General features: G+C 38.3%; 3 protein-coding genes and 1 long non-coding RNA gene across 4 annotated transcripts; 2 read left to right on the forward strand and 2 right to left on the reverse strand.

Moving 5' to 3' along the window:
• The first annotated feature begins 3,034 nt into the window (after positions 1-3,034).
• ITGA2 (integrin subunit alpha 2) lies at positions 3,035-76,530 on the forward strand. The gene is made up of 30 exons (XM_072416689.1): positions 3,035-3,206; positions 30,552-30,675; positions 35,891-36,003; positions 37,242-37,333; positions 37,824-37,938; positions 38,801-38,928; positions 39,193-39,341; positions 42,621-42,771; positions 44,124-44,289; positions 45,015-45,091; positions 46,392-46,530; positions 47,261-47,406; positions 49,051-49,194; positions 49,306-49,509; positions 50,499-50,629; positions 50,919-51,058; positions 51,427-51,581; positions 53,987-54,097; positions 56,188-56,270; positions 56,812-56,959; positions 58,775-58,867; positions 58,966-59,042; positions 59,139-59,222; positions 62,131-62,233; positions 64,066-64,176; positions 65,625-65,729; positions 67,587-67,697; positions 71,042-71,131; positions 72,022-72,138; positions 73,437-76,530. The coding sequence occupies exons 1-30, from the start codon at positions 3,158-3,160 to the stop codon at positions 73,512-73,514; spliced, it is 3,534 nt and encodes a 1,177-aa protein (XP_072272790.1). The 5' UTR covers positions 3,035-3,157; the 3' UTR covers positions 73,515-76,530.
• LOC140334358 (uncharacterized) lies at positions 9,254-10,852 on the forward strand. Its single transcript, XR_011921510.1, has 3 exons — positions 9,254-9,380; positions 9,928-10,117; positions 10,427-10,852. It is a non-coding gene; the product is annotated as an uncharacterized lncRNA (long non-coding RNA).
• Positions 76,531-77,477: 947 nt separating the features above from the next.
• Positions 77,478-82,196, reverse strand: LOC140334355 (molybdopterin synthase catalytic subunit-like). The gene is made up of 4 exons (XM_072416690.1): positions 82,078-82,196; positions 80,740-80,893; positions 78,530-78,653; positions 77,478-77,956 (listed from the first exon to the last, which is right to left on the reverse strand). The coding sequence occupies exons 1-4, from the start codon at positions 82,193-82,195 to the stop codon at positions 77,882-77,884; spliced, it is 471 nt and encodes a 156-aa protein (XP_072272791.1). The 5' UTR covers position 82,196; the 3' UTR covers positions 77,478-77,881.
• On the reverse strand, positions 82,075-87,109 carry LOC140334356 (molybdopterin synthase sulfur carrier subunit-like). The gene is made up of 4 exons (XM_072416691.1): positions 86,991-87,109; positions 85,152-85,273; positions 83,226-83,362; positions 82,075-82,200 (listed from the first exon to the last, which is right to left on the reverse strand). Exons 1-3 carry the CDS (start codon positions 87,000-87,002, stop codon positions 83,236-83,238), a joined length of 261 nt encoding a protein of 86 aa, XP_072272792.1. The 5' UTR covers positions 87,003-87,109; the 3' UTR covers positions 82,075-82,200; positions 83,226-83,235.
• Positions 87,110-142,219: the final 55,110 nt, after the last annotated feature.

Genomic DNA, 142,219 nt, shown 5'->3' on the forward strand with positions numbered 1-142,219 from the left:
ATTTTGTGATCGGAAATCATACAATAGATTTCTTTTGTAGTGTTCAGACTGAAAGTAAACCCCTGGGTATTCGGTTGGCTGTGGATCAGGTGAAAAATCTGATAGGTCCTCAATCATCGGTGATGAACAACCACCAGTCCGCAAAGTCTTAGTAACTGTGTGGAAGTCAGGTTACTAAAGTACAGACCAGGCAGAGCAGACAATATGGGCAGTACGGCCCATCTACAAGCACCATTCACAAACAATTGGCACACTACCATCTATTAAGATTGTGCCAGTCTTCAGCATTTTTCTAACATTTGAATCTGGCACTGGGTGAGAACGCAAGATTAAAAAATTAAATTTTGTTTTAATTTAATGTTTTTTACACTTTTAAGTGATTTTTATAAATTTCAATATAATATTTAGAATTACCATATCCACCTCTCCAGTGGCTCTGTAGTGACTGCACTCCCAGGAAATGAATCCCTTTTCATCTGCTTACCTGTCATTGGAATCAGACTCACAGGTGAGGTCACCGGAATATAGATGTGTTGCAGGAATATGATTCATGGTCGTGGAGCCCTTTCAGGGCCACAGTTCAGCTCATCAAGGATAGCAGTGTGACACCGCTACAGCCATAATGTTACTCTGTTACTTGCCACACCTTGTTACAAACTTTGTTTGGACTCAAATATTTGAAAACACCATACAAGCTGATAAAACATTTTGAATTATACTCCAGGCAAACAGATAATTCATATATTTGGGAGATGTTTAGCCTGGCAAATGTTTTTTATTTCTGTCTATGTAGTCCAGAGCTTACATAGCTTTGAAACACAGCAGGAGCCCTAATTTTGCTCTTCAGCAATCTAGGGGCACTTACAGGTCCTTTGCCCAGAATGTGACTAGACAGTGACTGAGAAGCAGCAGACTGAAGAGCTTTACCATAAGTATTGTCTGTCACAGATCCCCGCAGGATCAGGGGATCTGTAACCCCTTCAGTGTCACCCACCTTGCAGTCCCCTGCTACCAGCACCATCTCTGCTTCTGGATCCAACTCTCAGTGCACTTCCCGGTCCAGGTCATGTGATTCTCAGTCAGCTGCTCCCTTTCCTCAGAGGACCTAGGGTATTCCAGAGACACACACCCTCTGCTGGCAGGCATGTGAACAACACCTGAGGCTATCTCAGCACCAGCACTCACCCTGGTGGTGGGGTTAGTGTCTGCAGCTCACATGACCTACATTCATTACACGACAACCCCTTTTTCAAGAAGTGACCTGGCAACAGGAAGCTGCCTGGACAAGGAGTTCCTTGTGGTTCCACTCCCAGGTTTCTACTGCTTCAGTTCCTGCGTGTTATTCCTGTATTATCTGTGAACTGACCTTTAGCTCGTTTCCTGACAACTCTTGAATTCTGCCTGCCCTGAACTTTGGCTTGGTTGACTACACTTTTGGATCTCCCTCTGGCACTGCATTTTGGTTCCTGCTAGTCAGCAGTCACCTGCCTTGGCAGGCAAGGGGGCCACAAACTGGCAGTAGCTTGCCACACAACAACTTCACCACTAGAGGCTCTGGAGAAGACCAAGCTACTGCTTAGACCCTGCGCCCCGTGCACGTCTTCATCCACTGGGTTGGTGACACAATGGGTCCACCACTGGGCCCTGTGAAGCCGTGACATTGCCTCTTTGATTGTGCTGCTTCTCCCTTTCTTTATCTGAGCCCAATATTTATATTTCTTACAATCTTGTAACTAATAAAAATGTGGCACTGAACACACACCGCTTGTGGTGTTCTCTATACAGCCCAAAAATACCTGCATTGTGTACTGGTACATTAGAAAGAATTAAAATTTGACACATGGGCATTTTAACATGAGAAACTTCCTGTGTGAACTCGGCGTTATGTACTTTAATTTTAGCATAGATTTGCCTATTCGTTTCTATGAATGCGTGGCCATGACTTAGTGTAGCACCTGTTAATGAGTGGGGTGTAACTGCATCTTCCAGATGCAAACTGGGTAACTGCCCATAACCTCCATCTTCTCCAAATGACAGAACGGTAGTGGTGCAGGGAGCTGGAATGCTCTGTATTTGTGGCCCCAGGTGAAATTTGCCCTATTTTGTCTAAAACCATCCCAGTCAAGAGAAGATGAGCCTGTAGACAGCTAGAGTCTTATGGGGCCATACCAATAGCCTATTGGAATTCTAAACAATGCCAACCAAATAGATCTGTGCTTTCCAAAAAGGGTTCCTTTGGAGGTTAATAGGGGTTCCTTGACCAATGAGCGATTTGTGCCTCTCAGGTCAGTTACCAGTAAGACCAATGATCTTTTTGGCATTCAAGGTTGGCATTATTTACACTGCCCTACAATATAGGAGGCATTCACCCCACTGACCAATACAATAATGTATTGTGAGCTGTGGATATAGTAATTATAGAAGGAGTTCCATAAGACCTGAAAGTTATTTCAAGAGTTTCTTCATGGTAAAAAGTATAGGAAAGCTGAAATGAATGAAAGTGGCCCAAGCTGCCACCTTGCCTAGCACCCCATTTCACCCTAATCCATCTCAGAATAAGGTGCCGGCTTTTCAGCGCCTAATAAAATGTATATTTTATCTGTGCTTCAATATCTGTTCTGATCTTTTTTTTATATTTTCTTGCGAAGCATTTACTTGCTAGGAAGGAAATTAAGAAGACCGGATATAAAAGAAAGGATATCTATACAAAACTACAGAGCGAGGTGACTTTCTAACCGGTAAAGTATAATTGTTTTTTTAACCAGGAAGGCACTTTGAAAACATGAAAATTCAGCTGTAATGTGATATGTACATTGGCTCAGAAAACTGCTAGCAATTATCAGCCTGTCCCATGGCATGTCATTCTATCCTACGCACTATTACAGGACAATAAAGTGCATTCCGCAGGTTATCGCTGAGTGGGCACACAACCACTGAGTCACAACCTGTGCCAGACATACAAGGAGGGTGATCATACACTGGGCTGCTGTGAACTCAGTGAATCAGTGACTCCTCCCAGTCAGTGCTCTGCTGCCTTGTAGTATAAGAGCTGTGCATAACTAGGAAAGGCTTTTAACTTGCTGCTTGCTTGCTGAGTCCAGGATTTATATTCAAGTGCACAAGAGACTTACACTTCACTCTGCAAGTCTTGGAACATATGATGGACAGAAAAAAAAATTTCCTTTCTTTGCTCTTCATTATCCAAGGTATTGTACAGTAACTATTTACTCAGTAATAATTTATATAATTATAATTAATTAGTTTTTAGCATGACTCCCCCCCCCCAAAAAAAAATAATAATTTCATTTAGCATATTTACAGTGCAAGATTGCATAAATTACCAATTTGCTAAAATTCCAATGATTAATGGTGTCCAATTTTCAATACTTTTTTATATTGATTGCAGATTTGGAAACAAAATGTTCTTTTTTTATATTAACACTTCCAATAGCCTACTTTGTTAATGAATGATTGTAGGTTTGCATAGTGTATGTTATTTTCTATGTGTTATATGCATCATATATTTTAATAATTATTATCTATTATTATATACAATATGCAGAACATGGAGTTTAATATATATATATATAGATATCTGTTTTTGATGAAAAGAAAACTAAAATGACTTTTTTCATGGATGGACATTGATGCCTTTGTTAGATAATGGACAGGAGACTAATGGGATTTGCAATCTCTTTGATGTTGGGTTTCCAGACATCTTTCCTTCTGAAGTTAGTTTGTGTTAGCAGACCTTTTGACCTTTAGTAAGTCATCAAGAGATGGGTGAAATGAAGACATATTGCCACTCTGTACTGTTTTTAAATGCTTAACATACTGGAAATGAGGACCTGGTTTATAGTCTATAGAGACATACTAGCAGAAGAGACGAACAAATGGTTTCAATCTGATTAGCCTTTGTAGGAGTAGACTCTAATGACCATGTCCAAGTATCTTCTAATCCAGGTTGGTTGGAGTTTTTGCACCACTAAATTCCAAGAAATATGTGAATATATATAGGCTAAAGAGAAGGATGGTTGCTTATGTGTAGAAGAAAGCCAACTATGTCCGTATTAGAGTTCTCTAATCAACCATAAAATCCACCATCAACTCTAATCGACCATAAAATTTGCAGATTGCAAAGTCTGACCCAAAGGGGGTATGTTGGAGCTCTTTAAAGAGACCACTGGTTCTGCAAAGCATGCATCCTACTCTACTGCTTGCTGGATAGGGACAGGGTTTTCAGGTTATTACTGAACGTGTACTGTAAAACTTTGCATACCATTTGGTTTTGATAAATATTTAGCTATTTTGATCTTAAAAGTTCAGCTCTGGGCTCAATGCTTGGAATCTGTGGGCAGCACAGTGGCTCAGTGGTTAGCACTCTGGCCTTTGCAGTGCTAGGTTTGAATCTTGGCCAGGACGCTATCTGCATGGAGTTTGCAGTTTCTCCCCGTGTCTGCGTGGGTTTCCTCCAGGTACTCCGGTTTCCTCCCACATCCCAAAATCATGCAGTAAGGTTAATTGGCTTCTCCTCAAAATTGACCTTAGACTACATTATTGATATATGACTATGGTAGGGACATTAGATTGTGAGCTCCTTTGAGGGACAGTTAGTGACATGACTATTGACTTTGTACAGTGCTGTGGAACATGATGGTGCTATATAAATACTGTTTAATATTATTAATAATCCAAGCACAGGGTTGATGTGATAAAAGCAGAGAATGTGCAGAGCAGCCCAATGTCATGACCATGGTTGTTTAACACATCACCCACTTGTAGTAGCAGGAAATAATTTGCTGATAAACCTGTCAGCAGCTACCTGATGTCTAGCTTCTGTCCCCTAAACTTATCAGGTGGTTTGTGGAATTGTCGCATTCCATCTTACATATATGCCATTGAGGACACAATTGGTTTAATGTGTTGGTAATATAGATATTATTGTGTGGAAGACAAGGTGGCAACCATAGTCTCAGAGCCCAGCTTGGCTTTTCAGGTGGATGTTACCAGTTCCCTTGAAAAGGTAAAACATTGGTTAATGTTTAAAGTAATTGTAGAAAGAGCCATAGATAGAACCACAGAAACCTATGGGAGTGATAGCGATAGCGACGGTCTGCAGATTAATAAAGACCTATGAGTATGCAACAAGTAGTCAATGGTTAAACCTGGCAGACCAGAAAATTAAATATGGCTGATGGTAAGCGCAACACCAACGATGGCCCTTTTCTGGTAGCTTGGTCTAGATTGGATAAATTACTTAGGAGAAGATAGTGGCATTGTGGATGAGGGGTGTCTGAAATTCAGAATATGAGTTCAGAAGTCAGAAAAAGAGTAGCTTTTACAGTGGAACTAAACTGATACCGAGAATAGCAGATTCTTAAGAGATTAGGAAGTAGATGTGTTTTTTGCCTTTTCTTTAGTGTCCTCTCCTCTGCTATAACCAGGCATTTTTTATTGGATGATGCTTGGCTGGCAGATGGATCATTGCAAGCTCCAAGTATTCCTATTACTCCATTACTTTCTTGGCATCATCGTTGAGTGTCAAGCTTCCCATCTACATTGTCCGCTGCCCATCCCTTGCACCAAATTTATTCTCATCATCTGTGTCATGTAGTACAGTCGTTTGATAACACAGCCCATACCGGTACGCCCACACTTCTCTGAACAGTATAGTATGAGCATTTCCAGCTATGCAATCTGGATGTGACTAATGTCTCCTTTGTTTTGTCTGACCCCAAGTTAAGAAACAGAAGAACATTAAAAGGTCATTGCCACATCTGGCCATGATTGGAAAAATAAAACAAGGGTCATCTCCTGTCTATGGCTACCTTGAAATAGAACTAAACTAATACTTTCTTTTGTAGAAAAAGTTTTTTTTGGCTTAACAACTACAATTTCCTAGAGTACTTCTTGATCTTCCTCATCCTTTCACATGTAAATACAAAAACTTTTTGTATGAACTTCCTGAGAATGTTTATGTGCCTTTAATTGAACACAGTTTTACAGCCATGACTATAGCAGAATGTGCCTGCTTTGGTACGATTTATAGTCCAAATTGGAAGTACATAGAAAAGCCAAATTGAGTTGGAGCCCCAACCTTAGCTATGTAGATACCTCATTGGTAACCTCATTACACATACGGTTCCAAGATTTTACTAGAGTTACCCCAGCTCTCTGGAATGGTCTTCCTCGTCCTATTCAGCTTGCTCCTACTTTCTGCTCGAAACCCATTTTTTCAAACTTGCCTACCTGTCTTCTTCTGTCTTTTGAAACCATCACTACTTCCCACCACTACATATCTCCCTTTCTATTGTGTGTTACTTCCCCCACCTCCTAGATTGTAAGCTCTTCTCCTCCTGTGTATTCTGTATATGTCTGTATTCGTCTGTCATTTGCAAACCCCATTTAATGTACAGCACTGCGTAATATGTTGGCGCTATATACATTTTGTTTTTTATTATTATTAGTATTATTATTATTATTATTATTATTAATAATAATATTAATCGGTAGGACCACCAGGTTTCCAATAAACTATAAACAGGAAACATAAAAACTTACTGAACTTTTGATATTACTGGAAAAGATGGAACAATATATCTGATTTAGGTTCTTTGGTATAGATATAATTTATGATTTCCAGATACTCAGAATTTATCTGAACTTTGGAGTGGTTTATATGGTAGTTGGTTATATGATAGTTTTCAGTTGTATCTATTATATAATTTTAGTCCATATCAATAAATGTTTTTTGTTCCATGTAAAATCATCATATTAGAATGTACCAAGGCTATAATTTGCAGCTTAAGCAACATGTTTGAACTTGGTGTAGATTCATAATATTCAAAAAACAAACACATGCATTTTGCTCGCAAAGCTGCAATGGTGTTGATCATTGATTACTTTTCGATCTTCATTGTCCTGTACAAAGTATTTTGTTTTCTTGCATCATTACAAATAACTGCAAGAGAGGAAACGCTGAATATGTGTAGATAACAGTGCAGCTTGTGGGATCTTGCAATGCGCAGATGTTGTGGTGGGAATGGTTGGAGCGTCTCTTGCAGTGTATTGCAGGGGTCACCAGCTGTGTTGATCTTAGCTGCTTTTAAATGTGATTCTTTGATGAAATAGGGGAATGAAGCCGAGCATGACATATGCAGAGCTGTCAGATTTTCAGCAGGATAGCACAAATTTGGATCTACATAAAAACTACTACTACTTTTTAAAGAAACCCTGTTGGTAAATTAAACAACTCCACATTAAAGAACAGAAAAATCAAGAATTTTGAACGTTGACTTGCAGCATTTTAGTTTTTTTAGAAGATTTTTTTTTTTAATTGCAGGGTGCCTTTGAATTTGCTGTCAAATTTGATTTCTTTAGAAATAGTCATATTCTAGCACAGCCGCTTCCCTCTTTGCAGGCTTTCTTTTCCTTTGCCCCTCACCTTACCTCTCTATATAACATACGTAGCTGCCAGGGGAGTGTTGATTATCACATAATTGGCAGCCCTGAGTCTACTGGGGCTGTTGGACATCACATGCAATTCGGGTGATGTCCAACAGTAATCTTGGTTGTCTACACAAGTGAGGTTTTATGAGGGAATAACATACATATAGTCTATATCCATTTTTGGAGTCATGTTTGCCTAATTATTTGCTTAAAATGGAAACATAAACTTTGCCTTTATTATATCTACCATAATCTAGGACTGAAAGGGAAAGTTGGGAAATGCACTGATCAGCCAAACATTGAAACTACCTGCTCATATTGTGTGGGTTACCCTAGAGCCACCAGAACAGCCCTGGCCCATCGAGCTATGCAATCCACAAGACCTCTAATGATGTCCTGTGGTCTATGGCACCAGGATGTTAGCAGCAGATCGTTTAAGTCCCACTGTCTCCCTGTTTCCATAGTGGATCCTGCTGCAATCTCTTCCCTAGTTAGCCAAAGCAAATGCACCCTTATGGTCTAAAAGGAAACATAATTTTTCAGATCATGCCTTCTTCTTCCATTGCTCCTGTTTCAGCAATCATGTGCTTATTGAAGACACTTTTGCAATGGTTAGAGGTACTCATGGACACTCTGACTGGTTTGTGGCTACGCATTCCCGTACTTGCAGTGTGCAAGCTACAATGCAATGTAATTTCTGACTCCTTTCTCTCATGTCCAGCATTTAATTTTTCAGAAATTTGTTCCAGAGTAGCTATTAGGGAATCCAACCAGATAGACTAGTTCCACCTTTCCCTACCACATGCATCAATGAGCCACAAATGCCTTTGACCTTATTACCGGTTGTTCTTTAACAAACACATTTGGTAGGTATTATCCAGTGCATACCAGGAACACAGGGCCACCATCAGAAATTTCTGAGTCCCATAATAAATAAACTTCCTAGGCCCCCTCCGCTACGTCTAAAACTTCCAACATTGCAAAAGTCAAACTCTTCTGATCAGGGCCCCGTACAGAAGTACCCTGTGCCCTGCACCTGATGACAGCCCTGCACTCACACCCCAAAAATTCTGCCTTTTAGGTGATGCTTTAACATAGTCGTCTGGTCATTACAATGGGCCCCAAATCTTGACCCAGGCCCAGTCTTCTTGGTTTTAACACATAGCCTGCAACATAATATGCAGGAACTGACTTGCTGCCAAATATATCCCCCCAATGACAGGAGCATTTATTGTTTTGTCTGATTGCTGTACATGGGAATAATTTTATATATATATATATATATATATATATATATATATATATATAGTTCATTTGACTTCTGATAGTGAATTAAAAAGTATAAAGTGTTATCCAAGTGTACATAGCAGAACATGCACCAGCAAAGCCATCCCTAGCTGATACCTGCCAAATATAGGTAGAAAAACAAATTATAGATGCAGTGTATTCATCACTGGCCTCCATTCATGCAGAGGAGCTGTCTCTGCTTGCCTGTTCTGCCTGCTTAGAAATGAGTGGAGAGGAATGTATGTCTGCAGGGTGCAAAGCTAAATAGGGATATTTCAACACACAATATTACCTTGTGTGAGCGGCTGCTGTGTCATACTTTCTTGTCCTGTTTGTTTCCGTGCAGTTCTCTGCCTATTCTGCAATTCTGTGTAGAGCCAAATCCTTCTTTTATTCTCTCGGACCTCGTGCTGGCTCATTAAAAGAGAGTTTATAAAAGGGCCATTCACTCTGTGTGGCATGGTCACTAGCCTGTGTTTAAGTGGCTGGATATACCAGTGTCATTGATGTCTATATACTCATATGCAATGAATGCACAGCTTGCTGCCACATGTGCAAATGGTTAATTCTGTGTTTTATAAATCTGGGTCAAAATGGAGTCGCAGATGTTCTTGAGACAGAAAAGGTCAATGACCTAGTTATTGGTGAGCCAAATTCTCCTTTTTTGGTGTAGGGTTATAAAATCCATATGTTGTAGCAATATTATTCCCATAATTTGTTGGGTACGAAGAAGCTGTAGGCAGGTGGTGACCCAACTTTTCAGTAATCACCCAAAAACAGCTGAGGGGTTACTGAAAAATGAAGGGTTCTTCACCCGGGTAAAATAGGCTGGGGAGAACACTGGTGTAGATATCAGCACTACTTTGCTTTGTAATAAAATTTGAAAAAAGCAATGTGGCAATTTATTGCGTATACCATAAGGAAATGTTTAAGGACCACTTTAATAATTTAAAAATTTTGGAAGATTTGTCTGCTTCAGTTTAGCTGCTTTTGATCTGAACTGCAAATTACAAGTTAAAGGGGTATCTCAATCAATGCAAAAATCTTGCAACCTACATTATATGGCCAAAAATATGTCAACACTTCCATACATTATTTGGGTTTAGGTATTTCCTGTAAAATTGTACTGTTAATGTCACAACATACAAATAAATGTAAGACAATTGTGTCCTGAAAACCTTTTTGCAACAGTTTGGTGAAGGTCCTTTTCTGATCAAGCAAATTTGTGCCACCATGTTCAAAGCGAGCTTCAAAAAACATGGTTTAATGAGTTGGGGAGAAACTAAAGTGGACTTTACAAAGCTCTGACCACAACCCTAATTAAGATCTTTGGAATACCTTGGAATGTGAACTCCAAATTGCTCTTGCTATTCAGATTTTGGTAAGCATGTTACATTAATCTACTTTAAAATCTTCTTCGTTTCTTATCTTTTCCTGTATTTGACCTTTCTTAATATCCTCTCACCTTTAGTATGATCCTTGAGGGTACTCTGGTGTGGATATTCCCTTGGTACCCTTCTCTTTGATTTTAAAGCACAGTGATTGCACTAAGTAGTGATCTATCCGTGTTGTATCTATTACTTATTTCCTATCAAACTGATACTTGTTTCTATAGTGTATGTAATGTTTCAATGAGTTGTGATACCCTCTATATAATGTTTATATTATTCTATTTTCTTGTATTTGTCAGCTATTGTCATTATTTCTCCATTTCTGTGATCTCAACAATCCCCTGAAGAAGCCTTACTGGCAAAACGTGTCGGGACTTGAGAACCATTGCTTTTTATATTTACAATTATTATGTTTATCTGGATGATTGAACTTGAATCCAGAAAATTAGGCACTATGATGTATAACCCAGGTCTTTAACATAAAAGGTCTATGTTGTGCCTAGGGTTAAAGTATGTGTAATAAACCATAACTGTTTTTGCACTATACTGCCAAAAATCCTGTCTTTTTTTTCCTCTCTTTACTTTTTTACTTTTAGTTCCCACCAAAATATTTTGATAGCATGGCCCTGAAAGCAGATAAAAGTAATATTACTCAAGCAAGCCCTAAAATAGCATTCCCAGCTGTGTGTAAAGGAACACACTAGTGAACAGGCAGGTGAGTTTTGTTTTTATTGAAAAAGAAACATTACCTGCCCTAATACAAAAAGGAACATGCCTGGTCACAATTTTAAAACTGTAAGGTTCAGTTCTACTTTAATTGGCAATTCTGCTGCCCAGGAGAGGTCTAATATTCACATTTGTGCAATAATAAATTAGCCTTTCTAATTTTCTCAGGAATGTAGGTGGATTCCTTCACTAACCAGCTATGCAGCCATGTGTTTCCTTGTTTTTGTGATTAAATGGTGTTGAAAAGGACTCAGCTGAGGGTTTTAACTGAGAAAAAAAGTCATCACTGAGCCCTATCACTACGTATGATACCTTCCTGCACTTCCTTTGTGGACCCAGCACAGGACTTTTTGTTCCTTGTTATTTAATGTCTTCTGAAGAATTTGATGTGTAAAGGTTTCTCTCAAACTAATAAAAGCTAAAGTAGAATCCTAACAGGCAAAAAGACAACTAAAAAATATGAGAGGTTTGAAACTTTCTATGTTATCTCTAAAACTAAAAAGAAAAGCTTAAGCTGCGTACACACTTCCAATTTTTATCGTTCAAAATGAACGACGAACGAACGACGAACGATCGATTGGGCAAAAATCGTTCGTAAAAAAAGTAACCAACGACGCCGACGAACGAGGAAAGTCGTTGGAAACGAACGACCGGACCGGCGGATCGGATTGGACGACGATCGTTGACCATCATTCGTGTGTACGATCGTTCGTTGATCGTCCATGGTCTGAGCATGCGTAATGAACGAACGTTCGTTCACTTCCTGTCGTGCACATAGTTCCTCTATCGCTCAAACGATCGTATCTATTGTGTGTACAATATCTACGAACGATCGTGTCGTTATCTGTATGTGCAGGATCGGTGCTATACGATCGTTCGTATATATCGTGCAGGATCGTTCGTCGTTCGTTTAACAACGATAATAATTGGAAGTGTGTACGTAGCTTTAGGCTAGCATGTCACCAGGAGGTTCAAGTTTGATCCCATGGTGTGTTGGAGTAAAAGTTTTGCTGTTCTGCATTCATATATATAGAAAATTAACTGGAGAAATCATAAAGGATTTTGTCTCCTGTTTCATAAACTATTTTATGTTCTGGGTGATTATATGACAAATTTTTTTTGGGTTGAAGGTTCTTGCTGCTTCCAATATTGCTTTTTTTATACACCATTATAGTAACTTACATTACTGTATATTATACTATTCATATTATATTATAATATCAGTCCTGGGTGCAACATATTCTATGATCATTTGCTCAGAAGACAAAATACCCTAAGAACATTTAATTATTTCAATAGAAGAGTTCTCTTGAACATCAGCAGAGTCAAAGAACCCCAAGCCCTTAATGAACCCAATATTTACATATTTCTTAATATTTTTTATTAATTCAGACTGTAGGTTACCTGCCTAAAGGTTTTTTTTTTCCTAGCTGAATTTAATATTACTAGCCAGGAGAATGGAAGATGTACAGAACGTTTCTATATCATATAGTTCATATAGTTCAGTGAAAAAATGCATGAAATAGCTGGTTTTGCATCATTTGCATCAGCAAGTGTGTTTTTGCAACAGTTGTCAACTAGAAGAATATAAGAAGGTAAAATTGTGCCCAGGCTGGGTCCTCAGAATCTGGGGGCCATAGAGATGTCATTGTCCACATGGAGATGCTATGGCCCACACAACAACGGTATGGTTTGAAATTCTTTACCCCATACAGAGATGCTATGGCCTACACATAGAGGATATGGACCACAAGGAGATGCTATGGTCCTCATCAGGGTTATATGGTCAACACAGAGATGCTGTGGTCCACATAAGGATTCTTTGGCCCATACTGAGATTCTGTGGCCCACACATGGAGAATATAGACCACAAGGAGATTCTATGGTCCACACTGAGATTCTATGGTCCACACTGAGATTCTATGGTCCACACTGAGATTCTATGGTCCACACTGGGATTCTATGGTCCACACAGGGATTCTATGGTCCACACAGAAATTTTATGGCCCACACAGAAACATGACGGACCATGATGGTCCACACTGAGATTCTATGGTCCACACTGAGATTTTATGGTCCATACAGAGATTCTATGGTCCACACAGAGTTTATATGGCCCACACAGAAATTCTATGGTCTGCACTGAGATTCTTTGGTCTGCACAGTAATGGTATGGTCCACATAGAGATTATATGGTCCACACAGGGTAGCTATCATCCACAAAGATTTTATTGTCTACACAGAGTTGCATGGTCCACCATCAGAAAACTGGTGAAGACAATGATGCACAGCAAATGACATAAACATAAAGTGGTTAAGTATTTTAGGAGAATAACATATATGGTCACATGGTCACATATAATACATTTCCTGTAACTGGACAATTGTTTCAGAATTATCTGCCAGCATCAAATGAATGTGAAGTGTACCACGTATGAAATCCATGTTCCAACACTGCATCGAAAGGGAAATTTTTAGAAATACTTCACCCCAAAAAAGCAAAACAAAAATGTCTGGGTGCACCGACCCCTAAGCCCTGCTAAGTACACAAGCTTGATTTTTGTCAAGACAAATGTCTGTACAGCAGTCCCCTAATGCCAGATCCCTATACGACTGACGGCTATTGTAGTCTACTGTGGAGGGCGCAGCTGGTCATCTCCTCCTTCCATAGAACAGAAGAACAGTGCTGTCTCTATATTCAGGGTTGGTCTGGCCCATGAAGGCTGGAAAAACTCTGATAAGCCCTAGGTATATTCCCCCAAAATTAGGGTTTTTTTGCTACCTTACAAAAAATGCCCCTGTGCCAGAAAAGCTACGTGTCCTGATGGTCTTTCTTCTCAGTTTCTTCTGGAGGACCCAAGGTCTCCAATCTGACCCAGTGTAAAGCATTTGTTCATTCTACTGTCGCTGGAAATGTTCACTAAAATCATTTCCAGCTGCAAATTCTGCATATCATTACCAGTCAGTGGACATATGTTTAGTTAGGGGATCATGAGTTAAAAAACAACCCAGGGGCCAAAGGATAAATCCACTGATGTTGTCACTAAATTGTAGGCTTCCCCGAAGAAAGGAGCAATTACTTACATTGAAAAGTGGGGTGAATTAGAGATGAATCGGTTTCATTTAAAGAATTTACCGTAGGATGAAAGGAACAACTTGCAATACATTTATATACTTGCTATTAGAAGTATATTGTAAACCCACAGCATGTTTCTGATCATTTTCCTTAACATTAGGCATATCCTGCTTCTCCGGCTTCAAGGCATTTTTGACCTTTGACTTTGCATTTATGATAACCTCCAGGACAAATATCTGCCCTGACATCTGTGAACTAAAAGCCTCTCATGGGTGATGTATTTTCCTGGACTGTCCTAAGGACATTTCTCTATTGCTGAGGTCTAATAAACCTAAAGACTTGTTATTGTGAGGAGATGTAGGACAGAATTTTAAAAAAATGAAATGTTTACTAAAGCTTTTCACTTGGCATAGTAAAGTATCACCATGCAAGGGACATTTCTTAGTAATATAATGAAAATTCACCAGACTTTATCTTGCACATAAGGAAATAGTTCAAATCAGCAGAGCTTCACATCATTTCCTAAGCTAAGTGAACCCCTTGTATGGGGATGATTCACTTTGCTAGGTAAACAGTCTATATTCCTTTAGTAAATTTTTGGAATCTATCCTCTGTATTTAACTATTTTCTGCATTGCTAAGGCTGACCATGCACTATGCAATGTTATAGCTTTAAGACTGATCTGATGAGTTATAGCGAACGTAAACTGGGAAAAAAAAACTCACTCTCCTTTACCTTTGAAGATCCATCGATCCCTCCAGGGCAGTGGTGGATCCCTCTAGGGCAGTGGTCGGCAACTTTTTGGATGTCACGGACCACTAATTTCACGGACTGTGCATGCGTGGGGAGGGGTGTGTCACTTAAAGGGGAAGAGACTTCCCTGAGAGTGACGTCATGCTGCCAGAACCTGCCCACTTTTCCATCACTGCCCTAAGCCTGTGATCTGTATGACATGGTCCGCGGCTCAGAGGGGTCCTTCACCTAACTCCTTTTGGGGGTGCACTGGCCAGGCCCGTGGACCACCAAAATTTTCTTGCAGACCACTAGTTGTCGTCCATTGCTCCAGGATCTGGTCCTGCATCGTACCCGTGTCCTCCTTTGTCCCGGTGTGGAGGAAGTGACGGGATCTCGCACTGCATAGGCAGAGATTGGGTGACGTAGATGGGTAAAAAGTTGGTAAAATCCCATTGAAGAGAAAGCTCCGGGATCCATGACTTATATATCCCGGGATGCTCTGTGCTCCCATTCTGTCTTGAGAAGGGTTGTCTACCCTTGTTAGGTAAAAGTTTTAGTTTAGGTCTGCTTTAAGTTGAAGCACAACTCCTGCCAGAAATAAGATAAATATGAATTGTTCATTAAAGGATACAAGTAAACAAATAACTGTGCTGACATAATAATTACAAACGCTCTATTCCTTTGTATTTCTTTAGTCAGAACTTAATGTCCCCATTCTCATGTCCATCATCATTCATCCCATTTTCTTATGGACCCTGGCTTTCTGGGACCCGGGTTTAGTCTGTGAATGGACAGTGAAAGGAGAGGGAACATAGTCATAGTGATTTCCTATCATCATGGTGAACTGTTTGGCTCTCCTTATACAAGAACCTCATAAGTCTTTTTTCTGGTCAATTCCAATGATACCTTAATAACCTCGGAGCTGCATTCATTTTCTATCTGCCCAGAGTTCAGCATTATTTGTTGGTGGAATCGATATTTATTGCAGATATAAATTATCAGTTAATCCACAACAAACAAAATTTCCTTTATGTCTTCAGTGCTGGTTTAAATTAGAGTCTGATAAAAGTTTAATTTGTGGGTTTGTGGTGCACAGTATATTGCATTCTACCAGCTGCCTGAGAGCTATATATCTGCTTGTATCATCGGGTAATATCAATAGCATATTTGTATCAAGATGAAAAATAATAACAGGAGGACTTTTTGTTCTGCAATATATCGATCTTATCCATACATACAATTCATGGGTACTAACTGCTCATTATAAGTAGAAAAATGCATATTATTGCTCATGCAAAGTGCACAGAAGGAGAACCACAAACTTGATAGCGTCTTACTCTGTTTTTTGAAGTTTTCAGTACCTGTTGAAGTCGAGCCAATGTATATATTGTCAGGATCCCCAGCTTTCAGGCACCAGCCAATGGGAATGCTGCCCGCTTTATGTCTTATCAACCATCCCACCATGCATAAACCATGCACACATTTTTAAAAGTTTCATTATAGAAAACCAAGTTATACAGTATGGTGTGTGCAAATATGTTTGAAACATATAAAACCTCGGCATTGATATACTTCTGTTGCCCAATGCTTGTTGACTGGAAGCTGCTGATTTTTAACTTTTAATACCTATAACAAACAGAATAAGATTTTCCTATTTTCCTATGAAGGAAATGGGACTTTTTTTGGTGCACATAAATATAACCACAATATATTTTTTATAAAAACTTTACATCTCTGTATTTTTTTCTTGATACAAAACACACTGTATAAAAACATACAAAAACCAAAAACCATTTTTTTCTTTTTAGAGTACAATATCTTTTACATATAGTTTATCTTTTGATGCTATTAAACGGTCCTTGACGTGTTTCCCCACAAGGGCTTCCTTTAGAAGGACATGTTTTAGTAGTAATTAAAGTTTCTTTAACTCCTAACATGGATATGTGACTATGTTATCACATTAGTGAAGTATTAGATAGGCAGCTGTGTAATCTATAGGGTGAATACTTATTGAAGTAGATTTTTAAACCTGAATGTTGATTTCCCCTCCATATTAAGGTATCGCATCTGCATTCAATGTTATCAATCACTTGTTCTTTTTATGGTGGCAGGATTGGATGGAAAGGAATCCATGTGTAAAGCCCAATGTTTAGAAGCTGCACCTCCTAAACATGTTTAATAGCATCAAAAGATAAACTATATGTAAAAATATTGTAATCTAAAAAGAGAAAAATATTTTTTGAGGTGTTTGTGTGTTTTTATACAGTGTGTTTTGTATCAAGAATAAAATACAGAAATGTAAAGTTTTTATAAAAAGTATATTGTGGTGATATTTATGTGCACCAAAAAAGTCCAATTCCCTTCATAGGAAAATAAGAAAATCTTATCTTGTTTGTTAAAGAATTAAATAAGGGATGTGGTGAGATATTGAAAAATGTCAGAAAAACTTCTCCATTAGCTCTCCTTTAAAGTACTAATCTAGCAACTTTCTATATCTAATAACTCTGAACTTACATGGAGTAGCTGCCCCCCTATACACCAGCAAACCCTAGCAGAAAGTGCTTACCCACCCCGAGCTTTCCCTTTGGAGCAAACCGCGTACCCCCTGATTGAAGGAGAGCGCACCCTGTGTGTTATAAAACCTGGAAATGTTTAATATAAATTAAAATGAAACATAAGAAACAAAAAAAAAAAACAAAACACATTTTACTCTATTCGAATAGAAAACCACAGGAAATTATTCTGTACGTATAGATATAAATAGATACTTCCCCTGAGCCATCTTCCTATGATACAAAGTATCCAGATCTCATTCTTCTGCTTTGTGAAAACAATATTCACTGGGGATCCTAGCTGTGGACTAATCAGCAACTGGGCAATATTTCCAATGGTAAAATTATATAAAATGCAGTGTAGTTGTATACATTTTTTTAAAAAATTATGTATATTATTCATACAGCCAGGAGAAGATTTTAAACCGGCCTTGGTGTTAGCCTCCTGCCATCCCGCACAACATGGTATTGCCAATCTGCTGCATGAATTGTGTTCACAGGGGGCAAACTGACAGGAGGATATAACAGGCTCCTTGGTAGAATGAGAATAGGAAGAGTAAGTTTTTTAGGGGCCCCAGGCAAATAAAAATTAAGGGCCAGTTTTTCAGCTCCCTGCACCTCCCTGATCCCCAGAGGAGAAGGTGGGATCCCTGGTCCATTGCTTGGGTTTGTCTACCCGAAAGTTGGCTACTGTGTTTACCCAATGTCCAGCCTTGGGGGCAACCATGGCTTCCTCCATAGATACATTATAGTATGTGAGCACCAAGAAACAATCACCTGTGACATTGTCACAGCACTGTATTCCTTAGAGAAAGTGGTGCCGCCCTGCTGGCTGTACTGCCTGGCAGAAATGTGGGCAATACACTATTGAGCTTTCTTAGAACACAAGCTCCTTACATCTCATTGCATCACATATCTCACAAATCAGAGAATCATTTTAGAAATGGAGGTAGAACTATATCTTTAAATCTATCATTTCAGACCCCTTGGCCAAGTCTACATTCAGAGCCGCTTATTTATAGCGCAGATACATCCTGTAATATGGAGTCATGAAAGTCATTTCAACTGGGTGTAGCTTTTCCCTTGCAGATCTTGATGATCAGGGGTAAACAGGAAAGAATAAAAGTGGGGTAATAGGAAGGGCCCTAGGGCAGGGGTCTGCAACCTGCGGCTCCGGAGCCGCATGCGACTCTTCAGCCTCCTTGTTGTGGCTCCCTTCGGCTGCCGCAGGGAGATCTCTGATGGGGGATCCCCTTCCTCCCAAGACACTGCATAGGAGGGGGATTCCCTATCCGGTGTTCTAATGAAAAAAATCTACCAGTGAAATAAATCTACCACGGGGCATGTACAAATGGGTGTGTACAATGACATCCCCCTCCTTTGAACCCCAATTCCTCTGGAATGGGGAGATGTACAAAACCAAAAATGTAGGTGCAAGTGGGGGACACCTGTGACTAACACCCCCTAAAATTTATTTGTTAGGCTATCATCAGAACATAAAGAACTCTGCCCATCAAAAAAATCTACCGTTACACATTGCTAGAGGCACCTGAACCCCAATTTCTCTGGAACAGGAAGGGGGTACAGGTGAACAAAGTTAGAGGTGCAAGTGGGGGACACCTGTGGCTAACACCTCCTAAAAACTCCACCCATCAAAAAACCCCTACCCTGTTACACATTGTTGGAGGCTTCTAGCACCTAAACCCCAATTTATCTGGAAACGGGGGTACAGGTGAAAAAAATTTGAGGTGCAAGTACGGGACACCTGTGGCTAACACCTCCTAAAAATTCATAAAAACTCTGCCTATCAAAAAAATCTACCCTGTTACACATTGCTGGAAGCATCTAGCATCTGAACCCCAATTTCTCTGGAACGGGGGGGAGGCGGTACAGGTGACAAAAATAGAGGTGCAAGTAGGGGGCACTTATGGCTAACACCACCTACAATTGAATCGCTAAGGCATCGTCAGAAAAGATATCTGCCCATCAAAATAATCTACCGTTACACATTGCTGGAGGCTTCTAGCACCTGAACCCCAATTACTCAAGATTGGGGGGTACAGGTGAACAAAATTCAGCCTCCAGCTTCTAATGTAACGGGATGATACGTTAGAAGCTGGAGGCTTCTAGGGGCATAGTTCAGTGTTTAATTTATTTCAAAGTAGGCCTACACATGCACACTTGTTGTAACAGGTAAAATTAAAAAAATATTTTTTTTAAACTTTTAAAAGTTTATAAACTGTGTTATGTTTTGCAGCTCCAGACTATTTTTCTTTAGTGGAAGAGGAGGCAAAATGGCTCTTTTGATAGTAAAGGTTGCTGACCCCTGGCCTAGGGGAATGACACAGGGGCCTCATTATGGAAAAATGCCCTTGGGGTTAAAAGTTGCCCTATGTCTTATGACAAGTGACGTGTCTTGAATACAAGCATGATTGCAGTAAGAGGGGCTGACATATAAGTATATACCGCTTTATTATTTATTCTAGGAATCACAGATACAATGCAAAGCAACACATAAATGTAATTCCCAGAAAGTGCCAGTGTATGTGATTGTATGACCCATTCTACATTCACTGTATAATTAGTTATAATTGATTATTACGCTGCACATATAATATTACTGCAGACACATTACATGTAACCCAGCCTGGCTCATTTCCGGTAACATTCCTCTAAACAAATTTCAACGTCTGAAATAATATGCCCCAATATTGGATGCTGCTTGTTTTGTCTCTGCAAGAAACTGCATTTGGGTTATCATGTCTATTGCATTAAAATGTTTATTTTACAGATTTCTTTTGTATTAAAAAAACAAGGGAATATTCTACATACAGAATACAGTGCACTGAAGCTGCACATTCTGCAAATATAAATAGATACAAATAAATAGAGATTTTTGATACAAAATACATCATTAAATGTATTTGGTGGTTGTAGTTGAAATACAGCCGGCCTCTTGCTGTCCCTGTACAGCTGGGCCAGAGAGTGAAAGGAAGAAACAGCTCAAGGAACCAATCATTACAAGAGTAGGGATGAGTTTTAATAAAGGACATCTAGTGGCAGAAAAAAGTATTGCAGAGGAAATCTCTGTATTGAAACTGAATATTACAGCAAAAGCTGTGTTTCCTATTTTGCAGTACAAGCTGGTTTTGTTGTTTCATCATTCAAAGGTCTATTCAGTTTTATCTTTTAATTTTCATATGGAGCTTGTTCTACAAATAGCACAATTATAAATATTCCACATTTAAAAGCCGATCCTTTCACTTTGTCCATTCAGAGCAAATTGACAGATTCTCTTGTTCAGCTGCAAGGAGCCCCACACTTTAATCATGGCTTTAGTGAGTATGGTGAAAGGTAGAGGATGGCCATATAAAGAGAACCTGTCAATTTGCTCTAAATGCATTAAAGAAAATCTGCAAAGTTGTGATATGTCGCTGCATTTTACCAGCTTGGTCAATACAGTTTATAGCTGATGTTTTTTATTTTTTTTTTTACAAAGATATACATATGATAAGAATCCATAAGGATCAGTTATACCAGTTCATAAAAATGCAATGAGGTTGATTTACCAAAAGAACATAGTAGCTTGATTTAATAAAGACTGGAGGGAATACACTTTCATCAGTAAAGCTGGTTAATCCAGCAAACCTAGAATGCATCTGGTTCAGAATTCAAAACATTTTCTAGCAAATAGCAAATTACTTTAAACAAATCTATTCCAGGTTTGCTGGATCACCCAGCTTTACTCATGAAAGTGTATTCTCTCCAGCATTGGAGAGCTTTGGGCCAGACAGTTCATCTAGCAAAGTGACTTATCCCCTATATTAGATATTTCACTTAGTTCACATAGAAAATGATGAATGCTGATCCAAACCATTCAGTCATGTGCAAGGAAAATTAATTTTCTTTATATTTCCTTGCATGTGATTGGGTATTCTTTGTATAGGGAATTTTTACATTCACTTAACTTGCACAGTGATAATTCATCTTGGTAAGCGAGTGGCTTAAACATCTTTAGTAAATTCCCTCCAATGTTTATTATTATTAAAATAAATATTATTATTATTATTATTAATAATATTAATAATAGGAAGAATAGTAATAAACTGGATTTATATAGCACCATCATATTACACAGCGCTGTACATTAAATAGGAGTTGTAAATGACCGACAGATACAGACAGTGACACAGGAGGAGGAGAGGACCCTGCCCTGAAGAGCTTACAATCTAGGAGTATTTTATTGCCATACAGTATTTGCTTTTTCTAATGATTGTATATTTTAACTTGGCTTTACAGTTTAGAATGAGATTAATGTACTACATGAATATTGTTTATATATGTGGGGGTTTTTGTGTTTTGACTGTAAAAGTCATTTCACAAAGATGCCCCCCATGTTTGCTTTCATTAGTGACATGAAATTTAAAAATAATAAAGGAAATGATTGCTTGTTATAAGTACAAGAGAAACATTCCATGTCAGTTTTTACTAACTGGCGGCTGTGCGGTTTTCTACGATGAAGTGGAATTACTGTCAGCCCCATGTATTGCTCAAGTTACTGTGTAAGCTGCTATCCCACGTACAACTTCAAGCATAACTGCTTGTACAAACATTTCTAATTCTGACATATCCTCCAGTGACCGCATATGTTTACATTTCAGTTAGAAAACACGGCAGAGATTATGTACATTAATATACTCATTTTGCAAGAAGAAATCCCATGTGTCCTCATATTCATGGCATATGAAAGAGATTCATACCTAAGTAGCAATTGTCTGAGATTGGACAGAAGGACCACTTTTAGTATGGGGGTAAAGGGAAAACCTCTGCCATGCCCCAAGTTTTGCAGATTGTGAAGAACAAGGGCCCATCACATCACGAAACTTCACAACTTGTGTTCACTCCACCCCAAAACCACAAGGATAATATACATAATATAATAATATTGTTCCATAATAATCAATTTTCCAAATTTTAGAGATGATGTATTGACAAAGTTGATTTTGCATCAAAAAGTTAACTGCAAAGCCCCTAAAAGAAAACGTTCATTGGAATTCCCATTCATTGCCCAATCAGTTGTCAAAAACTCTACCCTTTCCTTTTCCAAAAGGCTACTGTAAAACAGTGGAGAACGCTTAGAACCACCAGACAATGGGAGTGCTTCCTGCCATTAATTAACAACACAAATCTACCAGTTTTACCTGCTGTCATATTAAACAGAGGCAAGCATGGAGTTGATTGGCTGTTGATTTTTAAGGAGCACTCTCTGACTTACCCAAACTTGCTGGAGAATGGGAGCTCAGGGTTTTCTCTGCACAGCAGTTATGCCAGTTAAATGATCATGGTGATCATGGGGATAGTAATCATTTACCAGATCATGCACCCATCAGCCAGTGTACAGCCACCTATACGGACTCGTCTTCCTATTTTACCCCAGCAATTCTCAACTAGGGTTCCTCCAGAGATTGCTAGGGGTTCCATGACCAATGAACAAATTGTGACTCTCAGGTCAGTTTAAGTAACTTGTTGGCTATCTGTAAGGGCAACATTTTTCTTAATGGCCAGCAAAGTTAAAGGCATTCTTTCTACTGTCCCCCCCACTACTATACTGTGAGTTGTGGATATATGAATTATAGAAGGGGTTCCCTGAAGACCTGAAAGTTATTTTGAGAGTTCTCCTTGTTAAAAAAAGTTAACAAACAGAAACCGGCTTTGGCCTGGTATTTATCTAGAAGACCTTTTACTGCTGGTTGTTATCACATATTAGATACATTATCCTCACAGCTCTTATCATTATGTTGACCTCCCAACATTCCAGAACCCAACTGTCAGGATGTTTGGAGTTGTGCCTGCAGTCTGCCAGGATAAAACAAGTTTCACTCCATACACACCCCTCTCCATAGCATCGACTTAACTATTTTTTGGCTTAAACTATGTACAGACAAAAGATTCATGTAGCTTGAAATTATAATATTAATATATTAACTATATTTTGTGATAGTTTCCATGGCCGGTAGAACAAATGAGTGTTGCATGCACTGTGCTGTTTAGTTCTTTAGAAACCTTCTATTTTAAAAAAACCTCTACGGATTGGCAGTCAATGTGGGCATTTTAGAGACAGGAATGTGAACTGATCCCTTGGGTCAATGTGATCAAGATTTCGAGATCACATAACCTGTGACAAGAGCGGAGTTGTAGGAGGGACCCAGCAGTTCAATCCTTTTGCTGTAGAAAATCACAAAGGAAAAAATAATAAAAATCCCTTAAATAAATTATATTAAATTATAGCAAGCCAAAAAATAAAGGAGAATCTTAGTTACACTATGCCAAACATTTCTAGCTTGCCTTCTGAAGAATGTTTTTTATTTCGGATTCTCATCACTGGCACATTGGAAAAGGAAAGGTTTCAGTTTCTCTGGCATTGTATTATTGTGTAGCTACTCAGGCTGGTGAAGAATCAAATCCAGCATTTTTGATGTGTTATCCAAGAACCAACATTGTTTTGAAATAAAAAAACGAAGATCTCAGACTGACCTTGGAGCTTAGAGGGTACAAGACCAGACACGTTGTACAAAGTGAGAGAGAAGCAGTGACAGGTCATTATTACAGGAAGGAGAAAGTTTCAAGCTGGATTACTGGACAGATATGGAAGAAATACACAAAGATTCAATTATGAATGCAAGTGGCTCTCGTATTTAGGTATATTTGCTTATCCAAGAGTTCTAGGGCCAGTTTAAGATCTTTTTTATTTCCATTCAAATCAATGCGGGTTCATCTGCATGACTAGCAACATCAAACTTTTCCCTTTCAAATTTGCTAGCCATTCCTAAAGAAAACTTTCCACATAACACCAGCTAGAGATGTTTGGCAAGGTGTAACTATGATTTTCCTTTTAATATTGGCTTGTTGTTGAAATAAAATACAATAGGGAGTTTTTATTATTTTCCCATCCTTTAAATCTATGAGAAAATAACAACTACAATGGCATTTTATTAGATGCATCTGCGTTTCATTTATTTGATGGAGAAACGCATTTCAATGTCCAGTTATTAGGTATAGTTTCCCACTTATCAAACACACACTTTACCTCTCCTTGAGCAATAATGTAAAATACCCCAAAAGAATAATAATTACCTTGCAACTAAGAATTGGTAATCTGCAATGTGTGCCTTCTAGTTTTCAGATATGATGACAATCAGAAACAAAAGTTATTAACTCACCACTGAGTAGTAAAACAGATTCTCTTTATTTTTGCAATCAGTGATCTTAAATTTCATCTCAACTCTGACAAGGCAAAACTGTGTAAGTTTGAAGCCAAAGTTACTTTATTGCCATTCAGAACAGAGTTACGGGGTTTTTCTTGCTAATAGGCCATTGCTATTATTGCTTCATGCTTTTGCTGTGCTCCCCTGCTGGCTGCCATATACCTTGGCAATGTTTGGTACTTCCAAGTATGAGGGAACAAATATTCCTCTCTTTTGACTTCAAAGATGTAATGGTTGGCGTCTGAGCTGCCAATGGCTTGGCCCAAGGTGAAGGTTATTATTGGTATTATCAATGCAGTGCAAATGCCAAACTCCAACACATGAATGGGGCTTGCAAAGACAGTAAGGGCTGAGCATCAGCAGTAAATGGGGAGGGGGTGTCATGAGAACCTGGGGTACCTAGGGTAATTCCTCCAAGACCAGTCACATGACCTGTACACAGGGGATCTATGGGGACTGATATCATGTCTGGGTGACTGGCCAGCTGTTTTAAATATCTAACTCTGAAAATATTTTTAGGTCTAGCTTGCAAAAAACAAACCACTGCCAATTTTGTGATTGATTGCTTTTCCAATTGGCAATTACTCCGATAGAAGACCCAAATCATACCGTACATGTACAAAAATCAGGACCAAAACAGGGCATCAAATGCATAGCATTACAGTTCTGTGTAGCCCCTGCCATTCTGCCAACTGTGGCCCTGAGGAAAGTGAAGGGCCTGAACAATTGCCCAGTTTGCCCTTCTAATCATGGGAATGGAGTGAACCACAAGACAGTTGGGGGTTCAATAAAGGCTTTGCTAAACTGTTCGTGCATGTGGCATGATTTTCGATCATTATTGGCCAACATGTCTAATCTGTTCTCAACCAACCAAGAACCAAATAATTGGTTGCTTATGACTGGTCTGCTGTTAGATTTACATAATACAATTTTTTTGTAAACATTTTGGAAATTGGATTGAAAGTAAAATCAGCCCATATGTGCCAAGCTTTTAAGAACACGTCATGTGATTGAACTGCGGAAGAATGGCAATACAAATAACGCAAATGAAGTTCCATTGGGAATTTTCAAGCATGTTTCTTTATATTATGCATGTAAATTCTTCCAATAAAGCCATATTTATTTTTTGGTATGGCTCTACTTCAACTCCCTATAGAAATTAGTACTGTAGATATGACTCTGACTTCATCACCCCCTCCTGACAAATCACTACATGTGGGAACGTATTCTACAGAGATTGCAGAATTTGTGCATATGTGATATATGATATGCCCAGTATGTAATCTTGGCAATGATGTCATTGTAGTTAATAAGAATCAGGCTTGTGTATGGTTTTCATTTTTTTGGCATAGAGAATGAAATTAGCACTAGAAAATCAGCTGTAAGTGAAGCATTCAGCTACTCGTCATCATCTCAGAGAGGGGAAATACTGGAACAGACGTGAATTACATACGTAGAATAATGTCAGGATTGCATAGCAACACCAGGTGTTATGTATACTCACTATACTGATGGCAGATTGTTATAATTTTACTTGTCAGGACCAATTTTACAAAACAACTAATTTTCAGCTTCCTCTGCTGCCTGGGAATCTTCAGATAGAGACACGCAGACTAATTCAATGAACCCTATTATACTTAAATTATCAGTGTATGCTTGCTGTATACATGGTAAATGTGTAAGTACGGCAAAGGTGGCCATACAATGATTTATTTTCAATAGGTTGGACCAGCCATTCTCAACCAGGCATCCCTGGAACCCCAGGGCTTCTCAAGATCTTGCTAGGAGTTCCTTCAACTGTGGATGATTGACCTCTCATTTGATGATGGCTGAATAGTTCTGGGGCCAGCACCACTTGGTAGAGTAGCTGCATGGCTTTGATGATGTTTTTATTTGTCTTTAAGGGTGGTGTTCTCGTCACCATTGTATGGGAACATTCCACCAACCACCACTTTAACATGCCTTTTTCCATTGACCCCCCCAATAAATTGGTTTTCGCAGGGGTTCCCCCAGAGCTGATAATTTGTTCTAGGATTTCTCTGGAGTAAAAATTTTGGGGAAGGCAGGGTTAGATGTTGGGTTTGATAACCACTTTGAATATGATGAAGACTAGGGGAATCTTGATTGACATTTGATCAATATATTGTTGGATATTGGTTGAAAGGTCCATTCTTTGCGTTATGGAGCTCAGCTTATCCCAACCCTGCCCAATCCGATATGTTTATATAAATCAGCAAGGAGCACTTCCGCCATGTTCACTAAAAAACAGATGTCTTTTGTTAGTAAAAACTGCTGGAAACTTTTTGCTTCTCTCAATGACCCTGATTTATTAAAGCTCTTCAAGGCTGGAGAGAATACACGTTCATCAGTGAACCTGGGGGGGCTAGCAAACCTGGAATGGATCTGGTCCAGGATTTAAAAACAAATAGCAAATACTTTTAAGAAATCCATTCCAGGTTTTCATCCAGGTTCACTGATAAAAGTGTATCTTCTCCAGTCTTGGAGAGCTTTAATAAATCAGTCCCAATGTGCGTTAGAGGTCAGATAGGGTCCACATCATTTCCTGGCTGGAGGATGTTTGCCATCATCTATCCCTTGCCACCCTGACTATCTCCTTCATTCATTGGATTTCTATACTTTCTATTATAGAGGCTTAGAACCACATGTGGGCTCTACCTAGGGGGGCCTACATTGGCTGGGGTGCTGTGATGTTTTTGGAAATCTCCATGAAGCACCCTTCAGAGTCCTCCTGACCATTATTAATTACCTGCATTGCATACAAAGGCTAATATAGGGAGGTGCAAAGTGTAACACTGCATGAGGGCCCTGGACGCTCTTCAGCTATGTCAGTTCATTGGAGAGACCCCAAGTAATATCTGCACAGGGGTCAAATATTGGCCACGAGCACCACTGATTGCAGAGAAGAGAAACAAAGTGATTATGGGATAATCAAAAGGTTTTAAAATAGAAATGTGCAAAAAAATGCAAACAAATTGACTTCTGTATGCCTTGAAAATGAGCCAATCAAATTCTGCATCCACAGATTCTAATTGACTCAATTGGCTCAGTCAGCGCTATTTGCATACAAAATTCAGAAATCGTTCATCTCATTGACCATCTTTGTACTACCTTAAATTATCTAATGAACATTGGAAGGTTTTTTTTTATTAATATATTTAGCATGGAAGGAGGAAGCGGGGAAGGTAAAATAAAAGCAGATTAAACATCTGCAGAGTGCGCACATTTATATTGTGTCTGCACATATAGTAATAGAAGTTACAAAGTAAACACAATGATTCATAAAACATATCTGTCCCACGAAGGACACAGGAAGGGTGTCTCATGCTTGACACATTCCTAGTTACTCAGTTACTAGCTGTGCACTAGAATAGATATGATTCACGGATCAGAAAGTGAAACAGGATTCACTACACATTCCCAAACGCTTTTAGGAGGATTCTATTTTTTTTTAGAGATTATAGGGTTGATTGGGTGAGGAGTATAACATGTCAATGAATTTATAGGTTGCAAACAATACATTTGTAAAGATAATTTTTAGCTTGCATGTGATTGGATGATTAGGGCAGAACAGCTGCACCTCATTCACTGAGCAAGATAATTGCAAAGGTTCTGAAAATAGTATCGTCACCGTAATTACTGAGAGGAGGGGATTGGGGGATGGACATCAGGGGTCTTAAAGAAAATGTTCCAATGAAAAAAATGCATGTAGTTCTATTTTGTTTAAGTTTCTTTGTTGCTAGTGATATGGTTTGAATTTGATCCCAAACTTTGTTTGTCTTGAACTACTTACTATTCATTAATCATTAAAGTGATTGGCATCGCATGTGGGCCCTTTACTAAGGTGCACAGTAGGCAAGATTCCCATTGGCAGATGGTTAATGTCATGAACCACCCCTGGCAACCACCAGCCAATGGAAATGCTGCCCACTGTACACATTAACAACAAATTCACATTAAATGTTTTCTTGTCAAACAATCAGTTAGTAAAGCCAACACTGGTGCATATTTGACCAAAATTAGGTTCAGAAAACTTTAAAAAATGTTCACTGAATCCAAAACAAAACTAGCATGGTCAGATGTACTCATTACTTCATCCAATCTATTAGAAATACACTTTAAATATAAGTCCATTGATGTGAATGAGTTGCATCACCGTGAGTAACATCCTGTGTCTTGAACATTTGTGGAATGTTGTAAATGGTGATTGAAAAAAGATAAAAAAATGTTGCATAATCGGTTACCCAATTGTCCGTTTACTAGGAAACAGGATGTGTGTAGATGGCCGTGTGTGTAGTGTAGACACATCAAGTCAGACTGTGTAGGTGACATATGTGTTATTCACTGTCCTTCCCCATACATAGAGTTTATCTGAGCACAAATATTTACATTCTGGTTTATTGGGAAGTTTCACTTTCAGATGAGTGTAGAACGAACGTGTGCATGGCATTCCCAGCAGTGGGATCAGTGTGTGTGACGTTGGGACAAACACCCAAACCTAGACCGGAAATGAATGGGAGAATTTAAAGGGACAGTTCACTTAAAACTGTGAATGTCTGGCTCTGTATCCTCTGTTTTAATGAATTGGAGAATTATGTTATGTCAGTGGTTGCCAACCTTTCGGACTTCACCGAGCACTAATTCCACGGAATCCGAACTGCACATGCACGGGGAGCCGTGTGTCACTTAAAGGGGAAGAAATTATGCCAGAATATGATGCCAGAACCCACCCACTCTCCTTTCACAGGTTCAGACCTGCTTGCTGCACATCCTGGGGACAGTAGTACACGTCTGTGGATGCAACAAAGTTGTGTCCAGAGCCCTGCACTTCTGTCCCCCGAGCATGTTTAGCAAGCAAGTCTGAGCCTGGACACCTGGGCGGGTTGTGTCAATTTGGGGGATGGAGCCGCGGACCCCCAAAATGTTCTCGCGGACTGGACCACCGGTTTGCAACTGCTGTGTACCATGTCTAGTACACACAAACAGAGCTGACGCCCTTGGGATAGTTTCAATGTCTGTTAAACCTCCCATCAATATTTCCAATACTTCTACATCCATGTTTTATAAATTTTCTTTAAATCTAATTATTTTACTGGATCTGGATTTTCTCTCTCATTAAAGAGCTGGAGAAAACACAGCAGATCAGCGGCAGCAGTCATATTATGCAGGATTGTGATAATGGATTTTTCAGGGTTCCAACCTGCAAAAAACTGCCTTGGATTTGTGTCTGTGCAATAACATATTTATAGGCTTCTCCTGGTACTTCCAATTGGATCCCATTGCAGGAGATGAAACTATGCAATAATATGGGTAGAATGTTTTGTTTCCTGAGGAAGCCATTGTAACTGTGAAACACGTAAAAAATTTGACCATCCATTGCAGAATTGAATAGGAAAGTGATTGAATCTGCCTTTGTTTATTTAATGTTCTGTTTTGTTATGTATTGGTGGAATGATGCTAATACTGTAACTTTTTTTTATTGTTAATCAATAAAATTTTTATTGTTTTAATTATACAAAGGATGTTGAATGTGCCAAACTATTCCATATAGCTCTTTTTAGGCTTTTTTAGTTGCAGCAATTGGGATGTGGAATCCTTATTCTGTTTGCCTTAGCCTGTTTTATGGATCAAGAAATGACTTTAGAGTGAAAATCAGCCTGTGTGTACAAGACCTTAGTACCTTGATCATATATCCTAATGTTCCAGTGCCAACAACAAACAGATGCCAACCTAATTTCTCTGATGTCATATGGACGAGCATTTTAGTCATTGGAAGGTGTAACAACCCCAGGGCCTTCATTGATAATGTTTTGATCGCATCAGCTGGACAACACCTTGGAAAGATTCCTAGAGCTTTTAGAATCCATTGATAGGAGTACTTGACATATTTTCGGTGGAACTTATTCTCTCCTTGTATAGAAAACTAAAACCTATTTGATTAAAAAAAAAAAAAAATCCAAGCAGACCCTTAGATGCACAACTGCGAAATCCAATGAACTGTCATATGTGTTGCATGTTCCCTTTTCCTTAATAATTTTGTCTTTCCTTGCAGGCTTTTTGCTGGAATTCTGCATATCCTACAACATTGGACTTTCTGCTAACAAAATGCTGTCTGGTCCAAAAGATGTTCAGTTTGGTTATGCCATTCAACAATTTAAGAATTCAGAAGGAAACTGGTAAGATTTTTTATTTAATTATCACAAATTATTGATATTTCAAACAAGTAATTTTTATATTTAGTAGGTCTAAACTCAGGCAAAAATCATTTGATCTACCATGGTGCAATGCAGGCTTTTAGTACCTTGCTTTATGTAAATTGAGTGTCAATAAGAATATTACACAACAAAAAATAGAGAAAATGAAAGTGTTTGTTTTATCATTCAGTGTAAACTGAAATAGAAAAATGTACTGAAAAGGTAACTATTAATAGGTGAATGTACTTATTGCTCTTGAAAGGTACTGGGTAGACATGGACAAATGTACATATACTGTACATTGGATTATTAGTGGGTGTTATTCTCGGTCTGTCCACTAGGTGGGTCTTTGTTGATTTTAATTTACAATGAAAAGAAGTGCAATTTATTGTAAATGAATACAGACCTAGCACTACCCAGTGGACAAATTAAGAATGACACACTCACCCCAATGCTGGTTTAATAAAGGCTGCTGGGTCAACTGTGCATGTAAGGTTTTACCCGAGATATGCTGGGTAGTAATATGTTTATTTCCCTAGAGGTTGAACTTGATGGACTTTTGTCGTTTTTCAACCTAACTATGTAACTATGTCTGTACATTTGCCCATGTCTACCTAAAGCCTTTCTAGTATATAAAAGTACAGATTTGGCCATTTCAGTTTGCACACAATTATAAAACAAGCACTTCTAATAATCAATTTATTATGCAAATTGTTTTTATATAACCTCTTTCAATTCTAAAAAGAAAAATGCTATTACTTTCAAAGTTCAGTGTCTGGTTTTAGCTAAAACCGTCAGCTATTTTTCAAACACAGAACATGCAATGATTTTAAGTACAAGTTTAAAGTCACCCAAAGAATACCTGTTATCATATGTCATAATTATCATGTACTAAACATAGCATAGGAAAATTTTAATAATTATAAAATGCCCTAAACATAAAGCACCTATCTCCATAACAAGTGTTCTTATGTACAATGTATAGTACTTATGTATATTATATACTAATTTATACAGCCCAAAAAAAAAGAATGTGTCACCGAAATTATGGACAGCTGATAAATATAGGGGGGTAATATACAATAAAGGAAATAAAAACATAATACAGAATTTACAGGAGCTAAAATTATATGATACAGGACCTAGAACTGACTGATGGCAGTCTCAGGGTCCTGCTATAGAGTAGTGAGGCATATTTTACAATCTTGTTTAAGGGGTTCATTTCTATTTATTTCATTGGTATTCTGAGAACCCCAGCTTGTGATACCCAAAAGGAATTCCTATATACAGTCATTCGGGGATCTATTTCTGTCCTTTTCATTGGTATTCTGGAAGAAGGGGTCCATTCCCATTCTTTCATTGGTATTCTTAGAACCTCAACTTGTAATACCCAGAAGGAATTCACAAATACATCCATTCGGGAGTCCTTTTCTATCCTTTTCATTGGTATTCTGGAGGGAGGGGTCTATTTCTATCCTTTTTTATTGGTATTCTGAGCACCCCAGCTTGTGATACCCAAAAGAAATTCCTAAATACACCCATTTGGGGGTCCTTGCTGTGCTTCAAATTCTAAAAGGCTGATAAAAACTACATTAGGTAAATCTTTAGAACGTAATTGCCTTTTCATAGCCTTTTCCTTAAATACTTATTTAATATTTATATATAAAATTGCCTTGGGGTTTGACTTCCTAAAGCAATTCAGACTTTTTTGACTCTTTGCAAGAGATACTTCACTTAGTTTAGAGAATGCAGTGAAAATTAAAAAATACCCAATTGTATGCCATGAAATCTGCTTCCCCGGTATTGGATTGCTGACGTCAGTTAAGCTTCACGTCTTTCACTAAATCAGCTCCCATGTGTTTCAGAAAGTGCAATCAGCATTCTTTGCTATTACTGGAAAGTGTATTAATTTCTGGCTCTAGCAATTATCACTGCTCCTGTTGGTATTTTAATTTCATCCTGCTGTCATTGCAAATTATTTTACAGGAACATTTTTAGGGATAAGTTGAACATTATTTTAAAGCATATGACGGTTAAGCAAAACATGGTCTCATGAATGAAGCTAGCCATTCTAGTAAATTCACAAACTGCAGCATTGTCAGGTTGTGCTTGGAATTGAGTGTTTCTATATGGCTATTGTGGCTGCAATAAGTATCTTTAGATCCAAAAAAAGGAACGGAAAAAAATGATGAACGGTGAAAAACACTAGTTTTTGTAGTGGGATTTTGTAGGCCAATATCAACAACATGTGTTTATGAAAATAACAAAATTTTATTATTATTTACATTAAAAAACTCATTTCAAATACATAAAACCATTATTGCACATAAAAATGTCTCCTTTCAGAGTGTCCCTATGAGGGATACATTCTGGGTTAGTTTTCTACGCGTTTCGCAGTAATATTTGCTTCCTCAGGAGAGAGGTGAGAGAATCTGATGCTTGTGTTCAGCAACACTCTCTGTAAGAATCAATGGTGTGGAACAAACCGGCGGTCATGGCAATCAAGCTGTTATCTGCTTCAATTTTAAATCACATCTAGTTGTTTTTATGGTTCCTTTGGTTTTAATGTTATTTACATTTAGTCAGTTTTAAGTAGGGCTTGAAACAAACAATAATACCGCACTGAAATCTCACAACTGCGTTGCATGATTACACAACAGTTTCCCCGTATGATACAGCATCAGATTCTCTCTCCTCTCCCCTGAGGAAGCAGATATTTCCTGTGAAACACGTAGAGAACTAACCCAGAATGTATCCCTCATAGGGACACTCTGAAAGGAGAGGTTATTACGTGTAATAATGGTTTTATGTGGTTTTATGTATTTGAAATGAGTTTTTTAATGTAAATATTGATAAAATTTTGTTATTTTTTTAAACACATGTTGTTGATATTGGCTTACAAAATCCAGCTACACAAACTGGTGTTCTTCACCGTATGTTCCTTTTTTTCTTGGTTTAAAAGGGATGGGGCCTATGTGAGGTATAGCCGAAAATCCTTTTTGAATATCTTTAGATCTATCTAGTTAGATGGATCCCTAATTCCCAAGCCCCCAAATCTCAATTTTTTGCAGAATTTTGTCATATTAAATACCCAAAACTACTAACCTACTTGATACATCTTGGGGGGTTAATTGGTGAGATCTCACTTCTGGAGCTCCTCGGTCTTCACATCTACCCTGGCCTTTATTTGCCACCCTCCCTGTTGGAATTTTGTATTGTATGTTACAATATGAAGAATGCTGCAGGTCGAGCTGGAACATGCAAGTGATGAGGGAACACCCAAACCTCAGGTCATGGAACAAATTTGGGAACTATGCTATGAAGAGCCAGGTAGCTCAAGAGAGCACCGAATGTGATAGAAGCATAAGATAAAATAGGTTTTTTACCTACCTACCTTTGGAAAAAATCAGCTCTTAACACTTGAATTAAAAAGGGGCAACCACTGTATGTGTACATAATTGCTGTATATGGTATTCAGCTTTAAAGAGTCATTCCCATTTACCAACCATGGCCACATTCTAAGGAACTAACCGTCCATCTACAGTCAAGGTTATCACTTTATGCCCTATAGATATTTTGTTGTATAGGGTTTAAAGGGTCTTTATCACTGATGTGGATGTTAAACTAAGCTCTCATCTGGGTGTCTTTAGCCTACATGAATCCTGCAGGGGTTTACATTTGAATCACACATTGGGTTTTATTGGGTTCAGCTGTTTTAGATTTGATCTGTTACGTAAAAAGTGTTTGACTTACATAAGAACAATGAATATGAATGTTATTCTTGCTACTATTGTTACCACATGGTACAGAACTAAACCTGCATAAAAAGGTCCAAAAGAAGATGTGCTATGGATAATGTGGGTTTGTGTATGAAGATATCTTGGTGCTTTTAGAGCACACTAAGGCTACATACACACATTTAATAATTGTCGTTGGAAAGGTTCTTTCATGATCCTTTCCAACGACAAAAGACTGAACATTGCATGAATGACAACACTGTCCTGCTCGATGGAGAGGGGAGGGAAAGAACGATGGAGGGGCACCCCCCTGCGCTCTTTACACTTTATGTATATTACGTTTGTTCATTGTTCGCGGATTTGATGTACACACGCCAGATTCTCTTCCCATATCAGTCCTGAAGCAATTATCAGACAAGAATCATCTGACATGTGTACGTAGCCTAAGGCTATGTACAAAAGCTAGATGAGTGTCACCTGCAGCCAATCTCAGGTGAAAATCTAGCATGTGTATACCAGTCCCCAAATGTCAATCATCAATCCATCCTGGTGGGTCAATGAACGACCAAAGGGCAACCATTGTATTTTCCTGTGGTGGAGAATACTGCAGGGTGCCAATTGCTTGTGCTCTAATGTCCCCCCTCTTTGTATTGACTTTATACAATGCTTGTTTGTTCCCCTGGCATAAACATTATTCAGTGTAAAGACTACATAAGGCACATTAATAGAAGAGCTGACATCATGACTCCAATATTATTTTTTAGTAACAAAATTGCTTTAAATGAAACTTTCACATTGACCATGTTTTTATTCTTTAAAAAAATTCCTGTTGTGGTCTGTTTTTGTCTGAAGGAAATTGTTAAATAAGTAAAACTGGTAAATAAGTAAAACTGCAACAAGGTCAAGGGTCTCATATCAATAGGGTCAGCTTGCAAAATCTATTACTCATCATGTTTAGTATCTGATCATGTTTTTGGGAATCTATTTAAAGGATTCATACCTTGATATCCTGCAAGTAACATTGACTGGAAATGATAGGTCACTGATTCACAATTAGTAGGAAGGTTGTAAACTCATTGTGTGAGCTTGTAGGGATGGCTATTGGGCCATCAGATAGGCAACCTAACAGTTAACTGAAGGTGTATACAACACTGCTGCTAATTGTTATACTCAGGACGCAATAATTACAGGAAACATTAACATTTTAGGAGAGCATAACAAGTTCTGAAACCATAAATCTGGTAATGATCTGGGGGGATCACAAAGCTATAGGAAGCAAAAACCATAACTGTCTGGATGTTATCAAGCTCAAGTTTTCTGCTCACTATGATATTAGAAATGTGTAAGAGGAGCAAGAGAAGCTATAGCGTAACAACATATTCCTAATCATTTCCGCCATTTTTGAACCTCCTTTTATAATAATGACTGAATACTCCAATAACTTTTTTTCCTATGTTCAGGCTGCTTGTTAGTTCCCCTTGGAGTGGATATCCTAAAAACAGGATGGGGGATGTCTACAAATGTCCAGTCAGCCTTCTATCATCGTCACAATGCAGTAAACTGAACCTAGCAAGTAAGTCATCATTATCTTCATTACCATCCAAACCACCATTTCCCTTTAAGCCAACTGTTCTTCTTTGATGCATATCTTTCAATAAATGTATTTTTAATGTTTTCTGTTGCAAAATAAAGCCTAATCTTGGTAATTGTGCTGAAAAATATTTTTTGGCTTTGTTACTATGTCCTATGTATGAAAGGAGATAAAACATGTTGAAAATATAGCGGTGTTGCTGTTTCAAATCATTTGCACAAAATGAGAGAACGTGCCCTTTATCAGTTCAATGATGGTTCAACAAATGTATTTTGAAGGTCGTCCAACGCAATATTTTATGGAATATGGAGCAATATTCTTAGGGTATGTATGGAGTCCATACTTTGCTTATCATGATCACCCCGTCCCGCTTTCCTCAGCCAATCAGGGAACACTAGGGGTTTTGAATGGAGATACTTGTCCCCATTTAACCTCTAGTTGCCGGGGATCGCAAACAGGATTCCCAGAGCTTCAAGAATGATTGCAGCTCTGAGAATCCACTGCGATCCCGGGGCACTGAAGGTTGCTAGAGCTAGTGCTGGGGATCTTCTCAATGAATGCAGCTGCAGTGTGCGATCCCTGGGGCACTAGAAGTTAATTAACCTCTAGTGCCCCGGGGATCACAAACAGGAGTTTTCCCAGGGAATCCTGTGAATCTCCTGTGAATCCTCCTGTTAAAATTTCCTCGATCTTCTGATGGTTTCGTGAAATCGGTTTGCTGAAATTTCGCTGAACCATCAGAAGTTCGAGGAAATTTTCGTGAGAATAACAGAGGTATTCTCGCTCATCCCTATTAAAATAAACTTTATAGACTTTCTATGTTTCCCTGAGAGATAACTGTAGGCTTTGGAAAGCAAACCCTGCCATGCCAATACCACTGATTGCTTGTACCAATTTTTATCTTTTATTTCCATGTAATTTTGGGGATGCCAAATCTTACAGTGAAAAAACTGAACATGTATGCTTAGTATGGAAAAATGTGTTGCAAAAATGTCTCCAGAAACTTATAATCTGGTGGAGAATCTTCCAGGTTCATGTGTTTTCATTTACAGTGATAGATTTTCCACTGTGTCAATATATGGTGAATATCAGGTTCACTGCTTTAAAAACAGATCCCTAGGAAGACCATTAAAAAGTTGCCATATGATTCATCCCATCAAATTCCATAACTGAACATAACTGGGTGGAAAGACTTAAAAATATTTTTGTTTTTTTCTCAGGTGCAAGTATCATCCCAAATGTAACTGAGGTGAAGGAACAAATGAACCTCGGGCTAACACTGATAAGAAATGAGAACACTGGTGGATTTTTAGTAAGTTCAGGAAAAATTTGTGTTCAAGTCTGTGAATTGCAGTGGGTTTCTTTGTAATGTACACAAAGGAAGATTAAAAATGTCTTAATGAATTATTATGTACTTACTAATATAGCAAAAGTTAAGTGAAAAGGTAATTTATGCTACCTTTGAAAAGTGGCGATCTTGGCAAACAAGACATTTGAAAAAGAAAAACTCAACTAATCTCCACTATTTGCTATAGCTATCACTAATAATAAAGTGGTAATATTCCTAGATCCATTGGTCTGATAGGAACTGTCTAAATGAATAGTTTGCCAGTTTATTCAATTCATTTTTAATTGTTGCAATCATGTCAGCAGATCATGAATTTGAAAATGGGGTAACATGAAAAATCATTAATAAATATAACGGCACCTTCTTGCCAATCAGATTGATTGCCCTTTTATCAATGAATTGTTATGTGTGAAGAATGATTACAATATACTATATATGTTGTGTTTTCTTCCAGACATGTGGCCCATTATGGGCTCAACAATGTGGAAATAATTTTTATGCTACAGGGATGTGTTCTGATATTAGCCCAACATTCCAGGTGCTCAGAAGCTTTTCTCCAGCTCTTCAGAGTAAGTATAACATTGAAATTAGGAATCATCAATATTTAAATCACATCTCATCATAACTTTGCTATAGCTTCTAAAAGTGAGACTGTCCAGATTACAAATTGCCCATTACCCAGTATTTCTTAGTTAGGGTTCCTGCTGAGGTTGCTGGGGGTCCCATTAGCAATTGTGCCCCTCAGGTCAATTTAAATTACACCAATGATTTTTTTGGCGTTCTGTAAGGATGACATTCTTCTTACCATGGCCAGCAATATAAGAAAGAGTCTTCACACCAATCACCCAACTAAAATACTGTGAGCTGTTGATATAGTAATTATAGCAGGGGGTCCCTACAGACCTGGAAGTTATTTCAAGGGGTTCCCATTGGCATTCAGATCCCGGTGCAGAAAATACAAGCCTCAGAGGCTGACACACAAAGTCCAGTTTTATACCCCCAATTGATTTCTGATCCAATAAATCTGATTTGAATTTAATGACAAGTAAAATGTACATCGAACTGGTCATGGCCAACTCATTTTCATCACTTTAGTTTGACCGGGCATAAAGGTAAATCTCAGTATAAAGAATCCATTATGTGGTGTGTATAACAAATTATGAATTAAACCGAAATTCCAAAAAGAGTTAGAAAAAGATTTATCAATGCGTGGCATATTGTACTCATGTGTACATTGTTTTGGGGTTTCTAATTGATCAATTACTGATCAGAAAAGTAATCAGATCAGTCAAGCACAATACTGGCAATGGATCCCCTGATACTTTCTGCAAATCTAGAATGGTCACAAAAAGTCTCCACAAACTATCTAGATATTTACTGTATCCTTGTTCTGTTTTTAATATTCACATACTTCTTTTTTGTATCTTCCAGCCTGCTCTGCAGTGATTGATATTGCTATTGTATGTGATGGATCAAACAGCATTTATCCCTGGTCAGCAGTTCGAAACTTTTTGGAGAAATTTGTGGAGGGTTTAGACATTGGACCAACCAAGACTCAGGTGATTTTTCATATCTGATATTATCCACATTGTATGTTACATTTGAAAATGAATAAATGCTTAATGGAACATCAGTCATTAATGTCATTTTTACTATATATATATATATATATATATATATATATATATATATATATATATAAAACAGGAGATGTACTATAACATCACAAAATGTCATATTAAATATTATTATACTGCACAATCTCTAAAACCATGTATTTTTCTGAATAGCATTTTCACGTGTTGCACATCTGTTCCCTGCAGGTGAGTCTGATCCAGTATGGAAATTATCCAAGTGTGATGTTCAGAATGAATCGGTACGATAATAAAGAAGATATGATGAAAGCTATATCTGCCATCTCTCAAATGGGGGGAGACCAGACAAACACATTCAAAGCAATTGATTTTACCAGGTATGTCAGCTATATGGTATTCATGAATAATAAATAGATAAAGGGAATAAATAACATTGGCATTTGTTTGCACGCCTTTTTTTTTTTTTACTACCGCTATTGGAATAGTTACCTTACAGTGTATGTCTGGGCAGGTTAATATTTCATTGATTTTTAATAAACGAAGGGCCCATTTGCTATCATGGCTGCCCATGTACCCCTTCAGATCACAACAAACAGAGTGACCCGCAAAGCCCTGAATCTTTGATACTGATAAATTGTAGATAGTAATAGCAAAGTCACCGATCCTGGATGCTGCTGAACAGTGGAACCCCAAATAATAGCAAAGCCCCCAATTTTGTACACTAATGAAAAGAGTAACCTCCTATATCATAGCAATGCCCCTAATCCTAGGCACTGCTCAACAGATCATTAAAAAAATCATAGCAAAGTCTCTAATTCTGGGCACCATTTGTAAGAGGCACCCCGAATCATAGCAATGCCCCTAATCCTGGATACTGCTGAACAGAGAGACCCTGAATTGTAGCTAAGCACCCAATTCTGCACACCAATGAAAGACTGACCCCCCTAAATCATAGCAAAGCCCCTATACCTGGACTCTGCTAAACAGAGGAACCCCAAATCATAGCAAAGCCACCAATTCTGCAGACTGCTGAACAAAGTGACCCCCAAAATCATAGCAAAGACGTAATTCTGGAGACTGCTGAACAAAACCTAAATCATCAAATCCCCAATTCTACATACTAATAAGAGTGACCCCAAATTATAGGAAAATCTTTCGATTGCACACTAATGAACAGAGCCACCCCCTAAATTAGCAATGCTCTTCATCCTGGACACCGCTGAACAGAGGGACTACAGATGGGACCCCAGACTGCACAGATCACAATATACACATATCACTAAAGTGCCATTCATTTTGAAAGACCCCTCAATGCAGATATACCTCAATGCGTAGTTTTCATGGAACCATAGAGATGTGCAAGGAGTAAAAACAAAGCAAACTTATAGATAAGAGGAAATGCCTGTATGTGATGTTTAAGTGATTCCCCCTTCCCACCCCTGCAAAACTTGTCATATTCTCCGTTCAATGATTGAAACTGAAAGATGTCAGTACTAGTAATAATCCCATTTCCATAACAGTATCAGGAAGGATTTTTTTTTACAAAAAGCTAGATTTTCCATTTACAATAAAGCTATTGTAAATCTCTATATTTGTGAATTTGGTCTTCATTTCATTGTGTAACTTAATATTGTAGGAGTTTGTTCACATTTGATCTGAAAAACATGCTTGTAAAGATGTCTTGCATTTTATGATGGTATGTTTCTGTTTTTCCCTCATTAACATTCTACCGTACATCAAAGTTGTCTTGTAAAGCCGTAACTCACGGATTGCTCATAAAGGCAACACTAATTGCATAGTTACTCTGTATACATTTATTTAGACCCCTCTTATACATGGTATGGGGGGTAAAGGTTACCAATCATAGGCTCAACAAGCTGCATACTGGAAAATAGTATTATTTATACACAAATAACATCATTATTCTATTTGCTCCATTTCTCCATAAACATGGCAGCTGCTACTTTTCATGATGAGGATTGTCCCTTTTACTAGTGATCACCATATAAATAAAGTATTTCCTATTTTGCAATATGTTACAATGTGTTCTGTCAACAAATAAAATGATAAACTACTTAGCAATAATTGGAATCTCCGGGAATCCCCCACTGTATCAGAATTATAATTATATAATTTGGTAGTTAGAAGCTGATTTAATTACATCTCAAGGCTTTTGTATGCCATTGAAAAAGCCTAGTGGCTACTGTATGTTACCTCTTCTAGGTGCTTAGCTGTTGCCAGTAATTACCGAGGAGCGGGAAACACCCTACCAATAATGTTCACTTAGACTAAACGGATGTGTATTGGCTTTTACATGGACATGATACAGGCAAGATGATGAATAGTTGCAGAACTTTATTAGGAAGAATGGAACAGATTATTACAAATGCTAAAGAGGTTTAAAAATTCAACAATGTTCACTCACATTAAGTGAAGGAAGACGCTCAAATCTATCTGTCCACCCCTGACCTGTCTCCCTCAGTCCTGGATAAGGTCTCATGCTGCCTGTCAGCCATCTCATCATGGATGTCTAACTGATTTTTGAAGCTCAACCATGGATAAAATAGAACTCATCATCATCCCCCCCTCAAATTCCAAATCCCCCCCTGACATATTCCTAACTGTTAACAACACTGTTATTCGGCCCTCCCCTCAGTCACGTTGTCTTGGTGTCACCTTTGATTTTGCCCTCTCATTTACCCCCCATATTCAGAACATTTCCAGGTCCTGTCACTTTCACCTACGCAACATCTCCAAAATCCGCCCCTACCTGTCCCCTGAGACCACCAAACTCCTTGTACATGCTCTTATCATCTCCCGTCTGGACTACTGTAACCTCCTCCTTTCTGGTATTCCACTAACCCGACTCTCTCCTCTACAATCTATTATGAATGCTGCAGCCAGACTCATCCATCCTTCCCACCGCTCCTCTTCTGCTGCATATCTTTGTAGTTCTCTTCATTGGCTTCCATTTCACCTTAGAATCAAATTCAAGCTCCTGTACTTTACTTTCAAATCCCTCCACAGTTCTTGTCCCACTCACCTTTCTGACCTAATAGAAAAATACCCCCCTAGCCGCTCTCCATTCCTCCAATGACCTACTAATGACTTCCTCACTCATAAGCACAGCTCCAAGACTTTTCTAGAGTTGCCCCAACTCTCTGGTTTGGTCTTCCTCTTCCTATTCGGCTTGCTCCTATTCTCTTCTCATTTAAAAGAGCACTCAAAACCTTTCAAATCTTTTCAAACTTACCTGCGCATCTTCTTTTGTCTCCTAAAACCCTTACTATTTACCACCACTCCATATCTCCCCTCCTATTGTGTGTTACTTCCCTCACCTCCTAGATTGTAAGCTCTTCAGGGCATAGTCCTCTTCTCCTCCTGTGTCACTATATTTGCAACCCTTATTCAATGTACGGTGCTGCGTAATATGTTGGCGCTATATAAATCCTGTTTTATATTAGTAATAATAATATTAATCATTTAGCTTAGTGATTCGGGTGAAGCTTTCAATGCCCAATCATCTACAAAAAGTGCAAAAAACAGCATTTTCCTGGCACATGACTTGATAAGTAAAGTGAACATGACTATGTTGTTTTGATTTTTTGCAAATTAATTACAAAAATTTAAAATTAGATTTTTTTTTTATTGAATAGACAATTTGCATTCTCTGCTGAATACGGAGGACGTCCAAATGCCAATAAAGTTATGGTAGTCATCACTGATGGTGAATCTCATGACAACGCAATGCTGAATGAGGTCATTGCACGCTGTGAAAATGATAAGATAACCCGATTTGGCATAGCGGTAATTCAAATTCTCTCTTTTATAACTTTTTTGTATTTTAAATGTATCTGTGTGGCTGGATTTACATATTGTAGTATTGTTCTTCTTCAGTGGTTCTACATTATAAATCTTTTGCAATAAATGTAATAATAATAATAATAATAATAATAAATGTTTACCTCTGAAGACAACAGCCACATATTTTTGAACTGAGCGCTACTTCCATAGTGGTAAAGATGAACCCGTTCAGCTTTATCGCTATCATGGCTTCAAGATGAACATTAGGTTACTGTTGTCTGAAACTTCCTCTTTAGTCTGGCAATGAGACGCCAGAGATTATCTCACAAGACCTCTGATGACCTTCTGTGTGTTGGACCAATTGGAATTTTTGAATAGCAGCTTGTTCTCCTTGAAATCAAGAAAAACACAGATGTAGAAGTAACCCATAAAAGAGGAAAAACATTGTGCCAAAATATTAAATAATTGAGGGAAATGAGACTTTCAAGGCGCATAAGATTTTGTACATTATTTTCACATTTTTTTCAAATAATTCATGCAACTTCAAGCCATAGTTCAATGATTAAAAACAACTTTAATACAAAATGTTTAAAAAGGCCAAATAAATTACAAAACAACTTTCTGTATCACTCATTTACGTCATACGTATGTGAGTGACCTTTTGTGGATTTGTGCATTTTGTGGATAAAACCTCTTCTTCAGGAGGGATACAGATATTTCTACAAATAATGACAACATTTAATCAAATGTAATAATAATAGTTATTGGGCTCTACATAAAAGATACTACATCACTTCATATGTGTACATATTTGTATTTCATATTTTTATTAAGATATTTTCAAGAAAATACAAACAAATATGAAAAGAATAGGGATTTAGGGGAGAATGTAAGGTACAATAATGAATCAATAAAAAAAGAATATGTGAAAATAACATCATAATAACAAAGCTTTACAAACCAATATTAAAGGGAGTGGAGGGAGGTGGGAGTAAAGTAGGGAACTCTCCAAGTGAACACATTCAGGAGTGATATAACCCAGTAACAATCATACATCAATGTATTGAGAATGTTGACCATGTGTCACCATCTAATTACTTCTGGGGGCCAGCAACATATGAAATATTGATTGAATGATGGGAATTGTTTATACAAATCCTTATTTTTAGCACCACCTTTTTTTTATAGGGAGCCCACTGAGATCACTACATAGTTATTTAAAAAGGAGAAATAAGAACAAGTTGGGGTCCTGATTGTTCCTAAATGAATGGATAGATATCCTAATTAGCTGGGTGTCCTATGAATTAAACTAGCAGCTCACACCATGTGTTTTCTCTCGTCTGTTCCTCCTAAAGGTATTGGGGTACTACAATAGATACAGCATTGACAGCAAAAACCTGATTAATGAAATCAAAGGAATTGCCAGTAACCCCAAAGAGAAATTCTTCTTCAATGTGTCAGATGAAGTTGCACTTTTAGATAAAGCTGGAACCCTGGGAGAGAGGATATTTAGCATTGAAGGTAAAGTCACTTTATGTATTATTATCTCACTGTTTATGAAGAAAGTGTAAATGTATGACATATCAAATGATCATTTGGAAATATTTTTAAAGAAACCATTTGGGCATAACCATGATCAAAGAGTTGGAATCTTTGTCTGAGCAGCTTAAGGTCTAAAGGAGGTATATTAGGGTAGTACAAGTGGGCATTACTAAAGACTAAGCATAGGCTAACCACCAGAGTCGTATTAAAGGGCATTGACAAGGATCCATTCTGGGCAATACTAAGGAGCAGGTAAAAGGGGGTCCATCGCACTATTATTAAAGGGTCTTCAAAAGGCAGAAAAGGGGAGCCATAGGTGCAGTACTAGGGGTTAGGAAAGGTCAGTACTAAAGTAGCATGTCAGAGGATTCAATCAGGGCAGTAATTAGGATACAAAAATGAGTCTTATCCGGAAAATACTAAAGGACATGGAAAAGGTTCTGTTAGTGCATTAATAATAGAAAGGAAGTGGTCCATAAAGGCAGTGCTAAAGGGCAGGAATAGATGGTCTATTGGGTCAATACTATGGACAGGGAAAGGGGGGCAATCCGGGTAGTCCTAATGGACTAATAAAGACAGCTTGAGTACTTATAGTATATGTAGGGGAAAAATATATTCTTTCTTTTTTAAATAAACTGCTTATACCTGTTCAAAGTACAATGGGTAAGTCACTATTAATCAGTTATATGTTCATTTTGATTTAGGAACTACACAAGGAGGTGAAACTTTCCAGATGGAAATGTCTCAAGTAGGCTTTAGTGCACAGTACTCGCAGAACAAGGTATAGTCATTGGCCTTTTACAAATCTGTGTTAGTTAAAATATGGGAAAAGCTTTACCTGTTAAATGATTTGTATTTCTAACCTTTCCTTTTATTTCCATCCAGCTAAAATGTTGGTTTTTACTAATTTTACTGCTTAGAATATTTCACTGCTTTTTATGATTTCTTTAAACATTCTGTAAATGGATTTAGGTGAAAGGAATTTAAAAGTATAATTCATTCCAGTGCATATGTGATGTACCTGAGATATTGAGAGTGATAATGGAGTGGACGCAAGCTGGACTGGTTAGAATTTTTTGCCACTATTAATTGTTGCACTATTAATTGTTAAGTTTTTAATGAAATAATGAGTATAGTTATTGGCAATCATACAAACAAAGAAAACTCAGTAGTTTAATGTAAATAAAATGGTAAAAACAGCCTTCTAATACCACATTTAGAAGAAAAGTGGATATGAAGGCTTGGGTTGACATTCCTCCTCTTTATTGGAAATAAGCGTAGAATGTTAGCTTACAGCCAAGGCAATCTTTTAGGAATATGCATCTAGATATGAAATGTCGAAAAAAAAAAGTCTTTCAGCAGACTTTTCATAGCATAGTCGGCTGTCCACCTACATCAATGTATATTATATTCCCTTCTTTCAGCATTGGAGCCTCAGATTGCCCCCTGCATACATCTTGGCATAGTAATGATATTACCCTCTTTGTTCAATTGCCAAATTTCATTCTAAAAGCTTTCAGCACAATACGTTTGATTTCTGTTTTTAGTTTTAAAGTGAATTCTTAGAACTGTAATTTTGCATATTTATGCCAATGAATCCTGTAACACAAATTCACTGTAGAAATATTATTACAATTTCTATAGTGACATAGATTTCAACATATAAAACCACAGGGAGCAGCAGAAAAGTAGGCATCCAACATTCCTTGAAGTGTTGGATGTGAAGATTCTCACCGGAGGTGGAACATCTCAGCAAATCCGAGTTAGCATAGAGGTGAGTAGATTAAATGTACTGTTCCAAATAAAGATATGAACAGCCTTCTTTTACCAGGGCACTTTCCCAGAAATAGGAAATCCTGGTGAGTTGCTTTAAAAGGATAGCTACGGTTTAAAGGGCAAAAAGTTTTAGTACAAAATGGAATGGTTCCCTATAATAAGAGAGATATTGGGCACAATGAGGTTTCAGCGTTCCAGTGTTAGAAAAAAAAAACTGGTGAAAGGCCCAAATATTACACATGAAATGTATTTAAATGTTGGTTGCATTATATCACAATTTCCATACACCAATATTCTGTCTATAGAAATCGCTGATGTTGGGAGCTGTTGGTGCTTATGATTGGAGCGGCACCGTTGTACACCAAGATTCAAACCAATTCTCTATTTTCCCCTACAACGCATTTGAAAAGGTTCTTTATGATCGAAATCAAAGTTCTTATCTAGGTAAGTTTGGAGTAAAGGCAAAGGAAAACACATAACTGAATCAGTTTTTTTTAATAAATATCTTATCATTGACTATGAAAGGTAGAGGCATTTGTAGTCCAATGTGAGGACACTACACACCTTCTCCACATCTGAGCCTTGTCCCTAATTTCCTCTTCTGTCCAGTGCCATAGGTCCTCTTATGGACTAAATAATGGCCAACATCTATTTACTATAGAGTCCAGGCTATCATTAACACGCTCATTGGCGGTACTCCAGGACTGTGCGCCATTCACACTTTATTATGTGAGTGCTGCTCTGTTCAGGAAGAAGGCTCATTTACTGCCAAGAAAGAGGAGGAAGAATTCATGACATCACTAGAATAGTTTAAAGACTTCTGTGCAAAAGACACATACAGTATTTGTTAAAAAATAGATAGAGGGAAGCAAGGACTTCAGGGACAGTGGCCAAATATTTAAAGGTAGCATAGACAAAGCTGAAGCTTCTTTTTAACTCCAGGCAAAATGTTCCCGGCCACATTATGGAGTTATATTCCAGTTCAGAGAAAAAAGTAATGTTTTAAAGAAAAAATGAGGCAATATACACCCCTGTCAGCATCTCTTCTTAGGAGGTGTGTGTCTATGGAAAAAAATGACATCTGATTTTAATGAATGACTTGGCATGTAATATGAAAACCATATGTTGGGAAGTAATTGGCTTTCATTGTGTGTTTCGTGCATCTATTTTACAGGATATTCCGTTGCCGTTCTCAACCTTGGGAACACGGTGAACTTTGTTGCTGGAGCCCCAAGAACGAACTACACTGGCCAGGTCGTGGTTTACACTATTAACAGTAAGGGGAATGTGACGATCCTTCAGATACAGAAAGGGGAACAGGTAGGTGAAGATGGTGAATATTACCTTTTACTTATTATTGTACCTGAAGTCATAAGTATCCGCATTGCTGGTTACCTATCCGGTTCAAATCTGAACTGCAAGCCGTTCTTGCAAAAAAGTAAACAGATTGAATGCTATAGTGCTGGTCCCATTTTTGGAAAACTGACATGACCCTCTAACACCTAAAGGGCATGATTCTTACTGGCAGTGAGGTTGGGGTTTGTTTACTGCTGCATATAGCCCCATGGAGAATGATTAGGGGCTGCAGTGAGCGGTAGTAATAGTAGTATTACTCAGTGCTGCCATCTGTCACATGTGCAGACGGTTCTTTTTGAGCAGCCCTGGCAAAGTGTCAGGTGTGGGGAGCTGCGAGAGGATGAAGAAGCAAGTGTGAACCTGCTTATAGTTACATACGGAAACATCATTGCAGTTAAACTTGGTGTGGTCTATAAAGATTAAATAAAAATTTCAATATTCACCTAACTGGGCCTCAGGTGTCTCCCCAACTGAACTCATCAAGGTGCATTTGCAAAATCAGCCACAATTTATTCCCAGCATACTTCCTGCACTGTGACAGGCGGTCCTGGCTCCCATTTACCAATGTACCTTCTTTCTTTGGCCAGTCATGGTGTGCCATGCATCCTGTGAAGGGCCAGTAAAGGAATGAATAGGGCGTAGAAATGACAAGGTGCTTCAATGAATTCGCGTCTTGCACTGCTGCATTGCCTGAAGTATACCTTAGCTGTACTGTACACCACAACAAAATTATGGTTGTAGGGAGGCGAAGGATGTTATTGCTGTTTTCCTGTCCATATCACCCTCTCTATCTGGTCTTTTGACAAAGAGGAGAGAAACAGAAGAAGGAGGTCACAAGGAATCCCTTAGGCTATGTACACATGTGCAATCATTGTCGTTGGGAAGAATCTTGCACGATCCTTTCCAACAACTAACCACTGCACGATGCATGAACGAGTGTTGTACATACAGCACTGTTCTGCTCCATGGAGAATCGAGCGGGGAGAATGATGGAGCGGCACCCCGCTGCACTCTCTCCCCTTTACTTGCATTACGATCGCTTGTCGTCCATCGGCCGTGGATCCGCCTGGACTGTTGTTCAGACGATGGACGACAAACGCTGTACACACGCAAGATTCCCGTCCGATATCGGCCCTGATTTGACGAAGGAATGCTAGAGGTTGCTAGAGGTTCCTTGGGCAATAAGTAATCTCTAGTTTAAGGGCCCCTCAATGTTCTTTTTGGCTTTCTGTAAGGGTGACATTCTGACCACCATGCTACTATACTGTGACATGTAAATACAGAAATAAAGAAAGGGTTCCCCGAGACATAAAAGTTATTTCAAGGGTTCTCCAATGTTAAAAAGGTTGGGAAACACTGTTATACACAATTGTCTGCATGGTTCTCAGATGTCTTATAAAGGAGGGTGAGGAGTGGAGGACCACTCTGGAAACCCATTGCTTTGGATGGGCTGCCATTGTCCTAATTTTGACCTACCTTCTGACAACCTCCAGGAACCATTACATTTACAGAACAATCAGCATGTATATGAGTTATTTCCTGCAATGTAAAAAATTAGTAGATCTTCTGTTCCATAACACTTTTCTCTTTGTCCCAATTTACCTGCAGATTGGTTCCTATTTTGGCAGTGTGTTGTGTGCTGTAGACGTGGATAAGGATTCCATCACAGATGTGCTGATAGTAGGCGCCCCCATGTTCATGAATGAGAACAAGAAAGAACAAGGACAAGTCTATGTATTTTCCATAAACGGGGTAAATCCGTGTTTCTTTTGAAGCCTTGTAAAATACATTAATATTCCATACTACAATAAGCCAATTTATTCTATGATCACGATGAAACCTAATTCCATTTTCATTGTTTAGGGAACTTTAGGTCAGCGTGAACTCTTGGAAGGCCCTGATAATTTGGAAAATACTCGGTTTGGAGCAGCCATAGCAGCGCTATCCGATATCGATCTGGATGGTTTTAATGATGTTATCGTTGGAGCACCTTTAGAAAACGAGGCCAGTGGAGCAGTTTATATTTACAATGGAGAAAAAAATACTATTAGGAAAAAGTATTCCCAGGTATGAGCACTTATGAAAGGTTTTAGAATTATATGACCACATATGAAAAGACAACCTAAGAACTTTATATTTTATTACTCTCTGTGGTGTCATTGATAAAAATCTCATAGGGATAGCTGCTGAGAGCTTAGTTCCTTTTTAACAAAGAGCCCTCCTCCCAAGAGTCCATTCTCTTCAAACAGTATGTGGATGGGCTCTTGGAAATCAAGGAAGACAGGTTCCTTAGAGGTTCTTTTATGCGTACCTACCATTATCAGCCTTTCTCAACCTTTTTCCATAGAGGAAGCCTTAATATTTTTTTTAGGTTTAGGTGAACTCCTACTGAAACCAATTTATTGGGAGGTCACTGGGAAAAAGCTTCTCAAATTGGTGGCCAGTGAAAAGAACAAACTTTCAACTGAAATCATTGGAGCCATGCAGCCGCTTTTACCAAGTGGTATTGGTCTCAGAACATTGTAAGCATCATTAAATTGAAGATCAATCAGCCATGGTTTGAGGAACCCCTAGCAACTTCTGGGAAAACCCTGAGGTTTTTTGAAATCCTAGTAGCAAATGGCTGTTATATATCATTGCCAAAGCTGGAGATGAGGATGGCCATAGGATTTGATGGGTTTTTTGGATGGCTTTGCCATTGCAAGCTTACAATGTGGAGGAGAGAAAGGTGCAAACACTTGGTAAAATGTCAGTTGGTGGATGTAGCAGGTTCTTGGACATTTGGTATAGAGGGAAGGAAGGTGTGCATACATGTCAGGATAATGAATATTTATAGAAGGAACCTATAGCAACCTCTGGAGGAACCCTGGGGGTCTATGGAATACTGGTTACAAATGTCTGTTAAATCCCTTATAAAATATTATAAATAATTGGTAAATCCCATTGTGCAATCCAAAATTAACCCTCCAGTTGTATTACCAAAAGCAAATGTGTACATTATGCATACATATCCCTTGTATTGATTTAATTGGTAAAACATTTTTTATGTTTTGCAGAAAATACTCGGATCCTCGGTTAACACACAATTGCAGTTTTTCGGAAGATCACTTGATGGACATACAGATTTGAATGGGGACTCCATCACTGATGTATCTGTTGGTGCTTATGGGAAAGTAATTCAATTTTGGTAAGAAAATCAAATCAATCTGGACATGTCAAACGTAACTTCATTGGGGGGATTCCTTCTTTTTTTCTGTTCCTGTGATACCTATACAAAAAATGGGGGACCACATTGCAGGAAGGCACAGACAGAATGATCTAACCTATCTTGACTCTACTGAAATTTTGGTCTTGTTATTCGGTTCTATTGAAAACATTTTCTGTTGTGACCACATGAAAAACCTGAAAGACGATCTAGCACCTCTCCCCTCTATACAAAGTCTATTTTTGTGATATATATTTTCCTTCCTTTGCAGGTCACTGGGTATAGCGGATGTGTCTGTAAAAGCATCATTCATCCCAGATAAAATCATTCTCACAAACAGAAATAGTGAAATTACTGTAAAAATCTGCTTAAAGGCAAGATTCAGACCTGCTAATTCCAGGATTCAAACAGGTGAGTGTTGTTATAATTATACTGATAAATAGCTGCAATCTTCACATACAATTGTCCTCCACCTCCTCTTCACATTCTTGTATCCGAGACTTCACCCGTCTCTGGAACTCTCTTACCCAACATAAGCATCATGCTCTGAACCTTGAGTTCTTCATGCATACCTTTTTCGCAGTTTTTGACCACAGTACATAAATGTTCACCATTACCTTCATCTAAATATGTTTTAAAATTTACCAGCTTTCCATGTCAATTTTATAAACTGAGAAAAAAAAATAAGCAGAAGGGCAGAAATGGGACACTTGGTAATTGTTTTTATATTTCCCTTATGCCACATACATTAATGTCTGGTTTTGCTTGTCTTGGTCCAGTGGCCATAACGTACAACGCTACGTTAGATGCCGATCTCATGTCTTCAAGAGTGACATCGAGAGGACAATTCAAGGAGACCGGTGACAGAGTTATAATGAGAAACGTTGATGTGAGCACAGATGAAAGATGTTTTGAGCACGTGTTTAATGTTCAGGTAAGTTTAAATGACCCATTATACCCAATGGACAAGTCTCTTCCTCTTTTATCAATTGTTTAGATATTTCCAGATATTGCTACACAACTGCATGTATTTTTGGACCATTTCATAAACTATTTCACCTGTACTAGCTACACTTGTTCTATTTTATCTGTATGTGCCTGGTACATTTTAGACTCAAAGAAAATGCTGCTGCTAAACGTGTTAATAATAATAACAATGTGTGATTGCTTGCTTTGGAACACGTATGTAAACCTTTAGGAAACAATATCGCATTAGATGCCTTGGCTAACAGGGATGTCAAAAACAACTATTTATACCCTCATTCCTAACAATAAATATATTAAAGCATAATAGGTGGGTCCTTGGACCCAAAGGGTCTGATTTCTTAAAGCTCTCCAAGACTGGAGAGATAGACTGTGATGGGAGAACCTGGGTGATCAAGCCAGGACTGAAAACTTTTTCAAACTAATAGCAAATTATTTTCAAAAACTCCATTCTAGGTATGCTGGATCACCCAGTTTCTCCCATAATAGTCTATCTTCTCCAGACTGGGAAAGTTTTAATAAATCAAGTCCATAATGAGCAACTTAATACCAGATGACATCATCAAGCTGGTTTTCAACTTCCTAAATCATATAGGCACCTCCGCATGTTTTTTTTGTGCAAGGCTACCTTCTGTAATGGATTTATTGGATGCTTTCTAATAAAGTAATTATTAGATGTTTCTGCATAAACAGGAATAGCAAACATTTTTTATTATTATTATTACACAGTAATTATATAGCGCCATCATGTTATGTTATGCAGCGCTGTACAAAGTCCATAGTCGTGACACTAACTGTCCCTCAAAGGGGCCCACAATCTAATGTCCCTACCATAGTCATATGGTCATTAGTGTAGTCTAAGGTCAATTTTTGGGGGGAAGCCAATAACCTAACTGCATGTTTTTGGAATGTGGGAGGAAACCGTAGTACCGGCAGAAAACCCATGCAGACATGGGGAGAACTTGCAAACTCCATGTAGATAGTGCCTGGCCAAGATCCAAACCTGGGGTCGAGCTCTGCAAAGGCCAGAATGCTAACCACTGAGCCACCATGCTGCCCTACACATACGCTTTAAATACCTGCAGCTTGTATGAGCTTGTGTGGATTGGAATTGATCGGCTTCATGGACCCAGGAGAATGTGGTGCATCTACCACATCCAAAAAAATATCACAAGTGTGTATCTCATGTATAAGGATACAGTTAATGAAATATGAAGTATAAAAGTCAGGAAGGTGATCTATGGCTATAGGTTCATTATTCAGCAACAAAGATGAAAGAGCTTCAACTAACCTCCTCATCCCAAACTCAAATACACCCACTCCAAACAAACTGAAAAGCTTGAATTAAGCTTGGCTTCAAATGCTACAAATATAGGCTATCCATATTTAGCATATTATGGAAAAATAGTAACTATTTTTAATATAGGAAAGGTTGGGATTCCACTTGGAATAGCACTATGTATATTAGGTACTCCAGAATTTTTGCATTCCTGTTTGGATTTGGATGCAGGAACTTGCCATTTTACTATACTAAATATTTCCTGTTTATATTGTAATATATACTGGTGTAATATAAATTATTTCCACATGTCGCCACATCTGATCTGTAGTACTGTCACATGGATGTGGGAAATGATATCATCCCTGTCTGGTCTATTTATAAGTGACTAAATTAATTTGCGTATTTGCATTTGGAAATTGCAACTTCCCAGGAAGCAGTGAACGTGTTCCTATGTTTGATCTCTGTGTCACGTTATAGAAGCCAACCAATCAGATTCCTCCTGGTGCTTTTACTGTGTGTATGATGTTCCCCATAATTGGCTGCTGTCACTTTACATTTACTAGACCAGGATCCTACATTCTGTTGTGGCAGTAATTATACCAGAACCATTTCACTGATAACAGGGAGAATCCTTCTGTTATCAATTACTACACATACATATCAAATTAAATCCACAATGCAAATATTTTTGCAGACTTTGGGGTTTTATATTTAATTATAGGTCCGTAGCATTGGGCCTTTTTAATGGGGCCCCTAAACAGATATGTGCACTGGTTTGATGTGGGGAAAAAAAAGTGTTGTTGCAAAATATCTGAATCCTTTTGTGAATGTGATATTTGTGTTTTTAATACATTTACTAAATTGTCTGATTTGTTGTTTTCACTTTGTCATTAGGGGGTACTGAAAGTAGAAAATAAAAAAAATATTTAAAACAATATAATCAAATATAAACAATTGTGGCATCAGGCTGAAAGGTAACAAAATTTTAAAAAGTGAACGGGGTCAGAGTAAATGTGAAAAGTGCATGATATGGTTTGGTTTTGAAAAATGACTTTTTATATTCATGTTACCAGGAGACATCAGACACAGAAAACGCACTAGCGCTACGCATCAATATTGCCGCTCAAAAACCCAACACCAGCCCAGTTTTGAACCCTTATTCATCTGGTTCAAGTGAATGGTTTGTAAGTATGTTTTCACCATTAATTATCAACATGTATAAAAATATTGTTCCCTGTCCTTCGAAGAGCCGTAAATGAGCTCCCGTAATACTGTCCCTTTAAGCAGGTGGATATTATGTTATAAGCAACAGGAATGGTGAATGTAGGAACTGTTTCCCGCTTCTCATTGTGATTTTGAAGTGTCTTATCGCATTTAAAAACTGGACATTGCATATATATTGACTTTTTCCCCAAATTTTTGGGGGAGCCAATGTGACACAATAGGCCTGACTTATTAAATCTCTCCAAGACTGGAAAAGATAGACTATTATGGAAGAACATAATAGATCCAGTAAAACAATGGATTTCTTAAAAATCATTGCTATTAGCTGGCAAATAAATTCAACACTGGGTCAGAACCATTCCAGGTTGGCTGGACCTTCCAAGTTCTTGCACGATAGTCTACCTTCTCCAGTCTCAGAGAGCTTTAATAAATCAGGCCCAGCGTGTCACATTAGCACTCCAAAAATTGCAAAAAGGCCAATATAGATGCAATGTCTAAACAGTTAATTAAATGCCACTTAAAAGTCACGATGACAAGTGAGAAGCTGCAGTTCTTACATTCACCATTCATTTTCCCCATAACATGATGTTCATCTGCCTAAAACAACAGTAATATGGGAGCTCGTTCTCATTACTCATTCTCCCATGATAGCCTATCTTCTCCAATCTTGGAGAGCTTTAATAAATCCAGCCCAATGTGACATAATGGTAACATTTTTCTAGGTTGATGTTTTTGTACTTCCACAGTTTGAAATATTTTATGTTAAAAGAACAAAAATGAAAACTTGATCAGCTTTTTGGTCAAATTTTTGTTTCTTAAATATTCTCATAATTAGTAACAAGCTATGTTACAAAGTAGTATAGCAAAAAAGAAATATATAAAATGTATGCAGAACAAAATCAAGCAATGGTTCATTATTTTCCATGAGTTTCCCTAGAATGTAATATACATGTTAAACACATGTTGTCTTTGCCAGTAATGAGCTTACATTTTATTAGGTATAAAGTTCTTGGCTTGTGAAAGAAGATCATCATTTACCATGGGCTTCACACGCAAACTCAGAATATTGTTAGTCTCCAACCTTAGATTGCCAAGCCCCATGACAACATTCACTTAGGTCCATATTTCAGCCAAACCATGCCCATTGGTCCAAGGTTCTTTTTTTTTTTTTTGGGGGGGGGGGGGGGGGGGGGTGTGACTGTTGGGTTTGCTGGGAGTAATGGAAAATGTGAATTCTTGGTTCTCCTGGCACCTTTTCCATCAAACTCCAAGAAATTGCAAGCTGTACATCTCCTGTGTCCCCTCAAATGCTCAATTGTTCTTCACTCCAATTATGGCATCACTATAATGTCCTCTAGTGATGTGGAGGTTATTGGGAGGAAATACTAGTCATAAAAATATCTTGACCAGGGTTTTCCTTTTTAGGGCCACTTTTAGATTGACAACAGGGTCTGTTTAAGTCAGAAGTACAACCTGGTATAATATACAGTATAAAAACTCCCAATTCCTCATTGCCCATTCAGTTGTCATACCCGATTTTATCCCAAGGCAAAGTCAAGATGGAGAAGAATATTATTATGATTTGCTTGGAATTGCTTAATCACTGGAGATCCCTTATGGGATCCTTTAGCGGCTAAAATTAAAACCCATGTTTAAACCAATAAAGATTTTAGTTGCACAAATATGCAACTAGAACTCTCTTATGTAGCCGTCCCCTATGTACCACTGTGTATTAAAGTGGACTTGTGAGATAATGGAAGCTACCAATGGTGAACTTATTGCCATTAACATTGCTGAATTTGTTTGCGTATAAATCTTTTGGTTTTATTTACACCTGAAACAAGCATTCAGTTATAACTGTATGGGCAAATATAGCAATCTAATACCTGAGCTGAATACTCATTCTGGGTCTGTCAATCAGAACAAATAAAAGGCCAAGGATCAGAACACCAACCAGTTTCATAATTTGCTACTTTAATGTGCTTGAATTTGTGTTTTAATGATTATTTGTAACTTTCATTCTTTTATTTATTCTTTTATTTTGCATTAGATTCCATTTCTAAAAGACTGCGGTGATGATGATATTTGCACCTCAGATCTTCTACTACAAGTGGAGCAGAAACCAAGGGACTCGTAAGTCCAACTTTCCAAATTGTTAACATGTTATTGACACAACACATTGCTACATGATATATTACATAAACTCGTATAATCACATATATGGACAATAAAAAATGAAAACAGGTAAATCACTAAGCACAATAAAAGAAGTGCAGTTATTGAATAAATACATTTTTAATGAACAGTTCAGGAAAAGCCATCTTTAGCCATTTTGATGCCCTAAGCAAGGTTCAACCACCACCCCTCCCCACTGAGTTCTCCATCCCATTCCCCGTTGTGCCCTGTGCCAACCCAATATCTATCCCAAAGCTGGTTTACAGTTGATGTACATAAAAAAAATGTTAGACAGAACAATTCCCTTTCCTCCACTGTAAGTCTACCGGCCACAGCAAAGTGCAACAATACATGATAACTACTCGGAAATTGTTATTTTTTCCAAGATGAAAAATAGTAAGAAAAAAAAGATCTTGCCTGCTAAGGGTTACTGCATGGCATCAAACTACCCTTAAGGGTTAGATTATCATACATAATATGTCCTTCTTTCTTGTAACAGAGCAAAACCATATGTGGTCAGTGACAAGAACAAACGGCTGCTTTTCCAAGTAACTCTGACAAACAAAAAAAATCAGGAAAATGCTTACAACACAAAGCTGAAGGCTGTTTTCTCAGAAAATTTATTCTTTGCATCTTCAACCCTTCCGGTGAGTAAACAGTTATAATAGAATGACAGAAGTTTTTATGGTTGTAAATTAATTTAGAGAATGTTCAGCACCAGTTATTAGAACTCTAACAAAGATTATCACACTGATTAAAGACACTTACAGATAATGGGTCTGATTTATTAAAGCTTTACAACACTGTGGAAGATAAACTATCATGGAAGATCCTGGGTGATCCAGCAATTATAGTCTCACCCATAATAGTCTATCTTCTCCAGTATTGAAGAGCTTTAATAAATCCGCCCTGATCAAGATCAAGCATATCTGGATTACTCAACTGCAAGGAGAAATAGTTCAAAAGGTTTGGCCAAGGATATTGCCCAAAGTTATAACCTTCAATCATATGAGGCCTCCTCTGTCCAATCGTAAACAGCAGAATCAGAGAACAGTTCTCCTTTATCTACAGACAGCTTATTTCAAATATGATTTAGTCCAAACAGCATCAACAATGGTGCTGAAATGCAGGCATTATGGGAAATATGGTGTCAGCAAAGATTTGTCCTTCACTGTGTTCCTTTGGAGCCCTTTCCACCCCATCCTAATTTGAGATTTAGCGCTACCCCTTTGTGATAATATACCCTACCCTTGAAATTTATCCACCAAGTTGAGCCTACTCCACCCATGGCAGTTCTGACATTTGATGGATGAATGTTAGGAACACGGTTAGTTTTAGGGAGGAGCAAGGCTTAATTTTCACTTTGCCATGAAATCTAGGGCTATGGTCCAAGGGGCTCCAAAGTGATACATGGATTTACTTGATCATAGGCACTTGTTTCAGCAATGAGGGGCAGGGTAGGTTCACTTACATGATTATTGTTAGTATTAAGGATGGCTAATAAACAGCCCAGGGATTTGCCAAATTGTTTTGGGCATCTGGGATGTTTGTGGTCCTATGGAATTGCCTGTGGGCTGCTCGAACTCACCATTTTTGCTTCAAATAAAACGTTTATTCACCAAAGCCTATACACATTCTGAGGTTTTTATCAGCCAATATATGACATTGGGTAGGAGTCCAAATGACTACATCAGTTGGTGATCACATCATTGTGCAAAAGGAGCAACATCCTTTCTCCAGAGAAACTTGACATATGTATCCCTGGAGGCTGAGGGCTTCCCCTTTAGTCTTTTACAGCGAAAGGGAAAATTTTAAAAAACACCACATTTTTTATTATATAAAAGAGTTACCCACCCTTTTATTTATTGTTAAAACTATGGTGATAGGTCTGCTTTAAAATAATGGGAACTGGAATCCCATATGCCAAGGGTGCCTATTATGACAAACATGGCAGGTTGTGTCCACTTCTTTATTGGTTTTAAATTAAACTTCCAAAAGACCCTTTAATAAAAGTTTATATTTTGAATTTGGGTACAATGATTACCATTGTAACATTTGGTCTTATTTTTGGCTCAAGTCAGATATTCAGGTCTTCAATTGTTAGTATAATTCTGCACATCAACAGAATCCTTTTTGCTTTTGCAGCTATACTATTGCAGCCAGGCTTTCTTGAACAAATTCAGATCAAATTCCTGACTGTAAATGTATTTAGTTCTTGACACCTAATATTCAAAAGTATCTGAAAAATGCTTGACATTTGGGCATTGTCTATGGAATAATTATGTCATTTATAGATGCTGATTGTCCTGTCTCTAAACCTGACTGGTCAATTATTGGTCTGATCTTTATTTTTTGCCCTATTTCCAATAAGCTTAGTATCTTTTCTGCACATGAGATTATGACACGCATGAAATAATGAGGTTTTATCTTTAATTTACTAAATAGTGGCTTTGTATTTGCAGAGTGACGGAACAGAGGTGCTGTGCCAAGTTGGTAATACTCAAGGTTCTGTGACTTGTCTCGTAGGTTTTCCTTTCCTGAAAGCAGGACAAACGGTATTTAAAGAATTTTAATTATTTTACCAGTAGTCATTCACACTGGCTTAATATTATTGTTATCATTCTTACATTACTAATCCCACTTTTCATTTTAGGTAACATTTGATATTGGATTTGATTTTAACCTCAAGCACCTCCAGGATGCAGCATATTTATTCTTCCAGGTCACAAGGTACCACATTGCCATTTTACCCTAGATGACATTTTATATGATGAATACATGTAATGTATTTTATAATCTGCTTGAATTCATGTTTTTGTCTTGCAGTGAAAGCAATGAAGCTTATGATGGTGATAATTCTGTTAACAGGACAATTACTGTTCAGTATGATGCAGAGCTCCACTTGTCAAGGTAAACTGCTTGTATTTTGCTGTCCTGTCTGGTATTTTACATCCAGCCCATTAATAGCAGTCTAACAATGGTTCCTGGTAAGACAGTCCACCATTTTCCAAGTCATTCTGATGCTTCACATTCCTTGCATTATGCTAACGTTCCAAGGAGCCCCACGAGGCTCAGGCCTCGGAGGTTGGTAGGTGTGAGCCGGAATGGAGAAGGTGATGGCATGTTAAGCTGACAGCTCTGTAGGGGTAACAGGGACTTTGACATGGGACACAATAATGGGATGCACTAAAATGGAGTGCACTATAAAAAAGGGTACTTTAGTGTATACAATATAATGTGGAGGCATCCAAAATTTTGCTATGGAGCTCAGGGATTCCTAACTATACATCTGTTAGCAATATTAGAATGTGTGGAAGCACCAGTGGGGAACACGACTCCAGCCAACACATGAAATGATTTAAAACATGGGGCTCTATTTATATTTAAACATTCCTTCGTGGGAATCTTACAGCTCCATGGGTTTCAATGGCTGTAGTTGATTCCCACCAAGAAGTGATGGGGATGGGGTGGACAGATAGGAATGGAGCAGAAAATACGTTGAAAGACACAGTGGGCTCTATTCATAAAGCAGGAAATCAAATAATCCCCTAAACATTCCCTGGTGGAGAATCTTCCAAGGCCATGGGTTTCAATGGCAGTAATTGATTCCCACCAAGAAATGGTTGAGGGAATGTCAGATTCTCTTTTTGTTTTAAACAGAGCCCATAAACTTGTGGTTCAAGACAAAAATCTGGTGGTTATAATACCCAACAGTACTGAAAGGTTGCAATGAATAGTTAGAATTTGTCAGCATGAAAGATCAACACATAATTTTGGGTGCAGAAATGTAAAAACCCTGGGAGATTGACATTGTGTAACTATTGTCCTTGGGGTGGAAAACGATGGGAAATCCATATGTGTATTGAACCAGAACATCAGGTGAGGGAAAACCTATGGAAGGGAACACATGGTCAAGGGGCAATTGTCTTAGAGGGCATTTCTACTATCATTGGTTAGATTTTGTTTCTAGGCAGGTGAAGTAAAATCTTCCTAAAAGCACACAGACAGTAATAAATGAAATACATACCTGACATCCAATGAATGGTAGCAAAAGAAAAGATTGATGTAGTTGTAAAAAAACTGTTGAAGGGCATTAAGCAGAGAGGGAAAAATGCAACTCATCCAGATGGATCCACCAATAATGGGGACTAAGCAGTCAGCCAAAATGTAGAATAACTTAATTTATTTTGGGTCCTGACCCTTTATTAGTGGGTTATATCTGGCTACTAGTTCAAGGGTTTAGATTAGCCTTCCTTGAGTATTTTACATGGTGGAAAACTTCAGGACTTCAGGGAACTCCTTTTATAGTTACTATATCCACAGTTCACACTATATTGACATGATGGTCAATGGAAAGGATGACTCTTACATTGTTGGTGATTGGGAAGAATGTCACCCTTACAGATAGCCAAAAACATCATTGATGTGGTTAAACTGACCTGGGAGGTACAAACTGCTCATTGCAAGGAACCCCTAGCAACCTCTGGAAGAATCCTGATTGAGAAACTCTGGTCTAGGTATACAAGGGGACAGAAAGGAATTATTTGCATGGCTTATCAACTAACCTAAAATAAGGAACAAACCCCTTGGATTTTACATTTCCGAAACCAGTGAACAAAGCGTTGATGTCTTCTACTTTAAGATTACTTTACTGTGCTTCATTTTCATGGATCAATATACGGGAACTTCCAAGAGACTACAATGAAGATGTTTTTACTTCCTAATTAATACTTTACTTTACAGTTTGAAAAGGCTAATGCCTTGCAGTAAAAAAAAGGCAAACACAATGACCAACAACGCATCAATAACCAATGGGTTCATGGAGCTGAAGACTCATTACAGAATATTTTCAGTGGATATTGAGGGTGATGAGGTTTAGCTGGTTCTACTGGAAGAGATGTCCCTAGGGGAAATATCCCTTTAACAAATACCATTCCCTCCAATTCAATGAAAAGGAGGGCTAAATTGCTCCAATGTGATGTATATGTCACTAATTGGCTTTCTGGGGAGAAAATGAGCATAATGCATATGTTTTAAAGCTAGATCATCTATGCATTTATGTTGTTTTTTAACAAAAAGTAACCACTTTCTCTTGGTCTTGTTGTTCATGTGCTAAAGTATTAGCTAACCTTATAGGCCAAGATTGGAAACCTTAAAATTAACACAGAAACACTAATTAGTCTGAGGTCAACAAAACCGGTTCCACAAATCACATCTTTTTGAGTCTTTTCCTGCCAACCCATGGATCCCTCCATTGCTAGTCTCAAGTCAGCTTCATCATGCTCGTAGCTTTCACTAACAGTTAAGATCCTTTCCGCATATGTGGTCAATATGCATTTGGCTTTTTTGGATTTCCCAACTGTGAGTGTTAAAACAAATCCAACATTTATTCTTACATTAAAAAATATGTAGCAGCATTTTCCATCGTTTAGTTCACAGAAAAATATCTCTGCAGCATTCTAATTGAACCAGAAGCATCTGCTAAAGCCCGTTATCCCATAGTAGGGTTGCCCAACTTGTCTCATATACTGTGCCCAAATCCAAACATAATTGAAGTCACTCATTTGCTTATCCTGGAGTTGAGCTTTAAGTGTATCAGTGTACCCCTGTCACTGTGACCAAAAATGTCACCATAATGTGTTGCCTTGTTTCATCCAATACAGAAGGTTAGTTTTACTACACTAAAAAATATATTTTGAGTTACTTTACTATGAATGAGGAATATTTTATATTTTCCATAGATTGATTTATCACTTATATATATATATATTATACATACGGTATATAAAATTACATTTTTTCACTCTTCTTCTAATAGGTCTACCAGCATGAACTTCTATGAGGTCTTCTCTGGAGCCAATGTACCCTCACGAATTAACAGTTTTGATGAAATTGGTCCTGAGTATAACTTCACCATAAAAGTAAGTACAGCACTGTCCCCAACTATCATGTCTTCTTACTAAGCAAGGCAAGCTTGTGCACAAATAAAGCCATTTTAAGGTTTTTTTACCTCAAGCCAACAAAAGGCTTCATTGGTCTAAGACGCCTATTTTAGGTCAGTGTTTATGGTTTTGTGTAGTTCAGTCTCCCCATGCCCTCACCATTCTACCCATAGACTTTTAAACTTACCTAAAATAAAATGGTGACCCTGTGCCAAACCTGCAACTTATGCTAGGTTGGACAAGCGGGGACGTATAATCCTGCACATGCATGGCCTTAACATGATAGATGCCCACTTGCATGTATCAATACATAATTATTTCCAAGAAGCACTATATGAAAAGACTAGCATCAAATTTAATAAAACTTTACAATATACATAATAATAAGTTTAATATTATTAACCACCTGAGCGTTACACTGAGGTCTAGATTTCTGTACCAAAAGTGATCCACTGTTTTTCATTTTTTTTTTAAATTGTAGACCTGTAACTTACAGAAATATGTCCGAACAGGGGTTCTAGTAGATAATATGAATATAAAAAATGTATTTACTTTTATTTTTTTTATTTTTTTTGTATTGGATTGGATACCGGAGTTTGTATTCAATCCAATACAAAATGAGCGTTTGAATTTACCAGTTATGTACTTTGTATTAATTTTATATTCTTTTGTATTGGACTGGATATGCAAGTTTGTATCCAATCAAATACAAAATATAAATTTGAATTTCCAAGTTATTTACTTTTATTTTATTTTTTGTATTGGATTGGATACGCAAGTTTGTATCCAATCAAATACAAAATATAATTTTGAATTTCCAAGTTATTTACTTTTATTTTATTTTTTTTTTTATTTTTTGTATTGGATTGGATACGCAAGTTTGTATCCAATCAAATACAAAAGATAAATTTGAATTTCCAAGTTATTTACTTTTATTTTATTTTTTTTTATTTTTTGTATTGGATTGGATACAGGAGTTTGTATTCAATCCAATACAAAATGACAGTTTGAATTTACCAATTACAAACTTTGTATTTATTTGTATCATTTTGTATTGGATTGAATACAGGAGTTTGTATTGAATCCAATACAAAATGAATGAATGAGTTTCTATTTGAATTTCCCGCACACGCGCCGACGTCATCACGCACGCAGGGAGAAGCCTTCCGGTTTTTTTTCTCCGCCGGACGGCTTCTCCCTGCAGAGATCATCCGGCGCTGGATAAAGACGGACGTGGGACGATCAGCGGGACCAGGTAAGATGCCGGCCGGTATCTTGTGTTCCGCCGGCCGGCATCTTGTGTTCCGCCGGCCGGGCGGCGGAACACAAGATGCCAGGCTGCGGAACACAAGATACCGGCCGGCATCTTACCGGTCCCGCTGGCACCCGACGCTGGAGAGGGAGATCGACGGACGACGATGGACGGAGGACGACGCTGGAATAGGAAAACGACGCTGGAATAGGAAAACGACGCTGGATGTGCACAGCGGGACCATGGAGGTAAGGCTGCGACAAAATTACGGGGTTAACCATCCTGGCCATTTTTTTTTGCCCGTACGAAGGTCGGGCATACCGGCAAGGTGGTTAAGTGTCAAGAAGATAATAAAATTCCATTGATCGGCCTACATATAACTAAAGTGGCCCTTTCTCCAATTTTACAAGTCTGTACAAAAAATCTCCTCTCCCTTCTTTCCTGAAATCACTTTATCTACTCTGTCACAGGTTATCTATATATTTCTTGATAGTTGTCAGGCCTGAAGGGTTAGTTTTCTTTCCTTTATATAAATATAATCAGTATTTTTTTGTTTTAGGTTAGTACTGGGACCATGCCAGTGAGAACGGCATTCCTTACCGTTAATATCCCAGAATTTACCAAAGGAGACAACCCTCTGATGTACATAACCTCGGTGCAGACAGATCAGGTAAGAACATACTATACGGACAATTGGCAATGCACTGTTTTTTATTAGATTACCTTATTCATAACAGCAGTTTTATTTAATAGTCAAAAACCTCCTGTTTTTACTTTGCTACCAGTGGCTTAGAGCTTGTTTAGAATGGCAATGGGAACAAAGGTTCCTGGATGGGTCCTGGCATCTGACACATTGCCAGTCGCTTGGCTGCCTTCACTACTGAATTTATCTGGTAGAACTGAACTGCTCACTGCTGCCCCCATCCATTCTGTATGGGTAGTGCAGGTAAAAGTCTACATGCAGTGTCCCAACTGCAGGACTGATGTCGTCAAAGGGGGGGACACTGGGTACTTCTGTACCAGGCCCCAATCACAAGAGCTTGACACTTGCAATGCTGGAACTTTAAGACATGGGGAGCGGGCCAAAGAAAGTTTAGCTAGAATTGGGCCCAATATTTCTGATGATGTCCCTGACTGAGGGCACAGTTCAGGATTGCTCACTGTCATCCCTAGCCCTTAACATCCCTATGCTATCAAAAACTTTATAAATACACTTTAACACAGAGTTTCTTAAGAAAGGTTCCGTGTAATCCTAGGTTTCCTCCAAAGGCTGTTGGAGTTTTTTTTTTTTTTTGAGCAACTTGTGACTTCTAGGTTCGTTTAACTGACACCAATGATCTTTGAGAGTAATATTCCTCCCAATGGCCACTGGTGTAAGAGGCATTCTTCCCACTGACCAACACACTAATATACTGTGAGCTGTGGATATAGTAATTATATCAGGAGGTCCCTGAAGACCTGAAAATTATTTAAAAGGATCCCCCTTGTTAAAAAAGGTTGAGAAGAAAAGCTTTAAGATGACCCCAGATGCAAGATTCTAATGAATCTAATAGCAGGTGCCTGTTGGTAGAAAACACTAAATGCATTAAAAGCTAAAATGGGTTGACAGGTCCACTTTAATATATGACAATATTATTCATTTCTCTTTTTCAAGCTGTTAAAGCGTGACCTGTTTGGAAATTTTAGGTATTATGAATTTCAGCTGTCTAGAAAGAAACATTACACGTTGCATGTTGATCATCATAAAGAGCTCCTCTGCATTGTAAAAAAAGGAGAACAAGGATTGCAACTGGCAGAATCATTAACCTTTCCAGTTATAAAAAGCATAACACACCACTGAAAAATAACTTTCCAATGACCTGCTTTTAGAAATATTTTGGAAGGACTTTGTGGTTGCACTGTGCTGTAAAAGACATCTGCTGTAGCAAACACTTCAAGAGAACAGTATCAGCCTCCAATTGTATGGAGCAAAATGCCAGCCGGCTTGGCCTCCGGTGCTCGGCGCTGCTTGGAGCCTCTTCAACAAACAATGGTTTTCCTGTCAGACCTGTAACTGCGACCTGCTGAGGTCAGTGACGAGCCTATAAAATTCATTCTTTTTTTCAACTTCTGTTTTAGGTTAATGGAATTACTTGCAATCCCAACGTTAATCCTCTTCAGATTGGAAAAAAAGAATACACAGCTTCATTCAATGAGGAGAACCTCAGGAGTATTCGGGAATTAGTAAGTTTTTTTTTTTTCTTAATTTGATTTGAGCTGATTTGAGTACTATTTATTTTTAATTAACGCATCAAAAATGATAAAAGCAAATTCATAGTGAAAAAGTTACAATAAAATATTGTAGATACAGGTAGTCCCCGGGTTACATACGAGATAGGGACTGTGGGTTTGTTCTTAAGTTGAATTTGTATGTAAGTCGGAACATGTACATTATTTTAATAAATGCAATTAGGACAGATGTTTGTCTTAACATAATATTAGGCAGCATGGTGTCAGTTACTGTATAAAATCCTCATTGTGAGTTACTCACAAAGCAAGAAAAAACAAAAACTTTATGGAGCCTAGACATTCAACTTCTGGAGCAAGCTGTGCTTTGATATGCAAAAAGAAACAACTGCAGAGTTTGTCTTGGTCGTTAAAGAGTTAAAGGATCTCACAGAAGAGCTCACTTAGCTGTGTTTAGCAAAAGATTTCTTCTGCAAGTCATGCAAACACCCCCCCCCCCTCCCTCAAAGCCTCTGTCCTGCACACGAGTGAGCAGGGTAGCTCTGTTTGTATCTAGGAGTTGTCCGTATGTCAGATGTCCTTAACCCAGGAATACCTGCATACAATATAGTCATAAAGATTGTTGAAATCTTATATGAAAACCTAAAAAGGTTTAGTTGGCCTTTAATCTATCGGGTATTTTCAGACCAGCAGGAAAAAGCAATCCCATGGAGCTCCCAAAAGCTGGCACTTTGCCAGCCTCTTGGCCACTCATACCACAGCCCTCATTTCTAAAGAACCAGTGTTTGCAGATTGCTAAACCACTCACCGCTGCCCCTATTCATTCTGTATTTTGCTGCTGTGGGTAGCTACATGTAGAGTTTTTCCGAGGCAGTAGTTTATTGGCAAAAGGAAGACTGCGGACCCATAGAGGAGAACTAATGCTCCCCCATACTTGGAAGCACTGAGCATTGCAGCACTGGAAGTGCAATGGGCAAGTGATATGGGGATGGATTAGGAAAATCTTACATTCAGGACAAAACAAATTCTTAATCTGGTAAGCATTGAGGCTGTCATTGCTGGCTTCATTCTACGAATGCTAATTGCTTCACTGTAAGGCTGACTCCCAGGTTTCAATATTTAGAGTTGCTAATAGGAATGAGTGAGCGAGCTTTTAAAACTCGATCTTGCAGCGAATTCGGCCGTTCTTGCCTACTGAAATTGTAGGCGAGAACGGCCATAAAAAAAAAAAAAAAGATCACAGACTGTGCTGATCAATGAAGCGATTCATTATTCAGCTCAGTGTGCGATCCCTGGCACTAGAGGTTAAATGGGGACAAGTCACCCCATTCAAAACCTCTAGTGCTCTCCTATTGGCTGAGAAAAGCTTTCCTAGAGGCACTAGAGGTTAATTTACCTCTAGTGCTGGGGATTGTAATAATTTCCTTGATCTTCCGATGGTTTTGTGAAATCGGTTCAGCGAAACTTCGCAGACCCATCAGAAGTTCGAGAAAATTTCCACAAGAATGCCTGAGGCATTCTCGCTCATCCCTAGTCCCTAACCAAGAACAAGTGTGACGATCAGGACTTTACACTTGCTTTTCTGATTGGCATACATGTTCCAGGTCAGTGGCTCGAGTATTGAGGCTCAAGGATGAGGTAAGACCCAGGATACCTCTAGTATGACGAAAATCTAGCAAAGGAGTCAGAGAGAAGCCTTTTTTTTTATAAGGGAGCTTGTGGGAAGCCGGAATGATAAGGATAGTAACTTCATAGAATATCCAGCATTGTGTAAAGTTTTTGTTTTCTTTAAATATTGACCAGTCTTTTATACATCTCATGGAACATTTTTAACTATGGTTCTCCTTTTTAAAGAGTTGTGATAACACAAGGTGCGCCACCTTTAAGTGTGTGATAAAAGACCTGCAACTCAGAGAATACTTTGTGAATGTATCGAGCAGAATATGGAACGGGACCTTTGCAGCTGTAAGTATTGTAGATCTTTGTGCTTGTTTTTCAGATGAATTTCTGTGCATTCTCAGACATGTGTAGTGTCAGACATGTTTTGCAAAGTTTCCCTGTGTGAGATTATTATGCTCCCCATTATATAGGGGGAACGGTTTAGACATCATCATGAAGCATTCCTCCAACTTGTCAAAGTATCCTTGTCCATATGACAGCATGAAGGGTTTTCAAAACTAATTCAGCCCTTATTTAATGCGTATAACAGTCCCAGAAGATTGATGTATTGAAGGTTCAATTAGTGATTTCACCCCAACATATATATACATATAAATTATCATTCAGTTCTGGGATATTTGCAGCCGTTAGGCATGGTGGGAGCCCGGATTGTTTTCTTGGCTACAGTTAAAATTTTATATGAGCATCAACAATTTAAATAATTTTAAAAGCTATTTTAAATTTTCTGAAAATTCCACGTTTCTTTAAAATAATACATGATGATCTCATTGTATAGCCCATATTTCTTGTTATAAGGTAATAACTATTTTTATATGCCCTATCAGCCACCAGTCACCGGTAAAAATGTAGCTCCCAGATGGTCACAAAGTATATTTTGGACAGCGTTCCCATTGGCTGGTGGATAATAATAGTGGTACCATCCCAAAAAATCACCAGCCAATTGGGACCCTCCCCACTATACATCTTTACCACCAGAGCCAATGCTATGGTTCACAACAAATGGATGTTCCCCTGACCTGTAGCTTCTACCAAAGAAGGCCACAATGTGTAAGCACAAGACTGGAGAAGATAGAATATCATAAATGGCTCTGCACCAAGACTGAAAACTTTTGCCAACTAATAGCAAAAGATTTTTAAGAAATCCATTCCAGGTTTGCTGTACCACCCAGGTTCCCCCTTGATAGTCTATCTTCTCCAATCCTGGCGAGCTTTAATAAATCAGACCCATTATATTGACATGTCTTATTGTTACTATAATCAGGAAACCAGACCTAAGAAATGCCATGCGACCATCACTACCTGTAGACATGCAGCACAACCAATTGCTTTTTTCTCTCTCGCCTAATAAAAAACAAAAAAAGCAGCTGATATTTACATTACGTGCTTTATAAAATGCATATAATTATTATAATGTATAATGCATATATAATAAATTAATGAATAAAAAAGATTAATAAATAATGGCTTTTATATCTTATATCTAAGATTTAGCTTTATATATCCAGTATGTCATAGTTCCTAAATAATATTCCAGTCTAGTGTTATGCACTATGAACTGGAATCCAACTTTAGCATGTTGGCAGGAGTGCAAATGGAACACAAGTGGAATAAACTAAAACCATAGTTTATGTGAAATGAGCCACGGGACAATTACCTAAATCTGCTAAATTACAGGTTATTTAAACCTCTTAGAATAACGCTAGGAAAATATCTGGCATACTACGAGATGAAATGACATTCCCACAACCTAATAACTATCAAAGATATATAATAGTTTTGACAATTGTAGTCTTCTTAATGGCAAACGTATTAGTGTAATACCTGGAATGGATCTTATGGAGTGGATTACCTAGGAAAAAGAGGGAAAAGAAATGTATTTATGATTAGGAAAGCGGAAAATATGATCAGCTGTCATCATTATTATCAGTATGGTAATCCTAATGGAGCTCATGGAGAAAGCAGAGAAACTCATATTTCCAATGAGCCCTAAGGTGGTTCTCCGGGAAGAGGAGGCTGTGCAGATCTATGTGAATCATGAGCTTTTTTTTAGATTGGCTATTGTGAGATTGGCCTGATTGATGGGCAATGCCACTGATGACTCCCATTTACAGTATAGTATATGGCAGGGGTGCCCAACAGGTGAATCGCGGTCTACCAGTAGATCGCACAGCCCTGCCTTTCAAAAAAAATTCTACCGCGCACAGGAGTTATTAAGTCCAGGTTTTTATTGTTGGTAGATCATTTTGACTACGTAGTTTTAAAAGTAGCTCGGATGCCAAAAAAGTGTGGGCACCCCTGGTATATGGTAACACCTTCTAGAACAACTTGTTGACCCAGCACATCAAATTTTTGGTAAGCCCTAGGCTTCACACAGCTTCACTTGTTGATGCAAGTTTGTAAGCTGAAAAGTAAAATAGTTCCCCTGAAAATTTTCTTTTGAGTATTCTCTGGGAGATATAATGTTCTCACCATGTTCTAGGCCACCTGTGTAAATCAATGCCAGTGCAACAGAAGCAGAATGAAAATGTAGAAGTAAATGTATTAGCCTGTTCTGTACCAAATAAAGAAAATTAGGGACTGAACCACCAAGGCATGCTTGCTGGGAGTCATAGTAGATGTCCAATACTGAAAAGTGGGAAAGAAATAGGCAGCACTGCTAATATTAGTATAAAAAAATATCTTATCCTATAAACAAATGAAAGTATAAAAATCCCTAACCCATGATAATACCTTGTGAGATCTCCTTCATTATGTCCCTTCTTACGCTATACCAGCATGTGTCCTTCATCTTTACCTTAATTGTGCTACAGAGATATTATTTTATTGTGGGATTGATTTATTATTACCCATGTTCATGGTTGCATATAAAAGAGCAAATCTGACCACAGTAAAATTGTATTTTTTCCATGTCTCCATTGTCATTTTATGAGATTTTGTTGTGGGTTTTTGGTTTTCAATGCTTTTTAATAGGTTAGTTTTTTATAATATATATATTTATCTGATAATGATTTTTTGTTATACTTTTATTTTTGACTTTGCCTTTTTTTAATCTTGCCCAGAAAAAGTCCTGGTGTAATATACATTTGTACGTTTGTTTTGGCTGGACCATCCACAGAACTTGATCATATTTATTCTAAAAATGTGTAATGGAAAGTTCTCTATTATAGTTAGGTCTATGATCCACATGGTTGGCTATGAACTGTAGGAAATATTCCAATGGAAGAAGGCAATGCTGTGCTATGTTAAAATGTTAAATCATTTCCTAAAAAAAAGAATTGCATCTGCCCAAAAACAAAATTTTAGACTTTTTTAATCTTATTAAATTTGCATGGGGATGAGTAATAAGCCATGAGCAATAGTAACTGAGACTACCACAGAAAAAAATTGATAAAAAAAATTGTAGTTAGTGGCTGCCACTCGAAAATAAAATCCTTTTTTAATCAATTAAAGTGAACTTGTGAACCTGGTAAATGCATACAAAAGTAAAGTAGACAAAGTTACAAATGGCAGCCACCATACATACCGGTTCACAATAAAATCCAACTAACAATAATTTAATTAGCTGATCATTGATTTTATAGATCATTGTAGGTCACTGGGTAACATTGTGTTGTTTTGTTTATTTTCAGTCATCATTCCAGGCATTGGAGTTGGTAGCAAGAGCCAAGATTGAAACTTCCAACCCAGAGTTATTTCTTGTCAGCAACGATGAATTACAGGTAAGAACTATACAAGGATAATCACCCTAAAATGAGGACAAACAGTAAAATGTTGGTATGTCAGTGAATTTAAAATTATTCTGATATTCAAGATTTATGAGGAACCATTAACTTGTTGTAGGTCCAGTGTGTTGCAGACTGGTATTGCACACATGTTAAGCTTAAATTGAATGGGCTGCCAATGTACCACTACACATGAAAAATAGAATATTGACCTTTTCCCAATACAATGCACTACAACACAGATGGCCGGCATGGTAGAGTGATGTCTCAGGGAGATATACCATCAAGGTGAATGAGGTGCCATCCCAACTGAAATACAATGAACTACAATGCACAATCCAACCATTTCACAATATCTTCTGGACCATGTTCTTCCCTGACCACTAAAGTTGCACAAGCTCCCCTGTTTAGGGGTAGTGGAGGACGTAGCTGTACTGTCCTTCTCTGTAGACCAACCTTTCTCAACTTTTTTTTATCCCTGGTGAACCATAAAATAAATTTCAGTTCTTCCGAAACCCCAATTAAAATTATAGGTCAATGGAAAAAATACATTAATTTGGTGGTCGAAGGAAAGAATGCCCCCCCCCCCCCATTCCTATAGCCATAAAGATTTTTGGTGTCATGGTAATGATTTTGCCAAGTGATACTGACCATGAAATAATTAAGTCACCATCACACGGGAGGTCAATAAGCTAACACTGAAGGAACCACTGGCAACTTCTGGAGGAACCGTGGTTGAGAATGGCTACTAAAAACATTGAATCATTGTTTGATCTGGATTGAATGGACAACTCTCATTCCATGTCTACTGCACAATTGGGAAACATGGAGGCAATCATTACTAAAATTCAAGTTGAGTTACAATTCAATTTTTACTTCTTTTGTAGATTCCACTCACTATAATAAAACCTGGTGAAAAGTCTGAAGTTCCTATCGGAGTGGTGATTGGAAGCGTGTTGGCTGGACTGATCTTACTGGCTGCATTAGTGGCTGCTCTATGGAAGGTATCTATTACACAACTTATTAAAGCTCAAGCAAAAATTGTAAACTATTAACCGAAATGCAAATATCAGACATTACTTAGCAATCATACCTAACAAATATTGGGACAATAGCGTAATATATTGAGTATATGTAACGCTAGGGAAGACAAGGCCACTAGGGGCGCTTTGGCGTGCACAAAGGTGGTGTGAGCCCTAAGAAGGCCCAAGGCGCTGAGTCTAAGCAGTAACCAGGTCTTCTCCAGAGCCTCTAGTGGTGAGGACGTTGCACTGCTGGTTATTGCCAGGTTGCTATCCATGGGAACACCAGGGTGGGCAGGAAGATACACGGTACCAAATCATTAGCCAGGAGAATCGTCAAGGAAGGCCAGGGTCAGAGCAACCAGCAAGCTAGAGAGGTCAGGTCACAAGCCAGGGGTCAAATACCAGGGATCCAGGAAATAGAACTTCCCCACTACTCATAACAACCCATTCCCAGACTAAATGACTATTGGCATTATTTAGCTCTTTTACGTGAGCCTTGGGTATCATGGACACAGTCTGGTGGTATGTACTTTAGCCTGGGCTTTTATTACTGAAGCACTAAAAGACATTCACAGGTCATGACATGACATCGATGGCTGGCCAAACGACAGCTGGAATAAACGTATGTATTTGAGGAACAGGTCCAGGAGGGAAAGGTGGAGCTTAGGCATGAAGTTGGGTGGACAGATTGGAATCGAGCAGAAAATTGGTGGGAAGACTCAATGGGCTCCATTTAAAAGCAGGGAATCTGATATTCCCTTAAACATTGCCTGATGGAGTTTCTTCCAAGTCTATGGACCTTATTTATTAAAGCTCTCCAAAACTTGGAGAGAATACACTTTTATAAGTGAAGGTGGATGATTCAGTAAACCTGGACTGGATCTGGTACAGGATTCAAAACATTTGCTAGCAGAAATCCATTCCAGGCCTGATGGAACACCCAGATTTACTGATGAAAGTGTATCCTCTCCAGCCTTAGAGAGCTTTAATAAATCAGGCCCCTATGTGTTCAAATGGCAGTAATTGATTCTCCACCAAGGAATGTTAGAGGTAATGTCAGATTCTCTGCTTTATAAATAGAGCCCAATCTGTCTTATTCACAAATTAGTGGAACTAAACTCTGATTAGACACATCATTTAATAAGAGATAGGCAATGTTCCTTATTCAAAAAATAACCCTACCTGCCTGATCTTAATTTTTTAAATACGCTTCCCTGTCCCCACTTAGTTGTGGGCACCACCATCCTCCTAATACATCTCCTTCTTCTTCTTTCTAGCTCGGCTTTTTCAAAAGAAAATATGACAAGCTTCAGAAAACAGAAGATGAATTGGCAGAGACTACACAGCTTAATTAACGATCACCCTCACCCTATAATATTATAATATTGTTATTTCTTGATGAGAATAATTTGTACAAATCTTCTAATTTTAATTTTCTAGGACAGGAAAGTTATTTTTTATCAAACTGCGGGGCAGTTTTTTAGACTTTTTTTATTATATATCTTGACTAGCTGGACTGGGGACCTTTGCTACAATTAGAAATAATAGAGTTTAACGATTTAGCAATGTTGTAGGCAATTGTACATTTCAGGTTTACAGTTTGTGTATAATGAGAATTTTATTATTTGGTTTACAAATGTATAGTTGTTTTAATCAAGGGAATTAAAAGTACACCAACCTTTATGAAGCTACAATAAATATTTGACTATGTATTATAGTGGTATTAATAATAATAAATCATTAAGTTCATGTTTGTACAGTGTCATAGACTTGAGGTGGCCTACTGGCAGCCCAACATTAAAAATGATAGGAATACAATATTTATATATAAATTTATTAAGAATACAATATTTTTGATTGATATTCCTTAGGAGCACTGGATGTAAATATATAAAAGAACATATAAGAGTTCTTCTAACTTTGTTGAAAGTTGTGGTTCTGGTCCAGTTCTGGCTGATATTTCAGCTGACAACAAATCTGAAACATTTCATGTAGATCTACTCTGTGCATATTTTTTTTGTCATTGGTAGACAAATGTGTTCTAGGTCCACGTGTTTAAATGGCAGATTACCACTGGGGAATGTTGGAGGGAACGTCTGATTCCCTAATTATTAAAGAAAGCCTATAGATTTAAAGGTCAGGTGTGCAAAACTTTAACCATATGGTGTATCTCTGCAACTACACCCTCCTCCGTTCCAGTGCAATCTATCAGCTCTCAATGCACTCCACTGCTACTTTCTTCCTAATGTAAAAATAAATATAAAATTCCAAGTTGACTTCAAGGTGGTGGGAAACTTTAGGCAGTTAACTGGCATATCTGGCAGGTATTGTTTTTATTTGATATATATTACTTAGTTATTAAAAAAAGAACATAAATACTTAAAAATTGTGTTTAAATTACTAAAAATGTGGATTTTACAGCTTAATTTTATATATCAAATGTAATGTGCTGAGGGCACTCCTTTATGTTACTGGTCAGAGTAGCCTGAACAAAACTTCCAATGTTTGTAAATAATTTGAAGTGTATGTCAAGGCAAACTTTGATTTTTAGTTTTGGATTAAGTGGGGAAGGTAGATATGGATTGGGAAAATGGGATAGATAACATATTGCTCGATACCCTGAATAAAAAGTCAAACAGGGAAGAAACCCATCTATGGGTTATTATGATCCTCATTACCCTTAGGCTGCGTACACACACGTTAGACTTTTGTTGTTGAAAAGGACCTTTTACCATCCTTTCCAACGACAAAAGACTGAAAGATGCATGAACAAGCACTGTACATACAGCACCCTTCTGCTCTATGGAGAGGAGAGGGGGGGAGAATGAGCAAGCAGCACCCCGCTGTGCTCTCTCTCCTTCACTTGTATTACGGTCGATTGTCTTTGCATGGATCCGCCAGGACGCTGTACACACGCCAGACTCTCATCCGATACCAGCCTTAAAACGATAATCGGACAAGAATCATCTGATGTGTTTGCATAGCCTTAGTCTTCTCCAACCCCATAGATGAGTTTCTTCCCTATACGAATAAAGTAGAGGATTAGATGCTGTGCTAAATTTGCTGTTCCCGTTGAGGAGATTCACGCCCTTTACTGATCCTGGTGATCATTGACAATGGACACTGGACAACTCTCTTAGAAGAAACTTTGGAGAAATGTCCTTATTTCCAGTTTAGTCTGTAGGACAGGAAGTTAAAGAACATTTTATTAGTAGGATGCAGACAGCAAACAATAACCTATTCTATCCATACAAAATAAAAAAATGAAATGTTTTACATATACCTACATAAACTTCAAAGATTTCTTTACTATCATTCACTTTGCAAAGGGAGCCCACACTTCTCTCAACCACTCTCTACTCCTTTAGTAGATCAACCCCCATTAGTTGTTACTGCAATACAAAAAAAGCCACTAATTTAGTTTTATTTAACATTTTAATTTGTAATTAGCCTACAATATTTGTGGATTGTACATATACGTGTAAATGATAGTAAACCTAGTCACAAATGTTTGTATGCACGTTTATTACACTAACATTACATTTAAACCTTAATGATTATTAATTACAATCAGTGGTGCCAGTATTAGAGGAAAGCAGAACATATATTCCATATATGAAAAATTAAATAAGCCAACCCCAGATTTTTTAAGGACTAGAGAATGATCGCATACTCAGTGAACCCTCACTTAGCTTAGTGATGTAGATAAAGCTGTATTCATTTGCAAGCAAAATGTAATTTTCATATAAGTGATTGGTATTCAAAGTTGATCCTATTTATTAGGCGAACAATAAGTGAACAATTGCTATTTCTTTGGTGAACCACCCTCATTGTTTTAAGGGGTTGCATACTTTTTTATACCTTGTACATGTATTTGGTGTTGCTTTTGTTGTGAACAGAGATTGTGGCAGGGCTTTGTGCAATACAGTATTATATCATGTAAAAAGATTTATGAATTGTTGAGGTGTTAAAAGTAAACTTTACTTAGCAGATATCAGTTTACTAAACTGCCATTTTTTGGGCAAACGATAGCCCCAGAATGAGAATTCTTGGAGAACAAAACCATGAGGCAGAGTAGAAAACTTTCCTTGAGCACCAGAACCAAGAACCAAGTTGGTTTCCATGTCTTCCCCTCTCTTCTCCATGATCAGTTGACCATGTTTATCAACAAAAAGAAAACGTTCATTTATTTTCTAATTGCCTTTCTATTTCTGCCATTGGTTGTCTAATCACATGTAATGGCCCACTTCTCTGCCTCACTTTTTGTAATATATATTTGTATAAAGACCATCTTTTTCTTTTCAAATACTTGAAAATAAGACATGCTGTAATATTGAAAAATGTTTTATATAAATAAAGTTTTATAGATGACCATCTATTTTGACGTTTTTTGTCATTGTAATTCATTATTATTAGTAATGGACGCTGTCACAATGCAGAACCATGTATGGGAATGCCAACTACACGTAGCTTCCTGATGTAGATGTGTGGCAGAACAAACAATACAGAACCACCATACATTGCAATGTGTTGATCACAATTCCTACAGAGAACCATCATGGTGTGAATGAACCTTAATCAGAATCCAATGAGACCATTATTATTTTTTGGATGGAGCAATGGTCATAATATCGCAGAGCCCACATTACATATCAGCATACTATAATGTTCAGAACCTCCACCCTATGCTGTGTAGTTGGGTGCGTACCAGACTAAAGCCTTGTACACACATCAGAGTACAATAGCTAGAAACAATCTTTCCAGATCCAGTGATAGGTGAATAAACGAACAGTGCACACCCAGTACTGTACTAAGGAGAAGGGAGGGGGAAGGACGAGTGAGTGGCATTCAATTCATTCCTATAAACGAACAGTGCACACCCAGTACTGTACTAAGGAGAAGGGAGGGGGAAGGACGAGTGAGTGGCATTCAATTCATTCCTAATAGGTGGGGGTGGAGGGACGAACGATACCAAGAGACCACTATACACATGACAAGCACAGCTACGTCTTCACTGTCCAAGAAAGGCATGGAGAGGAAGCTCAATCTGCAATGGCTGGTAGACAGATTCAGTTGGAAAGCATTTTTTATGGTAAACTTTGTATTCATACATCAGGAAGCTTGACACCAAGAAGCAAAAACATTCCAGAAATTTTAAATTAGAAAAAAATATATATATATAACATGGCCACCAGTAGCTGTGTCCTAATGTAAAGTTAGTTACAAACAGTTTGTCTTTGACAGTTCTGAGCAGTCGATTAAGAGACAAATGCAGTTCCAGGACATGCCACTAGGTTTCACACAATTATAACAGACTCTTTTTCTAATGGCATAAAAATGGTTTATTTTTGAGTATATATTTTCATTTTTTAATGTTATACTATTCAAATTGGTGCCTGATACAAAGAGTAGTGGTGTCACTTTGAACATTATTATTTGTGTTTCATTAAAATACTATAAATTATTAAGTATTTTTTTATATAGAGCTAGAGCAACCATGGGATTTTTAAATACACCAAACACATTACACTCCTTCCGTTCATGTATTTCTATACCTTCATGTCAATGCATATATATATATATATATATATATATATATATTACATACAGACAGACTCTCTAAATGTATGCAGGGGTTCCCTGAGACCTGGAAGTTACTTCAAAAGTTTCTCCACATTAAAAGAGTTCAGCAAGGTTGCTACAATCTCGCTACGTATTTCTGTTATTTGTCATCTTTCTTTCTCCAGAAACATTCTGTATTTTCTTTCCACGTATATCCCTCCTCTTCATACATTTCCTAGTCAAATAAAAAGAAATAGTATATATGTTAAATGAACAAATGTAAAATACAAATCATTTATAGAGTGTATACAAAAACATTGTGTAATGATCAAGTATAGGATGGGGCTGTCCATCTCATTGGTTGTATTTCACTGGAACCCCCTCAAATATTTAGTGAGAATATTGCAGCATGCAGAAAGTGTTAGTTGTCACCAAGTGATCCTGTCAGTGCCAAACTTCCTGTTTTGTTGTGACAAAGATTTCTGCAATCTGTCTATAGAAGAGAAGCGTTGTCACCAAAGGACAGAACGTGAGCTAGGAATACAGAACGCTTTCCCTTTTCATCACCTCCAAGGGGGATATTCTGCAGTCCTAACACATTTCATGATAACAATATCTAACACATCCAGTCCGATGGTGACAACAATTCTCATGCAGAGTACCCAGGACCTTGCTGGATTTCTGTCAGGATCACCAGGTATCTTAAAATAACTGGCAATTTTAATTTAATGTTCAATTTTTATTACTCCAGATATTTCCTAATTTCATTTTGCTATCTCAGAAACTCACAGTAGGAACTTTCACTTACTTTTTTCCATATTGGCACAGTTGCTTTTAATGCATTGATACAATATTTCACAGCATCCAGGGAATCATTCCTGTGTGGGGAGGACACGGCGATGGCCACGCTGGCTTCAGTTACTGGAACTGACCTACCAACCAATCATATGCATTATTAGATAGCACTCTAATATTTCATGAAACACCAATATCAGCAGTTTGGAGCTTCATTTCTCAAAACAGCAGAAGTTATCATTCACAAAATATATAAGAACAGTAAAAATGGCTGTGACATGGGAGAGCATGCTGCAGTGTGGGAGAGGAGTTTATGGTAGTGGGAGGTAGATTGGTGAGAATTTTGGTCAGGTCGGATGGATTCTTAATTGGGGACGAAGGAGAAACTTTAGTTGCCCACAAATTGCCATAATTGCCTATTTCCTACCTGTATAGGGTCACGATTGCCCATGTTGTTGCCTGCATATTGTAACAATGAGGGATGGGAAGTCAATTTCAGTAAATAAGTGTTTTTCTGTTTATAATCATACCTTTGTTTTACAGTAAAACCAAAAATTGTTTCCCACTTTGTTTATTCAGGTCATGAATGGTTCCTGAAGTCCTTTTGATACACGCCTTATTCCACACAATTTTGGTAACAAAACTATGGGTTTTGCCATTAATTCGAAAATTATGTAGGTGACTCCTTTCTGAGTACTTTAACTTTGGTTTGTGGAACAACTACATCTTTTTAAATTAGTTTTTTACATGGGACATGTTTCCATGTCCCACTAGCGCTCTTCCCTCCAGCACATTTGATAACACTACCATGTTCAGATGCTAATAAAACTTGACAAGCGTATTTTTGAGAAAATACTATTAAAATATATCATATTTTTAGCAAAAATAAATTTCTTCCCCTTCCCTATCCCTAGTCACAGTTCACCATTGTACATACATACATTTTTAATACTGTAATGTAGTCAGGCTGCATATACAGCAGTGCTCAAGCTAGAACTTGTTTTATGCTGGCTGGAAAAAAGCTGTAGGTGGGTAGGGTAGAAGCCCCTGTATTGTGACCCAACTCCTCAGTAACCACCCAAAAACTGCTGAGTGGTTGCTGAAAAGTACCAGGTGGTGCACCCAGCTAAAAGGGGGTTGAGAAGATCACTGTACGTTAATACGCTTCTAATACACATCTTTTTTTTTTATTTTTTAGATTAAAATAACCCACAATGGCAGTGCGCTGGAGAATTGGACCACTGCTCTATCACACAATGGAGCACCCTGGGTCTCCAGTAGCTAACCCCTGCACCAAATATCAGCTCCACTCAGGAAGTATGGGGATTGGTAAATAGAAAAGTGTGCAAGGAATGTGTCAGGACACTGAAGATCCAGAATGCTGTGTTGCGTGTAAAAGCAGTGGTCCCACTCTCAATCCTGCTGCCAGAATGGGGTATTTAATGTGATACACAGCACTTCGTACATAAAAAAAATAGCAAGCATATGTATTACTCTGTGTACAGCAAGACTGAATTACAGTTATTATTAAAGAAGGTCTTACTGGCCTTTAGGACACCAGACAGATGTGTGAGTGACGAGTCACCGCTGCTGGTTATAATAAGCCGTGCAGGTGATGTGGACAGTTCTTCCTGTCTGCAACTGACAAACTTCCTCACTTTTTCTCAAGTTCCCCTGATGAAGCCAATAAGGTGAAAGGCATTGGACCAAAGAAATTCAAGGATCATATTAGCCTTTTCAGGTTTAAAGTTACCATCTTTTACATGGACTTAGATAATTTTGCTTAAAAAATACGAGTGAATGATTCCAAAATAACTCACATGTCCTTGATGAGGTTGGAATCACGTGTCATTTATGTTCTTACCTATTATTGTAACCATTAGCACTATAACTTTTGTTACACTTATTTGTAAATATTATCTAAGCCTAACATTAAATAGCCAATAAAACCTTTCTGTTTGTGTGCTTTTCTTCATATAATTGAATTTCTATGGGTTGGCTATCATTCTTTGACTTAAATATGGAGAATATAACCATAATCCCCTCCCTTCCCTATTAATAAAACTAAGTGAAGCAAGAGAACACATTTTTCATAAATGAAGGTCAAACACTCTATGAAAGTACTTTTTGGGTTGCCTAGTCCTGGGGCAGATACAGCCCAGATCTATGGCCAGTGGCATAAAGGTCAGGTTTGATCACAAAACAAAAAAGAAGCTGTCTTACCCCAGCCTATGATGGACCGCTATGTGCTTCACCGTTGGCCATTTCTGCCTGATGTCAGACAATATTTTCTTCAGCTCAATCTCTGCCATCGGCACATAAGCCTCGTACTCCAAACTCACAACTTTCTTCCCTTCAAAATTATTTCTCGTCGTACCTTAAAGACAATGAAAAATGGAATCTTTAAAACAAATTAGGCTTAACCAGCCCATAGAAACCTAAGAAATCTACCCAATAAAACCAAAGATTAACAAATGAATCCAATGCATGAGTCCTGGGTGAAAACATAAGTAAAGCCCTGCAATCTTTGAACTATTAACGGCACTTTTTGCAGTGAGCAACTCCATCAGGGCACTGATATCCTCTAGCCTTAATATGTCAGATCCTGGTGCACCAGTGCACTCAGCTAAGCAGATGGAGGTGGGAATGGGTTATTAATGGCAATCCTTAAAGCGGACCAAAGCTCAAAATTTTAACTTTACATAAAAAGGTAGACAACCCATTTAAATAGAGTAAAATTATTATTATTTTTTTATTAAAGTGCAACACCCAACATTGCAAGATTGGGTAATGTACCTCAGTATAAAAGAGGAAAAAGGTGTAAAAATCATAATTTCTTTCCCCTTAGTGGAACAAAATGCCCCTTCCCGATCTCTGGCATGCGCAGAAGGAGCATCCAGAGTCTCCCGGGATTCATGACGTAGGCATCCCAGGGGGCTCTGTGCTCCCAGACTGAAAGGGGCGGTGCAGCTTTTTTATTTAGAAGGGTTGTCTACCCTTATATGTAAAGTGAAAATGTTGAGTTTAGGTCCGCTTTAGGAACCGTTTTGGCATGATAAGCTATTCTTCTCACTTTCCCATATTAAAGGGAAATATTGTATTCTGTTTTACTTATTACTTTACTTATTGATTGTATTTTCCTAACCTCACATGCCTTCAGTGTTAACTGTGAAACCTGTTCTGTTACCAACACCTAATTGTTGTAGTGATCACTGGAACACATGGAGGGTGAATCTCTCCAACATGGCACAGACAGCAGCAGAAAGCAGGCACAAGGTTTAACCCTTCCCCACTACAAAACTAAATAATGTTTTAATAGAATAATTATAGCTCATTGTGCGGTTATGAATTATCAGCTGCTTCCACGTCGGCCTTGCTTTGTGCTTCTGATAAAAACGCGTCCTTGTCTGCCTCTGATAGAACCAAATTCCGGTCATGTATAAACATGCAGCACTTGAACTCCCTCAGGGAAAGCAGGAATTGGATCATTTGTCATTTCTAAAGTTGTGTCAATAAATCTGGAATTAAATCTTATAATACGTCTCTGGTACAATCATTTACCTATAAAGAGGGACACCGCCCCACAGCTCGGGGAAACCACCAACTGAGAGACTTCATCTGCTGACAGCTTTTCAGGTGACACTCTGATGAAGTCCTGAGGCTCCTCGTTGTCCCCCATTGTAGCTGGAAACAAATGAGAACATTTGTGAGGTCATGGAGAGAGCGTCTGCACCTTTGTACTGAATTACATCGGGATTAAAGTAGAAATAGTGAAGTGAAAAATGAAAAGAAATTGTAATCAGGCAGGTTCTTTATTGCAGAAGTGACAAGTGATGTCTATCCTGCAATAAAATAAACTTAACTGCCCGTTACATAATTTTAATAAATGGAATTAGGACAGATGTTTGTCTCAACATATTATTAGGCAGCATGGTGTCAGTTACTGTATAAAATCCTCACTGTGAGTTATTCACAAACAAAGCCTAGACGTTCATTACCTTTTGGAGCAAGCTGTGCTTTAATATCCAAAAAGAAACAACTGCAGTGCTTGTCTTGGTCAATAAAGAGTTACAGGAGGCTGCAGAAAGAGTGCACCCCCCCCCCCCAGGTCACCCACTACCTCAGGTGTGTTTAGCAAAGGATTTCTACTGCAAGTCATGGAAACTCCCCCCTTCAAGCCTCCATTCGGCACGCAAGTGAGCAGGGAAGGCCTGTTCCTATCTAGGAGTCGTCTGTATGTCATATGCCCTTAACACGGGGACTGCCTGTACTTTTGGCTTAATTACCATCATACTTTCTTTAAAGCTAATGATATTATTTCTCAAAAGACATAAAGAATTTTACTTGATTACATGGGCAATAAATGCCTGTGCAGACCCAGCTGTTCCCTTGTAAAAGTAGCTGTGATGTCATCACTAGGCTGTACATAGCCAGTGCTGAGATGTGGGTGGAGCCCTAAAAGGCTCTCCTACTACAGGCTACCCATAGAATTACAAGGGGGCGGATACAAGACCAATCACCCCGTACAAGAAAAAAGAGCAGCAGTGACTGGTCTGTACGGAAGAAACACCCGCAAACATGCCTGGGATGCATTATGATGGACTACTACATAAAATATGCAAAGAGATAAGAAGTATGAATATCCATGGCTCTTGTGTTTTACCAATATTTATTAGCTCAGAGATCATTATTCATAAGGCGTCACATACCTTAAGAGTTCTAGCCACCGCTGATTGGTGGAATGACAGCAACCTCGTCCCCAGGGCGCAGTTTTATGACCTCTTCACCAATGGTAACATATTCCTGACGGATAGCGAGGACCACATGATCCTGGATGACACGAAGTCTTTAGAAAGAAATGTTTGGTCCCATTAAATGAAAGGAAAAGTCCGCATTTACTACACTGTGTCAGGCACATAATGAACATTTTACCGTGAATTTAATAAAATGTGGAAATAAATTTACAATAAATCTTTTTAGGGTTACAGGGTCACAGAGGTGTCAGCAGAATTCAGAAAAGCAAAGTCTGCAGCACGTGTATAGAAGCAGAGACAAGGAGACCGGTCTTTGAGGAATGAAGAAGGCTCCAACCATTTCCTAAAAACCTGCATATGCTGCGTATATTAGTGGGCTTTTTTGTTGGTGAGCTCATGGAGTCACTCCATCCAGGTGTAAAGACAGCAGGGTCCATCTCCTATTGGTGAATAACAAGGTATGGGGAGCATGTGACACACTACATTACTCTAAGGGACAACACGGGTTCTTGGTGCTTGGCCATCACATGGAATGGGAAGAGTCCTCAACCTCGTCTCTACTCCCAATGAGATAGTCTACAGGTGGTTCACCCTGTAGCCTGTACATAAATAGACTAAATGACAGGGTCTCTTTACACAGTCAGTATACCCAAAGTAAAGTACTAGTTCATGTGATTGTTACCACTGCTTCATGCCTGGAAAACTTGCCCGTCCTCACCTGCTGCATGTAGCATTTCAACTATGGTCACCCATTGGTAATGAACAAGGGCCAGTAGGGAGTTGTCAAGTATGGCAAGTGTTCATTTCTTTATGGAAATGCATGGCAGTTGGCGCCGATGGGTGCCTGGCAAGGTGCCAGCCACCATCAGCCAATCAGAAACTCCTGTTCCCTACTGAACAAGCTTTACCGATTCAGTTGCTGTTTGATGCTGGAGAATTCCATTGCCTCCTTGTACCCCTCAACAAACAAGCCACAATAAAAGGGGCAGCACTGAAAATGTAGGTGGGTGTTTTCAATTGAAATCCTTGATATAAGAATCAGAAAGTAATCAGTGACTTCCCTCCCAAGGCACAAAAAAAATGTTTTATGTGGACTGATCATTTAAAGCTTACCTAAACTCAGAATTTTCACTTAATATAAAAAAGTAGACAACCCTTTTAGGTTAAAAAAATTTGAAAAACCAAACCGAAATTAAAAAAAAAAAAAAAAAGGATGCAGCACCGCCCCCTAATTCTCGATCGCCTAGGCGACTGAGAATGGCAGCGCAAAGCCTCCCGGGATACCTACGTCCTGCATACTGGGAGGCTCTTGGGTGCTCCGCTCCTTCTGCTCATCCCCGAGCACCTCCATCACCGATCGACAGCCCTGTGGGATTAAAGTGCATTTTCTTTTTTTTGTTTTGGCCTTTTTTGAGTTTACTTCCTCTTTAACGTCACTTAATTTTGAAGTTTAGTTTCATGATGACAAAAAAAAAAAAAACAAGTGACAAATTTACTACCCATTACCCAAAGCTTGCCCATTGGGGGGGGATTATTGGGAACAGAGCTAAATCACTGAATCAGCAGGGGTACACGTCAGACCTCTGCAGAGGGACCAAGGTTTCCCCCCAGGATGCTGGCCTAATCAAACTTATTGTGTCCTCCTACACCGACTTCCCCTCCAGCCATGTGAGGCTGGTAAGCTCCATTCCAAACATCTTTGCTCAGTCTTCTCGCAGGTTCAGTATCTTCAGCTACATTGATTGGTTGGCTGAGCACTGAAAGTCTCTTCTGCAATAAAAATCTGGATCTGCTTCCAGAATACTGACATTTGATTTAGGCTGCAAAGACCTGGCCGGTATTTAGCACCACATCCCTGCGGTCACATTTCTGATCACTTACCTTGGATGCAATGAAGCGATTTTCTCCCACAGCTCCTTAGACGTTGTCTCTTGGGGGACGGTGAGGTTTTCGGAGCGAATGCCGGCTAGTTCAGAACTTTTTGCAAAGTACAATACGAGCACCTGCAGAGACAACAGAGACGGGACTTACAACTTAAATAACTGTCAGCTACAGCATATGACCGTATCATGAGAAAAAGTAAGGACACCCTCATTCAATTCTAAGGTTTTATATGAAAAAATCACCTGGTCCTTACCAGGTTCTAAAAGCTCACAGTACATTACTGTGGTGGTCAGTAGGAAGAATGTCACCTCTACAGATAGCTACAAAGATCACTGGTGTCACACGGACCTGAGAGGCACAGATTGCTCATAGGAACCACACCAACCTTGGTTGGGAAATGCTGGTGTGAATCTTTGCAGGAATTTCCTGTATTAACCCCCCTAGCGGTATTCCTAAATCAGACTCAGGGTACCTAAAAGCAGGATAAAAACCTACTTACCTTGTTCTGTTGCTGTCCCCCTGCGTCCTGCTGGTCCCTGCAAGTCCTGGGGACACGTCCTGCTCCTTAATCTCCAGCCGCGAAGGGCAGATTCGATCTACAGGGTGACGTTGGTGGCGGGAAATTCAAATAATTCAAAAAATTTTGTATTGGATTCAATAGAATATAGCTGTATTAGGTCCAATACAAAGAAATATTCATATAATATATATATAGTTATATTATATATTTATTATATAAGCTGCTGTACAGTTATATTACATTATACATTATTTTTAACAGATTTTTGTGGGTTTTTTTAATTTATTATTTAATTTAATTAATTTTTTTTAATGTATTTAACTATTACACATGTGTTGTTGAGTTATGCCTAGGAATTATAGGTCTACAATGTAAAATAAATTTCCATGCAAAAAAATTGTACCACTTTTGCATGGAAATACGTTCAGAATCAGACAGCTACGGAGGTTAAAGACCAGTCAGTGCCGCTCCCTTCTTCTGATAGGTGACTGGTCTTCATCTAGAGAACCACACTCAATGATCGATCATTACGCCAATCAAATATTGATCAGGGAAGCAGATTTTGAATACATTTTTCTCATTCCGTGTTTTTATTGGATGAAACATTTATTCCATTAGGAATGTTGGGTAATGTATGGCCAAGGTGAACCTTGCTTATAGAGGAAGTAAACTCAAAAACGGCCAAAACAAAAAAAAATACACTTACCTTCAATCCCGCAGATTAGTCGATCGGTCTGGAGGCGTCTACTATCGGGTCCCCTGTCGTCCCGGCATACGTTTTCAGGCTGGGGCTCCAGGCGCTGCCATCTTCTCCTCTTCTTTCGGGTTTTTCTCCCTACGTCACCTGACCCAGGCGCGAGATCGGATGATGTAGTTGGGGAGAAAAATCGGCGCATGCGTGAGATCACCTTTTTTTTCCCTTTTTTGACGAAAGGGCTCCTTCTGTGCATGCCTGTGATGCTCGAGAATGTGCAGAAAGCGCACCCAAGAGCCTCCCAGGATGCGTGACATAGGTTTTTTTTTAAAAAAGGTGTTGCACTTAAAAAATAAACAAAAACACAAAAGGTCCAAAGCTGCTGATCTACAAACAAAACTTCACCCAATGACTTTTCATTCTAAAGTCAGTGATTGGCAGGTGATGGGGGATGGGTGCATGTTCTGGAGATCTTCCCTGCTGGCTCTGGTTGTTAGCAATGTCTCATCCTGCAGGTGTTAGTAGCCCCATGGCTGCCAATGTCAGCACACAATGATTTCTCTCCTCTGTCAGCACGGCTGACATTGAATAATATATAAACCGAGCTGTGCCTCGGCCTTACCTCACAAGTCATGGAGCCGGAGGACCGATCACTCAGATCCGTGCACAACACGTGACACAAACCCGGAAGTGCACACAGACTGGACTTCGTCCGCACACTGCAAGCTGCTTGCTGATTAGTGAACGCGCATGCGTAGAATAATCTCCGCCCTGTGATTGGCCAGCAGCGCCTGACACCCGCACTGACAGCTCTCCGGGTTAATGGTTGCTATGGGATACACGTCACGTTTTGTTGTTTCTGTGGGGTGAAGGGGTCACCTGCGGGTATCTGCACCCCAAACATTAGGGTTTCTATATATTATGGGGGGGCAGAAAGTTTAAAACTTATCTCTTGAGGGTTCTATCCTGATACTATGGTTGTTGATACGAAGTTTAAAGAGCCACTGTTTTAGTGTGGAACCGGGCCCTTTGAGTACTGAGATGGGGCCCAGAATTGTGGTAGAGGAAGAGTGCAGCAATTTATCATAAAATGCCTAATGTCAGATATTGCCCAGGTTTTACTACAATTTAGGGCCCCACAGCTGCCAATTAAAGAAAAACTAAATTCAAAACTGCAAAAAAAATACGCTTCCTTTCTATCCCGCAGGGCAGTCTGATCGCTCCGGGGGTGTCCGGCATCGGGTCCCGCGTCGTCCTGGCATCTAGGCACTGCCATCTTCTCTTTTTCCTTTTCTTCATCCTACATCACCTGACCCAGGTGCGAGACTGGGTGACGTAGGATAAAAAAAAAATGTTCCCTTTTCACAAAAAGGTTCCTGAGATGCTTGGGCACCCGCAGAAGGAGCACCCAGGAGCCTCCCGGGATGTGTGACGTAGTATCTCAGGAGGCTTTGCGCTCCCATTCATTCTGAATCGCCTGGGCCAGGCATGGGCAAACTATGGCCCCCGGGCCATATACAGCCAGTTAGGCTTTTTTATCTGGCCCGTTGAACTCTCTCACCACTTCAGCAGCTCCGCTAAAATAGAGAGAGTTCAAGGGGCCGCGGTCCACGGCTCTGGACGGTGCCACCCCAAGCGCGGTCAGGAGAAGGAGCCTGCTGGGAGGCTGCACTTGTCAGAGCCGCAGACCATGTCCCCTGTACAAATCCTGGGCTCGGGGAAGTGGGCGGAACAACCCAACCACTCTCCAATCACAGCCTCAGATCCGCCATGGGAGAGTGGGGTGGGCGGGGTTACGTCATCACGTTCAGTGGTGTCATTATGGCATAACCTCGCCCACTGTCTCATCGGCCGGCCCCCTCTGTCAAATTTTATATCAGATTGTGGCCCCTGACTGAAAAAGTTTGCCTACCCCTGGCCTAGGCCATCAAGGAATTAGGGGGCTTTTTTTTTAAAAAAAGGGTGTTGCACCTAAAAGAAAAAAAAAAAACTGAATTTTTACTCTACAGAAAAAGGTTGTCTACCCTAACGTCTACATAAAGTGAAATTTCAGGTACGCTTTAAGTTGGCCCTAACGTTAATGCAAAATTGTGTACCCTGAGGACCCAAGGCTTCGAGGGACACTAAATAAAAGGTGTTCTTGGTGTCTTTTTTTTAATGTCCTGGTGCGGGGGGGGGGGTGGGTGTCAAGTGAAATTTGGGATTACAGGTAGTCACAGGGTCCCCACAACTCACCATTCTGGGGATTTTGGGACTGCAAAATTAGATTAGAATTGGATCCCATTCTACAAATACCGACCAACCCAGGGCCCTTCCTAGGAATGAGCAGTTTGCTGAGACTGCCACCTAGTGGTGGGGCACCACTTAGGCCCTTTCATGCCCCTATCCTCGTCTTATATACAAAGCAGCACAGGGGATCATGCTATCCATAACCTTTACCTTTTCCAGCTCACAATACTGACAACTCTGCAGGATTTTTCATATTGCAGAAGAAGAGTTCTAGTAATAGAAAAGGAAAGAATTCCATTATGCTGCCAGTGGGAGCGTGGAGGAAATGGGAACAGGAAAAATAAAACCTCTGGCGGTTGGCAAAAAAAAAAAAATCTAGATCTGATGTCCACACCCAACAGATGCAGCCAATAGTGAAGCTAGGTGCTGAAATGGCTTTGGGCCCCTCTGCTGAACTGACATGGGGCCCCTGTTGGCTGAGGTGGGTCCAGAGCCTTTGTGGATGGGCACATTTCACACGTCAGCCCCTGTCCATGCTGTGTGGATGGTTCTGCAACCTCAATAACCTCTGTGCTTGGCTGTGTTCTCTCAGATCCTACCAGTGACATTGTTAAAGTGTCACAAAACGAACAAAAAAAATCTCATGCTTTATGTCATCGATACATTCCTTCCTCCCGTGTCCCCATGAATCCCTTCTATTCTTTTACCAGGAGCTGCCTGTGGATACAATTCATGCTCCTATCATGCTTCATTTGTAGCCACCCCACTGAGCTAGGACTACAAGTGTACCACCCCCTTCCATGATACGCAATGCAAGGAATCATGGGACATGGAGTTTTCTTATAGGCGGGATACTAATATTGAAGCTGTTGTGCTGCCCTCTAGTGTTTAGCCAGAAATAGTGAAAACCACCAGCAGCCTCTACACAGATTGACGGCATGAGTGAACAATTTTCAGATATATCTGATAAATGATTGTGTGCTTGTTTTGTGCTTTATTAATTTGTAATGTGACTTTCAATCTCCTTTACGTCGTTGTGCCTCTCTTTGCAATGCAGGAAGATCACAACCAGCAGGAAGCATAGACACATGTGATGCTGAACCTCCATGAGTGAAAGAACTGAAATCCAGTGAATGACAGCGGCATGCAGGCTGGAGAGGAGCTAAATGATGATGCTGGTTGTCGTCCAGCCATGGAATGAGGCAGGGTGCAACTTCTAATGCACATTGGGCCTGATTTATTAAAACTCTCCAAAACTGGAGAATATAGGCCATCATGGGTGAATCTGGGTGATTTAGAAAACCTGGAATGGATCTGGTCCATGACATCCGACAACTAATTGCAAATTATTTTAAAGAGATCCATTCCAGGTTTGCTGGATCGTCCAGGTTCTCCTATGGCTGGTAGATGGATTTAAGTCTATGGCTGCCTTTGCATGGATAGTGATGGTTTTATTATCACTTCCTCTGTCCATGTGATAGATTGATGACTTTATACTGATGAATGCTGCCCTTGTGCAGAGCCCAATCACCACCACTGTATAGAATCAGCCAGAACATTGATTAGCTGAGGTTATAATTTGGGTATCCATACTAGCACCATATCATTGTCAGGACTGTCAGTGTGCACAGAATGAGGCTGATAGAATTGTCACTATCATTGGCCCTGATTTATTAAAGCTTTCCAAGACTGGAGAAGATAAGACTATCAAGGGAGAATCTGGGTGATCCACCAAACTTGTAACTAATGGTTGCAAGTAGTGGAAAGTCAGTACATTAAAGTGAATGGAGATTCTGATCATTCTGATCTGATTCTGAAGTCCAATAAGACCAGAACAGCATCCAAGCTGCAATATCTAAAGCTAGTAAAGTTCTTTCTTGTATTAAAAGAGGAATAGACTGCAGAGATGGAGACATTATCCTGCCCCTGTACAAAGCATTGGTCAGACCACATCTGGAATATGCAGTCCAGTTTTGGTCACCAGTTCACAAAAAGGACATTGTGGTATTGGAGAGAGTGCAGAGAAAGGCAACAAACTAATAAAAGGAATGGAGGAGCTCAGCTATGAGGAGAGATTAGCTCTACTGAATCTATTCTGCCTTGCGGGGATATAATCGCCCTGTATAAATATATATACGGTCCATATAGAGAACTCTCTTCCCTTATTCACTTTGAGATCATTACAAAGGACAAGGGGGCGCTCTTTGTGTCTGGAGGAAAAGAAGTTTAAGCTCTGGATAAGGAAGGGATTCTTCACTGTAAGGTCTGTGAAAATGTGGAATCGGCTCCCTCAGGAAGTAAATTCAGCAACTACTATAGATTGCTTTAGGAAAAAGCTTTTAGAAGCACAGAAAATACCTGGGGATTAAGGCTTTAAAGTAAAAATAACAGTGACTGCTGATCCTGGGAACATCTGATTGCCTCATGGAATCAGGAAGGATTTTTTTTCCCCTGTTGAAGCAAATTGTACCAGGGGGGTTTGTATTGCCTTCCTCGGGACCAACTATGTCTTATAGGGTTTTAATTCTGGGATGTGTTTATTTCCCTAGTGGTTGAACTTGATGGACTTTTTTCGGTCTTTTTTCAACCTAACCTTCTATGTATGTAACTATGTAGCAATCACTGGGGAACAAAAGATGAACAGAGGCACCATAATTTCAAGTTGGGCCAAACCTAGTCAAGAAATCCCGAGTCATAAACCCTGAGTTGGGATTTGTCTTTTTTTACCAAGCTGAATTATATTTGCCATCGATAGATATAGTAACATCAGAATTCTGTTTGCTCAAATTCCAGGTTGTGATCCAAGATTACACTTAAAAAAACGATATTTAAAAAAAAACGTTTAACCTGGAGCTGTCCCTGCAGTTCTTCTTTTCTGGCACAAGGTGTCCTCAGTCCTCTGTGTTGATGATGCATCTCTGCATCTACTTCTTCTGAACCCAGACTGTCATGGACCCGCCCTCCACCCTGAGATTGTACAGAAAGGAAAAAGCAATATAGTAATAAGATTATCTCTGTCATTATGCCTTCTCCTCCTTTCTTCACATGAAGTGATTGCCTCTTTGTCCTGCCTCCCCCTCTTACCGGTAGTATCTGAGCTCAGCTGTGCAGGTGCAGCAAATTCTGATAAAAAGACTCTGCATTTTCCGTAGATATGTGATGACCTCTGCAGGTAGCTCTGGGGACACATTAGCCTGAGGGACACTTACATTGTATGACATGAACACCAAGCAGCGCTGTACATTAAATAGGGATTGCAAATGTCAGACAGATACAGACAGTGACACACGAAGAGGAAAGGACCCTGCCCCAAAGAGCTTACAGTCTAAGAGGTGGGGGAAGTATCACACAAGTATCTGATACTCTGCAATATACACACGTGTTTATCCTCCATACAATGCTGATACATGTATCAAAACCGAATGTGCTATATTCAGGATAAATAGGAGGAAATATATTAGAACCAAAAATGTCCTGACCCCAAAAATTCTGCAAAGCATATTTAAAAAAAGAAAACATGTTTAGCTTATGACATACCCATAAATAAATACATATGACAAATGTGCATGTAAAGGATTCTGAATACAATATGCAAGTTTTCTTATGTAGGTAAATTTTATCTGTTTCTTTATTACTTTTTTTCTATTGGTTGAACTCAATCTCTCTTATATTTTTCAACCTATGTAAAAAATGCCCCTAAATCCATGGGATCTAAATCCTCACCTGCAGCCCCTCATAGGGAATGATTGGGGGTGGTAGGGAAGTGGCTCAGTACTTCTTGCTCTAAAATATTGAAACGTTGGTTTATAAGGTGTCATCACAATGGCTGGGTCAGCCAATGTACTGGTAGGTGTCCAATAGGGACGAGCGAGAATGCCTCTTGCGATCTCGCGAAAATTTCCTCGAACTTCCGATGGTTCAATGGTTTGAACTGCTTTTGGGAAACCATCGAGGAAATTATAACAGGAGGATTCACAGGGGATTCACAGGATTTCCTGAGAACCCTCTGTTTGCGATCCCCGGGGCACTAGAGGTAATTACCTTCTAGTGTCTGGGGATCTTAATGAATGCGGCTGTGGCCGCATGCATTGAGAACAGTGTGCGATCCCTGGCACTAGAGGTTAATTAACCTCTAGTGCCCCGGGGATCGCACACTCTTTCAATGAATGCAGCCACAGCTGCAATCATTAAGAAGATCCCCAGACACTAGAAGTTAATTACCTCTAGTGCCCCGGCGATCGCACACTCTTCTCAATGAATGCAGCCACAGCTGCAATCATTAAGAAGATGCCCAGCACAGGAGAACCTCCTGACATTGTAATATAAGTATCATTATATAAGTATCAAATGTATCATTTGAAAAAGATACTTATATTACAATGTCAGGAGGTACTCCTGTGCTGGGCATCTTCTTAATGATTGCAGCTGTGGCTGCATTCATTGAGAAGAGTGTGCGATCCCCGGGGCATCGATGCAGCCCTGGAAATCCTCCTGTCTCGGTGAATCAGAAGGCCGTTCCCGTTTACGATTTCGGTAAGCGAGAAAGGCCCGATTCACCGCGAGACAAACTTAATATTCTCGCTCGCTCATCCCTAGTGCCCAATACTGGGACTGCTATTTCCATCATCTGTCTGAGCAAGCTCTTAAAGAAACTTTGCAAAATGCAAAATAAGTTACTCTTTAAATAAAAAAAACTTTTGCGCCAATTGTGCCACGCTTCTAGTTTTTCACACACACCAAGGTCAGGTCCAGCATATGTCAGGTAACGGCATGTTTTTGGAATGTGGGGGCAATCAGAGTGCCAGAAGGAGACCCTCAGTGAAGAAGAACAAGCAGATAACATACACCGTTTAACAGGTTATTGTTGGGTAACCTGGGACTTTCAAAAACATTCAAAAATTTCGCCTGCTTACAATGTTTTAATAAGCAAATGAAATCTACACTTTTACTTGTTCAAAATGCCTGGTGTCATCACTTTTTTGATCACTAAATGTCACCCTGAGCCTGATAAACATCACCCTGACTCCAATACATATACATTTGTGTTAGAAGGGGTAGATTTGCTTTTCATCCACCAGGTGGCAGCATTGTACTTCTTGATTTATTCTCTCTTGGTAGACATATGTGTTCCAAGGATGAATAAATGAAATATTATTTTAAAAAAGGTTAAAAGTTCAAATATCTTTATGTCTGTTTTGCAATGCAATTATAACAATGCATCTGTTCAGACTACTTACATTGAAATCAATATTTTCTACTTAGCACTATCTTCATTTATGGTCTACAATTGTAATTAAAGTGCACCTGCCATTAGTATTTATATATTAATATAACTTTTGCATAGGTGAACCAGCAGATTAAATGTATTCCTTGCACATATTCTTTATTTTGGTTTCAGAAAGCCCAGGAGTAGTGAAGCTGCTCTGTGTCTGCAGTATGCAAAATTCAATTTTGACAGGAGGAATCCCCCCACTGCATCTATATTACAATGCAGGGCATCTAAGCCCATGGAGAGGCATCACATACTGCAGTGTGGAATGCAGAGAAGGATTTCCACAGTGACAACATTCAGAAATGGAATACTACAGGTAGCCTGGGTTCAGCAAGACATTGCCAAATGTAGTGTGTAAGTTGGCACCTGGTGATGGCTTGTTATATATAAAAAGTTTGGTTTGATATATAGAGGGTAAAGACAGGTTTCCTTTACTTTGTTATAGTATTTGGATTGTGGATGTATGTGTTCATTCCGTTTTATTTGTATTTTGTTTTTTTCCTTTTTAAGGCCTTTGTGGTGTTATTATGAATATCTTAGAACATCCAAAACTTTTCAGCTGGATTTTGTTGCAGGAAGCAACAACATTTTTTGGTCTTCAAGCCCTATTGAACACTCAGTTTGGATCAACTAAACACATTCTAGGTGCATTAAAATAAAATGTCTTGCAGTTGGTTTTCATTTTAAATAACTTACAGCTTGAGAAGCCTGCCCCTGCTTTTAACTGCAGAGAAGAACCCTACTTCTTAGTGTAGAAGCAGTGATCTCTTTGCTGAGGTCCAACACATGCTAAATCAGGGATAGACCTCTCCAATCAGTGGGAGCGTGATTGCATAGCCAGCAGTAGAGGGGGTGTCAGACCTCCACGGATAGACTACTGCTTCCACACAGAAAACAAGTGCCACACTCTGCACCTATTGGCAGGTGGGGGCTTTTTTTTTACTCGAGCGATGGCTGTTTTAGAATGAAAGCACAATATAAGACATCACAACATCTTCTGCTTTAATATACCTGGCATGTATATAGCTGATATTAAAAGGGTTCAGTTAAGCTTTCACCTACCAGGTTCCTAAATGATGGTGATGAATATGAATATCACCTAAATGAATAAGGCAGCAAAAAAAGTATAGGTGTGTTGCCATGCCATGTGTCAAAGACAAGTAATATGTGAAAAAGCCCTCAATGTAATAAAATGTTCATTTTTACACTAACAGGTCAAAAGAACACAGACTGCAAATGTGAAATTGATTCCCATTTAGTAAAATGGCCATCTTATCAAACTTGGCTGTGCGCTGCCTTCCTTGTTCACAGCTTTGTAATGATACAACGCCATGGCTAAAGCCTTTGTTTCCTAATATCAGGATTCGGCATCATGTGTCACTCCAGATGTGGATGCAGCAGTGGAAGACACTTCCTTTAATTGATTTGGCTCATCCGTCGATGTTTTCCCAATAGTGTAAAACAAGGGTTATGTTTTCCAATGTGGTAAGCAATTTGTTATCAATTCCATTCTAAATTATAACGTTATTCCCCAGTCGGAATACTTCACCATTGCTTTCCAATGCTGGAGGAAGCATTTCCTGCGCACAACAGAGAAGAATAATGAACTGAGCGGAGAAATATCCATCCATTGGGCTGTCCCCGTTTCCCTGGACAGCAGTATTATGGCTGACCCTCATAAGGACAACAGGAATCCGGCTCTCGAAGACTGGGTGTATATATATAAAACGGCCTTCGGGGGATCCTATCATTCCCTTACTGAATGACCTCCATACTTGGAATCAGGCAGATGCAAAATAGGACAATCCTCCAAACATGACAAGAAAAAGAATGGGGAAAACATTTCACAAAATACGTGTAAGGGTTGAAAAGGTTCATATGGTGAATATGGAGAATCAAGTCATATTGCATACAAAGGACATAGCCTAGTTGTACGTGGCATTAGTTTTTCACCCAGGATATTAGGTCACATCACCATTAAAATGCTGCTAATCCTATATATAAAACAAATTATGAAGTCTGTTTTTTTTTGGACATCATTTTGTTTTTGTCAAATTCCTATTGTATGGGAAGCCTCATGTAACCCCGGTTCAGCAAATCTCAGACTGGGAGAGATAGAACCTCCCTCACCCTCTTGGCTTCACCTTTGATTTTGCCCTCTCATTTTCCTCCCATATTCAGAAAATTTAGAGGTCCTGTCACTTTTACCTGTGCAACATCTTGAAAATCCGCCCCTACCTGTCCCCAGAGACCACAAAACTCCTTGTACACGTTCTTATCATCTCTCATCTGGACTACTGTAACCTCCTCCTCTCTGGTATTCCCGACTCTCTCCTCTACAATCTATTATGAATGCTGCAGCCAGACTCATCCATCCTTCCCACCGCTCCTCTTCTGCTGCATCTCTTTGTAGTTCTCTTCATTGGCTTCCATTTCACCTTAGAATCAAATACAAGCTCCCGTGCTTTGCCTTCAAATCCCTCCACAGTTCTCACTTACCTTTCTGACCTGATAGAAAAATACCCCCCTTTTTGCTCTTCCAATGACCTACTAAAGGCTTCCTCTCTCCTAACCTCATCACAAGCATGACTCCAAGACTTTTCTAGAACTGCCCCACCTCTCTAGAATGGTCTTCCTTGTCCTATTCGGCTTACTACTACTTTCTGCTCATGTAAAAGAGCACTAAAAAAACCATCATTTTAAACTCACCTAGCCGTCTTCTGTCTCCTAAACCCTCACTACTTCCCACCACTCCATATCTCCCCCCCTATTGTGTGATACTTCCCCCACCTCCTAGATTGTAGGCTCTTCTGGGCACAGTCCTCTCCTCCTCCTGTGTAATATGTTGGCGCTGTTTATTAACCCTCCTGGTGGTATTCCAGAGTGACTTGGGGTGAAATTTCTTTTCAGAAAATGGTAACCCCAAGCCACACTCGGGGTGCAATTGAGGACTTACTTTGTCCTCTTGAGCCCGCGACATCCTCCAGCGATGCCAGCCCGGCATCTAGGTCCACTTGCTGATTACTGGCAACTAGCCTCCCATCTCGGCGTGTGAGCATTAAAGACGCGAGGCTAGAGGAAGCAGATGCCGGCCAGGTATGCAATGTGTGTGCAGCCGGGTGGCATGCGTCAGGGGGGCAGTATTTGTCAAATGTACTGATTTTACATACAAAAATACAAAATAATCATACTGCCAGGGAAGTTATTATTATTATTATTAATAATAATAATAATAATAATAATAATATTAATAGAAGCAAGCATGTAGCTAGTCGGTTGTGCTGCAGCACTGATGCACTTACAAAGGAGGAAATTGAAGAGTAACAAAGATGAGTTTTTATGTCCTCCACCTATCCTTTCACTGTCTACTCATCTGGTGTGGGAGAGGAGAAGACCAATGGGAGTTACCTAACTGCATCAAGGAAATATTATGTCTTCTGCCTTACCAGGTAGGGCTGTGTTGTGTAGCAGAGCTGTGTAAATCTCTGTATGGACAGGAATGCAAAACCATTGACAGCTAAATTAGCTTCTTTTTATAATCTGTGCACTTGCCTGGCAACCAACTTCAAATGACGCCCAAATGGCTCCTACACGTCCTCAATGTTGCTTAGTGAACACTGGATCCTCTCCGAGCCTCACAAGTGCTCCTGACCTTGAGAATGACTGTGGGCCTCAATAATAACCCACACCCTACAAGAAGTAGACAGCCCAGAGCTTGTCTTATAATAGAAAGTTCAGGCCAACCTTCTGATTCGAGTCATTTTACATTTCTGAAGAACATTAGAATATTGAGTGCGCCAGTATAGATGGGAGATCAAGGGATGCCAGTGGGAAAAAGGAGCAATGAGAAGGAGTAGCCACAATAAGGGGGCACAAGGGATAACAGAGAAGGAAAAAAGGTCTTTTAAAGGGCGCATTTTCATAACAAGGAGGCAGGGGATGGAATGGAAAGACTCAATAGACAACAAATAGGCGCATCGGGGAACATAGGAAACAAGAGGATAAAGAGAATGGCATAAAGGAATGAAGGGCATATCCAGGGATGAAGCTAGGACACACAAATGCTTGTCAATAGCAAAGGGTAAATTTAGGCTAAAAAGGCCATTCCTCACTGTGACAACATGGTAAAATGTGGTGATGATGACAGTTGTTTGTAAAGGGATAGACATGATGGTTGGTATAATATAATGCCATGTGACAGACTTTTCAGGAAGTGCCCATCCTCTCCATCTATTCTTCTTGCTGTTTTGACCTTTTGAAAAGTCCATGGCAGGGTCAAAATTAAGACAACCATTGAGGCTCTACATTGTAGGCGAAGCCGATGTAGACTATGGTTCTTGTATTATCAGGAAAACTAAAACATTTTTAAATTAAATCATCAAACAATGGACACATGGGCTTATATAAGGAATGCTAATGAAAAGAATAAAGTAATATTGTCTGTAGAACACATTGAAAGCCTGGAGAAAGACATAAGGGATGAGGTGATTAAATGACGAGAGAGATTAAAAAAGAGGATTCTTAGGTAATATAGCAGGTCAGATTATAACAAATATTACTTAAATGATAAAAAACTATCCTTATAATTTATATTTATTCCTATAATTTGTCACATAGTATCAAAAAACAACTTGCTGTATTGTCCCCTAGCTGCCAGATAGATTCCCAACTGGCCTATCAAATAGTAGATAAGGAAATATGATTGGTTGATGCGAGGTACTAAACAATTTCTTTAAGTAGAGATGTTCTACTGTTTTTACACTGACTTCGTCAGATCTTGTTATTGTCTGCTGTAGACAATTTTTTTTCTTTATATTCTACAGAAAGTTGTGTGGTATTACTGGTCCTTTGTTTTGTTTGGGTCTACGTTTCCTAGGGGTCTATATTTCGTGTGGGTCTACATTTTGTGAGGGTCTATGTTTTGTTTAAGGCAATGTTGTGTGAAGGTCTATGTGAGGATCTATGTTTTGTTTGGGTCTATGTTGTGTTGGTGTCTATGTTTCCTCAGGGTCTGTATTTTGGGGTCTGTGTTTTAATAGGGTCTTTGTTTTATGAGGATGATCCATGTTTTGTTAGGGTCTAGTTTTTTTGGGATCTAGGTTTCCTCAGGGGCTATATTTTGTTAGGGTTTACATGTTGTGAAGGTCTATGTTTTGTGAAGATCTAATGTTTTGTGGAGGTCTTTGTCTTTTTTACGGGTCTGTGGTGTATTGAGGTCTGTGTATTTATACATTCTTTGTTTTATGAGGGTTTATGTTTTGTGAGGGTGATCCATGTTTTGTTAGAGTCTGGGTTTTGTTGGGGTCTATGTGTTGTTAGGGTCTATGTTTCCCCAGGGTCATGGACTTTTCGTTCCATGTGAAAGCAGTGGTCAGGATCTTGGAGACCTACATGCTTCCTCCACAGTCACAAAAAATTGTTCTCCAATGAGCAATATCATGTCCTGAGCAGTATTGTTGAATGAAGCACTGTTCAGGGGGTCCTCCGGATTGTTACATCGAAGGACTACTAGGAATGGGTTTGCAGCACAGAAATAATAATGAAAAGTTACAACTGGACCTTAAGACTATATTTTTGGATGTAATCACAATATCAAAGGAAGCTATTTTTTCAAAGGCTTTTCTTTCAAAGAATAACATTTTGGTGTCCCTATCATCAATAGTTTACATAGTTCCATAGTTAGCCAGGTTGACCATATTCTACACCAGTGTTCCTCAACCCAGGATCCATGAAACCATAGGGTTCCTCCAGAGATTTACCTGGTATCCAAGGATCTTTTTTGGCTATCTGTAAGACATTCTTTCCACTGTCCAGAAATGTAAGGGGCATTCTTTCTTATTTGGCAACTGATCCAGAACCACCCTGCTGAGTTTAGAGAATAATGGTAAGAATTAGTACCTTCCCTTTGACAATAAATCAACAGAGTAGAACATGGTGGACACTGGAAGGATGGTATTGCTAAGCCTGTAAAAAGCCAGCTCTGGTCCTTCTTGTTGTCTTTTCTATACTGCACTCTTAAAAGCTGGATCTGCTGTTCCTACATCTTCTAACAGATCCACAGGGGATCCCATTCTAAACACCAGACATGACTACTCTGTACCAGCCTTTCCTAACCTTTTTATGTTTAAGAGATAATTCTCAGATCTCGGGAACCCCTACTAAAACCAAGTAATTTGGAGTCCATGTGGGAAAAGCCTCTTTCATTGGTAGCTAATGTTCATTCTTATTATGTTGGCCAGAACACTAACCTTATAGTCTACTAAAAAGATCATTGGTGTTAGGTAGCTGTCTCTACCAAGCTGTGTTGATCCCATAAATACGAAGACCAGTTCAAAAAATAGCAGATCAATCATTACCAGTTTGAGAAACTAGCAACTGTGAAGATCCTTGATTGAGATTTGATGATCTAGGCTGATAGTGTTGTAAACCTAAAGTTATTCCTCTAGAAAAGTCAACATTCAAACCATTGGCAGAGTGATACCTTAAAGTTGTATATCCACATATACTGTCCAGCATATTGGAGTTTCACTGTTTATTTTATATCACTATTCATTATCCAAAAATGTTCCCATTCTGATTTTCAACAAAAGATCCAACGGAAGTAGTATGTATTTCCAGAGACTGGCACGTTTCCAATTTTCGGACTTGATTTTAGGAGAGCATAACGTCTGAGGGCCTTGAAACTCATTCATTATCTGTGTGACTTAAACTGTTTACCTTGCTAGTCATTCCCCATAAACACTTTCCAGGAAAATCAAAGATTTTGTACACATGTGACATTCTTATTTTTCCTGCCACTCAGAACATTTAAACAGCTTTTGAGTTTTAAACTATTACTGTTTCCTGTTTGTGAGTTGAAGAAGGTAGCACCTCGCCTGAAGGCTCTTCCATATAATATATTACCCGTTTTCTCCAGATGTTCTGCTATGGTTGCAACAATAACTGGAAAATTAAATAGTAAATATGTATGGCGTAACAATGTAGCAAATATGGCTGAATGGTTTACTTGTTTGTTGCTTTTAATGTTTTCATTTATTTGGCTGTTGCAGAGTTCGCCGAAGGCCTTATTTGATTAAATCGTTGCTCGGCACGAAGTTGGAGGCCACTCCAAAGCAGGTATTTCCAATTCCTCCTCTGAACTGCTAAATAGAATATAGCACCTTGCCCCACCAGAGACCTTAAAGAGCGTCAAGATAAACGTGCTGATAGATTTATGGCAAAAATTCAAAGAATTTCTTGGGTAAAGCATTGCTATTAGAAGACATTGAGCTGTATCACTCCTGAAGGGATTAATGTGGGGAGGGAAAAGAGAGGGGATGCTCAGATTCCCACATTCCTTCAACCAAGGATTCAGAAAGTTACACTTTCTCAGGAAGACAGGCCAAATGTGGAATGATATTGTTACCTTTTGTTTAATCTGGTTTTATGTGCTTTTATAAGCCAATGAGCTGATGGACCAAAAAATATTTAATTTCATTAAAGTTTCCATAAAACAACATAAAGCCAAACATATTAAAAAATATTAGTCTGACAGAATGGAATTGTATTTGGTGTAGTCATTTTCCTTATTTCTCTGTTCAATATATTATATTATATATTTTTGGTACATTAGTATTATATGATACTGTTTATTATTATAATTATTATTATTATTAATAATAATAATAATAATAATAATAATAATAATAGACAGGATTTAAAAAATGCAAGCGTTGTACATTAAATAGGGGTTGCAAATGACAGGCAGATACAGAGAGTGACACAGTAGGAGGAGAGGACCCTGCCCTGAAGAGCTTACAATCTAGCTTACAATATATATATATATATATATATATATATATATATATATATATGTGTATTCAGGCCCCCTTCACTTTTTTCAGTTTTGTTATGTTGCAGCCTTTAAAGAATACATTCTTTATTTTTCTCATTATTCTACACTCAGTACCCCATAATGACATATTGAAAAACAGAATTTTATACAATTTAGTTAATTTATTAAAAAGAAAAAATTTAAATATCAGATTTACATAAGTATTCAGACATTTTGCAACAACACCTGAAATTTTGCTCCGGTGCCTTCCATTCTTCAGATGTTTCTGCACTTCTATTGGAGGTAAATTACATTGAATGGACATGATATGGAAAGGTACCACTCCTCTATAGAAGGCCTCATAGCAGACAATGTGTCTCAGAGAAAAAAACAAGCAGTGAGGTCCAAGGAACAACCTGCAGAGTTCAGAAATATAAAATAAATTGAAAAAAGTGATCTGAAAAATAAAAGCCACTGTACATATATATTATTGTAATGTATATTATTATTATTATTATTATTATGGAGATTTGTGTGCAACCAACAGGTGGCGCTCTAATGCTTGTTTGTATGATTAGCTTGTTTTTTTTTTCATCTGTGCTAAAAGAACCACCTTGTAGTTTATTTATAACGCAGTGAATCTGATATTCACCAAACATCTTCTGGTGGAGAAGCAGTCACTGCCATATAAAATACATAAACCTGGAAGAGTCTCTACCACAGAATGCATTATGAACAGACGTGAACGACCAATACAGAAGTGACTGGTTCATTTTATAAGACATATGAAGTTGCAAATCAGGCAACCATGCTTTGCTGTCACTTCCAAAAATGTTCTGGGAACCCTGTGTCATGTACTAAAGGCTTAAATATATACATATATCTAATGCATTGCATATTCAAACTTATATGTAGAAAAATAACTGAATACTGACATAAAACAAATTGTGTTTCCCCTTTAGAGGCAAATATCTAATAAAGTACAATTTGGCATTTGTTCTAAACTGGAATTGTTTGATTCTCTATCACTTTATTAAAATTTAAAAAAAAGTTTCAAACAAAAATGTTCATAAAAAGATATAAAATGTCAACAATGTTTATTGCTGAATTTTATTTCCATTCATTCTGTCTGCCAATCTAGTTTATTATTTCCCTGCCCTGAAATAGGGTTTTTGCCTAAACTGATGCAAATACACGCTGTGCCATCTTGGGTCCATTGTCCCATGGGGAACAGAGCTGTTACTCAAGTGAAGGTCCATCAGAGTCCCATGCAGAATATACAATTGATTAATGTTTTCTGGATACTGTACATGGAACCCATGTTTGCTACACAATCCTTTTTATATTATAAAATAAAATCTCAGTGATGTTCTTATGATGGTATAAACCTGACAAAATATTGCACCCATGCCAGAAGTACTTAATATATGGACAAGATTTTCCAGAATCGTTATCCCGTTACTGCACTAATAAGTTGACAAACAGGGATGAGCGGGCGTGTTTTCAAAACTCGATCCTTCGGCGAATTCAGCCGCACTCGCTTAATGAAATTGTAAGCGAGAATGACTGGTGTAAATTCGTTGATCAAGCTCAAATTTAAAACAAAAAAAAGTTTTCAAATAAAAAAGATCACGGGCTGTGCTGATCAATGAATGCAGTCCCCGGAACTAGAGGCTAAATGAGGACAAGTCTCCCCATTCAAAACCTCCAGTGCTCTCTGATTGGCTGAGGAAAGGTAATTAACCTCTAGAACCCGGGGATTGCAGTAGAACTGCAGATGAACGCTCCATGGAGAAACTCCATTGAGAGTTTATCTGCAGTTCCACTGCGATCCCCGGCACCCAGGCACCCGGGGATCGCAAACAGGAAGATTCCCAGGGCTGCAAGAATGATTGCAGCCCTGAGAATCTACTGCGATCCCGGGGCACTAGAGGTTAATTAACGTCTAGTCCCATGGATCCTAATGATATCCTAGATCTTCCACAGGTTTCCCAAAATCGGTTTGCTGAAATTTTGCGGACCCATCGGAAGTTTGAGAAAATTTTGGCGAGAATGCTAGAGGCATTCTCGCTCATCCCTAGTGACAAAACCTGAAACCAAAACATAGGCACCATCAGTAGATTTACTTGTATTTCATTCTTGATTTTAAAAAATGCCCAATGTAAATATGGGGAGATATTATTTTTATTGCACTGGGGCTGATCATGTGATAACAAGTCAATATCTCCCATTTAGCAATCTTTAACAATATCTCAATATTTACAGTATCTGCATTATACTTTGCTGAATAAATTTAACAGTATATATATTTGTCTTCATAATGTCAGTTATTTTCATTCGCTACTTTACATTTTATTATTTTTGTGACTTTGTTTTAGCTTACTTTATTTAAAACAAGTCATCAATAACGGGTAAGTAAATATTTTTGCAGATTACTCTGTAATTATTATAACACCATTTATAATTAATGTGATATACATTTCTTATCCTATTCTTTTAGCCTTATTCTAGAGGAATGTACAAACTGTGAAAACGACTTCCTACACTTTATAACCTGCCTGCTATAAAAAAAAACTTACTGGTACATTTTTAGAGTCCCCAATCGATTTCCCCAATCCAATTTCAGATAATCCCGCACCATCCTGTTTTTTTTCTCCTATCCAGCTCTGAGGAACTAGGGGACACATGATAGGGTGATGTTTCCTTTTTTGAAAATGTGAGACAAAAAAAGTGACAATCTTATTGCACATGAGTAAGATAAAGATATTTTTACAGTCTGAGAAAGCCTAATTCAGCCCCAAAAGCCTCCTGGGATATGTGACATATGTATCCCCAAAGGCTCTGGATTTCCCATTCAGTCTTTACTGCAGCAGGAAAGACAGGAAGGGGTCCTCAACGGAAAAAAAAAATATGTTTTTTTTTATTAAATAAAAGAGATAGCTACCATTTTCAAACAATGTAAAAAATGTCATATTAAGTCAGATTTAAATAACATGTAATATTGGCCTTCCTGAACTTCATGACTGCTTCTGCCACTCTCAATCAACCCACATACCCCTTTTTGTAGGGCCAAGCTGTCATTGACTCTCTACCATGTGTGGAATGTGCATAGTTGGCTTTGTTGCTCTGCATGGGAACTTCTCCTTTCTCCGTTATTCAATCCACTTTCTGTAGAGCAACGCTGTCATGCACCCAACACATTTCCTACATTTTATAAACAGCCCTTTGGTTTATGCACAGTAGGCCTCCCTGCATTGCCAGCTTCTCCAGACTCCTTCATTCAAACCACTTTCTGTAGGGTCAAACTGTCACGGACCCACCACCTTGTTATCACACCTCTTACACTTTATAACCTGTCTTAAGGAACATGCGTGGTTGGTTTCCCTGCTCTGCAGGCTCACTTCTCCTGCTACCCTCATTTCATTTGCATTCTACAGACCCAAGCTGTCGTGGACCCACTACCTTTGTAAAAAATACATCTTTTACACTTAACAAACTGGCTTATGGTTTGTGCACAGTTGGCCTTCCTGCACCACATGCCTATTTCTCTTGCCAACTTCATTCAACCCACTTTATTCAGGGCCAAGATGTTATGGACCCACAACCTTGGTGAAACACATTTCCTACGTTTTATAAACAGCTCTATGGTTTGTGCACAGTTGGTCTCCCTGCCCTGCATTGCCGGCTTCTCCAGACACCTTCATTCACCCCACCTTCTGTAGGATCAAGATATCCTGGACCAAGCACCTTGTTAACACACCTCTTACATTTTATAACCTGTCTGGGGAATGTGTATAGTTAGTCTCCCTGTTTCACATGCCCATTTCTCCTTCCACCCCCATTCAACCCACTTCCTATAGAGCCAGGCTGTCATGGACCCACCTCCTTGCTGAAACACCGGTCTTCCTGCACCACATGTCTACATCTCCTGTCAACTTCCTTCAAGCCACTTTCTTCAGGGTCAAGATGTTATGAACCCGCCACCTTCGGGGGGGGGGGGGGGGGTGTCATCACAATGACCTGGGCTGACAGTACCAAAACACACCATTACATAAGTGACATTCTTGGCCAGAATATAAATAATCTGTAATGTCAATGGACTATGCTAACAATGACCTGGAGTGAAGGTATGTATTTGGAAAGTTTTACTAAATATGTGTGGATGATTGGGAGGAAAAAGAGGTTTGAGGACCTGATGAGGAGAAGACTGGAGGTATGCTGTATTATACCAGAAGTATTTGGATACTTTTTGATTGCTTCATAGAAAGTTTGTAGATGACTGCTGCTGTCTACAGTTCCAGGTAAGATAAAATGATAACGATGATAAAGCACAGTCCTGAAAAACAACCCGAATTTTTCCCCTATTGACTTTAATGGAGTTCGAAATCGACGTTCGATGCATTATTCGACCGAATAGCGATCGAATAGTGAGCTATTCGACCAACACTAATCTTCATCATATCACCATATAGAAAACTGACATATTAGAATCACAGCAGATATGTAAGAAAACATTCCGCCATATGTTTGTAGTATAAAATTTTCAATCATTTGCAAACTTCTGATCATGGCTGCGTGTCTGATTTTCATTAAGTCTTTTTAGACTCAAAGTATTTTGGCCAGGGAAATAGTTTTCTCTGCCATTTATATCACTGGTATCTATGTCTTTTTTCTCTCTATTTCTTAGTATTTTATTATTACTTACAAAATTGTTGGTAATAAAAAATAATACAAAAGTTTATATACAGCTGCATTAAAAATATAAAAAAGATACAAGAAGGAATCTATAAATGTTATCACAGAAGAATCAGCCAACTTTTACACACACTTTTTACAATTTTCAAATTAGCTTTAATTAGAAAAATATGAAAATAATGAGTAAAAGTTGATTCAAGCATTTTCTAATTGAATCCAATGTAAAAAGGTATAGTTTTTAGGAATAGGTTGGGTAGATTTTTGGCATAATAGACCCCTAATTGTGAGATAACAACCTAGGATAGAGATTCTTAGAGTTGTATTGATACATTTTACACCAATCAGTTCAGCTCTGTTTTCATGTACATCTACTCACCTCAATGCATATAACAACTAGGACTCATTCTTCCACCTACTGGCCAATTTTCAAAAGGGGCAACAGTCATAATATCTAATACCATATCTTCTATTGAATAAACTTTTAATGGATAAATAATAACCTAGGTCAAATTGAAAGGGAAATTTAAAAATACACCCCTTAGTTCACCTCAGCAGTGACATGGTGATCAAAGGAAGGTCCTCTCCTCCTGTAAAGACATGGAACTAGTAAAAGGAGCAATTAGGTTGGGTTTAGAGTCCGGAGTTCAGCTTGAATCCCTTTAAGGATTTATATGAAAAAAAAATATTACCATTCTGGGAACCAAAAAGAGAATTATCATCAAAATGTTAGCTCAGCCAAACCAATATATAAATACAATGGTTGTATAATAAAACCAAAAAATCATACACACAGTATATGTATTTGTATCAAAGTATAGTTCTCAATTCCACAAAAGAAAAAAAGCTGCATCACTGCCAAATCCTTCTTTTTCTTTCTTCTTTCAATAGATTTTTATTAAGCGGATTTCAAGTTTACAAAACATGTTTACTTGAAAGTATCACAGCAGGAATGTGAGCTCAAACAATAATTCAAACCATAAGCAAGCTGTGTGATTTGTTTGACAGATTGTGGCACAGGGTCCCATAAGTTTGATACTGTCAGAGTGCATGTACATAAATAGGACGGGAGGAGCCACCACAGGGCCCCTTAAGTCAATAATACAGTAACTCGAAAGATGGGAGAATGCATATTGTACAGGACCGAGATGGGCCTTGGGCGGGAGTTATGTTTTCCTGGGCATGGGTTCCTTTGGGAATTGGAAATGATTGGTCCTGAGTGTCCAGATTTACCAAACACCTCAGTTTTGAAATTCTCCATAAGATAATGATAATGTTTTTCCCTTTTGTAAAAATAGTTCTGGCCCCAGACCAGTGCAAGTTGTGTATCCCTAATGGAGAACATGAATAAACTCCTAGGGACACCCAACACTAAAGGTGTACAGATCAGTGGTCATGGTGGTAAAAGTTCACCCAAATAAATGATTCTTAGGTTGTATGAGGTGGGGATAGTTAACCTAATATAAAGATGAGTGTTAGATGAACAGCCAAATAAGATGGATGGGAAAGGACCAAGGAACATTTCCTTTCGTTCTTTTGGTAAATACATGGGGGCATCTATTAAGTTCTTTTGACTTTTTCTCATTAAAATGAGTAATAAAATAGACCACAATTAAAAGTTATAACCAGGTTGGGGATGGGTATAGTAGTGAGAACATTGAGCCTGTTTTTTTTTAAGCTTTCCAAGACTGGAGAAGATAGACTATTATGGGAAAATTTGGCTGAACCAACAAAGGTGGAATGGATTTCTAAAAATTAATTTGCTATTGGCATTTTTTTTTCAGTCCTGGACTGGATCCATTCCAGTTTTGCTGGATCACCCAGGTTCCCCTCATGATAGTTTGTCTTCTCCAGTCCAGGAGAAGCTTTAATAAATTCAGCTCATTGTGTAAACAGAATAACCTAATGGTGGTAACCTGTTACTTCTGATATATCCATGCTTGATCCAATCAAGCTTAAAAGGTCATTGGTCAATGCAAAAAGAATTGGGTGGGAACAGGCACACCTGCCATGTACCTCTAGCAATAAAGGTACATTGCAGAGTCATAGACCCCATATTTTTCAAAAGCAGATAGGTTTGAATAGAATGCATGCACCCATGTCTGTGCCTAAATCACCAACACTCCAGAACAAGTACCCCTTCCATAAGGAGTTAAACACTTCTTAAATTCTAAGGATGAAACTATTGCTAGGAAGGGTCTTTGTTTAGTTTGATGGAATCAGGTGGAAGTTTCTGCAGATGCCATGGCTGCAAAGGAACAAAATCTGCTTATCCCATGACTTTGTTAGACCTGTGTTAGATGGAAAGGCAAACATTTTAGCTAACAGCTACATTTCAGGATTAAATAGTGAAATGGCTCTGACGTATTATACCACATCATATTGTGGTATTCCTGTTAGGTTTGTTGTAGTTCTTTAATGTATCTAAAAATGTATTGCACAATGAACAATACATTGCATAGAGAATTCTTTCTACTAAACCTAGCATCTCCTCCAAGACGTTTTACCCTGGGAGAGGATTGAACACAGAGGATGTGAGTTAACAAGTAATGAACATACTTATATATACATGTTACCCATAATGCCCAATATTAAAGAAGCACAGTACCTATATGTGTTCTCTAATTACATTGAACAAGTTCATCAATATCATATTGTTGGATCTCTTCATAATGGAAGCTCTGAAATTCACTCTACCCATGAATCCAATTTAAACTTAACAAGGAACTTTACTCAGTGGATTCTGAGCTTCTGCCATATTCAGCAAGTATGCAGAGTGTACATGGCGATCATGGCGCAGTCTTACCTGTGTGCAGCCGCTTGTCAGTGATGAAAGGCCCAAGACTTGTCATTGTTGCTACAGAGGAAGCCGCCATCTATGCCTCTGACTCTACAGCGGCATTTTGAGAGTAAAGCCATCCTCTTCAGCCATTGAATGGCTACTGATGATGTAACCCCTGTGTATGGGCAAGAGTTACAATGTGCCCAGGAGCTGGCTTTCCTTCTGATAGATGTGCACAATAATGTTTGGACCAGATTTAATAGCATAGAAATGATCCATAGAAACAATCTAAAATCAGGCTACTGCTCCTGGGTCCATACTGACAACCATTATGTCCCCAGGAAATAGTTCAAGCTAACTTATTACTAATATTTCAGTAATGAATATTTAAAATGGAGGAAAGGTTGTTAACATATGAATGTTAAAATAATATAAAAACTTGTATGTATACCAAAAACTATTTACAGAAATCATATTGCCATCCTATTTCAGCAACAATTATCCCATAGGAGGTTGGTTAGGTTGGTTTACTTTAAAAAAATATAGATTTGATTCCTACTTATTAAATAATGAAAAATAGAAATAGTTCACAGACTTAAAATCACTAATACAAAAGAATTGATGGGTTACAAATCTCCTGCATTACTCCATATCTCAGAGTTCCATTGCAGGTATATGGGGTTTCCAGATGTGATATGGACGAAGAGCCCACAGGAGCTCATTCTAATCCACAAATACTTTAACAAAACACAACAGTCCTTGGGGCAAAAACCCAAATTGCCGTATTTCTATTTAAGGCCAAGAAGAAAGATTCTTAATTTTTTATAATACTCTTCATTTCCTAACCAGAACTTGAAATAATAAACGTTTAAATCTATTTGATTTCTATGGGGTCTATTTATAAAGCTGTGAATCTGTCATTGACAGAAACATTCTCTGGTGGAGAATCAATGACTGGCATTGAAACACATGGACCTGGAAGGTTCACCACCAGGTAATGTTTCCATGAATGTCAGTTTCACTGCTTTATAAAAATGCTATATTTCCGCTTTGCATTCTTTCTACTTTTATGTTGGTTTATAGGTAATTTTATATACTGTATGTGTACTGTTTCAAATCCAATATACAGACAATGTAGAAATTGCGAAAAGAACAAGCCTTGAGTGCACATTCCTCTACACGACACACTTCACATAACATTTACTATCTCCAAGAAAATGGATTTGCCAACTCTTCTCTGTTTCAGTGTCCTGCTAATAGAAAACAGACCCGGTGATTGCAGTGCTCCAGGTCTATCATAAAGTTCTAATTTCCCACAACTGTACCTATAGATATTAACCGGTAATGAGAAAATGCTAGGTATTCTTTTCAGTTTTTTATACATGATCAACTTAATGTGTTTCACTCCATGGTCTGTAATTGTACATGGGGGGGCAGCAATATTTGCTGACTGCATTCATAGGCTCACTTTTGGGGCACCAAAGTTGTGCTGTACCGCTATTTTGAATAGGGGGTTTGCACATAAAATTGAAAATAGCTCTACTTTGTATATATTATTTGCATTGCATTTGTGTAATGTGTGTAATATGGAGTGCTATAATGCGGGTGGTGATGCAGCGCACTACTGTATATATGTATTGTGGTGCAAATAACTCAATAGCATTACAACACAGCTCACATATCCTGCATGTTACCATGGTATGGTCCACATGAGCAGAACTATAGCTTCAAAATTTACTTGCAGGGGCAGACTCTGCATATCTCCTCTGCATTGAAAACCTTATATCTGCCAGCTACCAATATTTCTTCTGATTGTGTACTTAGCCTGCATACAATTTGCTGTAAATTCTTAGCATACCTTGGGGCTGGGATGAAATAACTTCCAATGGAAGCTCTGTCATTGGAGGAATTTAGTTTGGCTTCATTGAGGTTGAATGAAATACAAAGTGGCTGTACAGACCCCCAAATGCATAATGTGAGCAAGCATTTAAATGTGAAAGTAATATTTTAAAAAGATAAAAAAGAAAAAGTGTGTGCAATACTGACCTGACTCTCCCAGCTTAACACCATTAGATGTCACCATTCTTCCTCATGCATATAGATATCACTGACTTGCCCGGGGAGACATTTTAGTTGAGAATTTGGGAGAAGCGGCCACCCCTGGAAGATAAAGGACCCATGACACGTCCAGCTAGAAGACCCTTTAGGTATGTGTATATACAGAATTTAAATTCTTGCAGTGGCTCTCCTCTGATATAGCATTGAAAAGCAACAGAGAATCAGAAATCTTCCAACAAGACCAACAGATGTTTCAGCACTCAGCAGTAACAGACTGCAATGTTTTCTTATTCCCAACATAGATTGCGTTGTATTGAAATACTTTAAGTCATGCAAAAAATCACTCTATGGGGTTGATTTACTAAACAAATAAATGTTTACTTAGCTCAGTGAACTTATTTTCAGTCATACAATAACGTACAAAAATCTTTTACGCCCAGTTCCCTTTTTTGGATTGGGAAAGGGGTGTAGAATCTTTTTATATTGCTTTTTTTTTCTCCATCACATGTCTGAATAACAGGGAGTCCTAGGGATAGAAAGTGATGAATATGGTAATCTACAATGTGAACACAAGCAGCAAAAAATCCATAGTTTATGGAATAGGAATGTTTGCAACCTTTGTCACATTCACATTGGGTTCCTGACATTTGTTGTCCGGGGGGATATTAAACCCCTCCAATGGGGAGATATACAGCAATAAAAACCCAGTAAATTTTTCATTATTTCCCTTATGTATTACAAACAATAGTTTTAAAAAACATTAGGTCGCATTAGGGATTCAGGGCCAGTTCTGATTATTTTTGTTGCGCTGAAGTCTGGTAAAACAAGAATTTTCATGTGTATGTCCATGCAAGTACTGTGATGGGGTAGGTTTGGGTGCCATTTTTTTTTTACAACTCTGCAATGCATAAAACCATACACCCCCAACAAACAGAGAAATAACTAGGAATCAAGGGGCTCTATATCTTAATTTAGAAGGGGATCCCCTGGATAACTTTCGTAGCACCTGTGACTATATGTGTTATTAATCCTAACATAAAGTTGTCATGGACAGAAATCCAGAGATCCATGAGCATAGTCAATACAGAACAAGGAGATAAAAGTTTTCATTGTAGAATAATAATATTAACCATAATAGTATTTTTTATATATATATGACAACATTGATAATGCTCTTGTGCACAATTACTCTATAACTCTAATATTTATAATATAGCTTTTTAACCCTAATATTTTGTACAACTGCACATTTCAGCTGATTTTCAGACCTAGAGGATATTCTAAGACAGCAGTCGCCAAGTCAGGAGGACCCCGCTGGGGGGTGCACCGGCCAGAGCAACAGACCATGTTCCCTATAAGGATCGCAGGCTCAGGGCTCTCTGGACACAACCCGCCCACTCTCTGAGCCTACGATGGGAGAGTGGAAGGGTTCTGGCATCATGACGTCACTCTGGGGGAAGTTTCTTCCCCTTCAAGTGACACACGGCTCCCCGCACATGCGCGGTCCAGAGTCCGTGTTTAGTGGTCCGTAGGTCCGAAAAAGTTGGCGAGCACTGCTCTAGGAAGTTCGACTGCATTTGGTACACAGGGATTATTTCAATCTCTAGCGGAAGTTTAGGGAGAAACCTACATTTCCAAGACAATTAATACAGCACTGGCTCTGTGACTACTGATCTGGAGGTCTGGCCTCAGACCTTCTATATTGGAAGCATCACAATTACATTTTCTATACCAATCTCCCTAATAGACCCTCCTCCAACTCCAAGCCCAATAGAAGTTGTGCTGGCTGCTATGGCTTATGCCAACACACCCTTGTTTTGGATAGAATGTGGAAAGGCTAACACTTCTGTAGGGTTTTGTTGCTGTTTTTGTCTCTACTGGGAAATTACCACTCTCTGGTCCTAGAGGCTGGTGTCTGTAATAAAATTGACACTCAACATTTTTGCAATATTACAGGCACATCAGATGGATAAAAACTTTCCAATAAGAAAACCTATTCTGGTGACAACAAAGGGATTACTAAAGCTCAGATTCTACTATAAAGTTCAAGCTAAATATCAGATGCTAGCTCCAAATTAACTTTACAGCATGTAGAGGATTGAGGCAAAAGAGTTTTTTGGCAAATAAAAATAGGTTTTTACTTCCAAGAGTTACCAAATACATACAGAAAGTAATATTTGTACAATTGCTAAACATCACACAGCTCAAAAAAATTATGTAGAATTGAAGACAGTCGTCTCTTACTGATGAATTTCACCTTGTGGATTCCTCAGGGGATTTTTAGAGATTTTTACTGGTTTACAAAACAATACAAAATATTAATAATACTGGGGATACACATCAAAATATTGCATATTCATATTCATGTGACAGATAACAGAAGGCCTTTGGATAAAGCTCCCTACTTGCAGCCTCAAAGCCCAATTCATCAATGGCATTTCCCAAATTACCATCTTTGCAGAATTCTTTTGGGAAAAGTGAAGTTTTTTTCAAAGTCAGTTTTAGAGGATCGTGTTAAGAAACTAAACAACATCTTCAAAGAACAAGTGGCTATTAACATGTTTAAGTATGTAAGAAAATATCACATTTTATTTTCATTACCCTCCTAAATGGAAATAGTTGTTGAAATAAAACGGTAGACCTGGCCATTAGCTAATAGTCTTATTATTTGGCCAATGTTTAGTCTAAGCAAGTCACAGTATCCTGTCTTTAATGTGGCACAGGTGGCATTAGATATCAGCTTTCTGTCTGTACTTGGTGTAATATATTCTCTATTATTTGTCTAGATTTGTGGTCCAAGACCATCGTTCAACATAATGTAGCAAAAGTGGATGCTTTGCGATGCTTCAAACAGTTTTGATCCATGGAAATCAAATGTGTTTTGATCTGTTTTCCAATAATTCATGTGTCTGTTTATTTTCCTTCAAGATGCTTTTGAATCTCGCTTATTGAGCTGTGGCACATTTTGGCAAATGATGCTGGCAGCAGACTGCTACCATCTGTACTAACGTAAACGGAGGACATGTTTGTATATGTATGTAGAAAACATCATTATTGCAAAACAGAAACTGTGTTGAACTTGGCTGTGTAGTCAATGCTAAAAATTCATCACGGTAATTGCAGAAAGGACTATGCAAATTTACAGCTCGTTTTGAGCTTAGGGGCAGTTAATGGGGCTTAAGAGGTGCAAAGAGCAACTGCACTGTACAGATCCATATATAAGACAGAAGAAGTCAGCTGGAGGGTTGGGAAGCACTGGAAAGACTGATTGAAGACTACATTGCAATGATTGTGGTTTACCCCTTGCATAGTATGACACAGCACTGAAAGATCCAAATGCTTCATCCAACAGAAAATCCACTTATTGCAAATCTTTCCACCCTTACCCCTAGCTATTAGCTGTAGTGGGGGCTTTGCCTGCAGGGATAAAAAATCTTTTGTGCAACAGTAAATATATATAAAAAATAAAGGTTATCTTGAAAAAATTGTTTTCCTTCTAGTAAGTATTAAACAATGACCACACCTTAAATGACCTTGACAAGACTTCCTGCCCTGGCCAAGTTCTGGTAGCAATTGCAACTTAAACAAAGCTGACTCTACACACACAGACACTTGTAGTTCCCGTGGAGTACAATAAAGAAGACCAGGTCTAGAGCAGCCTTTCTTGACCTTTTTAACATGGGGGAAACCTTGAATTAACTTTCAGGTTTTCAGGGAACCCCTTTCTATAATTACCGTATCCACAGATCACAGATCAGTAGGAAGAATACCTCTTACATTGCTGGCCATTGGGAAGAATGTCACCCTCACAGATAGCCAAAAGATCATTGGTGTCATCTAAACTAATCTAAGAGGTACAAAGTGCTTGTTGCTCATACAACCCCCAGCAACCTCTGGAGGAACCCTGGTTGAGAAACACTGCTCTTAGAAGTGTGCATAATAATGCAGAGGTTGGCAACAAGACTGTGGGTTGACTCTCCAACCATGTCATGGCGGAATATAGGAACTGCATGCACCTGCAACCTGTTTATTTTTTCTGTTTTTTTAAGAAGGACCAGGAAGTAAATATTTAATGCTCTACTCCAGTAATCCAGCTAATTACACAGTTGCTATACTTATATAGGAGCTGTTGTACCCACCCAAGGGTTTATCATTTTGTTTTGCCCCAAGTTTACATTGCGCTTTGCTCAACAGCACAGCAAGTGACCTCCCCATGACCCTTTACTGCTAATCCAAACAGCTCTGTCACCTCCCAAACTTGTGACTGGACATTTAGAGAGCAGCAAAGGATTGAAGAGGTCTCTTCTCTCTTTTCCTCTCAGCATGCCAAAATGTGTGCATGCAGTGGATCTCTGCTATATTATGGCAAAGATCCAAAATGGTATTTGTATACAAACAATGCCCTGCTAAATCTTCTTTTTTTGTCTTAAATTCCTCCTGAAATTGCAGTACATTTCCTGTGCCTAGGCAATCTTGTTTTTCACAGCTGTATATCTGTGTGTGAAATGTAAGATTGTGACATCTCTACAAGAATGTGAGATCATCCAGAACATTGCTGCCTTTGACTTCCACACTAACAAGATTTGGAGTGAGATTTGGTTTTTTGTTACAACTGTGAAGCTCTCAGTTCTGCTTGCTGGAGTGGAAGCTGTACCTGATGACCTGCGCTGGAAAGAACGTCCTGCTTTTGTTTTATTAATTCTGTGAATTTGTCTTCTTAGTCATTAAACCAACAATCAATAGCTGATCATTCATTACAGAAGCAGCTCTGCCATAAGGAAGCCTCTAGCCAATATCTGTGCCTAGAATTTTTTGTTCTGTATGCCTTTTTTTTACACAGCTCCCATAGTTCAGATCCTCTTACAAAGAATGCTACATGAAGTGTAAAGCTACTAAAGTATATACATATATATTTGCTCTTGTGTTACTTCCAAGAATCCTGAGCTTTGTCTACCAACAGCAAATTCAGCTTTAAGGTTTTAAATTCTAGATTGCTCACTACAACCTACCACATCTAATAAACATTAGGAGCAACCAACATTGCCACTGGTCAATGATGTGGGTGAGGGGCGGTTAGAAAGCTTCGGAACTGAAGTTGCTATGTACATGCTAGAGAACCCTAGAATTAGGGTTGCAATGGGATATTTTAAATGTCAATTTAGGTAGAGTTACTTCTAGATACTTGGACTTTACTGTTACTTTTTGACAGGCTATTCATTCATGTAGAGCTATTTAGAGATCGAAAGTCACTGTGCAACATAAACATCATTAGTATTGCTGCAAGCAAAAACGGCTGTCGGTCTAGCAAGCATTTTAGTCCAAAATATAATGAATGAGCTATCACTATATCTTTATAGTGATCTCATAAAAGAAGCAACAGCAACTCTATTCCTAAAGAAAAATAGCTAAATAAGTAAATGGCCATAATAAATGCTTTAGTTATAGATCTACTGTCCATAATAAAACAGATTTAAATACATACAACATGTCGAAAAAAGTTACATCAAGCTGGTTTTTATGTCTTAAGTGGAACCCACAAGAGCTATTAATGGGATATAGTAAGGGAGAGAAAACTGGTCCAAAAACCTATTAGTTCAGTCTTTCTCAACATTTTTAACATGGGGGAACCCTTGAAATTGCTGGTCATCAGGGAAACCCATTCTCTAATTATTATATTCACAGCTCAAGTATATTAGTGTGGTGGTCAGTGGGAAGAATGTCCCCCTTACAGATATCCAAAAGGTCATTGGTGTTAGTTTAAATAACTTGAGAGGTTCATTGCTCAAAGGAACCCCTGGAAACCTTTGGAGGAACCTCAGTTGAGAAACACCGCATTAGGCCATAATTCACAGTGAAACAAACCTTGGTAGGCATCTTGACCACATGGCGGCCTTTTTATGAAGAATGGGCATTACATTGTATTAGTTTTGTAAATACTTTATACAGTAAGGTGCTTTCAAAGTATTGCATTAAACCCAACAAGATGATAAATAGGTCTAGGTAGACTTGGAATGACAGTGACTGCATGACCAACAATGTTGAAGACAGGAGCGGGGCCATAAAAAAGAAGAAGGGGCCACTGTAACAGTAAAGTCTATCAGTGGTGAGCATGCAGAGAGAGCTTATACAGGGGTCCTGAAAAAAGTGCCCCAAAACACCCTTGAACAGGAGTAGGGTATAAGCACAATCCTAAATTTTTCCTTTACAGGAAAGTTTTATTTCTCTATAATAAATGATTTAGGAAGAAGGATGAGACCCTTCCAGCAAAAGTGGACCTTTTAGTTTAGTGGACGATCAACTCTAACTAACTTCACTTGTTCACTTTTAATAACTATTAATCTACGTCAATTGTCTTTTTTTTTGTTTTTCTGCAATATTTATTGTAATGAGATGTAGAGGAAGTTGATAAAAATAATCCAAAAATTTACAATTTTCTAATTTCCAAATGAATATATTACATATTATACTTATTTTATAATACATTTTGGGAGAAACTAGTAGCTAACCTACTAAAAATGTAAATATTTTAAATCTAAATATTTATTGCCAATAAAGACACAACACCCCTCCTATTGTGTGTTACTTCCCCCATCTCCTTGATTGTAAGCTCTTCGGGGCAGGGTCCTCTCCTCCTCCTGTGTCACTGTCTGTATCTGTCTGTCCTTTGCAACCCCTATTTATTGATCAGTGCTGCTTAATATATTGGTGCATTAAAAATCCTGTTTATTAATAATAATAATAATAATAATAATAATAAAGCATCACAATTGTCATTTTTGTTATTTAGCTTCAAATGAAACATGGCACATTTTTGAGCAGCCTGCAGCCTCCTGGGATATGTGAAATAAGTAGCTCAGAAGGCTTTGGGCTTCCCCTTCAGTCTTCCCTGACAGGACGGTAAAGATGCTAAGATGCTTTAAAAAGATAAACAAAATAAATAAAACTTTTTTTTCATCATAATAAAAGGTAAGCCAATCCCTTATATATTGTAAAAAAAAAGGTTCACTTTAAAAGTTACATTTTGGTTACAAACATGATGCCTACCTAGATGAGGTAACCGATAAAAATATTAAAAACATTACAATTCTGATTGGAATCCATCAAGTAATCCAACAGTATATATAAAATTGGAAGAGTTGGAATTTATATTTTTTAAACTGAGCAACCAATGACATCACAACTCAGCCTATCCACCAGTTGGTTGGTTGGTTCCAATCCAACCAGGTAATAACAGCTGTCAATGACAGGTTTAGTAGGGCTCAGCCAATCCAGATGATGGAAAATGACGGCTGTCATTATCTGGCAGTCTGCTATTTCTATCAATGTCAGGTATAGTACTGTCAGATTGGAATTCAGATTGCTCAGATTCTAAGATCTGATCCGAGGTTCAAATTGCTCCGATCTAAGTTGGAATTGACTCTGGTTGGAACTCTCTGACCACCACTACTTCTGACTACACTGACTTCTAAAAGAACTCTCCATGGACTGGGTTGAAATTTAATTTCAAAACATTTTTATTATTCTGTTATTACTCCACTGCCATCTAAAGCAGCATTTATAAAATTGTTTTCTGGACGTTATAAAGGTGCCCAAATTATTTTATTATCAGAAGGACTCCATCTTGTTGCTTAGCTGGTAATAGACACAACCTTTTATGCTTACCTGTGCTAAGCCTAAATGATGTTATTTTTTTACTACCTTGGGGGGGGGAGCATTTAGAGCACCCACATGTCTACAATACCCACTGGCAGTTGTTAGACTTCTTGAAGTCTTAGTAGTAGTGCTGAGCTCCTGGATACAACAAACATCATATCTGCTTTGGGTTTGTATGCTTTTTCATTTGAATTCATTCATTCAATCCAAAATCCTTTTAGGAGGCCACTTTGCTTTGGTTACTTGGTTTTGGAGTGTATGAACTTTGATGGAGGGTTGATTGTATAATCCATTGGGGCTAGGACAGATGTGAATTGTTCTCTATAAAGCACGGTTGGCTCAGTGGCTAGCACTCTGGCCTTTGCAGCTCTGGGTCCCAGCCAGAACACTATCTGCATGGAGTTTGCAGGTTGTCCCTGGGTTTGTGTGGGGTTCCTCCCCCATTCCAAAAGATGCAGTTAGGTTAATTGGCTTCCCCTCAAAATTGGCCTTAGACTGTATTAAAGACATATGACTATTATGGTAGGGACATTAGATTGTGAGCTCCTTTGAGGGTCAGTTAGTGACATGGACTTTGTAAAGCACTGCATAATATGTTGGTGCTTTATAAATACAAGATGATAGTAATAAAAGTTAGCAAATATACATGTTGGGAGTAAAAGCAGACATTGGAAATAAATTATTATTTATTCTATAGACATTGCTTTTTTTTAGATGGTACAAAAATATAAATAATATTGGAGAATCCGTGACTATAGGGGAGTTCCACAGCCCAAAAGGACGTATGGAAGCTCATTCAACCGACCTTTATACACTACAATTGTTTGATGAATAGCTTGCATTGATTACCTTGTCATGCCAGGGGAATTGTTTTTTTTTTCTATGATAATAAAATAGCATTATAAACATTTAATATTCCTTGTCTATGTTATACATTTCCTTGTAAATATCTACAATCAGGGGGGTTAAGCCATAAGCATTTACCATTACAGAACATTTATTATAACTATTATTTTAATGTCAGGACTTCTAGGCTTTTTCAGTTTATGAATGTTATTATTAGCTTATTCATAAAAAAATGCTTATGTTTAACTTTATGACATAAAGTATTCCATGCCATGGCACAGACACTTTCCACTAGATGGCAGTGTCACTCCTTTGTGCATATACAATCTGTTCAGCAAAGTGCAATTCCAAACTTTTCTTCCCAACTCAAGCAAAGTAGATGGATTATGTTTACAAATAGCAGCAAAAGTTACACAGTTCATACAAACATTTTAGTTTGCAATAGTAAATCTTCAAAACATACGTAATTTATAATAACACACTGATTAGTATGATGTTACATAACATTAAAGCGGCATTTAGTAACTTTACAAGTCTGCGTTAATATATTCTTGACGTGTCACAATGTACAGCAATGGTAATTGAAAAACATATTGAGGTATCCTGTGTCCCGAGCTCCATATCAGGACGGCACAGGGTGTTTCTTTTGCGTTTATTCATTGGCATCATAAGTGATGGGCAAACTTGCCCACGTTCTGTTTGCCGAAAGTTCAACAGACCTTGTGTCATAGGTTCATGAACTTAACGTTGGTTGGTGAACTCCATTGATGTCTATGGGATGTGAGCTAAGTTCTTCTCATTTGTTGAGCTTATAGGGTAGTTACTATTGAAAACACACACAGAGCCAGACACGGCCATGGAAAGCATGTACTGATGCAAAAAAAACCCCAAAAAATGGAAAAATACATCCTGGAATAGAGAGGAATTTTTCATATAACATACAGCTAGTTCTGCTTAAAATATTTTGCCTAAAATATGCCTTACACTTGTATGTGGTGTAATGGAACGAGCTTAGTAAGACCGTACACTGCCGGTTCATATTTGACTGAGAAATCGACATTTTGGTAATTATATTTTACAGTTAGCTTGGCTTTAGCAGTAAGACCCCCATTCATTTCAATTCAGGAATACAACCTTTTTGGGCTGTGACACCATTATTTTCATCAAATAGTATTAGACCTGAAATTATTAGAAGACCCAAATGCTGAAGGAAACCCATAACATGGCCATTGATTTGCCCCTCGATGGTGCAGTGTGACCAACCCTTTGTACTACAGAAGTTGACCTGCAGAATAATGCAACAGAGGACGTCTCTTTCCACTGAGTGAAAGTATTGAAACTGTTACTGTTATTTATGACTGGCTCAATAACATTGAATAAACGTAAAGCCCCCCCATAATGCCCCCATTGGCTCAGCCAATTTGGATGATGAAATATGACAGCTGTCATCTTCTGGCAGCCTGCTATTTCTATCAATGTCAGGTTGGAATTCAGATTGATCAGATTGGAATCCTAAAAGCTAAAAAAATCTCTAGTAAATCACATCAGTTCAAAGACAAATCACATATTATTAAACACTGTATGATTTCTTCAAACATTCAGACTAAAAGACAGTTATAATATATGGTAGTCTTTGAAGACTAAACAATAAAAAGTAAACAATGCCGTCTGGGATTTCAGTGTCTCCTTAGATTCTGTAGTATGTTTGTTCAATTTCTGTTTTATTTTATAACGACAACATATAATCCCAGATGGATTGGAACTACTTCTCGACGCGTTTAGCAGAACTAGTCACTTCCTCAGGAGAAGGCATGTGACTTTTAAGTAGTCTGACTAAAGAAATGATATATATATAAATATTTATATATCTCAAACTTGGGTAAAAAATTTCAAATTGCAAGGAAAGCCCTGTACAGACACTCATTAAGGCAATGGTCAGACTGTCTGTGAGGTTGTGGTGTGGCTCCTTGAGTAAGACTCTACATGTAGCATCTCACCCGTGGCAGCCCACAGAAAATAATTTGGGACAACAGTAAACAGTCCAATACTTAGCTAAACAGTCCAATACAGTCTGAACTTAGCCCTAAAGTCACAGCAACAATACCCCTGTTCTGTTCTACAGATAGGGGAGGCACCTTGCTGAGTGTTCCCCAGCAGCCTTTTGCATTGGTCATTTTCAGATTACCTATGGACAGCTGTACAGACATTACATTTCAGCCTAAGATAATAATAAATGTTCATCCAAGGTGATAAAACTCTAGCACCAGCACACAGCTTCAGATATACCAGCATATGCAGAGGGATTTTGCATAGTTCACCAATGAAAATAAAAATGCTGACCAGTTCTCCAATTTTTGATTGTAACTGTTCCAAAAATCCTTTCACTGACAAGAGTTTGTATGAAATGAAGGTTCAGCTTCACATTGTAGATCATGTGGAATTGCATTTCTTAGGTTCTGGTACAATACCATCTGGATATCGTAGTTTAACTATGATTTTTGTTCTTACTTGAGTTATAGAAACAATGAAAAAAAATGATGATAAATGATAAATGATGATAAAAAAAAGTTTACTTGTCTTTACAAGTATTTACTTGATCAAGTTAATGTCAAATTGAATATTTTAGATTTTAGGTTCTGCAACTTTAATTACAATAATCTCTATTGATTCTGCCATTAGGTTGTGTTCCTGTGTTGTCACTATCGTACACAGCTTTTTTGGTAAACACTACTAGTGGCTAGTTTACATAGTTAGTCACTGGTAGGGATGATGCCTCTGACATTCTCGTGAAAATTTGAGGCTTTCCCCCATTTAACCTCTAGTGCCCGGGAATCATCCACAGGATGATTCCCACAGCTGCATTCATTCATGATGAGCACAGCTGCGGGACTCCTGTGTTCTTGGATAATCTCTAAAAAAAAAAATAGAGAATCTAGAAAAAAAGCTTTTACCTCCTCACCTTGCTTTACCATTTTATTTTCTACTTTTTTCTCTTTATCTTTCCCTCTTACTTTTCTGACCTCCGCTCCCTTCCCTCCTCTTCTCATATACTCCTTCTTAAACCTCCCTTCCCTCTTTGGGTCTGATTTATTAAAGCTCTCCAAGGCTGGAGAGGATACACTTTCATCAGTGAAGCTGGGTGATCCAGGAAATCTGGAATGGATCTGGTCCAGAATTCAAAACATTTGATAGCAAATAGTAAATGACTTTGAATAAATCCATTCCAGGTTTGCTGGATCACCCAGCTTCGCTGAGGAAAGTGTATCCTCTCCAGCCTTGGAGAGCTTTATTAAATCTGGGCCTTTGTCTTTTCATTCTCTCACCTCCCCTCCCTCCACCCTACCTTTTTTGGTTCCTTTCTTCCCCTCTTTGACCTCCTTTCCATTAACCTTTTTTGTCCTTTATCTCCTCCCTTTTTTCTCTCTGTCCTCCCTTCTTTCTTCTCTGACCCCGCTCTTATTTTCTTTTCTTTCTCTGAACTCCCCACTCTCAACACCCTTTCTTCTTTTTTCCCTGGCTTCCCTTCCTCCTTCACTTTTTTTTCCCGGTCCTTTACCCAATCTTCTCCTCTTCCTTTTCTAACCTCCCTTCCTCTTTCTTTTTTCCTTCGGTTTCCTCCCTTCTCGCTCTTCCGTTTCTGTCCTCCCACTTCCCTGGTTTGAACCTATACTAAATGGTATATTCTGATTGTTCTTATTGTTCCTTTATGGCTATTTTTAAAAAACAGGAAATACATGAAATGCCCTTGAAATACATGGTCCTGGAAGATTCCCACAAGGGAATCTTTGAGGGAATGTCTGATTCCCTGTTTTATAAATAAAGCCCTTGGATTGTCAGCTCAACATAGCAGGAGCCTCTTCTGTTCTTGCATCATGGTCTGTACTATGGGTAAATATTTGCAGCTTCTATTAATTGTACAGAGCTGCATATTATGTTAGCATTTTATAAATAAAATATAATAACAATATTTTATTCATTGCTTTTTTATTGCAAATTTTTTGTTTCATGTCAGGTTTTTAACATTGTTTCTAATTTGGCTCTGTTCAGTACATGTTTTGACATTATCCTTGTGATTATTTCATTACCCTAGTCATTCATCACTCCACAGCTACTTGAGATGTATATCTCTGCTTATAGAACAACTTAATTCCCTCCTCATTATATGATGCAATCATTATCGTGTAGCTGAATCCTGACCAATGCTCTATGGACTGCTCTTCTTGCTGAGCATCATTAGTCAGTGGCAAAACATCCTATACAATTTATTAATAAAAAGACTTTGGAGGATATACATTGATTCAGAAATTGTTTTTTGAGGAAAGACCACATTGATTGTTAACTTTTCTGTGGTATACATACCTGTTTCCTTATCATTATATTGCTAACCACTAATATGATCTTATGTGAATCCCCAGCCATTCACAATTCAGGTTTGCAAATGTAGGGACCTATAACGCGGTGTATAATCCTTTTTCCTGATCATCTCAGTATGTGTTTTATGAAGAGCAAACAATTCTGTGTAGGCAAGCATACTGTTTTTTTTAAGAATTTACTTTTTACATTTTGGCATTGGTACATGTTTCTATGGCAGTTTCCAAATTTTACACCAGCTTGGTTATTAAAGCACCATAGAACTGAATAAGAAGATTTGCCACTCTTGGACTTCAATGGACTTTGCTGCAAAACTTAAAAACATCGAGACAGATTCACAAAACTGTTCTAGAACAAAACCCAGGCAGTTGTGCTCATCCTTATTAACTACAAAGTTGCAACACAAATAGGAACAAGAAACTGAAGATTCCAAGTGCTACATCTTGCAAGCTCTATAGCACTTTTAAAACATTTAAGCATTTATTATTTATATATATAACTGTATGTATGTGTGTATGTTCCACCATCACTCGAAAACGCATGGGGACATTTCAACCAAACTTGCCATACATATGACTGAGACTCATGTGAGTGCACCGTACAGCGCTGTGCTATATGTCAGAGCTATATTTGGATGTATGTATGTATGTGTGTATGTCATCACTTGGAAGCGCATGGAGACATTTCAATCAAACTTGCTATGTTCCACCATCACTCACACATAGAGACATGTCAACCATGAGATCTTATAATATATAATATAAGAGTATAATATAAGATTGCAATAAAGAAATACCCAGGCAATGCCAGGTAATCAGCTAGAATATATATATATATATATATATATATATATATATATATATATATAGTATAAATTTAACATGACTATGGACTTTGTACAGCTCTGTGTAATATGTCATAATATGTATAAATACCGCATTTGCATATATATATATATATATATATATATATAAAAATATAATTATATATTTATATATAAACACCACTTTTATGTATTTCTTTTTACACAGGCAGTGTCATGAACTGAACCTAGCGCTACCTCTGTGTCTAGCTGTAGCTCTACCCACTAAGCTACCTTAAGGAGTGGATAGTTTTCGGCCTGCTCTCAAAGTCAGCCTGAACTACCTGGTCCTCCCCTGACTTTCTAGACTTCCTGGACTTCCTTACTGGATCAATTCTGTAGTAAATGATTTTTTGTTAAAAAAAAACAACCAAGGAATCCCTGTGTTTATTTCTGCAGACTCCATCATGAAAACCATCAATGGCAAAATCCAAAGCTCCACCAATGACTGCAGGTCTTCCTTTGGGTTAAATAAGACCCAGGGTTATTCTACCCACTTCTTGTTAACCCAAGTGGGCACACAACCCTACTAAGTTGCTACATTGACCTTGCCCACAGCACAATATGCATAGATGTGCAGGATTGAAGACCACCTACTACAAAGGTCCAAAGGCCAAAGATTCCCAGGGAAAAAATATGCATGAAGGCAATCTGTTGAAGTAAAGCTCCACTGCATGAAACATTTTTTTGAGAGCTGTGTATATTTAAAAAAGGAAAAGGAAAAAAGTATCACAAATCATAAACATGGCTTTACAATTTTTCTAAATAGTTTTTGTATACTTGCACGTGTTCTTAATTTTGTAAAATAGACCCATGTATTAATAATTTAAAGATCAAACTGTAATGATAAATTTGGACCTACTGGAAGCTGCATGGTCGGCGTCCGCTCTAATACAATAAACATCAGAATTTACAAGAGATTATATTCCAGTTTTCCATCATAAATAATTCCGGATGCATGCATCCCTGTGCTTTCCGCCTACTAAATGATAACTGCAATTGTATCATGATAAATAGGTGTACAATATTATTGAAGAAACACGCTTTCCATTTGTAAACTACACGGGCTGGGTGTTTACAATGACTTTGGCTGAAATTGGTAAATGAAACTCCAAATTCTAACCACTTGTCACCTGTCACCCTCATGTTGTCTTAACAATTCCCTAAAGAAACAGCTCATAAAATTTGTAAACTGAGCAAAACAATACCATAGCCAAGTGTTCTGGCTTCATCAGAGCAAGCAGGAATAAGAGGAGCCAAACATAGAGCGTGGTGGAGTGCGTTAAAGTCTGAAAAGCAAAATATTAGGGATGAGAGAATAGATATACTCAGAATAAAATCTGATCTATGCCAAGCTAATTAAGGATCATCTGCAGATGAAATTCAAGGGGTTACAATGGAGTATTACTAGGGCCCTGCATTTATTGTGGTATTTTTTGGTGTTTTGCAGGCATTTGGTAGGTATAGACCCCTTTACACCCCTAAAAGAATTTAAAGACCCAATCCACACTTTAATATTTGGATGCTTCTATCCACCTATGCATGTTCCAGCTTCAAATTCAACTAGGAATGTGGAAAACGTTCATAAGAGGGGGAGTGGACCTGGGAAGTCAAGCATAGAGCTCTCACTTAAAGGTCCTGATTTATTAAAGAAAATAAATCCTCTCCAGCCTTGTAGAGGATACAGTGAATCTGGGTGATCCAGCAAACCTGAAATGGATTCTTTGCCATTTGCTAGCAAATGTTTCCAATCCTGGACCAGATCCATTCCAGATTATTTGGATCACCCAGCTTCATTGAGAAAATGTTATCCTCTCCAGTACTGGAGAGCTTTAATAAATCAGGCCCATAGAGTCAAGTTAGATGTTGAAACCCCTTCATCCACCTGACATCAGTAATGATAATTTAATGTTTTAAACCTTTAGCCTGAGCAACAAGGTGATGACCAAAACAGTGGTGTTGGACCAAGTTGGGTTCTAATAATTGTAATACTTTCAACTATGGACTTGGGACCATTGAGGTAAACTTCAAGTAGATTTAAAAGACACAAATGAATGCAATTTCCTATTCCTTTTTTAATTATATATATATATTTTTTTTTAATCAAGCCCAAAGTTGTAATACATTGACTTGAACAAGGAAGGTAAATTACACCTTCATCATTAGATGAACAAATATAATGTAGTGTCCAAGAACTAAGCCTACCTGTATGGCACTTGGTTCTTCATGGTCCTTTCAGTATATGAGCTCCTCGGTTCCAGGCAACATTGCTTCTCCTGGTCTCCAAACTCAAATTGTGATAAAAAATTATCATTGGCTGGCATCACTCCAGTAACATGGGACGTTGGTCATCCTGGAAACTTGTTTAGGTCCAAAATAGAACTCATTTAACACTAAAGACTGAAGACATACTGTAAGTAAAGGAGGTCAAGAACTTTGAGGGCAGCATCACCCCCTGTGCCCTGACCCTACAGTGATGACTGACATCATCATGCAAGAGCCGCTCTTAGCATCAAGGACATCCAGGAGTATTTCCAAATATCATGAAGACCATGTGACTGGCCTGAAAAAATCTGAAAAATAAAAAATTAACAAAAATAAGTAATAAAGCTTAAAACACACAAGGAGGCTAAAGATCTTTAGAAGGATGGGAACCTAGTGCTCATTAGTGGACCTTAAATATATGGCTTGATGAAGGGGTTGTTACAAGGGACCCTATTTATAAACCAGGGAATCAGACATTCCATCAAACATTCCCTGGTGGAAAATTACTCTCAGTTGAAACACATGAACATGGAAGATTCTTCACCAGGGAATGTTTGAGGGAATGTCCTATTTCTTGCTTCATAAATAGAGGCCATATTGTCTCCTATACATTATATTTCTCTAATAGTACATGCTTAATGAAAGATGTATGCTGTTTATTACTAGAGATGAGTGAGAAGGCCTCTGCCAGTTTTGCGGAAGTTTCCTCAAACTTCTGATGGGTCCGCAAAGTTTCAGAGAACCGATTTCACGAAACAATCGGAATTTCGAGGAAATCACAGGATGATTCCTACGGCTGCATTCATTCATGAGCACAGCCGCAGGACTAACACTGACAGGAGGAGTACCGCGGCAGTGCTCATCAATAAATGCAGCCGTGGGAATCATCGAAGGATGATTCTCACAGCTGCATTCATTCATGAGCACAGCCGCCGGACTCCTGTGTTCTTGTATAGAGAATCTCTATCCAAGAACACACTACAGTTCTGTTAGGGCTGCAAGAGCAATCAAGGGAGCGGAGCTCTGCTCCCCTGATTGCTCTTGCAGGTCCTGAAAAATTTGAACTTGAATTCGACGGCTGAATTTTAAAGGCCGCTCTCGCTTACATGTTCAGTAAGCGAGAAAGGCCCGATTCGCCGCGAGATTGAATTTACAAATCTTGCTTGCTCATCCCTATTTATTACCACAGGAACAAATTAGGTAACGTAGTTAACCTTTTACAGCATTCAAGCCCTTCTAAACAAATTATCAATTAACAATGAGTGTTTTTTCTAAAATCATAACAATGTAAGTTTATTAATTAGGAATTTAATTAAATATGAAAAACAAAAGAAGGAAAAAAAACAATACAATTTGTTCCCCAACATATATCTAAAGGTGGAATCGTACTGTAAAAAAGACCCAGGACACAGCATCTAATGGCCCGGAACCGACCGGTGTGGGCGGGTAAGGAGATGAATTTGATATGTACAGAGGAAATGGGCAAGTTTACCCCACATTGTTTAAAATAATTGGACTCTTCTTAGGAAATGTAATATTTTAATATGTTAAAATACAGACATTTTTCATCCTGAAAATAATATAATTACACAAGTGAGCAGGCAAAGTGGATGACATACAATAGAATAAAGTTTTGTGATAGAACAAAGGCATTAAATTGTGTTTTTTTATAACGTAAAAACATTTCTGGAAAAAAAGAAACAAAAGTAAAGAAATTCCTCCCACATGTTCCTTCCACTTATGCCAGTGTTCTGTGTTTTGTTACCATTAAATAACCTGTGAAGTCTCTTTGCAGTATCATGTACTTTTTGTATGGAAAAATATGGAGGTGGTGGAGGATCTAATAATGCCTATGATGAGCTGTTTCTTTATATGGTAACTGTATACTTGAAAAGAGTGAGCGGGACAAAAATCACCAATAAATACACATTACTAATTCTATGATGCAGTAATACAAATCAGTTTCCTGCAGCTGAGGGGAGGGAAATATTATTATTCTTATTTTGTTAAAATCTTTTAAAGTGTTTAAATTAGGTGATTAAATTATTGTTTTATGTATTTGAAACACATTTACTTCAGGGTGTATATATCTATTTTTGTTTCTTAAGCTCTGCAAAGTTTGTTCATTAACCAGCAAAATAAAGGGAAACAGGAAAGTCAAAATTTTCACAAACTTAAAAAATAAAGCTTTTATTACAATACTTATCTTAAATCTATAGATTGTCTCCTCCAATACTTTTCTCTGCCTCTAGATGTCCTCATTCTGATGACCAGCACATTTCAGACCACTTCCTCTGAGCACAGTTCTTATCTTTGTGATGCTTCTTCTTTTATCACACTTCAGCCCTGCTCTACGGGGACAAATACCAAGTCTAAAACAAGCATTTATATTGCCTGCCAACAAAGCTGTGTTCATTCATGTCCTTTATAACTGCCTATTATTCAAGTTTATCCAACCTTTAAAATGCTACAAATGCCTAAAAACATTGCCAAAGTATACAGGGTGCACATAGCTGCCCAATGTTTATTTTATCTACTGTACAATTCCCAGCTGTCAAAATGGCAACAAGGAATTGCTGTGAAATTACAGCTTTCAACTCTGCTATTGTAAAAAAAAAAATAAACTTTCTGATCAGCATTTATAAACAATGTTCTCTAATATAAGTCAGAGATATTAGTAGCAATATTGTATTTATTCTGTTTTAACCACCTGAAGATTAAAGGGGAAATTTTTTGCATTTGCATATGATGGCAGGTAAATTATTCTAACATGAAATTTCTATTTACCTATTATTTTTATGTTGGTTTATTTATTTTTTTGCTTGGCCAAATTTTATATATATATATATATATATATATATATATATATATTTCATTTGTAAATATCTATCTGTTTAATGCCAACAGGAATGTATTTAATGTCATTATAAATACTACACTTAAAAAAAAAATATTTTTATCTACAATGCCACCACTTTCAATAAGTAGAAACAGTATGTATTTTTTGGTCAATAATTTGAACAGAAAAAAAAATATATCACTAAACGAAAGCCTTGTTTGAACCTTAAATAATATAAAAAGCACATCTTTAGCAGAAATATAAAAATTGCTCTGACGATGTATCATATCTGCTTTTTATTATTTCAATTTCCATCTGTACATTTCTCTTTTCATGTTTATTTTTTATTTGATTTCCCAAACAGTAATTATCATCTCAAGGGGAAGCATTGTGATTCTGATTGTAACCTTGCACAGGGAAGTATGGAGGGTTAGTGAGGGGTGTAGGTTACTGCACTGAAATATTTCGTTTTTTAAGCATGTCATCTTGAGCTCATAAGCTGTTCAACAGGAGCTAAGGAGAGGCTGGAAAATGTGTACATAATGTGCACATAAAAATGTATTATTATTATTTTAGCACAAAATTTTACACACTAGAAAGAAATAAATTAAAATAATATATATTATTATTATAATAAGTAAAAAAAGAAAAATTAGCTAATATCTATCTATCTATCTATCTATCTATTGTTTTTTTTATTATTATTATTTTTATCAAATTTGTTGCCATGTCAGCACTTCTACAATTATTCACTGTTTATCTCCAACAGCTGGTGCAACTTGGCGTTACAAATATCAACTCCAAATGATACAACTGCAACACACCAATTTCAGCCTTACAGAATATTTAATAAAAGTCTAGCATTCCAGCACACACCATTTTTATTTTTAATACTCGTATATACACTGGAATTATTGTAAACAAACTCCAATCATCTTTTATTAGTTACTTTTTTATTGTTTTGAGAGACACATTATTTTACATTGTATGTTTCACTTAGCTGTACACAAATTTATAAGGGATGTCATAATGGCTAGACTGGAAACACATAATGATAGCAAAAATATCAACAAACAAATAAATAAAAAGCTTAAAATTAAATTATCTAGAACACAGAAGGAAGAGCACAACAAACAAACTTTGATTGAATCCTTTATTTTTGTGATGGTTAAGTTAATAAATCAATTAAGCAAATTAGGTTATGGAGTAATTCCTAAACATTGGAGGACTTTATTGAAGGGATACACTGTGCAGAGCATTTTAAATGAATTTGGGTTAATAACAAACTGCAATCTGTTTAGTGGGTACAACTTTAAAAAACTCAAACTTAAGAATTTAGAGGATCTTAAGAAGGATAAAAAGCAGAGCAGTAAAGTGTGAGATGGTATGAATTCGTCTATTTTGACTTAACTTGCTTTGACAGAGTCATTTTCATAGTTTTAAGGAACAAATACACATATGTGTGTCTATGAGTCATATGTACAGTGTGTAATATCATCCGACTTGTCAATGTAAATATTTAGTGTATTTGGTGTTAGAGTCCAGAGGCCCCTCGGAAGTCGGAGAGACGAACATGGTCATCCTGTGTTTCTTAATTATGTGCTGCGTAATGTTGAATTTCATCAAATGCCAACTTGACCAACACAAATTTGTCAACTGTGAACTTAGCATAAAAAATGGAATCACTTAATAGTTTGTTATATTTGTCTGGGCTACACTAGGAAGCTTTGCCTACTAAATTTCCTGACTGTGCAGCCATTCCAAATAACGATGTCTCATCTTTTCGTCATTATCTGTACTAAAGAAACAATGAAGGAAATTGCAAAACTTTTAACACAGCAGCCTATACAACCCCAGGATTAAGCCCCATTAAGAAAGTTAGGTACAGAATGCTGCCTTATCCATTCCAAAGTTATCCAGACAAACCAGGCCTATGGGGCCTAGCTGAATATATGCTCAACTGGATAAGGTAGCAATAGAAAGAAATCATTTTCTATGATCCCTAACCAATAGGGATAAGCTAGAAAGATTTTAAAATTCGATCCCGCTGCGAATCGGGCCATTTTAGCTTACCGAACACGTAAGCGAGAATGCCTAAATTTGGCTGTCGAGATCGAATTTTTGGGGATCTGCAAAAGCAATCAGGTGAGCAGAGCTGACAGCTCCCCTGATTGCTGTTGCAGCCTTGTAGTATGTGTTCTTGGATAGAGATTCTCTATTCAAGAACACAGGAGTACCGCGACTTTGCTCATCATGAATTAATGCAGCCGTAGGAATCATCCTGTGATGATTCCCACGACTACATTAATTGATAAGAACAGCCACGGGACTCACACTGACAGGAGTACAGCGGCTGCATTCATGATTTCCTCGATCTTCCGATCGGTTTGTTGAATTTTCGAGGACCCATCGGAAGTTCAAGGAAATTTTTGTCAGAAGCATTCTCGCTCATCCCTAATCACCAATACGGGGAAGAAAAGACACTTATTCTGATTGCCAATGCGAAGGGATCCTTTCATCTGATTATTATTTAAAAGGTGGTGTTTGCATTGATTACCTATATAAAGGGTGCAAAACCTACATCATAATTAAATATTTAGTTGGTGTATGCCTAATTACACCTACTGTTGCAGTCCACAAATACTTAAGGCAGTTGGAAAATTACAGTATCTAAGGAATGTTTACATTGTAACAGCTACATGTAAACCCACAGATAAATACATAAATACACGGTGGCTTCAGGGAGTATTCATACACAGACCCTCTTCACGTTTTCAATTTTGTTATGTTGCAGGCTGATGCTACAATTGTTTATTTTTTTCTCATTAATCTACACTCAGTACCTCATAAAGACAAAGTGAAAACTGAATTTTAGAAAATGTAGTAAATTTAACAAAAATAAAAAAAATGAAACCATATTGTCATAAGTATTCAGAACCTTTATTTAGTGCTTAGTTGAAGCCCCTTTGGCAGCAAATACAGCTTGGAAACTTTTTGGGTGATGATGCAACAATTGTTTTACACACCCAGATTGGGAGATTTCTTGCCTCTCTTCTTGGCAACTCCTCTCAAGCTCAGTTAGATTGGATAGGGATCATCGGTAGACAGCCATTTTCAGGTCTCTTTAGAGATCTTTGAAAGGACATTCACAGAGTTGTCCCTAAGCCACTCTTTGTTGTCTTCACTGTGTGCTTTGGGTCATTGTCATGTTGAAAGGTAAACCTTTGGCCCCGTCTGTGGTCCTCAGCATTGTGGAGCAGGTTTTCATTGAGGATATCTCTGTACTTTGCTCCATTCAGCTTTCCCTCAACCTTGACCAGTTTCCCATTACCTGCTTTAGAAAAACACCCTCACAGCATGATACTGCGGCCACCATGCTTCACTGTTGGGATAATATTGGGCAGGTGATGAGTGGTGCCTTGTTTCATCCAGACATAAAGTTTACAATTAAGGTCAAACAGTTCAATCTTAGTTTAATTAAACCAGATATTCTTGTTCCCCCAGTTTGAGAGTTCCAGAATTGTTTTACTGCAAGCTTTAAGCAGACTTTTATCTGTTTTAAAGAAGAGATTTCCATCAAACCACTCACTCAGCCCAGATCAGTGCAGGGCTGTAGTTATGGTTGTCCTTCTGAAACTTAGTCCCATCTCCACACAGGATCCCTGTGCCAAACTTTTCCCTTTTGAGAACTATGGGGGCCACTGTGCTCTTGAGAACCCGCAGCAGAATTTTTTTTGTATCTTCTTCTCCTGTCTCTATGCTTCGCAGGCCGTTCCTTTGACCTCAAGGCTTTGTTTTTGCTCTGATATGCATTGTCAGCTATGAGGCCTTCTATAGAGAGGTGTGGGCCCTTCCATGTCCAATCAATTTAATTTACCACAGGTGCACTCCAATCAAGGTGCAGAAACATCTCAGCCGTGATAAAGAGAAATGGAATACACCTGCGCTAAATTTCAATATCTGTGCAAAAAGCCCTGAATACTGATGTAAATGTGATGTTTAATTTTTTTTTTTAAATTGACAAAATTGTCTAAAATTCCTCACTTTTTTATTATGGGGTACTGAGCATAGAATAATGAAAAAAATAAATAAATGTAAATGATAAAAGCATCAGGCAGCAACATAAACAAATTAAAAAAGTAAAAGGGGTCTGAATACTTTCTGAAGCCATGGTATATCAACATATGTATAATGAAAAAAAGTCATTGACAAATAAAGGAATGGCATAAGCCATTATAGAACAAGTATAATAAAAACAATAAAGCATTCTCTTATATACATAACCATCATCAATATTATATTATATAAATACAAAATAATGCTATTAAATTAGAACATAATGACATTGCCATTCTTTTTCAGCTTCCCAGACTGTCATATTGGTATGCAACTCATACTTTTGGTCCTAACCATGTGCATGGGAGGCCATGGAAGTGGGATTGCCCACCAATGTTACAGTCTATTTAAAATTAAGAAGAAAAAAAACATAATTTGGAAAACACAAGAAGAAGAGAACTGGGTTGGGGGGGGCATCTTTATGTCTGAGATCTGAAGTGTGGCCACCCATAGCGTAACAAATGACAAACAATAGCATTAAAGAAATCCGTGCATATGTAAATAAGTCTGTGTAGACCTATTTGTAAGCAGTTTGATTTTGTGACGTTCAATTGTCGAGTTAGTTTTTTCTTGTAGTGGGAAGTAAATACGCTACATGAGATATCTCAAAGGAAGAAAGGCATTCAATGTGCTGATTTGCATGTCATTTGCATGTCCCAGCCGACATGTGCAGGATTTTCCTTGTTCGGCTCAGAGTGGGAATCATTTGCTTGTGAAGTGGCTGGGAACTGGTGAATGGCTTTGTGTCTTTTGTAGAATGTAGTTACTGTATACCTACATCGGGGGACATTTTCCCACCACACTCTTTTGAAACGTCCCGTCTGCGCAGTCTGTTGTCTTCACTCCGCAGTAGACACATTGACTTTCACTGGCTATTTTCCTTCGTTTCCATGTGATGGTGGCATAGTAAAAGCAAAAATATTGTATTGTGGTAACTAGAGCCATTGCAACAGATTTTCATGGTATGAAAGGCTTCATAGTACATATCACAGTATATGGTATTGCCCAATTTGTAACCTTTGCAGCTGATTTTATTATTTGATGATTGCCAATTATTTCTGCCATTTTCTCTATTGCCTGCACATTTGTTGGTGACTATTGCCACTTGTAGGGCCTGCCAGGCAGTTGGTGGTGAGGAGATGCATGGCTACAGGTGAGTTTCTCAGTTCGGTTTACGGCATTGAATGGAGAATCTCACCTGCACATGCATATTCTTTCAGTTAGCTGTTAGGTGGCATTGACACTGGCTTTGTGCCCAATGTTAGGGTAAACAGTGGTCAGCATTCCCAGTGTTTTTTGCTTGCCTGGGGCAGAACCACAACTGGTCATTAAATGCCAATAATAAGTAAATGTGAATACTATGACGGTATATTGCCATGATATATCATGATGCTAGTATATTGCTGCAACCCTAACAGTGGTAGCTGAAAGTAACGCATGATGATTTTATTCAGTATGCCAGTTTTATTTGTTTCTAAGTATTTAGTGCCCAACTTTCATATACTGCTTTGGTTTCCCATCCATATGGACAGTTACAGAGCATGGGACATTCCAAATTTTTATTCTCATGGTTTTATTATTTTAAAATTGACTCTACAGCTCCATACCTGCCAATGTTGTTAATTCCAGGTATAGGAGTGTTGATGTTTAATGAACAGGCCAGGCCCACTGTCAGTAGAGACTTCATTTAACTGGGGTCCATTGGCTTGAAGTTTCGTTCCATTGCCATCTATGTGGGCCACCAAGGAATTCTAGTGGGGTATTTAATGAAATTACTTGTTGGAAAGCAGGACCCAGATAGCACCATATTTATGCAAGAATTTGTCTGAACGTAAAAGACGCCTATTGGAAAGGCAGCCAATCAAAGATAATAAACAGGCTGACTTGACATTGGTTCAAATTGAGAGCTAGAAGCTTAGTATTGTCAATAGAAAGTCCTGTTACTGGCAAACTCTAACAAAGTAAGAAAGTAAAATAGTAAGTATCTCTGCAACACATGAAAATAGCTTAATAATTTATAAAATGTGAGACAGGATTACAAATATCCCTAAAAATAGACTTTCGGGGTACATATTTAAAAACTGCACTTTTAAAAGAGTTTTCACTACAGCATTCATTTGCAAATCAGTAATTTTTCCATTCACCAAACATTATCTGGTGGAGAATCAATTACTGATATTAAAAAGGATGGTCCACCAGAAATGGATTGGACCATATGTGTTTAGACACATAGAAATGATTTTTCTGAAGCGTTTTTAAAAATCTGAAATGTGGCCACAAATACTGTTAAAAATAAACAAACAATACCCACAATTCAGCAACATTCTCTGGTGAAAATCAATCACTACCATTGAAAACACACCAAGGAATGTTGCTGAATGCCAGATTCACTACTTTAAAATAGATTTTTATATATTTTATGTATAGTTTCCCTTTAAGCATTGATGCATGTATTGAAATTTAGTTACCTTTTGAGTTTTTAGTGAACTTATTAGTGCCGAGGACGCCAGGCCAGAGCAGAGCAGAGCAGAGTCAGTCTAGCTGGGTTAAACCAGAAACAATTCTCAGTCGGCAAATAGAGTTGGCAATACACAGCCAGTAAACAGAAAGAGCAGCCGTGTCCAAGAGTTCTTGTAGCTTGTTGGGAGCTCTAGGGAACTACTCAGCCTCACTTAATCCTGTGTTAAGCAACACAGTAACATTTCACCTTCACTATTCTAAATCAGAGGTGCTGACACTGACAATACTTAAAGTGTCAATAAAGTAAAAAAAAAAAAATCAAATTTGTTTTATGACTTAATGATACAATCTTTCCTGTTATCTGTTCATTAGGTCTCTATAAATACCTTCTTTTCTTTGCAGACTGCATTTCCTTAAAGCATACCTAAACTCAGAATTTTCACTTTACATAAAAGGGTAGACAATCCTTTTAGACAAGAAGACAGCCTGAAGACAGATGGTGGGACGACTGAACAGACCTCCGGACCGATCGACAGCCCTGTGGGATTGAAGGTATGTGTATTTTTTGTTTTGGGGGACTTTTGCATTTAGTTCCTGTTTAATGCCTGTGGCTACAATTCATGCTCTGTTTAGAATGATTTCTTATGTAACCCCCTCCCCCCCATTGTGCTGCAGAGAGCTGAGACTACAAGTTAACACCTACATCTATAATACACAGTGCAAGGAATCATGAGACATGTAGTTTTCTACTCGACATTGCAGCCCCTCTGCTGTTCTCTACTATTCAACCAGAAATAGTGAAAACTAGGGATCATCATTCAAAATTTATCAAATTCCAAGTTTCCCAGTTGCATCTTAGTATTTGCAGCTTACAAGCTGAAACTCTGATAGGTCAGAACTTTTAAGGTTCATACATTGAATATTGTATACAACAGCTCCCCTCCAAAATAAAATGGCAGCTTTCTGCTAGATTGGCTGAAGGCCAAAAAAAAACAGTCCCCCTACCGGTATTTTACCCCTTTAATAGGCTTGGGACCTTTTTGGATATGAAATGGGGCAGCAAACATGGGTGTTTCCCCTTCCTTTCTATGAAAAGATCCTCTGTAGTCTGGTTTTCCCAAAAAGGACTGGGACAAAAACCATGTAGCCCTCCTCCATTTTGGAAAACACAGACCCACCTGCCCCTATCAGTGACAAGGTCCATCACTGGGGGTGGGGGTATTCTTCACAATATGTCGTGGTGTTGTGGGGGTCAATGGGTTGGGGGCTTCTTTGAAATCTGCAAGCCCACAGAAGAAACACTGGTGCAATGCTAAAATGATAATGCTGACTCAGGGTTTTGTTTAATAAGAATAGAAAACGTTTAGTATGAATCTGAACATTCTCTCTTTTAGGGTGGTCCATGCACAATAAAGTGCACAGTAAATATATATTAAACATTATACAGTCTCTACAAATGCAAACATTCCACGTTTGTCCGGAGTGTGCCCTCAATCCAGTGATTTCATTTAAATTACATTGTAGTGAATTAAAGGCAATTTGTTAGGTTTAATGCTTTTCAAAATCCCACAAGAAAGAAATTAAGTGTTCCTGCCGGTTTTATAAACATGCCGGCATCATTCCTCAGGAAAATAATATACTGAGCGATTCCATATCCTAGCTCTTCATTTGCTTAACACAAATATTACAATGGTTGCCATCTGCTTTGCTTTACCCAGAATAAGATATTTAATATGGAAGAGGTAAACCTGGAGCTGCACTAAGAAATAATGCATTGGATGAGCTCCCATTCTCTTATAAAGAAATACTTTACAATGTAACGCATGATATATGTTGCAGTCCTGGAAAGCTAATGGTGGTCTCAAGGAAATTCCTGGTGGACTGACAAAAATCTCATAAAACAATATTGGGAAGTAAATCCTATCTAGCAATCTCAGATAAAACAAACTACATGGAAGACCTATTTAAAAGCTGAATTCCTGCTTTTGGGGTGGATGTTGTGCTATGTTTTACCATTATGTAATTTTAAACATTTGGAATGATTCCTCCGCAGTGATTTAATCATTGCCAGGTTCAGGCTTCGCGTTTTACATGTGTGGCAGACCAGTAATGTTTTACACAGCCCCCTTAAGCTAGCTATACATCAACTGGCTATAATTTGATCGACTTTTAATTCGATTGACCATAAATGTTGACCATTGATTAAATATCAATTAATCACACTGCCATGCACTGCCTATTTATTAGTATTCTTTTAAATGATGAAAATGCAAACTTATCACTCAAACAATCTCTCAATAAAGATGAGCAAATGAGCGCATACTCCAAAATTTAATCAAACAAAGGTTGCAAAACTCATCAGATACTTGAACATTCAGCCAATCAAGGCTCTACCTATCCTACACTGAATGTTGATCACTTTTGGTCAGTTAAATTTAGAAAACAAAAACAATTGATTAATGGTTTTTATTTAAGTTTATGAACATCTCAATCAAACAAGAAAATTGTGTATGGACAGCCAAGCTAGTTTTTTATTAGCATTGGATGCATCCCTGTCAATTAGTACTCAACTGCACTAAAGTTCTGGTCATCAATTAATAATTGGGAGAGTCTTTTCTTGAGGACATTTAAAACCAGTGTGATTGATTGTTTTTTTATAAACTTTATGCAGCAGGGTGTTCTGCTTCTGAACAGCTTCAAAGACTAGAAGAGGAATGGTTTACATTTGCATTAGCAAGTGGCGGTATGCCTCAGCAAAGTGGAAAAAAAATGTTCTAATGGATGGCACACGATTGTGTGCAATATGTGGCAGGACAACCATACAACAGCCAACTGGCTGGCAGTGTAAGAGACAACCTTGCCACTGACCCCCAGGCGAATGTACTGCGAGCTGTGGATAAAGTAAATTTTAAAGAGGTGCCCTGAAAACCTTAAAAGTATTTTCAAGGGTTCCCCCATGGTAAAAAAGTCGAGAGACACTGCTGTAGAGGTTGCTAGGGATTCCTCAAACTGTGACTGATTGACCTCCAATTTAATGATGCCCAAATAGTTCTGGTCACCACCATTTGGTAGAGTCAGCTAGGCATGATGATATTTTAGGGGTCTATGAAGGTGTTTTTCTGGCCATTTTAGACCATTATTCTCAAATTAAGGTGGCCTTTATCTCACTGAACCCCAATAAATTGGTTTAAGAAGGGGTTCCCCAAGACCTGAAAATATTTTAGGAGTACTTCAGGGGTGAGAAAGTATGGGAAAGACTGATCTAGCCTATATGGTGGTCCATGAACAATATGATCAGGAGATATAGGATGGACAAAAGGCGAAGAGATGGCAGAGAACATTATGTGCAGCGGGAGGAAGAGATGCCAGCAAATGAAATGGGATGGGCTGACACAGGGTAGTATGGACATGGGAGAAATGGATGTATAATGTGATTTGGCATGATGCACATGTTGAGGGAAAGTGATGCATGAGACACCAATGAAGGCAGAGCTGGACCACAACAAGTGTAGATACTGCATAACATATGTATTAAGACTGTTTAGTGTTGTTGGGATTTCAGAGGGAACAATATTGGGGATGTGGTGGGGATGTCAAACAATGATAAAACATTGTCTACCAAGGAGTCGTCTACTAAATGAACAATGAGCTTGCTGGAATTTTGCACTACAGCACTCTCTGGTAGCAGAATTCTCTAGCAAACTCAATTTACAGCACACAAAGGGAAGGAAAAACCAAGACAAACTTCAACCATCCAATTAGCATCCACAACTGAAGGATATCCAACAATTTGCATACAAAAACTTTTAAGGATAAATATGCAAAAGTTTTATCAATATTTTCTGGGTCATTCATTTTATGGTGAAAAAACAGACTATGGCCTAAGGAACACAAGAAGATCCTCTGTAAATTTGAGCTTGGCTTTTCGAAGTCTCAAAACATGGCATGCATGTATATGATACTCTTTCCTTCAAATCATGTGGGTTGGACAGATGGGCACAGGTTTTTATCAGATTGTAGGTTGGCCAAACCAAGATGGCATTACATATCAATATGCAGACACCTGGAATCGAACCCTCGACATTGCCTGTAATGAAAATATTCCCTGTTTATAATTTTTCATTTTGGAACTATTATTCCACTTTAAGACTCTTACAAGCTTGATAACAGCATTCCCACCACTGACTGATTTTTTTTATAGTAACCAGGCAGTACAAATTAGTTTTAAACATTCATAGTCAAACCTAAATAAAGTTTGATATCTTCATATTCGATCAGTAACTTTACCTGTGGGAATTCATCAGCCAAGCAACATACAAACATATTTTTTGCTTTCATTCCCGTTTCAGTATTTTTTTGCTGCTGGCCTGGGCATACAAAACCTGCATAAAATATTTAGGGAATTATCTGCTTCCAGCAATTTATTATATAATTAAAATTACCCGTTCTGCTTTCTGTCACATGCCTGTTAAGAGTCTACATGGACATAAGGAACATCTACTGTATCTTTTGACTAACACCATCATCACTGGACTCTCCTGCTAGATAGTGCACAAATGTGTTCTCCAGAAACCCTGCAATAAGCCAAGATGTGAATTTAATTTAATCGTACTTAATTCTCTTGTGTCCTAAACTGAAAGGAACAGATGTATATGAATCAGTGAGTTTGGGAGAAACTTTGAGAAAGGAGGGAACTCCTTAAAATCTGCCCTAATGACGATTTGTCCCTGCAATAGCGATTATACCACGAGAAGCGAATTTTAACTTTTAGGGATTTTATTAGGCAATCAGCAGCAACGTTGCCATCTTGGCCTTGGTGGGGAGGTAGGTGCTGAAGAAGAACTATATAGGATTTGATTTTACTTTTTCTGTGGTTTACCACAATACCGCATTGTTTTTATAAACATTCCTGAGCCACTATACCTAATTGTGAATTTTTTATGGTAGTTTAGATTGAAATAAAAATAACACAGTTACAGACACATATAAACATGAAAAAGATGTATCAGAACATGACATATTTTTATATAAAGGTGGCACAAGTAAAGTAATCTTGTCTCTGCACAAAAAAAGCAAAGGTTCGACAATGTTCGATATCCAATACACATGAAAGTGTCAAATAACAGTGAAGGCCAATATCTAAGTATCTGGATGTCCAAAGGTAATTCACTTCTCTGTGTGGATAATAAAACAACTCCATCTATGCTATAAAAAAAGAGAGGGAAAGATGTTGCTTAATACTGTCCTGGCATGACAATAATACTCCTCTATAGACAGTGAGCATGGGGAAATTAATTTCATTAATGTAAATATGGTTGAAACACATAGCCATAAAATCATCAGCAACAGACTTAGGCACTAGAATGACCAAGTGAAAAACCACATGGTGCTACATGAAGATATCACATTTCCAAGCATAGCTTCCATGGCTTGGAATTAGATAGATAGATAGATAGATAGATAGATAGATAGATAGATAGATAGAATGATAGATAGAATGATAGATAGATAGATAGATAGATAGATAGATAGATAGATAGATAGATAGATAGATAGATAGATAGATGATAGATAGATAGATAGATAGATAGAT

Source organism: Pyxicephalus adspersus, chromosome 6 (assembly GCF_032062135.1).
Source record: "Pyxicephalus adspersus chromosome 6, UCB_Pads_2.0, whole genome shotgun sequence".
In the NCBI taxonomy this organism is placed as follows: Eukaryota; Metazoa; Chordata; class Amphibia; order Anura; family Pyxicephalidae; genus Pyxicephalus; species Pyxicephalus adspersus.

What these genes read in the sequence shown, in the direction of transcription:
- ITGA2 (XM_072416689.1), top strand. Translation starts at nt 3,158, where the DNA reads ATGATGGACAGAAAAAAAAATTTCCTTTCTTTGCTCTTCATTATCCAA. An exon ending in CTTTTCTCCAGCTCTTCAGA is followed by an intron (nt 37,939 to 38,800) that starts GTAAGTATAACA and finishes TGTATCTTCCAG; the next exon opens with CCTGCTCTGCAGTGATTGAT. An exon ending in TCAGGAGTATTCGGGAATTA is followed by an intron (nt 65,730 to 67,586) that starts GTAAGTTTTTTT and finishes TCCTTTTTAAAG; the next exon opens with AGTTGTGATAACACAAGGTG.
- LOC140334355 (XM_072416690.1), bottom strand. Translation starts at nt 82,195, where the DNA reads ATGGGGGACAACGAGGAGCCTCAGGACTTCATCAGAGTGTCACCTGAA. An exon ending in GGCGGTGTCCCTCTTTATAG is followed by an intron (nt 80,894 to 82,077) that starts GTAAATGATTGT and finishes ATTGTCTTTAAG; the next exon opens with GTACGACGAGAAATAATTTT. An exon ending in CTGTGCCAATATGGAAAAAA is followed by an intron (nt 77,957 to 78,529) that starts GTAAGTGAAAGT and finishes TTATTTGACTAG; the next exon opens with GAAATGTATGAAGAGGAGGG.
- LOC140334356 (XM_072416691.1), bottom strand. An exon ending in ATCGCTTCATTGCATCCAAG is followed by an intron (nt 83,363 to 85,151) that starts GTAAGTGATCAG and finishes TTCTTTCTAAAG; the next exon opens with ACTTCGTGTCATCCAGGATC.